The sequence below is a fragment of the Leuciscus leuciscus genome (assembly GCF_965113295.1).
Source record: "Leuciscus leuciscus genome assembly, chromosome: 6".
Lineage (NCBI taxonomy): Eukaryota > Metazoa > Chordata > Actinopteri > Cypriniformes > Leuciscidae > Leuciscus > Leuciscus leuciscus.
The window spans coordinates 24075372-24182003 of record NC_138730.1 but is presented as its reverse complement, the minus strand read 5'-3'; the positions used below and the strand labels follow the sequence as shown (position 1 = coordinate 24182003).

General features: G+C 39.0%; 8 protein-coding genes and 1 long non-coding RNA gene across 15 annotated transcripts; 5 read left to right on the top strand and 4 right to left on the bottom strand.

Annotated features, from left to right (window-relative positions):
- The first annotated feature begins 2881 nt into the window (after positions 1 to 2881).
- lmo4 (LIM domain only 4) lies at positions 2882 to 6030 on the top strand. Its single transcript, XM_082172495.1, has 4 exons — positions 2882 to 3029; positions 3394 to 3646; positions 4470 to 4566; positions 4721 to 6030. Exons 1-4 carry the CDS (start codon positions 2987 to 2989, stop codon positions 4883 to 4885), a joined length of 558 nt encoding a protein of 185 aa, XP_082028621.1. The 5' UTR covers positions 2882 to 2986; the 3' UTR covers positions 4886 to 6030.
- Positions 6031 to 7753: 1723 nt separating this feature from the next.
- On the top strand, positions 7754 to 46437 carry pkn2a (protein kinase N2a). Of its 2 annotated transcripts, XM_082172317.1 has the most exons (22): positions 7754 to 8112; positions 11339 to 11630; positions 31027 to 31181; positions 35009 to 35138; positions 35228 to 35373; positions 37327 to 37555; positions 38139 to 38321; positions 38438 to 38547; positions 38644 to 38787; positions 39019 to 39094; positions 40427 to 40586; positions 40683 to 40800; positions 41056 to 41192; positions 41269 to 41356; positions 42016 to 42107; positions 42205 to 42381; positions 42470 to 42532; positions 43314 to 43390; positions 43466 to 43608; positions 44314 to 44421; positions 44524 to 44604; positions 44715 to 46437. In XM_082172317.1, the coding sequence occupies exons 1-22, from the start codon at positions 8092 to 8094 to the stop codon at positions 44916 to 44918; spliced, it is 2934 nt and encodes a 977-aa protein (XP_082028443.1). In that variant the 5' UTR covers positions 7754 to 8091; the 3' UTR covers positions 44919 to 46437. The 2 variants fall into 2 exon arrangements, with proteins under 2 accessions (XP_082028443.1, XP_082028444.1); XM_082172318.1 differs by lacking the exons at positions 7754 to 8112; positions 11339 to 11630; positions 31027 to 31181 and adding an exon at positions 31196 to 31826.
- On the top strand, positions 13628 to 14369 carry LOC309500658. Its single transcript, XR_014206648.1, has 2 exons — positions 13628 to 13875; positions 14025 to 14369. It is a non-coding gene; the product is annotated as an uncharacterized lncRNA (long non-coding RNA).
- Positions 46438 to 46508: 71 nt separating the features above from the next.
- Positions 46509 to 51997, bottom strand: gtf2b (general transcription factor IIB). The gene is made up of 7 exons (XM_082172319.1): positions 51909 to 51997; positions 50793 to 50899; positions 50560 to 50693; positions 50327 to 50473; positions 48112 to 48241; positions 47253 to 47534; positions 46509 to 47159 (listed from the first exon to the last, which is right to left on the bottom strand). The coding sequence occupies exons 1-7, from the start codon at positions 51923 to 51925 to the stop codon at positions 47026 to 47028; spliced, it is 951 nt and encodes a 316-aa protein (XP_082028445.1). The 5' UTR covers positions 51926 to 51997; the 3' UTR covers positions 46509 to 47025.
- Positions 51998 to 53813: 1816 nt separating this feature from the next.
- On the top strand, positions 53814 to 59595 carry lrrc8da (leucine rich repeat containing 8 VRAC subunit Da). Its single transcript, XM_082171966.1, has 2 exons — positions 53814 to 54329; positions 55640 to 59595. Exon 2 carries the CDS (start codon positions 55642 to 55644, stop codon positions 58126 to 58128), a length of 2487 nt encoding a protein of 828 aa, XP_082028092.1. The 5' UTR covers positions 53814 to 54329; positions 55640 to 55641; the 3' UTR covers positions 58129 to 59595.
- A 644-nt stretch (positions 59596 to 60239) lies between these two features.
- Positions 60240 to 75011, bottom strand: znf644a (zinc finger protein 644a). Of its 2 annotated transcripts, none has more exons than XM_082171964.1 (6): positions 74870 to 75011; positions 67244 to 69866; positions 63787 to 64317; positions 62553 to 62678; positions 61446 to 61548; positions 60240 to 61241 (listed from the first exon to the last, which is right to left on the bottom strand). In XM_082171964.1, the coding sequence occupies exons 2-6, from the start codon at positions 69840 to 69842 to the stop codon at positions 61049 to 61051; spliced, it is 3552 nt and encodes a 1183-aa protein (XP_082028090.1). In that variant the 5' UTR covers positions 69843 to 69866; positions 74870 to 75011; the 3' UTR covers positions 60240 to 61048. The 2 variants fall into 2 exon arrangements, with proteins under 2 accessions (XP_082028090.1, XP_082028091.1); XM_082171965.1 differs by having other exon boundaries at positions 63787 to 64314; positions 74870 to 75010.
- A 110-nt stretch (positions 75012 to 75121) lies between these two features.
- Positions 75122 to 94807, top strand: hfm1 (helicase for meiosis 1). 5 transcript variants are annotated; one of them, XM_082171961.1, is made up of 41 exons: positions 75122 to 75311; positions 75882 to 75937; positions 76030 to 76121; positions 76252 to 76358; positions 79734 to 79953; positions 80092 to 80342; positions 80602 to 80643; positions 81077 to 81147; positions 81225 to 81357; positions 81486 to 81637; positions 81716 to 81793; positions 81891 to 82046; positions 82150 to 82350; positions 82438 to 82526; positions 83195 to 83238; positions 83343 to 83444; positions 84709 to 84854; positions 86207 to 86301; positions 86439 to 86572; positions 86658 to 86705; positions 86823 to 86903; positions 87066 to 87157; positions 87261 to 87367; positions 87464 to 87511; positions 87627 to 87724; positions 87884 to 88018; positions 88172 to 88257; positions 88409 to 88492; positions 88763 to 88920; positions 89006 to 89109; positions 89241 to 89405; positions 90502 to 90588; positions 92471 to 92577; positions 92741 to 92823; positions 92928 to 92980; positions 93110 to 93193; positions 93287 to 93559; positions 93716 to 93758; positions 94002 to 94032; positions 94176 to 94306; positions 94380 to 94807. In XM_082171961.1, the coding sequence occupies exons 3-41, from the start codon at positions 76051 to 76053 to the stop codon at positions 94444 to 94446; spliced, it is 4257 nt and encodes a 1418-aa protein (XP_082028087.1). In that variant the 5' UTR covers positions 75122 to 75311; positions 75882 to 75937; positions 76030 to 76050; the 3' UTR covers positions 94447 to 94807. The 5 variants fall into 5 exon arrangements, with proteins under 5 accessions (XP_082028087.1, XP_082028086.1, XP_082028085.1 ...); XM_082171960.1 differs by lacking the exon at positions 75882 to 75937; XM_082171959.1 differs by having other exon boundaries at positions 75882 to 76121.
- A 483-nt stretch (positions 94808 to 95290) lies between these two features.
- On the bottom strand, positions 95291 to 96817 carry cldn18 (claudin 18; the record flags this gene model as incomplete). The annotated part of the gene is made up of 5 exons (XM_082171967.1): positions 95291 to 95437; positions 95565 to 95663; positions 95765 to 95909; positions 96056 to 96220; positions 96601 to 96817. 5 exons carry the CDS (start codon positions 96815 to 96817, stop codon positions 95332 to 95334), a joined length of 732 nt encoding a protein of 243 aa, XP_082028093.1. The 3' UTR covers positions 95291 to 95331.
- Positions 96818 to 100043: 3226 nt separating this feature from the next.
- Positions 100044 to 100746, bottom strand: LOC309500739 (transcription factor Sox-14; the record flags this gene model as incomplete). Its single annotated transcript, XM_082172452.1, has 1 exon — positions 100044 to 100746. The coding sequence occupies one exon, from the start codon at positions 100744 to 100746 to the stop codon at positions 100069 to 100071; it is 678 nt and encodes a 225-aa protein (XP_082028578.1). The 3' UTR covers positions 100044 to 100068.
- Positions 100747 to 106632: the final 5886 nt, after the last annotated feature.

The window sequence follows — 106632 nt, the reverse complement described above, 5'->3', positions numbered from 1 at the left end:
ATGTGAAAACACATTCATGTTCACACTCAAGCAAGTGTATTAAAAATGACATTGGTATCAAGGTCACCTTTAGATTCAAAGGCCAATATTTTTAATGCATCCTTGATGAATGAAAAAAAAACAACAAAAAAATGTTTTAACCACCATAAACTTCTTTGATCTAAAATAACTGTGTATGACCCAATGGTCTGTAACCTCTCTTCTTCAACAGAGGAGCTCACCGCTGACATGAACCCAGGAGATGTGCTCAAGAAGTGATGTGCACCAGTGCAATATCCCTGTTATCTCATCAGGGCACATACAATTAATAAACATCAGAGGGGTGATATGCTTTTGAGTCCATCTCAGTGGAAATGTAATCAGCAACACAATTAAAGCATTATTGAGACATTCTTTCAATGGCATGGCCTAGACAATAGTGTAAATAATTAATTTTTCTATTAACTCGTTGTTGTCTCTTCAGCTTGTCTCTCTCAACACACTGGGAACAGATACCAGGCTGCCTTTCAGAGATATAATTTTTCTAATTAGCACTCAAATGAAGGGCTGTCTGTAGCCTCTGATGGTCATTGTTGGCGGTTTTTACCTCCCCCCGGTTAGATCATGATGGGTGATTGAGCTGTCACAGCAACAAATAAAGGGCCTTTCAAACAATCCCTTTATGTGTTTGATCGACAGTCCAGCTTCCCTTCATTTTTAATGAACATCATAATTGTTGGCTATAGTCAGTGGGGAAAGGATACATTAATTAGAGGAAATTGTTTCATTAAAATAACCAGCTAAAGTAGGCTAATGTAGTAGATTTGTTTGGAAATGTTCTTCTAATCACCAGGACAGAAACGCACATCATTGTCAAATGTTTCGCAGATTTAATTATTGAGCAATAATGAAAATCTTGTGCTATAAAGACATCCGGCTCTAAATAATGAGGCCTCTGTCTCACGGTTTCCATCTGATGTTTATCTAACTGTATGTTCAGAGTCAGACAGCTCACACTCTTTGTTAATGTGACTCCTGTGCTTTACCTGGAACATCACAACATGCCTCTGCTCAGTAAACAATTAAAGTAATGGAGATGTGGAGAAAACTATTTATTTTTCCATTACGCCCCCTCTCCCACACACATTTCAAACTTTGCGCTCTACCATTAGATCAACGACTGTGACCTCATTGCATAAACATAATGATCCAGTGTTGGTGGGGGTGGGGGGTCAGGCAAAACCAACAATAAGAGCTGAAAAAAAATAATAGCTCATGTACATTGATAATTACATTTGTGCTGAGGTTAGTCTGGCTTCATGCAAATTCATGTTCATGTGTCCATATGTCTCTTTTTACTGTGCACTGTTAAAAAAAAATGTGTGCGTTTTATAGAAGAAAGAAAGTGTATTGAAATTGTAAGTGACCTTGAAAATCGAATTATTTTAACATCACGTGATATGTAATTTTACTGTAATATACTATAATACTAAAAACTATGAATTACAATTATAATTTACAGTGAAAAACAGTAAAAGGACATTCCCAGAAGTCCCTGCATGCAAAAAAAATATGATCAATAAGTTATGACAATTTTTTTTACATTGCTTTAACTCATCAAAATAGGTTAATCAATTTTCAAAAAAAATTATGTTATACAAAATTCAACAATTTTAAAAAAAAAGTCAGTTTAATGTAATGACTTAGTTGAAATGACTTAAACATCCAAGTTGATTGAACTTAAAAATTGAAGGCAGTGACTTTTTTTTACAGTGATTATATTGTACATAATTTTTGCTCTTCTTATTTTTGATAATCAGTGTTGTACATGAGTTGTTTTTTTGTATCACATTTTCAGTTATTGTTTATTTCATTATAGTGTTATGTGTGTTGCCCTGATGGTGTGTTGTCGTTGTGTGTATGACCGTCTATATACGAGTATTGGCCATGTTTCTTGGACAGGCCATGTACGATGAACTTGAATTCATCATGTGGCTTTCTATTGTGCCACCTGTTTTAACATACATGTTAAGGTAAAAAGCAGTTCAAGTAGATTCCTATATTAACTTTATATCTCAATAACATGTATGGTTAAAATTGTAAAATATACAGGCACCAATATGCCATCTCGTAACACCTAAAACATTGTCACTGTACTTTGACTGTGCGTTTCTTTTTTTAGAATGTAAATTAAACAGGTTTTTTAATGGTAGTATAATGCACTTTTCTCATACAACAGATTGCAGTTTGCAGATATTAGCAGCAAACCTGAAGTTAGGTTTTAGTTCCTCAAAGCAAACAGCACATATATCAACACTAAGCTACTCTTAGTCTTTGTCATGTCATCAGAGCCTAATTTTCTGCATTGAATAGTGACATAATACACCATAATGAGTGACAGAAGCCAACAAACACAACCCTCTTTCCTCCCTCTCAGCTCCTACATCTCTGTAATCTAGAGAGTGCGCATGTTTGAATTAAGATAAACAGTTTTCCTTGGTTCCCATGACTACCACTTTTCAACCAAACTGCTTTGATTGTATTTAATCTGATGGTAATCATGGCTAAATGACAGACAGATGATAAGAAAGGCAGGATCCTTTTCTCACGGATGATTTTCTATTATCTCCCAATCAGACTGCTGTCAAGGTTTCTTTTCATAGTGATTTGGCCATGACGCTGTGTGTGTGTGCCGGTGTTGGGTGATTAAGGCTCCATTGTAAATGACTCCGAATAAGAAATGTGAGGCACTTCTTCTAAACTTAAAATCCCTTTGACAATTCTATTTCTGCGAGATAATTTTATAATTTACTTTTAAAATTTAAATAATCGACCCAATTCCGATAGCATCATTAATGCAGCATTTAAATACTGCATCTGCTTCAGCGCGGGACCAAAATTTAAGTGACTGCTGATTGGCTGAAGCGCGCCTGACGTCAGCTCACGGATGTTTAAAGGGGATTGAAGTCTGGTAACCGAGCAGTGTAAACAGCGCCGTTAACTTACAATGCTCAGACCTCATGATGATATGCCGACGAGAATGCTTAAATGTAAGTAAATGAAGTTTTATTCGTGACATTTCTTATTTTTAATTAATTTTTTTTGCCTAAAGACAAGATATGGTCCGGCGTCTGCGTCTATCCGAGCTGACAGACTGAACGCGATCCTCTGTTCTGTATTTATGAGCCTGTGAAATGATCTGGAAGTTGTGAAGCAGGTAAGTGCGCATGCTTGTGCCAAACAAGTATAAGTGTGTGAACTTGTTTACTTTAGGAAGATTGTTTATCTGTCTGTGTCATACAGGCCCATTGGTTAAATAAATGGATTGCCTACTTATCTACTGAATACAGTCTGTGTTTCTTGTGCAGTTTTATAATTGAAACATCTGTTCAGTTTACATTCACTCTGTTCTAGGTAATGACCCATTTATTATGGTAAACACTGCTTGTAATACACAACCGCCTCATGTCAGAATGGGGGCCCTGGCATGGAAGAGGTGTGTTGGATGTGGATGCAAGATTTTGGACCGCTTCCTCCTGTTTGCTTTGGATGGATACTGGCACTGCCACTGTCTCAAGTGCTCCTGCTGCCAAGCCCAGCTGGCAGAAATTGGCTCATCGTGTTTCACTAAGCGTGGCTTGATCCTGTGCAAAAGTGACTATATAAGGTCAGACTACAGGAACAACACTTTATCTTCATCCTTAATAATTGACCGCCATTCACATCCTGAGCAAACAAATGTTCTAGATTAAATGAAAGCAGTTATTTTGTATGTCTAATATAGTCTTCTGTCACTGTAATAAATAAAATATGATAGACTTAAAGGGATAGTTCACCAAAAAATGACAATTCTATCATTTACTCACCCTGATGTCATTCCAAACCTGTATCAGCTTCATTCTTCTGTGGAACACACAAGACAGTATTTTGAAGAATGTTGATAACCAAACAGTTTTGGTTACCATTGATTTTCATTGTATGGGCAAAAAATGCAATGGAAGTCAATGGGAACCTAAACTGTTTGGTTATCAACATTCTTCAAAATATCGTATTTTGTGTTCCACAGAAGAATGAAATTCAAACAGGTGTGGAATGACTTGATAGTGAGTTAATTATGAATTTTCATTTTTGTGTGGACTATTCCTTTGAGGGGAACACATAATTTGAAAATACTTTAGTATTTATAGTTTTTGTCCATACGATTAAAGTAAATGGGGGTCCAAAACAACACTGGATCCCACTGACTTTTCTTTTATGATATTGAAAAATAAAAATATCTTGCTTTTTGGTCAGTGGGGTGAGTAAATGATGACAGAATTTCATTTTTGGGTGAACTATCCCTTTTAATTGGGGAACAAAGTGGGCAAAAGTTCAAACAGCAATGTAATAACTAGGTTTAAAAGCTGTAAATGGCTTTCTGTGTTTGTGAAAGAGGAAAAAAGACTAATAACTTGCTTATTAAAAAACATCTGTGATAATATTCACTACAGATTATTTGGTAACAGCGGAGCCTGCAGGGCTTGCAGCAAGTCTATCCCAGCAAATGAAATGGTTATGCGAGCACAGGGCAATGTTTTCCATGTCAAGGTAATTTACTCTATTAAACTGACCTATTTAAATACAGTTCATTCATAAATGATCTACATTTTTACTCCTAGTTTATATGCTGAAGTGTGTTTTGGGGGTGCGGGGTGCCTTGTAATATGTTTTCTTCATTGAATTTCTTTCTTTGCTCTTGTAGTGTTTTGTATGCTCCATCTGCCATAACCAGCTACTACCTGGTGACCGCTTTCACAATGCGAATGGAAAACTGTACTGTGAACGGGACAGGCCAACAGCTTGTGTGCACAGAAACGACCACTTGGATTCACTCAGGGAGCACAACATATCCGAACAGAAGTCCTGAGCTCATCTTTTTGCTGAGCTCTGAGAAAGAGACACTAATGGAGCTCCTAGTTTCATATTCAAGACCTCATATAACCCAGTAGTTGCTTTGTCAGCTACAGTCTATTTTGTGAAGGTCTAATATTGTGGAAATTCAACGTATATGGTAATATCTGGCAGTTTAAATGAGGTTAGCCATTGGAGCTATAAAAGCAATATCAGCGAGCATCCTTGCATATCGTAATCAATTATGAATTGATTTTGCACAGAATGACCTTTCTTATGTTGTGGACCTGCAATTTAGTTTTGGTGTTTGTTAGTTTTGAAATGGTCTTCACTTTCAGGCAGTGAAAACACACCATCCTCCACTGGTGTGTGTGAGTGACGTTTATCTTTTGGTAATGATACGGATATTCTTCCTGGTCTGCAATTACAGTATCACTGCAATTAACCTGTCCATAAATCAATTCTAACAGCATCCAGAGAGCCCATGTTCTCTGTATCCTTTAAAACAGCACTCCAGATGATAAGCATAATGTTTTTTTTGTTTGTTTTTTAAATTAATTTTAAGATTGCTATAAAGTACCAATCTTTAAAGTGTGTTGTGAAGTTATATTTGCTTTGTTCAGAATAATTAAAAACCTTAAACTCCTTTAAGGATCTCGTCAGTGATATGAGATGTGTTTTAAGTTATTTTAAATGGTTTCTACATAATTTACAGAATTCATGGAGAACACCACCCTCTGTTGGCTGAAGTGAAAGTCTGTAACTTAAGAAATGTCTGTAAATAAGCCTTTGTTAAAAGATAATAGAATTTTCCAGTAAAAGCAACCATTAACATGATAGCTATGTGCAGGATTAATCCATTAAATTATGCATTCAGATCACCATTCCATCATGTCCTTATCTGTAATTATTGTAATATTGGATATTTTTTTGTGACTCATGCAGCCAAGAAGATAGATTGATGTACTTCTGTATGCTTCTGCCTTCTTAACCAGCCTGACTATCAGTCCATATTTCTGATGAGTATTATTGATTCAATATTCTGTAGTAAGGATTTGTCCTTTAAATGAGTTTATATGTTCTGCCTATAAACTAAAATACATTGGATGCTATAAAATTGAAGCATTATAAATAAAAGTTGCTGCTCCTGCATATAGTAAATCTGAATATATTGTCATTAATTTATCTGTCAAATAATATAAATAATAATGCAGAATGTTGTTCAATGTTCATGCACCTAAAAAATTTATCACAAAGGAATGAGTTGCACTGCTTTAAAAGCATAAATCCATAAAGAATAAGTCCTAATAAAAGAATGTGGCCCTGCCTTCACTGTAAAAAAAAATTACATCCCCAAGTCAAAAATTTCTAGTGACTGGTCACATCTAAATTTTTCAATTAGTCTGACGTATTATTTCTCATTGAGCCAATGTTAACAGACTATTGCAACAAGAATTACACTCGGGCCAATTAAAAAATTTAGATGTGACCAGTCACTAGAAAATTTTGAGGTTATAATTTTTTTACAGTGTTATAGAATCACAATAGAATGATGGTTGTGCTACTTCTATAGAGTCTATGCAATATAAGTATTGTTTTATGTCAAATAAATATTTTAAGGAGTCAAATCTAAGTCTAACACATATTTGAAGACACCCCCACCCAACATACATTTAGTAATTCCAGAAGTCTCAAGAACTGTGCGTTTTTGAATAATAAAAATCGTTATTGAGGGTGAAAAACGTTGAAAAAGAAATAATTACTTGAAAAAAAAGTGCATTTTAATTTATTTTAATATTTAAATTTTAATATTTAAATTCTTTCATATTTAAATTCTTTAAAGTCATCCAGTGATCCCTGGTCCCCAAGTTAAGAATCACTGATAAAAGTAGTCATTATAGAAAGTTCTATAGAATAATTTACTATAAAATCATTTAAAACAGAATGATTTGTTTTTCAAAATAATTATATAATGTGTTACTGCGATAGAATACGTCGCGATAGAACGATTTTTTGTTACTTCTACATAAAAAGTCAGTGTATAATAAATATAGCCTACCTCTCCAATAATAAGTCCTAGCTTGCTTGGTTTGGTGCTGCTCCTACGAAATAAATCGCAGTAAAATCGCCCAAATAAGTGTTATTTCTGAATACAGTTATTATTATTAAAGTTTATTTAGATAGGGACCGATACAAAAAATACAAAAACATAGAGAAACATACAACAGTCGATGTATGTGTCATAGTGTTTTTAGCTAAAGCTAATTCACAACACTTGTCCCTAGTAGGGCTTTTAGTTAAAAATAAAAATACAGACTAACATTTTTATAAATGAGATAGAGATTAAATTAAATTAAATGCAATGAAAAAAAAAAAAAAAAAAAAAAAAGGATATGCAGAATGCAGAAACTAAATATATGAGAGCAATATTGTTCCTGAATTAGCCACATATATATATTTTTTTATATAAATTTGAAGGTGGGTAATGTTGGAATAGCCTACATTTCAAGTGGTCTGGTAGAGAATTCCATAATTTCGCCCCTTTTACTGAAAAGGCATTTTGGGCAAATTATGTTCTACGGAAAGGGATACTATACAATTCAATTGCCTTTTATGCTGCTCGGGTGGTGGGTCTGGTAACACTTTGCTGTCTTGTTATTGTTTTGCTAAGGGGTGGGGGAGCAGCGTTATTTAGGCATTTGAAGACCAATTTAACAAAGTGCAGGGAGATAAAATTAGCAAAACTTAAAATCTTATATTTGCTCTATTAAGCAATAGTTCTATTATGTCCTAATATAATTAGAGTTGCTGCTCCTGTAGAACTAGACTGTTGTGTTGAAGCCTCTGTGTTAGTGATGAAGCTGTTATATTGATCACATGATCGAGGGTGGACTAGCAGTGGCTGAACTGGGTGCGGGAACAGAAACTTGCACTTGGGTCGTTCTGCCACCCGCCTCCCCTTGCCTTGTTCCGATTTTAGCAGCAGCAGAACTCTACGTTCACCCCAAATGCGCGGATCTCCGCCCTGAGCTCTGGGTTTAAACCCCTACATTTACAACAAACTCTCAGCTCAACCATGGGACCCCCTCCGTCTCCCGGCCATGATCGTACGGAAAAAAATAAAGAGCTTTTCGCTTGAGACGGAAACATAACAGCCTTGTTTTTTGGGAGTGACTCACCTCCCCTTCCCCAGAGTTTGATTCAAAAGAGTTCACAACCAAGATGGCCGCCGATCCCATGCAGGTAGGAAAAGTTTGTTATCTTGTGCAATATTGATGAAAAGAATCTTGAATGATGTAAAGTGTGCACGTCAACTTTTATGCTTCACAAACATAGTATGCGCCGCAAGCGCAGCTCTCTCGCGCACTTTCAAACCACTTCTTTTCTTCCTTTGGGACGAGCTTCTCCCTCCGCCGAAGAGCTCATGACACGGGAAAAAGGGGAACGGGGCATGAAAAATACTTATGACAGGAGTTTAGAGCATGTATTTTCTCCCGTGCAGTCATAGTATTGTCTCCATTTAAAATTGGACTGATTTTATGCGGAGTTGCCTATTGGAAAACACGGAGTTTTGATGGATTGGAATTGAAAGCATTGGCTGTGTCTTAACCTAACTCAGTGAGCTGTCTAACTAACGTTAGACTGCAAAATGGGATGAAGATGAAACCTATATAACAGATTTAAATAAAGCTAATACACAGTATTTTATTAAGTCCACTGCCGCCCTCCACCATTATTACCACCACAGCATTCCTGGAATTGAGGCGTAGTATAACGTTTACTGGGAAGTTTAGTATGAAGTTTTGTTCTCGTGGTTTATGCTTGTTTTGAGATGTTTTCTACAAATCATTTTGTAGTTTTGTCTTTTTGTTTAGTGCTGAACTGCAGTCTTGTTTTTAACTTTTTGAAACTAGGCTAGTTATCAAGATAAACTGAATGTGTTTACAATGTACACATATCTTTTAACACCCTAAGTGGTTTGTTAGGTAACATAAACTAACAAACGAAACGATTTATACATTAACTATTCCAATTCAATTCTTTCTTTCTTCTTTTTTAAAAATAAACTGTTCATCTGCTTTTGAAACGTCTTAAATGTTAAGATAATGTTTTTGGCAAATTGATGGCATTTCAATAACTGCAATGAGCTGTCATCCATTATAACTCAAATTATAAAGTGCCTTTTTGTGGAAGACTTCTAGATATGGACTTTAACCCTTTCTACAATAGTTACTTTTTTAATCTACCCATTAGCCTATAACTTTTGATGTTGCTGTTCACAGACATAATCATGATATCTGAACATTTGAAAATTCAGTTGTCTGGTATGCAAAAACCATGCCCATGCAGACATCATTTTGCCAGTGTATTCAATTTACGAGCAGAATTGTGTTTTTCAGCTATTTTAAACTGGAAATGATAACGTTGTTACCAAAACATGTTTTGTCAGCATTGTTCCCAGAACTGATAAGTCCGAGTATAATGGAAAGTGGAAGAGACACTGCTGCATAATTTGGTTTTATGTGGTGAATGAGAGGTCTGATGAGATTGTAGTTCGTTAAATCGCTCTTTAAGACTCTCTTTAGTGTATGAAGGGAGATTTTCACCCCATCAGTTTGAGTTTTAATAAGCAAAGTGCTTTATTAATGATTTTTATTTATTTATTATTATGCTGTTTTAATGTTGATTTTGTGTATGTGTGTGTGTGTGTGTGTGTGTGTGTGTGTGTGTGTGTGTGTGTGTGTGTGTGTGTGTGTGTGTGTGTGTGTGTGTGTGTGTGTGTGTGTGTGTGTGTGTGTGTGTGACTTGTCCTGAGTGAAGCACAGCTGGCGGTACAAGGAAGAGATAAGGTGCAACTGGCTTTTTCCTATAGCAACTAAAATGATGTACAGAAGGTGCTTTTCCGTGACCCTCAGTTGACCCATGAGTCAGTGCTGTACGTGTAAGCATAGTGCCAGTTATGTGTTGTTGTTTTTTTTTTTTTAAACAGACAGTGAAGTAATGCATGAAGACTATAAACAAGTGGGTCACCAAATCTAAAATTTCAGAAGATTCAGCCCAGTTTTGCTTTTAGTTATAACTTACAGGAAAAACTTAATCAGCATAATTCAGATTTATTTTGAATTAATGAAGCATAATTTGTACCATATTGATTATCTGCTAATATTAGAGAGATTTTATTTGATCTGTATTGGTTGAAATTGGATATTTAAATGTGCATGCTCAGTTTTACTTTTAGATTTACTTTATTTAGGCTTGACGTTTAGTTAAAGGTAGGGTAGGCAATTTTCAGAGAGGCTAGCAATAATGAGCTAGCTTTAAAGGATAATAGGCCCATATATACTCACGGCGAAGTTCTTTCGTTCTTCGTTTAGGGGTAAAACAAAGTTCGAAATACATGACCAGCGATATACTGCAAGCGAACATCCGACGACACCCCACAGATCAAAGTTTAAATATGTAAATATGTGCGCGTTTTCCACTCAATAACAAAATGGACACACTAATAAAATTGAGAAAACAGCAAGCATTTTTTAATGAAGCATCATAAAAGCATCTGATCATCAGCAACGTGGATTTATTTAGACCACTTAACTTAGCTAATGCTTTCAACCAGCATAAAAAAAAATGGTTGTGGAACAAATCACCTACCCTGCCTTTAATCTTTCAAAACACTCATATTATTGTTTAATGTAAATTGTCTTTAGCAAATCTCAAATAAATGAAATATCCATTTTTCATGATGTACATTATAGTGTGATGCCTAAATACACTTCTGGCAAGTTTTTACTGTTTTAATTTATATATATATATATATATATATATATATATATATATATATATATATATATATACAGACAGACAGACAGACAAAATAGTATTGAACTTTAAAATGTTCAATAAAAGTTATTGACATTAGTATCGGCCGTATGACTATATAGAATAAGATATGTTTTGCTAATTGTCTGTGAATATTTGACAAACTTCGCCTTCATCCTCCCTTAGACCTGAATGAGCACATTCTGCTGAAAGTTTTCAGTACTTTGTTTTGAAGCTTTATTTATGGCTACAATTTCCCCTGGAGGAAGATTAGAGGAGCTGTGTCAGTTCTCTTACATGTTGTCATGAGCCCATGAAGAGCTGGGCTAAGCAGGATTTGGCTCACCCACTCAGACCAGTTATCCTCCCTGCTGATGTCAGTGATACTGTGTTTCTTTGTTTATGTGTACCGGTGTGTGTTTTCGTTCATGCTTATGGGGTTTGTGTGCAGGGTGCACTGGGAGATTTGAATGCAATATATAATGACTCGTGTTACTGTGAGCAAAAATGAATCCTTAGGAGGGAATTTCCTTCATGTGTTGACTAATAATGTTTTATTTATTTTTATTTTTTGAATGGGAAAAAAAATACCTTTATGTGAAAGCTTTGTATTTATTTGTGATGACTATAAAAGTTTTATTTTGTACAGGCTCACATGGTTTCGGAGCAGCTGGGCCTAGGGCACAACCTTGACCTGTCTGATACCATGGTGCAGCAGAAGCTAGATGAAATCAAGGAGCAGATCAAGAGGGAGATCCGCAAAGAGCTGAAGATCAAAGAGGGGGTGGAGAACCTCAGAAAGGTCACCACAGAAAAAAAGAGACTGGCATATGTTGATAATATTCTCAAGAAATCCAACAAGAAGTTAGAGGAGCTGCATCAAGAGCTTCAGGAACTCAACGCTCATATTGTGGTAAAGGATCCAGAGGATCTTCTCTTAGGTATGAGCAAAGCTGTCATAAGTAAGCTTCAACTGTGATTCAACCCCCTTTGCAAATCAGATTTATTGGCAAAATGTACAGACTTTCAGCTGTTTGCAATGTACAAATCAAACAAAAGTAATTGAAATAGCTCAACACAACAAATGTTTCAAGTGGTTTCCCCAAATTCAACTAAAAATGCAACTTTTAATGACTTTTACAGTCTCAAAATGATTCAACCCCTTCATGGCAAGCATCTTTAGTTCTTAGTAGAACACCCTTTTGCTGTTATGACTTGCTGCAAACAAGATGTATAACCAGACACCAGCTTCTGGCAGCATTTCTGAGGTATCTTAGCCCATTCTTCATGAGCAATGGCCTCCAGTTCAGTAATATTTGTGGGTTTGCATGCTGCAACCGCCTTCTTCAAATCCCACCAGAGATTTTCTATGGGGTTCAAATCAGGTGACTGTGATGCCACTGTAGAATCTTTCAAGACTTTTTTCTGCAACCAGGCCTTGATGGAATTTGAGGTAGGCATGGGATCATTGTCCTGTTGGAAGGTCAAATGACGCCCAAGCTTCATCTTCCTCACTGGCGGCGTCTACATTAATCCGGATAGATTTGAAAACTGAGTTTTTGTTTCAAAACGCTCTCCGTCCACTCTATGCGTTTTCCAAAAGTTTCTCATCCACACTGAAACGTCGGAAAAAGCTAAATTCACCTTACAGCGCATGCGTAAACCCCCATAAAAGCTCACTGAGATGATACAGACACAACAAGACATCAAGTTATCACGCAATTCTTCTGGCAGGATCATTTTATTTAGCAAAATATATCACCATTCACTCATGCGTCAAGGTCTCACTCACTCACCATTATTTGTTTGGTCTAAAACGCAACTGCTCTCATGTTTTGCCGCAGGACAGCAAATGCAAGTGAATTTTCTGTCATCTTTGCAGGAGAGTGTGGAAAGTAACATATTTTAGCCACTGTGTGAAATTGAATTGCACATAACAGGAACAAGACCCTTATAAACATGAATATCTATGGGTTCAATATGTGTCACATGACTAAACTTACATCATTGTTTTCAAATACCTCCGTTTTCACAGTCCACATTACAACCCGAAAATGTAGTTTTCAAATTTATCCACTTAGGAGAGCGTTTTTAAAAAGCTTTGTTTTCGTTGCTAAAAACGCTGTCTCAGTTTCGTAAGGCCAAAACGGAGAGAAAAAGATGCGTTCTCTTTCATAGGTTCACTCAACGCTGTGGATAGCGCAGTGGGATATTCTCCGAATGTGCCGATTGTCTGAAGCCCTATAGAATCACGCCAATTCATTGGCTGATGGCGCCCGCGCAGTCTGGCTCCGCCCCGACGCTCTTACGTCGCATCATTACATATTTGCGTGCGCCATCTGCTCCTCAGATTTCTCTGCCTTCAGAACGAAGCGGTCACGTTTGCCCTTCGCTCGTGATTTTTCTGAGCTAAAAAAAAAAAAAAAAAATACGACTTCTGGATTATTCTCGGCGCTTCTGCGACTGTTCAAGCGGAACTCTGTTTCTCCTTACGGTGAAGTTGCCATGGAATACCGACGCTGTACTCCGCCATGTGCTCGTTACATCGCTGACGACGACCCACACAGTAAGTGTGTTAAATGTTTGGGTTTTTCACATGCGCGCGAGGCAGTCATAGGATCGTCTAAATGCAAATTCTGTGAAAATTTGTTGCTCAGAACCCTCAAATCGCGGCTCGCGGTTTTTGAGAGGGAATCATTCGTCTCCCCCTGTCGCGCTCCCGAGGCCGCTCGAGGATCCGCGACTTGGGGTTCGGATGTAGAGCTTGAGGATGTGGAGTTCGAGCAGACGAGCCCCGCTCTTTCTCGCCCTCCCCTCGGCACGCGCGTCGAATTTTCGCACGATTATTTGCGCCCCAGCCCGGGAGCACGCAACGCAGTTTCTTTCGGGCTGGAGGATGTACTTTTTACCGAGGCTTCCGACTCTGAGGATTTATGTAGATTTTCTTTTCTTTTTTTGACGAGTTATTTTCTGCAAATAAATGCTCTAAATGACAATGTATTTACTTTAGATTTGGCAGAAATTCTATCTGTAGATTTTAGAAGAAAACAAAAATGTACATTTTACTCAAACGCATACATACAAATAGTGTAGCCAGTTTTGCAGTGCTCTTAATTTTTCCCAGAGCTGTATTTTGGTCACACATGTGAGAACACCTACACAACCGGTTCCTCGTGTGAGGTTGAGGTAAACTACAAAACGGATCTACATTAAATATGAGGTCCTCAAAATGTCAGTTTTTCACCATGCTTAAGCTTAGTTTTGAATAGTTAAAAATAATTTACAGTTCAGTTACATCTATCACTTTTTTAACAACCATTTCTGTCCCTTTACAGCTAATGACACACAAATGAATCCAGAGAAGACATTTAGACACTTTTTGCATAAAGGTGAAAAAGGTATTCTTCAAACCAACACTAAAATTTCCTGAAATCCTTCAACAAAAAACAAGAGATCCATGTCGCAGTCTAGTCAGTTTTCGTGATTTTACCGGGAGTGTTTGTGAGTGTGCTTAAACTCGCTCTAGACCCAAGTTATGGACCGCTTCACAATCGGTCATATTCTCTGCTCCCTTACTGTGTACAGTTTATTCCACTTCATTTAATTTATTCATCATGCTGATAAGATCATGTGAAGTCTTCATTTTCTAATAATAAAAAGCAAAAAAATAATTATAGATGGTTTTATCTGTGTAGCCAGAATATGGCATGCAGTGTCAGAGGGAATTTTTTGAGAGGGAATCATTCGTCTCCCCCTGTCGCGCTCCCGAGGCCGCTCGAGGATCCGCGACTTGGGGTTCGGATGTAGAGCTTGAGGATGTGGAGTTCGAGCAGACGAGCCCCGCTCTTTCTCGCCCTCCCCTCGGCACGCGCGTCGAATTTTCGCACGATTATTTGCGCCCCAGCCCGGGAGCACGCAACGCGGTTTCTTTCGGGCTGGAGGATGTACTTTTTACCGAGGCTTCCGACTCTGAGGATTTCGGGCCTCCTCTCACCGACGAGGTTATCCCGCCGAGCGGCCAGGAAGCGTGGCCTACTGCGGCCTACGCGGAGCTCGGTGACGTACTTTCGCGCGTTACGGAGAAGCTCGCTATTGATTGGCCCGACGAGCCCCGCGAATCTCAGTCGTCGAAACTCGACGAGAGACTTCTCAGTGGCCCTAATTCTAGGCCTCAACGGAGAAAGCTGCCATTTTTCAGTGATCTGCATCACGAGATTTCCAGATCCTGGAAGCATCCTTTCTCTGCGCGCCTCACTAATGCGGCAGCTGCTGATTTCACCAACCTAGTAGGTTCTGTGGAACAGGGCTATTCCGCCATTCCGGCGATTGAGGAGACTTTAGCCGACCATCTTGCTCCGTCGTCTGCGCCGTCCTGGAAGTCGCGCCCCCTCCTCCCCTCTAAAGCATGTAGGACTACTTCCTCTCTCATTGGGAAATCCTACATGGCGGCTGGGCAGGCAGGCATGACCCTGCACACTATGGCCATTCTTCAGGCCTACCAAGCAGACGTCCTGAAGGAAATGGACGAGGGCGACGGCGTGACCCCCGAAGCGGTCAAGGAGCTTCGTAAGGCTACGGATTTAGCCTTAAGAGCCACCAAACATACCGCACGCGCCATAGGTCACTCTATGGCTGGTTCCGTTGTGGTGGAACGCCACTTGTGGCTTAATCTCACGGAGATCCGTGACAAGGAGAAGGTTTTCCTCTTGGACGCCCCCATTTCTCAAACGGGGTTGTTTGGTGAGGCGGTCAACACAGTGGTTGAGAAATTCCGCTCCTCCCAATCCCAATCGGCCGCGTTCAGACAGTTCATGCCCAGGAGGGTTAGGGAACCTTCTGCTCCCTCCCCTGTTCGACCCAGAGAACGTCCCTCTCATAGACCGGAGTTCTCTTCCAGGAGGAGCGAACCGGTGCATCCCCCATCTACACAGGTTTGGGGAGCCCGCGGTCGCCCATTTCCCCGTCAACGGCCTCACAAGCGCCTCCAGTTGAAGCGGTCCGACAAACCGACCGCTCCGGCGGCCCAGAGCCGTACCTGACCCTCCGGTCGGAAAAAGGAGAGCTCCTCTGCTTCCTCAAGGTTGGGACAGACCGCGCAAGCGTTTCTGCCCACCTCCCAGCTCTCCTTTCCTTGCCCTGTCACCTTCGCCACTCAGAGTGTCTCGAAGTGCAGGCCATTTTTCACCATCTCTACTCAGCCCGGCGCGGGAGGAAGGAGACGCTTTTTGCTTTCTCCCCTCACCCCCGACACTCTCTATAACTGCCGGTCGCATCCTCGGAGGCACTTTTCGTTCTCCTCCGGAGCAGGCAGACCTGGTCACCATGACCCCAGCATCGATGCCTCCCATCACGTGCCAGGACGCCAAGGGCTCTCCTGCACAGTCAACTTCTCTACCCCACGAACGTCAACACGGCACCCTCACTCAGGTATGTCGTCTGCATTACAACATCCCTCTTCCTCTTTCACATTTCTTTCAAGAATGGGAGCGCTTACCAGGGGTATCGTCTTGGGTTCTCCGCACAGTTCGGTTCGGCTACACTCTTCAGTTTTGCCGCAATCCCCCCTGTTTCAACGGGGTCTTTCCTACTGTAGTGGACAGCGCCACTCAGGCTTCTGTACTTCAGCAGGAAATTTCATCCCTCCTTCTCAAAGGAGCAATAGAGGAGGTTCCTTCAGGAGAAACCGAACGGGGCTTTTACAGCCGTTATTTCCTGGTCCCGAAGAAGGGCGGCGGTTTGCGTCCCATACTGGACCTCCGCCGACTGAACTTCGCCCTTTACAAAGGGAAATTCAAGATGTTGACGCTGAAAGCTATCATATCTCAGATTCGGCCAGGGGATTGGTTCGTGACAGTAGACCTAAAGGATGCTTACTTTCACATCCAGGTTGTACGGCGACACAGGCAGTTCCTCAGGTTCGCCTTTGGAGAAAGAGCGTTCCAGTACAGGGTCCTTCCCTTTGGCCTCGCTCTGGCCCCGAGGACATTCACGAAGTGTATGGATGCAGCTCTGGCCCCATTGCGGCTCCAGGGCATCCGTATTCTAAATTACCTGGACGATTGGCTCATTTTAGCCCAGTCCAGGGAACTAGTGACCCACCACAGCGACATCGTCCTGAGTCATATCCAGTCTCTCGGTTTGAGGTTGAACTCGGAGAAGAGTGTTCTTGCTCCGGCTCAAAGCACCATTTTCTTGGGGGTGAACATGGATTCCGTTCTCATGCAGGCCCGCTTGGCTCCTGCACGGATTTCCAGTCTGACGACATGCTTGGCCCGTTTTTCGCTAGGCCATCATGTGTCTGTGGGCACTTGCCGCAGGATGCTGGGCCTAATGGCCGCGGCCTCCTCCGTGCTACCGCTGGGCCTGCTCCACATGAGACCCTTCATGTGGTGGATGAAGCTCTCAGGGGTTCGGCCCTCCGGGCCAACCCTTCGCCTACTGAAGGTATCGCGCAGTTGCTTTCGAGCCCTGTCAGTTTGGCGGGACCCTCTTTTTCTTCGGAAAGGGGTCAGCATGGGTACGGTATTTCGTCGTCAAATGATTATGACGGATGCCTCTCTCACCGGCTGGGGAGCGGTTTTCGAGGGCAGACCAGCGTGTGGGGTCTGGACTGGCGAGACTCTCTCTTGGCACATAAACTGCCTGGAGTTAAGAGCCGTTTTTCTGGCTCTGCATCATTTTCTCCCTCTTCTGGAAGGACACCATGTAATTGTCAGAACAGACAACATGGCAGTGGTGTCTCATGTGAACCGGCAGGGGGGTTCTCGGTCGCGCACCCTAGACAGGCATGCGCGTCACCTTCTCCTGTGGTCTCAGAGCAGATTCCTATCTCTGAGAGCAGTTCATGTCCCAGGGGTTCTGAACCTCGCAGCAGATTTTCTATCGAGGCAGAAACTCAGATCGGGAGAATGGATGTTGAACCGCCAGACGGTGGCCCTGATATGGGAGGTTTTCGGAGAAGCGGAAGTGGACCTCTTTGCATGTCAAGAGGCGTCCCAATGCCCGCTTTGGTTCTCCCTGAGTCCCCCGGCTCCATTAGGGATAGATGCGTTCGCTCACCCTTGGCCAACGCAGAAACTCTATGCCTTCCCGCCCATCAAACTGATCCAGGCGGTCTTGGCCAGAGTGAGAGAGAGTGGAGTCCGCCTCCTCCTGGTAGCTCCGTTCTGGCTGTCTCAGCCATGGTTTTCGGAGCTAATTCCTCTGCTGGAATCTTCCCCCTGGAAGATCCCGGTCAGGGAAGACCTGCTGTCCCAACTGCAGGGCAGGATATGGCATCCTCGCCCAGACATATGGAAGCTGTATGTTTGGCCGATCAGAGGCCGTTAGCATTAAGTTCTGATCTCCCAACTGACGTTCAGGAGACCATTGCGAGTGCTAGAGCCCCTTCTACAAGGAGGCTATATTCTTCCAAATGGAAGGTTTTTGAGACATGGTGCTTAGCACATGATAGGAGTTAACTGCCCTGTTGGTTCAGTACTGGAATTCCTGCAGGAGAAGTTTGCTTCTGGAGCAGCTGCTACCACTCTCAGAGTTTATGTCGCAGCTATTGCAGCACATAGGGAATCGGACGAGATTCCCCTGGGGAAACTAAGGTTAGTTTCGGCCTTCATGCGTGGGGTTAAGCGCCTGAAACCGGCTCGCTCCCCTAGAGTTCCCTCATGGGACCTTTCTATTGTCCTAGAGGGTTTGACGAAGGCCCCCTTTGAGCCCTTGGAGTCAGCTCCGGAGCGGATTCTGACTCTCAAGGTTTCTCTTTTGTTGGCTTTGTCCTCATTAAAGCGGGTAGGAGACTTACAAGCTCTTTCTGTTAGCGAGTCTTGCTTGGACTTTGCTCCTGGCTTGGTCAAGGTTTCCTTGAGGCCGAGACCAGGGTATGTCCCCAAAGTTCTTTCCACAACTTTCCGCTCGCAGGTGGTTAACCTTAATGCTTTCCACCCTCCTCCATTTTCTTCTGAGGAAGATAGGAAGCTTAACTTTCTATCTTTCTATAAGATAGGAAGCTTAACCAGTTCGTTCTCTTAAGATATATGTAGACCGCTCAGGCGGTTGGAGGAAATCTAACCAGCTTCTGGCCGCCGTGGGCTTGCTGCATCAAAGCAGAGGATTTCTCACTGGGTCACAGAAGCTATCTCGTTGGCTTACGAGGTGCGTGGCTTGCCTTCACCTCTTAGCATTAGAGCACATTCCACCAGAAGTGTGGCATCTTCTCAAGCTCTTTTTTTAGAGGAGCACTTTTGGAGGACATTTGTGTTGCGGCAGGCTGGTCCTCTCCGCACACTTTTGTAAGGTTCTATAATTTGGATCTTGACATGACCCCGGGTTCCCAGGTTCTTTCTGTTTGAACTCATCTTGGTCGTTGTCTCATTTATGTACCAGTCATGGAAAGCGCTCTAGCTTGGCGAGTTTGGTAGTCCGTTCCCACTGCGCTATCCGCAGCGTTGAGTGAACCTATGAAAGAGAACGTCTCTGGTTACTTACGTAACCTATGTTCTCTGAATAGGGAACGAGACGCTGCGTTAGCTGCCAAGCTCCTCGCGCTGCTGACAGTTTTCTTTTCGGCAGAGAAATCTGAGGAGCAGATGGCGCGCGCGAATATGTAATGATGCGACGTAAGAGCGTCGGGGCGGAGCCAGGCGTGATTCTATAGGGCTTCAGACAATCGGCACATTCGGAGAATATCCCACTGCGCTATCCGCAGCGTCTCGTTCCCTATTCAGAGAACATAGGTTACGTAAGTAACCAGAGACGTTTTCAAACGAAAACGTGTTAGTGTGGACAAGGCCCTAGCCAGTTCAGATATTTCAGGTGTTCTAGCTCAAGCACACCTGGTGCAACTAATGAAGCCCTTGATTAGTTGCATCAGGTGTACTTGAGACAACACCTATTTTGCAGATTTGTGCTGTTGTGAAGGATTCTATTCAGGGAATGAATAATTTTGAGACTGCAGAAGTCATTAAAAGTTGCATTTTCAGTTGACTTCGGGGAAACAATTGTTGCGTTGATCTATTTCAATTACTTTTGTAGGATTTGTTCATTGCAAACAGCTGAAAGTCTATACATTTTGCCAATAAACCTGATTTGCAATGGGGGTTGAATCGTTTTATATATATATATATATATATATATATATATAGATATAGATATATATATATATATATATATATATATATATATATATATATATATATATATATATATATATATTAGTGTGTGTACACATAGACACTGCTGTTCAAAAGTTTGGGGTCAGTAAAAAAAATCAGCAAGGATGCATTAAATTGATCAAAAACATTTATAATGTTACAAAAGATTTCTATTTCAAATAAATGTTCAAAATACTTTTGAACTTTCTATTCATCAAGGCTCCAGAAAAAGTAAATGTATCATCATCATCATGTTTTTCACAAAAACACTAAGCACCACACCTGTTTTTAACATTGATTATAATAAGAAATGTTTCTTGAGCAGCAAATCAAATGATTTCTGAAGGATCATGTGACTCTGAAGACTGGAGTAATAACTGCTGAAATTTCAAATAGAAAACTTTTTAATGTTTTTATTTTATTTTTGATTGTATGTTTTAGTCATTTCATAGTCATTTTAAGTTATAATAGTATAGTTGTTGTTTTTTCTTTATATTGTACAATATATTGGTGCGGGTAATATTTGTAAAAATTTCAAAGGCTTCATTTATTTGATCAGAAATACAGATTTTTTTTAATAAATGGTGCAGTCTTGCGGTTTCCAGTGGGCCATCCTTATTGTAGCTTTTTTTGAAAAAATGTCTTGCTCCACAGTGTCCACAAAGCATTTTTTGATTGCTTTGAAGATAATAAATAGGTTTTCATTTGAGATATGTGAGCACATTAACACAATACAGGTGTAACAGGTGTAACAGTTCATCTAAACTGAATGATTACAGAGCAACCCTCTTTGAACTTTATATATTTTGGTGAAGATATCTGCCAGAAGTTTGGTCAAATCTCTTGCTGTACTAACCGCATCCTTATATGGGACAATATTTAGCATGGCATGGAAACCTTATCTGATGTGAAGGGGCTTTTGTTTGGTGACTCAGCGCAAGAGGAATGTCGCCGTGTGTCACACCTCTGTGTTGACCTCCTCCTCAGTCTGTGTCCACTGAGCAGAAGTCAGCAGATCTGCTTCCAGACGCCGCTGCAAGAACAGCGTGCCAGTGCCTGACTGATGATGTGATCGTGTTCTCTGTTGCTCAGCACTTGTAAGGACTGGAGCCCAGACAGTGGACTTTCCGTATAGCATGTACACTACCGGTCCAAAGTTTGAAATAATTAAGATTATTAAGATTTAAATGAATTAATAATTAAGATTTAAATGTTTTTCTCACCAAGGCTGCATTTATTTGATCAAATATACAGTAAAACACCAATATTGTGTGATATTATTACAATTTAAAATAACTGTTTTCTATTTGAATATATTTTAACATATATTTTTTTATTCCTGTGATGGTAAAGCTGAATTTTCTGCAACATTACTCCAGTCTTCAGTGTCACATGATCCTTCAGAAATCATTCTAATATGCTGATTTACTGCTCAATTGTTATCAATTATTGTTGGTGCTATACATATATATATTTTATTGTACTGGTCTTAAAGTTTTGAATGGTAGGGTATCAAGATTTCCAGAAAAAATATTAAGCAGCACAAATGTTTTCAACATTGATTATAAAAAGAAATGCTTCTCGGGCGTCGGCGCATTAGAATGTTTTCTGAAGGATCATGTGACACTGAAGACTAATGATGCAGAAAATTCAGTTTTATCACAGGAATAAATAAAATTTTGCAATATAATAAAGTAGACAACAGTTATTTAAATTGTAATACTATTGTAAAATTGTCTTAATATTACAGTTTCTATCAGTAAAACATCTGTTTTAAGATATTAGACATCTTGTAAAAACGTCTTTTGACTTGTAGGAAATAAATTGCTAGTCCAGTGTGTTAAAGGCCTATAATCTGCTTTTAAGCACCTCTTAAGTCTCCTTGTAGTAGGTTAGTAATATCTGCTGTGTGGGTGCGTTATTCTCTTACCCTGCGGACTCTATTTATAATAACCACAACAGAGACATCTGTATTTATGCCTTGTCCAAGGATTCTCCAGGTGCTCAACAAAAGACAATTGTTCATCATTAACATGTGCTTCCCACACAAAGGTGCTCTGTGAAGATTTATTAAGCACAGACAACCTTCTCGTTTCCTCTCTGAACCTCAACAACCTTCATAATTTGTATGTGTTGCCTATGTAGCAGTTTTATTTAGATCAACGCATTTTTGGATATCTGTTATATTTTGGGATTGTTGTGATGTTATCATATCCTTTAACTACAGATTAAATGGTTTGAATTTCATTTATGGTTCGTATTGTTTGAGGTTGACTGTTTATAGAGGCACAATTTTGATGAAAAAGATGAATTTTCAGCATCATTACTCCAGTTTTCATTGTCACATGGTCCTTCAGAAATTCTAATATGAAGCATATAAGAAACATTCCTTATTATCAAACTTTGTAAAGGCTCAACGAATGAACTACAGTCTTTCCATGTATATATGAATTGTTTTTGTGGTTCAATTCAATTTAATATGGAAAACAACGATAGTGAGCTCCCATGTGTGGACGTTAAAGTTTTTAAAGTTGAGCATATCTTATCGCAAACGGTACATAGAAAACCGACGGATAGAAACAGCCCATTGCATTCATGCCTCAAGTAGCCATGTGTGACTACTAAAACAGGGTTTACCCTGTAGTCACTTCCTAAGAATAAGACATATTTGATCAAATAGAACAGACTTTGATATTGAGTCAAGAAAATGTAATGATACATTTTTAGCACGTGGATATAAGAATCAGTGATTGGAGACGTCTTTGGAGAAAGTTAATATTTTAGATGATGTCTCAATTAAATATTCCAAAATAAAGAAAAATTTGTTGATGTTATGTTGTACCACATATATATATATATATATATATATATATATATATATATATATATATATATATATATATATATATATATAATATGTCAAAAACATCTTTAAAAAACAGTCATATTTTAAACACAAGCGAGAAATGTAATAAATTGTTTAATAGATCTTAATCAGAGCAGCGCCATGACAGGTATGAAAGTGAGGCTGTGAGGAATAGACTTACCGTGCTTTCAATGGCATCCTCTGTAAAAAGCTGTATAAAGCTCCTAGATCTTTTATCATTTTCCACATCTCATAATGTCTGGGGTTTTTGTCGACTGAAATTTCTCGGAAAGGTATTTTTTGCAGTGTTTCGTAAGCAGAACAATCAAAAAACACATTAAATAAAAGTACAACCCACTGAAGAGATGTATGTCTGTCCCTCACAGCCTCGCTTTCATTACCATTAATAATCAAAGATGGCGCTGCTGTGAATAAGGTCAATGATGGGCCTCTGTTCGTGTATTCTAGGGGAAGAAATTTACGGGATTGCTTGGTACATACCAACACCATTTCTGTTGAAATGCATTCAAAAACAATCAAAGGACCATGCAAATATTGTTTGGCTTGTCGTGACATAGAAAAAGGTTAATACGTTTGTAAGCTATTCTAAAAAACAGGAATTTGAAATCAGACATTTAATTTTTTGTTGTTCAACAAATGTGATTTATATAATTACTTTCTTGCCCTTGTTGCCTTCAATATGTGCGTAAAACCAATCGCCAGCTGGGATTCCATATTAATGAACACAGAAGTGCTATAAATAGAACCATTTGCTCGACATTTCACAGATGTGAATCATACAGTTAATGAATTGTTTTTTGTGAATATATATTGTATTTCCGATGCATCGTAACACGAATATGGAACAGAAATGATTACAAACTGAAAGCAAATGGATTTTTTGTCTTGATACTTTACAACCACATGGTTTGAATGAAGACTTTTAGTCTAGTTTGTTTATATTGTGAAGCAGTTTTTTGTTGTTGTTTTTTTCTTCCTTTTCGGATATTGGTTAATTGTCAATTGAGTAACTGGTCTATTATTGATTGATTGAATACACACGTGTTTAGATGTAAGAAATTGTTTATAAAGAGAAAATGTTTCAAAAGAATGTGAACACTGAGGAAGGTGCACTTTTTTGCATGTCATGTTATAATAATAAAAAAGATTGGTTATGCAGCACATGATTTTCAAGCATTGAGGTTCTCTTACGAGAGGTCTCTCGTACTGCGTAAGATATCTTACGCTAGGGGAAAATCCTTTTTCCGCGAGATATTGAAGCCAAAAATTATCCTTAATTTTGTAATAATGCAAAACGCGTTGCGGCAGCACGCAGACATAGGCGAGGCAGCTCGCGCGCCTATTGGCTGCTCTGCGGCAACTGCAGCAGCCTATCGAGCTGAAAAATCAGATAATAGCTACCTGCGAGCGGTATTTATAGGCCTAGACCACGCCCATTTCGGCGGGACGTGACACAGCGGGCGCGAAGTGCCCTGATTGGGTCTGGCGTCACGTCCCGCCGAAATGGGCGTGGTCTAGGCCTATAAATACCGCTCGCAGGTAGCTATTATCTGATTTTTCATCCTTCAAGCGAAGCACACGCATCGCTGGAGCTGGAGAAGAAGCCGCGCCGTCTGAGAGAGAGCACCTTCAGCAGGACGAGTCACTGAAGTCGCTGGCCGCGCCGCCTTCCTGCCTTCCTGCTGCGCTTTCCGGCGCTCATATCCTTTACCTCTACTTGTACTCTGTTTGTGTGTGTGTGTCGCCGCTGCGACACACATTCTAAAAGAGCTAGCGTCTTTTTCAAGATGCCTTCCTGCGGCTCGTGCAGAGCCACACTCAGTGACGGGGACCGCCACGTGGTTTGCATTTCCTGCCTGGGTGAGGAACATGCAGTTCTCCGGCTGCCCTCACTGCGAGCTGATGACTATGGCGACTCTGAGGACTCGCCTGGCCTTCTTCGCTGAGACTGCTCCCTCGCCCGCTGCGGTGTCGCGCCGTAAAAAGCGGAACCTTCCTCCAGCCGCCAAAGCTCGCCAGTTCGCCCGCTTGCTTCCCCGGCTTCGTCAGCCTCTCTGCCTGACGGACAGCGGCCGCCGTCTGCCGCCGCTTCCGTCGACATCGCTGACTAGGAAGCCCTGCTGGGAGAGGATGATTCCTGCTCTATCCTGGCGTCAGGCAGTGAGGATTGGGCGGGCTCTGAGGATCCCGCGCCCCCTGCCCGCACTTCGCCTGAGGCCCCGAAGTCGTCCTAGCACATCTAGGAAAACGACGGTGTTCAAGTCCCGCTGCGGCCGGACTCACACCAAAGCTATTCGCTCGTCCAGTTCCAGCAAATGTGACTGTTCCAGTGTTTTCTGCAACCAACAAGCCGGTTCTGTCACCCGCTTGCCTGCACACAAATGCCGTTTTCATGGCTACCCAGATAAATCCCCAAAAGAGTGTATTTTCTGGTGTCCCGGCCACGGCCGATGGTGTTTTCATGTGTAGTAAGAATGCCCACTGCCCAGTGCCCATCTCTACACACAAGCACAGCCCGCACATAAAATCGACTCCGATCGATTGCGCTTCAAACATGGTGAATGTGCCCACTACCCAGTGCCCACTAACACCACGTTATGCATGTCCCACGGCTTCTGTAAAAACAAAACCAACGTGCATTCCCGCTGTCCCGCGCCCACATCCACACATAAACATGACAGTTCCTACGGGAACCGCCCAGCCCTCCCCCTCGCGGTTGACCACCGCAGAGGAGTCGAGCGCGGACAATCTGCCCGCTGTTATCAGCGCGCCCCATGCCTCAAATGTCACGAGCGCGACGCTTGTGTTACAGCACGCCGAAGCTTCTCCATCGCTGAGCGAGCGGAGCGCGCTTCGTATTCAACCCCTAGCTATTCATGCAGACGCATGGGCAAAGCTGCCCGGGGTTTCGATGTGGGTGCTGGACATTATAAAAAGAGGCTATTCGCTACAGTTTCACGACGCCCTCGCCGCTATGCGGCGCGCGTCGAGACCACGGTAAAAGCAGAAGTAGCACATTTACTTCGAGCCGAAGTGGCGAAACTATTGAACAAAGGGGCCATAGAGCCTCTCTCTCAAGTTCAGAGCGAAGTAGGGCTATACAGCAGATACTTCCTGGTACCGAAAAAAGACGGGGGTCTCAGTAGAGTTCTCAACGGGTCGGGTCGGCCCGACAAACCCGACGGGATCCGCGGGTTCGGGCCGGGTTCGGGTCGAAAATATAAGCAAATGACTCGGGTCGGGTCGGACCTCGGGCTTAATCTTTTCCGCTCAGTAAAATGTTGATGTGTCGGGTTACATCGGGTCGGGTTGTAATTTTCAGGCCCGTTGAGAACTCTAGGTCTCAGACCCATTCTAGATCTGAGGCAACTGAACAGAGTGCTTGTGAAGCGACAGTTCAGGATGCTCACGACCAGACAAATCCTCGTGCAGATTCGCCAAGGAGATTGGTTTGTGTCAATAGATCTGAAAGACGCGTATTTTCAAATACAGATAGCGTCACGTCACAGGCGATATTTGAGATTCGCCTTCGAGGGCCAGGCATATCAGTACACAGTCCTGCCGTTCGGTTTGTCCCTGGCACCCCGTACGTTTACGAAGTGCATGGATGCGGCGCTCGCACCCCTCAGAATGAGGGGCGTGCAAGTACTGAACTATTTGGACGATTGGCTGATTCTAGCGCAATCTCGCTCAGTGCTCATAGAACACACAACCGTTTTACTCGATCACCTCGAGAATTTGGGTCTCAGTGTCAATTGGGCGAAGAGCTCTCTGTCAACCAGTCAGAAGATATCTTTCCTGGGCACAGAATTGGACTCGCTGTCCATGATAGCGCGACTATCACCACAGCGCGCGGTAGACATTCAACGCACAGCGAACTCGTTCCGCTGCGGCGCGTCTGTCCCGCTCAAAAGATTTCAGAAGATGCTGGGTCTCATGGCCTCAGCATCATCAGTGCTCCAGCTGGGCCTGCTCCGCATGCGCCCGCTGCAGTTTTGGCTGAAAGCGCGAGTCCCACGACGAGCGTGGGCATCCGGTTTGCTTCGCCTCAGGGTCAATCAGCAGTGCGTCACAGCTCTGAAACCTTGGAGAGCGAACGACTGGTACCAGTCAGGTGTAAGCCTGGGGACTTCCTCGAGGGTGAAAGTGGTGTCCACTGACGCGTCCACCTCGGGGTGGGGAGCGCTGCTCGAGGGCAGACCGTTCTTCGGCCAGTGGTCGGAACGGGAGAAGCTCCTACACACAAACTGCCTCCAAATGCTGGCAGTAAACAACGCACTGACGCGTTTTTGTCCCCAAATAAAAGGACGCCACGTCCTGGTCCGTTCGGACAACATGTCTGTGGTGTCCTACATAAATCGCCAGGGCGGCCTCAGGTCCAGGAACCTGTACAGGCTAGCAGAACGCCTCCTGGTATGGGCTCAGCGCAACCTGCGCTCGCTCAGAGCAGCGCACGTGCCAGGGCTCCTGAATATAGGGCCAGACAGACTGTCCAGGAACAATGTCCCGGCAGGCGAATGGTCTCTACACCCACAGACAGTCCAACTGCTGTGGAAGAAATTCGGCAGGGCGGAAATAGACCTGTTTACGTCTCAAGAAAACGCTCACTGTCCGGAATTTTTCTCAAAGAGCAGGGACGCGCTGGCCCATGTGTGGCCCCGCCGCCCGCTCTATGCTTTTCCCCCCATCTCTCTCCTGCCTCAGGTGATAGAGCGGATCAGGGAAGAAGGATGCTCAGTACTGCTGGTAGCACCGTTCTGGGAAAACCAACCTTGGTTCCCAATCGTGATGCAGTTAGCAAGTACTGCCCCGTGGCCAGTACCAGTGAGGAGAGACCTCCTCTCACAGGCCCACGGTTCGATCTGGCATCCTCACCCGGAACTATGGTCCCTTCATGTCTGGGCCATCAACGGGTACATGTTGGACTCCCTAAAGGAGTATTAAACACGATCACGCAGGCTAGAGCTCCGTCTATGAGACGGCTCTACTCCTCGAAATGGTCAGTGTTTTCGGGCTGGTGCACAGCCCGTGGCGTGTCACCCACAGACTGTGAAGTGACGGGGGTGCTTTCCTTCCTACAAGAGCTGTTGGACAAGGGCAGGGCCCCATCCACGCTCAAAGTTTATGTGGCGGCTATAGCAGCGTTCTCAGGAACAACGCTTGGTCAGTCAATAGGAAGGAACGATTTAGTCATCCGCTTCCGTAGAGGGGCTAAGAGACTGAATCTTCCCAGACCTCCCGCAGTCCCCGTATGGGACCTTTCTACGGTTCTGGAAGCCATGAAAGGTGCACCATTCGAGCCTTTACAGTCAATTGATTTGAAACATCTGTCTTTCAAGACTGTGTTTCTGCTGGCTCTCGCTTCAGTGAAGCGCATAGGGGACTTACACGCGCTCTCTGTGAGCGAGACATGCATGGAGTTTGGGCCTAATGACTCAAGTTATACTCAAACCTAAGCACGGTTATGTTCCAAAGTCACTCAACACACCGTTTAGGGTGCAGGTTATCTCCCTGTCAGCCCTACCGGTCCCTGATGAGGAAAGAGACCTTTGCCCAGTCAGGGCATTACGAGCTTATGTGTCTCGCTCGTCTGTTTTCAGACAGACGGAGCAGCTCTTTGTTTCGTTTAGCGGGCATTCTAAGGGACTAGCCGCGTCGAAACAGAGCCTATCCAGATGGATAGTTGACGCTATAGCGCTGGCATACGCTTCCAAGGGCATGCAGTGCCCGTTGGGTGTCAGAGCGCACTCCACGAGAGGCATGGCCTCTTCGTGGGCCTGGTCGAGTGGGATTGCCTTGCAAGATATTTGTACGGCGGCAGGCTGGGCCTCCCCGTCTACATTTATAAGGTTTTACAACCTAGAGGTTCCCGCCCTGCAGGCCAGGCTGCTGTCGGTCTAAGTTAACCAGTATTATCTGACCTGATGCTATCAGCTCAGAATGCTGCGTCTACTGAGCACAGCTCGATGATCGACAGTGAAAAGCAGTAGCACAAGATGTGCCTGGGCAAACTGTGTAAGACCCATATTTTCTCCATCAGTTCAGGCCGTACCCCGCCCTGTCTGTATGATGAAATTCGCGTCTAAGCGACGCTGCCATATATGGAAGAGTGCGGCTCCACCCCTCCCTCTTCCCGGACTCCCTGTGAGTTCCCTGGGTGATTGTGCACTATATGTACCCCGGGCTTTCGCCCTTGGGTCGTTGGTGTCAGATCTCAGCATGCACAGCGTTTTGCATTGGGTCCCCTAGCGTAAGATATCTTGCGCAGTACGAGAGACCTCTCGTAAGAGAACGTACTCGGTTACTAACGTAACCTCGGTTCTCTCTAGAAGAGGGAACGAGTACTGCGTATCTTGCCGTGCATGCACACGCTCTGGTTGCTTCGACGATGAAAAACCAGATAATAGCTGCCTGCGAGCGGTATTTATAGGCCTAGACCACGGCCATTTCGGCGGGACGTGACGCAGCGGGCGCGAAGTGCCCTGATTGGGTCTGGCGTCACGCCAGGCCTCGCTCGATAGGCTGCTGCAGTTGCCGCAGAGCAGCCAATAGGCGCGTAAGCTGCCTCGCCTATGTCTGCGTGCTGCCGCAACGCGTTTTGCATTATTACAAAATTAAGGATAATTTTTGGCTTCAATATCTCGCGGAAAAAGGATTTTCCCCTAGCGTAAGATATCTTACGCAGTACTCGTTCCCTCTTCTAGAGAGAACCGAGGTTACGTTAGTAACCGAGTACGTTTTTTTTAACACTTTTTAGAAGGAATTTATTATCAGTGTTGAAAACAGTTGTGCTGCTTAATATTTTGGTGGAAACCATGTTACATTTATTTTCAGGATTCTTTGATGAATAATAGAACTTTAAAACTAAAAACTAAAAACTTCAGGATCCTTAATAACATTATAAATGTCTTTACTGTCACTATTCAATTTAAGGTATCCTTGCTCAATAAATATCTGAAAAAATAGCATTTCTTAAAAAAATTTTTTTATTCTTAATGACCCCAAACTTTTTTTCTTACATTTTTTCTTCAGATCATTGTTGCCAAGCAGCTTTAAATGTTTCAAGTAAAACAAAAGTTTAAAAATAAAGGCTTTGCTAAATGAATGGAAGGGAGAGCATTTTTATTGAACATTTCTTCTTTTTTATTATTTATTTTTCCTTTTAATACATAGAACCTTAACCTTGTTGATTTAACAGAAAAGTGGAGGAAGAGTTCTTCATGTAAATAAAAACTGTTTTGCCATTATTTCTGTTGAAGTCTATAGCATCAGTTGATGCTATCAAAAATATAGGCAAGGCAAGGCAGCGTGTGTGCGTGTGTGTGTGTGTGTGTGTGTGTGTGTTGCCTGCTACCATATTTTGTATATTACCCAGCTCTGCAGTCACATAAAGTGCCTTAGTGAGAGCTGATGTTTTTGTTTGTTATTTGCAGAAGTCTAACTGGTTTCATTTGCCTATAGAGGTGGGGGAGTTTTTTCTCTCTAGTCTGGACATGTAAAGTAGTGCTGTGCTTCACTGAAATAATTTCAGTTTTCACAGTCCCTCATCACAGCCACACAAAAACATTCCTGGAAAACTGCAAAGACTTAAGCAGTCACACTCATAAGCGTGCTTCACCACATAGACTGCTTTTTAAACTTTACTGCACCAATAATGACAAATTAATTCAAAGCATAAAATAAATATTCATACTTGGATTAGTGCAGCTTTTAAATGTGACTCTTAAAGGTTCTCAAAGGTCAAACAAAGAATCAGGTACTTTTGTTGCAACATCCTTCTTGTTATTTGTGTCAAAAATCTGGAACTCGCCGCAGAAAACCACATAAACTTAATTTCTGTTGCTCTCAGTCTCATATTACTCAGCTTCTGACTCCTGACCCAAAGAAATTATCATTATTCAATTGGTCCTTTGTGGTGGTGGTTGTGTGGAGAAGTAGTTGAAGATATGGTCTACTAAACAAAATGGGTTTAAGCTCCCACAGGGGATATCCATCATCACCATTGTGCCCTTGAGCAAGACACTTAAATAGATAATCCACCCAAATGAAAACTGTCATCATTTAGTCACCCTAATGTCATTCAGACCTGTATGACTGTCTTTAGTGGCAACCAAACAACATTGTTGTCCACTGACTTCCATTGTATTAAAAAATACAATGTCAACAAAGAATATCTTCTGTCAAGTGTGAGTAAATGATTACAGAATTTTCATCTTTGGGATCTGTTTAATTCTAGGTTGCTCCAGGAAGTCTTTCCTTGGATTCTCTTCAGATCCTACTAACTTTCTGTCATTTGTTTCCCAGAGTGCCCTCTTACACTGGACAGCCCCAAAAGTGAAGCACGAACATGCACTAGCAGCAGTAGACTAGCGGCCCTGAAAAAACAGAACGACATTGAGTTGAAGGTGAAGCAGGGGGCCGAGAACATGATCCAGATGTATTCAAATGGCTCCTCAAAGGTAATGTACCATTTGGTTTTATTTAATGACTCTTTTTGCTTAAGGCTTCTCTTTTTCCAGTGATGCAGAATCCGGGACTCTGTTGTTTACAAAGCACAGGAGAGAACACTATAGTCCCCTTTTGGCCCTCAACCTACACACACAACCAGTCAAACGTTTATTCCTGTGATGCAAAGCTGAATTTTCAGCATCATTACTCCAGTCTTCAGTGTCACATGATCCTTCAGAAATCATTCTAATATGCTGATTTGTTGCCGAAGAGACTTTCCTTATTACTATCAATGTTAAAAACAATTGCTTAATATTTTTGTGGAAACAGTCATATTTTTTCCCCCCAGGATTCTTTGATGAATAGAAAGTTCAAAAGAACAGCATTTATTTGATATAGAAATCTTTTGGAACAATACAAATGTCTTTACTGTCACTTTTGATGCTGAAAAAATTATTAATTTCTTTCAAATAAAAAAACTTTGACTCCAAACTTTTGAATGGTAGTGTATGAGCAAGGAAAAAAAAGGCCAACACATAAAATACATCTAAATTCACTTTGTTAGAAACACGGACCCCAGAACTCCTGCTTCTCTTTTAATGTCATGTTAGAGTGCAGCTTTCCTGAGAGGTTTGGCCACAGGAGTGGTGCTGACGGTGAGCTTATCCCCTCTGACTACACACACAGACACACACACACCGTCAGGATGTGGAGTGTTAACAGGCCTGAAGCACAGTGCAGCCCTATGGGAAATTAAACAAGGGCTGATGTCAACCAGGAAATGACTTGTAAATGGAAGCCTTTCCTTCTCACAGTCTGTCAGACGGGACGCAGTCCCTGGAATATGTTTAGCCTCTGCCCAGCCTGCACGAGAGTGTCTAATAAAGTGAAGTGAAAATAAAAAACATGAGGAAGAGAATTTCCTGTCAAACAACATTTCATCACATAAAATCTGTATCCAGGGCTCCAGACTAACTTTTTGCCTTGGTTGCACTGGTGCGCCTAACTTTTTTATTTAGGTGCACCAGCACAAAATTTGGGTGCACACAATTGTTTTGTTTTTTAAGCACAATTATACTGTATATAAAAATCGTAAAAAAAATTTTTTTCAAGTGCTTCACTGAGCTGCCAAACTAACTATTTTGAGTCTCTAGCTCAGGCGCAGTAGGCTCTACCTCCGTCCCTGAGTCGGATGCCATCTCCAACGAAGGACCAGGGCATGGCATCTTACCAGGGACTGGGGAGACTGGTGGCTGAAGTAGCTCCATGTCTGGGCTGTTGTCGGAGCATTGACCGGGGAGTAAAGGGTTTTAACGGTATTCCTACTCTTACCGATACTGCTTATCGATCAGGTACTTTAACTGTATTCTTATCAGTTCTTTTTGTTTAATATATATATTAAACAAAGATAAACAATAGATAAACAAAAGATAAACAATTGAACAAAGATACACATTATATAGGCCTACACAGTGCTTTAATTTCAGGAAGGTCTACTAACATTACTGATCAGGTATGGTCTAAAAAGAAATCTAATAAAGTAATCACATGTAAAATAACACTACATAATTTATCATAAATAGATTAATGCTTATTAAAGCTGAAGTTATTCTTTCAAGAGCTGTGAGTGATTTTTCTCTTGTTGTTTGATTCGCAGTAATGGCGCAATCGTCAGCATGTTTATTAGACTGCTGCCCCTTTAAGACCGAGTGCAAATCTAATAGGCTAAGTTACTGATGCACCAAATTCTCCCAACTATTCCAGAACTACATCCATTTAAGACATAAACTGTTTTTACTGAATCTCCAAGCCGGTCATTTTGACATACTTTTGTATACATTTTGATCGTTTCGCACATGAAAAAACCCAAAGTATAATTTGCTTGTCTCGGTCTGTTTCGGAGCGCGCGCCGCCTTGCGAACAGCATCTCTTGCGCAGATTTTTGTGCCTTTAATTGCTCTTTTAATTATTTAACGTGTCCCGCAATTTAGCAACAGTAGCTAGACTGCATTTTACAACAATCACCGATCGTGCTGATTCTGTCGGTAAGTTTGAGTTTTAGGGAGAAATGACAGCGCAATGCTGCGAAGGGAAGAAGTTGCGCAAGACAGAATGCGGCTATAGTTTTTAATGGTTTTACCTCAATATATTATTTTTTATAATATTTGGAAGCCGAAATCTAAAATAAAATCAGAATAATATCACAGACCTTAAGTGTAACCAGGCTACGTTTGAATGTTTAATTCTGTCCTCCGTCGTCACTCATTAAGCAGGGCTGTAGTGTTGTGCGAGCTGTGGCACCGCGTGAGAGAAGAGTGTGAGTTCCGTCAAAGGAGAACAAACGCTTAGTTCGTGGAGAGGCAGTGGATGCGAGGACATTAGGTGCACCGGTGCGACCTAGGTAAAATTTTAGTCGCACCCTTAAGCCTGTTTTATGCTTCTGCGTCGAATCGACGGCGTACCCCCGCGGACCCCTCTGCGTCGACGCGAACCTCGACGCGACCCCTCCGCCGTAGCTTGACGTGCACCTCCAAAAAATTGTAACTACGCGTCGCGGTGACGCAGACCGCAGGGGCTGTGATTGGTCAGATTATACATCATTGTGACACTGAAGACAGGAGAAATGATTCTGAAAATTCAGTTTTGATCACAGGAATAAATTACACTTTACTGTATAGTCACATAGAAAACAGCTGTTTTAAATTGTAATAATATTTCACAATTATACTGTTTTTGCTTTGTATTTTTAATCAAATAAACACAGCCTTGGTGAGCAGAAGAGACTTCTTTTAAAAACATTAAAAATCTTACCGATCTAAAACTTTTGACCGGTAGTGTATTTGTATATATTTATATATATTCTTTTCTTTTTTTTGTTGTTGCTAGAAATAAACTTCAATCAATCAAATCAATGTTTGTTTTGAAAAAAAGTTTGTTGTTTATTTACAATACAATGTTCACGGGTACATCATGGATATCAAGTAATTAACCAAGTTAACATGTTTCCCGTCGAGGCTTCCAACGCAGTTTGGGAAGTTCCAAAGTCGCCAGAAATCTGAAGCAATAGCTTCCCACTGGCTGGTTGAAGGGCAGGGCAAAAATTCGGGCTGCAGCGCAGTCCACAGCGCTTTGCAGACCTCCGATACTATGCGGGACACCGTGGTCGCACCCATTTTGTAGCCCAACCCGGTGATCTGTTGGTTTGCACCCGAAGATAAAATCTTTAAAGTCACTGCCAGTCTCTGAGCGAGGTCAATAGGCATACTGTGTGTAGTCTGATGCTGTATTAACGGCTTTAAACGATGAACAAGATCGTCAAATCGACCTTTCGACATCCGAAAATACTTAAAGTGCATTTCTTCGTCCAAGTCCCTCAGCGGTCGAACAACCGTAACAAATTCGCCAATCCTTCCCCTGTCTTCGTGCACTGGTCGTACAGACCACCTTCGCTGACGTCTTCTTTTTCTTCTACGATTAAACATTTGCAATAAAATCATTTGTTGTTCAACGTTGATTAGCTCCAGCTGCAACAACACTCTCTCTCTTTCGCTCGCCATTGTCGGAAATGAAAAAGCGGAACCGGCGCATGGAACCAAAACAAACTAGGAAAGAGATTCGCGAACCACACCACCCCCCTAGCGTTCTGGCGGTGAAATGCACCGCGATGCAACGCAACCCGACGCAGAACCATAAAACGGTCACGACGCCGTTGGAGTGACGGCGTAGCTACGCCGTGGAGTTGACGCAGAAGCATAATGAGGGCTTTAGTCGCACTCTAGAGCCCTGGTATCTATATTTGCATGACTTCTGTTCTATGACTATGTTGTTGACTTCACAGGACAGGAAACTGCTTGCAACAGCACAGCAGATGCTTCAAGACAGCAAAACAAAGATCGAGTTCATCCGAATGCAGATCCTCAAAGCCAGTCAAACCAGCGAGCTCAGCTTCGACAACAATGATGTCATTGGTAACACTCAAACGTAGTTCCTCCAGCATTAGCAGTCACAGTTCAACAAAACACAAAGTAATAAATATATTTGTGGCGTTGTGGTGCAGCCAAACCCATCATCAGTCCACTGGACCTGCGGGTGGAGGAGCTCTGCCATCACACACGGATAGAGTACGCTGTGGCCGAGGGGGCCAAGAATGTCATGAAGCTGTTGGGCTCTGGCAAACTGGCTGAGAAGAGGGCGCACTCAGAGGTATCTTCAACTGTATTGTCATCACTTTTAGCACTATTTTTAAGTTTGAACATGTTTATAGTTTTCACCTTCTGACCCTTGCAGTCTTGGAAAACAAGGTGGTTAGAGAGACCACCAGCAGTGTACGAGCTTGACATAGAATAGAATAGAATAGAATAGAATAGAATAGAATAGAATTGATTTTTATTATTTTTTATTATTTGACACTTACAATTAAGCAAGGTTACAATTTAATTTGTAAGCTTTCTTGTGTGAAATAAAATAAAATAAATAATTTGTAAGGTTTCTTAATTGTGTAAAATAATAATAATGGGATTTTAATTTTTTAAATAAAATATTTGATTCCAGACACGCAAGATTAAAAAATTAAATGAAAGAAAATAATATAATTTAATTTAATTTGTAAGCTTGCATGTTAGTGTGAAATAAAAATCAGATAATACAATTTGACTGACATTCTTGACAGACATGGTCACTATCTCCTTGTTAAGTTGTGGCACAACAAATACTGTTTCCAGGTTCAAGCCTCTACTCCATTTCAAGTGAGAATACTATCTCCACATCTGTATATGAGCACTGTTTAATTATTTATGAAACCAAAATGAAAATTATGTCATCATTTACTCACCCTCAAGTTGTTTCAAACCTGTATCCAAAAGTCTGTGCCAACCCAGATAGTTGACGTTAGCCATTGACTTCTATAGTAGGAAAAAAATACTATGGAAGTCAATGGCTAACGTCAACTCTCTGGTTACAAACATTCTTCAATCTTCTATTCTTTCAAACAATCTTCTTTTGTGTTCAGAAGAAGAAAGAAATTCATACAGGTTTGGAACAACATGAGGGTGAGTAAATCATGACAAAGTTTAAATTTTTGGGTGAACTATCCCTTTAAGCCAGGGTTTCTCAAACTCGGTCCTGGAGGGCCACTGTCCTGCACAGTTTAGCTCCAACCCTGATCAAACACACCTAGCTGTGAGTTTCTAGTAATCCTGAACATAGATATCATATAATAAAGGCTAGATGTCTCGTCCGCGCTGCTGGCCAATGGAGGTCGACGTCCGCACACGGCGGCCATCTTACCACAGGGTGCTCGCTCACTCGTAACATGGTGCATGTACTTTTAAATAACCATAACTTGCTCAATTTTCTACCGATTTTCAAGCGGTTTGGTTTGTTATAAACGTCAGACTCGTAGTTATGACACTGCATACATATGAATAATTACAACAATGGACTTCCATATGAAATAATTATAGCCACGTTAATAACGTTTGTAAGAAACCAAACCGTTTGTAAATCCGTCAAGATTTCAGCGAGATAAGAGGATTTGTGTGCGTGCTGATCACTCACCTTAATTCACAGCTTTCCCTGTGGTAAGATGGCCGCCGGTGATGCCGGAAGTGACTCCGCCGTAAGACATCTAGCCTTTATTATATGATATCTATGATCCTGAACACATTGATTAGCTTGCTCAGGTGTGTTTGATCAGGGTTGGAGGTAAACTGTGCAGGACAGTGGCCCTCCAAGACCGAGTTTGAGAAACCCTGCTTTAAGCTAAGCTTTAAAAACTCACAATGTACACTACTGTCTCTTGTTTCGTGGCCATCTGAGATTTCGGTATGAAGATAAAAGTTAGACTTTTTTGATAGTACTACTGCACACCATGAGATATTTTAGCTCCATTTGTTGTTTGCTTTTGGGATTTGATAGTGTTTGGACCCGGAAATGCTTTAAGTCAGACTTCACAACCAGATGGACCAGAATTATATGCAAAAAACAGCTGCATGGAAATTCTCCTTTTATGTTCCATGTCAAAAATATTGAAACAATATTGTTGGTGAACTATTCTTTTACTGCCATTGTTTTCAGCTTACCATATACAAAGTAAGGTTCACCTGTGCATCCATGTAACTGTCATTAAGTCCTCTGCTGCAATTCTGTGAAATCCAGGCCCAGGCCAGATTCAATGAGTCCAATCAGAAGCTGGATTTGTTGAAGTATTCCCTGGAGCAGAGACTCAATGAGCTTCCGAAGAACCACCCCAAGAGCAGTCTGATCATGGAGGAGTTATCGCTCATGTCCTCTCCGGCCCTCAGTCCCCGCCAGAGCTTCATATCCACACAGAACCACAACAGCACTGTCAAGAACCAGAACAGCTCCAAACCAGCTGCACTCACAGGTGACTAACACGTATTCCCTTCAGATTTAGCTTAATATGTTAAATGAAGCGGTTAACTGGGGTCAGTACTTTTTTTAAAAAAGTAATGCATATTTTTATTCATCAAGGATGCATAAATTGATCAAAAGTGACAGTAAAGACATTTATGATCTTATACAAGATTTCTATTTCAAATAAATGCTGTTCTTTGCAACTTTCTATTAATCAAAGTTCAGTTAAAAAAAAAATTCAGTTTCCTTAAAAAGATTTAGGTGTACAACTGTTTTCAGCATTGATAATAATAATAAATGTTTCTTGAGCAGCAAATCAGCATATTAGAATGATTTCTGAAGGATGTGACACTGAAGACTGGAGTAGTGATGCTGAAAATCCAGCTTTGCCATTTAAAAATATAAAAATAGATAACAATTATTTTAAAACAAAATATTTCACAATATTACATTTTTACTGTATTTTTGATCAAACAAATACAGCCTTGGTGAGCAGAAGAGACTTCTTTCAAAAACATTTTTAAAAATCATACTAACCAGAAACTCTTGAACAGCAGTGTTTTTTTAATGGTGACTGTTATTGACTAAAACAGGCAAGTTAGAGGTTCGACTCATGGGATGTCAGGACCTGTTAGACAGTGTTCCTGGACGGTCAAAAGCCACATCGGTGCCGCTGCCCGGTTGGAGCCCCAGTGAAACGCGCTCCTCTTTCATGAGCCGTGGGAACCGCAGGGGAACCAGCGTTCGAAATCTCTCCAAAAATGATGACTTGTCCAGTTGAGTAGTTCTTAGTGCTTTATTTCAAGTGGCTTTTCACAAGCCTTTTATTTGAGTTATTCAACTGTGCCAGTTTAGGAGCTTAATATGTGTATGTGTTTCTGTTTGACTCCAGATGAGATTAGTGCTGTTCTGAAGCTTGACAACACTGTAGTTGGTCAGACCAGTTGGAAACCTGTCAGTAATCAGTCGTGGGACCAGAAGTTTACGTTAGAGCTAGACCGGGTAAAACTCACAGTACATGTTTATTTAAACATGATACATTCAAAACACTCCTGCATCTTGTTTCTATATGCTGTGACAAATGTTTGTGTACCGTAGTCTCGTGAGCTGGAGATCTCGGTGTATTGGAGAGATTGGCGGTCTCTTTGTGCAGTGAAATTCCTGCGACTGGAGGACTTCCTGGACAACCAGCGGCATGGAATGTGCCTTTACCTTGAGCCACAAGGGACTCTGTTTGCAGAGGTACCTTTACAATATTGTCTCTCAGCAATCAATACTTTCTCACAAAGAGCCCTCTGATTAGCAGCCTGGAGCTCTGTGAGAAAGTCAGAGGAATTCCTCACGCTCAGTGGCCCCTGAAACCCCCGAGCAGGTTTTCCCACCTTTGCTTCTTTAATGAAACTGAGCCTAGTAGATCTGAAGTGGAATTTGATTAATTTTCAGAGCTTGGTCTAAAAGCCGTTTTTGTTACAGGTTACCTTTTTTAATCCGGTCATTGAGCGAAGAACCAAACTCCAAAGGCAAAAGAAGATCTTTTCAAAGCAACAAGGTGAGCGCATCTCCACTACATGGAGTATTATGTCTTTTTTTTGTAATTGTCAATTCATCAGACCCTTTAGGCCTTGTGTCCACCAAAGCGTTTTTAAGCCAGCTGAAAACGTCAGGCGCTCTGCTGAAACGCCCAGCTGTGGGCACTTGAGTGCTTCGGCAGCGCAGCATTTTTTTTACAGTTGAGACACTTTGCTTGCTATGATACGTAATATCTGCGGAAGTGTTACTATTATCTCGTTTCACAGATAGTTTGTTTCTGTATTCCTTCTATATAGAAATTTCAATACAATGTAAAGTATTTTCTCTGGCTGTTGTTTAAAATTTGTATGCTTTTTATTATGCTTGTTGTCACCTTTTGCCGTTGTACAAGCAGGATGTGCCGGTTGGTTGTGTTTTATTTTTGTCCCGCCCCTCCTGCTCTGTGATTGGACAGCTGAGTAAAAAGTGACAGGGATGAGTGCTGCGTTTTACCCAAAGTAGAACATTCTTCAACTCTCGATGACCAGTAAAAAAAATGGCGAGCACTCAGCGTGAAATAAACGCTCAGCCTTGTCACGTTACTGGCGCTCCCATTGAAAACAATTGGAAAAATCTGCTAGCCTCGGGAGAAAACCGTTTTGGTTGTCATTTAGGGTTTCTTGTACCAAAAACGATTGGTAAAATAGCTTTGCAGGACTTTTTGCCAGACTTGTAGAATTAAATTGTGGCCTTTTTTTGGTAGTGCATATTTAAAATTTCTATTTGAACACCTGCTTGTATGTATAGAATAAATACCCAGATAGCCTACTACATTTGCCAAAAAAGAGTAATTATTGTACTGTATCCCACAATGCAATACTCTCAAGACTCAACATTTCATTTTCAGTGTGAGGGCTGAAACAAAAGTAATAAGTCACAATTTCCTCTTTTATTTGTTTGAACTGTAAAAAGTTCAAATGTTTTTACACATAATTTGATTAAAAATGCTAAATAACCTACAAGATAACAACTGGACACCACTTACTGAAATCCTCATGAATTGATGGGGTAAATCAAAAATTGCCCCCAAAAAAGGTTATTTCAACCTAAATAACTCATAATGGGCCAATTATAAATGCAGTGCCTTTTTATAATGCAGGCACACTGCTTGTAATAAAGCAAAACAGTGTTTTATTCCCACTTGTCAACAGACCAGGGCTTCAGTCCCAAATCTGCTCCTGCACCTTTACACCATTTGGTGCAAGTTATGTTATTGTCATTGTAGCTTCTTGTTTATATAACCATGATCTCTAAGTAAAGGGGTTTATAGGGGTCTGATGAATGTATTTCTTTTCGTCTCCCATGTCTGTAGAGAGAACGTTTCTGCGGGCCCCTCAGATGAGCATCGGTACATGGGGCCGGCTGGTGAAGAGGGCCATTCCCTCTCCCAATAACTCATTTAGTCCTCAAGTGGCCGAGCTGGCTGCTGAGACTGGACATAGCAGTCTCCCAGGAACCCCTGCTCTGAGGAGGTATGAACATACAATTCACACAAACACTGGTAAACAAGTCACTTTTGTCTAGGTGGTGCTTTTATGTGTCTGTTTGCATTTGTCTGGCCTCTCTAGTGAGCCAATTGTGGCAAAACTGGACTTTGACAAAGACGCTACACCAAAGCCTTACTCTCCTGTTAGTATAAGAGAAGTCCTGCCTGAGGTCCAGATCCCCAACAAAGAGCGAGAACAGGTAACATCACACGCTATCATGTGGTTGTTGTAGAGATAAGCCGCCCAGGCATCTGAATTGATGCCATCTGTTTCCTTGAAAGCACAGTTAAAAGACTCTGAGGATAAAGATCTGAAGCAGACATATAATTCATGTTCAGTCTCTCATCTGCCCCCTTGCATTTGAAAGGAATAGGAAATCCCTTCATCGTTACTTTTATTAACATAAAGATACAGTCTCATCTTGTATAAACAGAATGTCTTTTTTCTTTTACAGGACACTTTGACCGCATTTGACTACCGAATTGACAGGAACAGCATCATTGTTCAGTCTGACCTTGAGGAAGCCGTGGAACGTGAGACTCAACCGTCAGCATTACAGCTCATAACTTTTCAAAAGAACACAGAAATAAGGTGAACTTTTTATAATTCATATGTTTTTCTTGTACTAACAAATATACACTTGACTGAAGGTCTTTTGTTGTTTTAGGGAAGAAGAAGAAGAGGAAGAACAGTTTCATTTCAGTCTTAAAGACTTTAAATGTGTTGCAGTGTTAGGACGGGGACATTTTGGAAAGGTACGAGGGTTTTATTATTTAGTGGTGATTTAAGGCAATAGTCCTATTGGATATTTACTATACTTTGGCATTTTTTGTGAATGCTCTTTTCCTCTGTTTTTAGAATGTCTTTATCGTCATCTTACGCTCACTTCAAGTTTCAGCACATTTAAAAACAGCAAGCACAGCTGACCAAAGTGCTGAACAACACAAAAAACGAAGAAACACAGGGCAAACCACATATTTATGACAGAAGCTCACAGTGAATTGAAAGCCAAGGAAAAGAAATGGGTTTTAAGAGACGACTTCGTTAATCTTAAAAAAGAACGAATAAATTAATAACACTGTTGAATTAACAATATTTATTTATTTATTTATTTAATATGGACCATTTATCAGTTATTGTCCATAACATGAAAAAAAATGTTCAGCTTGTCAGCATCTGGCTGAATTTTAATATTCGTACATCCCTTCTTTTTTGCTATTAACCTTTTTATTAAGTGATCAGGCTTTCCAGTATTTATTTTCTGTAACAGATCATAGTCACCTAGAATCACCTTAGCAACATATTTTGGTGCCCTGACAAATACCCAAAATAGTGGCGGTGAAAGGCAAACACAATTCACAGAAAATGAAAACATCTTACATCTCGATCTGTATCACTTTACCTTTTCCCTTAGGTGTTACTAGCGGAATACAGTATTACAGGTGAAATGTTTGCCATCAAGGCCCTTAAGAAAGGAGATATTGTTGCCCGTGATGAGGTTGAAAGGTAAAACTTTTTTTCAAAGTTTTATATATGATCATTTGTGAGCAACATATATCAACTACTAGCTTATTTGATCCTGTCTTGTTTCCTATTTTCCCAGTTTGATGTGTGAGAAGAGGATATTCGAGACTGTGAACAGCGTGCGGCACCCGTTCCTGGTCAATCTTTTTGCGTGTTTCCAGACCAAGGAGCATGTGTGTTTTGTGATGGAGTATGCGGCAGGAGGAGACCTCATGATGCACATTCACGCCGATGTGTTTTCAGAGCCACGGGCCACGTGAGTGACACTAAAGTCGTGCTTTTTAAGATGGTTGTAATCAAGCCTTTATCAGCACTACATCTTCTGTTGTTCTTGATTGTTGCAGGTTTTATGCAGCTTGTGTCGTCCTGGGGTTGCAGTTTTTACATGAGCACAGGATTGTATACAGGTATGTGTTCTGTACTTAAGGCCCGATATACTTCAAAACTGGTGTGACGCCATTTCAAATAAAATCAGGTCAAAACGAAGTTTTTGGACTTTGTTTCTGTAGTTTGAAACAGCTTGCCAAAGCGATCCAGAAAAGTTCACTCCAGCTAGTAAACACCTTCGAACTTCCATTGGTTTGTGGCGATGACGTATTAAGTAGGTGTGTGCTGAGGCTCCGCCGCCTTTGAAGTGGAAAGATTCATTTATCCTGTTCAGTCCGTTGAGGTCAGACGTCCACGAGTAAAAACATGAACACGTTGGAGAGCTGCTTTATAGTAAAAACTTAAGTTGTAATTCTAATAGAAAGAGACACATTGACACTGTTTAATACTGTAAAGCTACTGCTTTATCTCAATCTTTTGTATAAAGTGCTATATAAATAAAAAAGGCTGTACTTGACTGGAGTGCTTAATTGCAGAGTTCATGCAAACATCCACATCGCTATGATCAGACGCTTTCTTAACTGCTGTTTTCTCACCGCTGTCATTTTTCTTATTTATTTTGATATTGAGAGGAAAGCGTGCAGCACATATTCATCTAAGCGCCGCTCTCATCAGTGTGGGCGGTGGCAGTATGTTCACTAACAGTATACCGCTGGTCATGTATGGTCACTTTCTTTTTACCTCCAAGTAAAGAACGAAAAAGAACTTCACAAGTATATCGAGGCTATTAACTATTCAAATTTTGACAAGAATGTTTGTTTTTCATATATTTATTTGAGGATTAATACATTTATTCTTCAGAGATCTGAAGTTGGATAACTTACTACTTGACACAGAGGGATTTGTCAAGATTGCTGACTTTGGTCTTTGCAAAGAAGGTAAGGGTATGTTTGTTTTTGTGTTGCCCTCTGTACATGCACCAGATGCACATGTTCTACCTCTTTCTGTGTTAGGAATGGGTTACCGGGACAGGACGAGCACTTTCTGTGGCACTCCAGAATTTCTGGCTCCTGAAGTGTTAACCGAAACATCCTACACGCGTGCAGTGGACTGGTGGGGGCTCGGCGTGCTCATTTTTGAGATGCTTGTCGGGGAGGTCAGAGCTCATCTACTTGTACATCTCTCCAAATATACTATTGTGTAAAAGATGGGGGTCTGCAAGATTTTTGAATGCTTTGAAAGAAGTCTCACCAAGGCTGCATTTATTTAAAAAACAAAACAAAAAAGTAATATTGTGAAATAGTTCTTTTAAATTGTAATAATGTTTTATAATTTAATATATTTTAAAATCTTCTCTACAGTCTTCAGTCGCATGAAAATATTCTAATATGCTGATTTGGTGCTCAAGAAACATTTCTTATTATCAACGTTGAAAACATTTGTGTTGCTTAATATTTTTGTGAAATCTGTTCTTTGGTCATTTCAGGATTCTTTAATGACTAGAAAGTTCAGAAGAATATAATTTATTTGAAATGGAAATCTTTTGTAATGTCTTTACTGTCACTTTTGAACAATTGAATGTGTCTTTCCTGAATTAAAGTATAAAAATATAATCTTACTGACCCCAAACTTTTAAACGGTAGTGTACCTCTTAACCATCATTCTGCTCAAGGCGTATGATGTCGTGACACTACTTGACACATGAAAACAAACCACACAAGAAGACAATCAACAAAATAATGTTCACACTCAAGCAAATGTATAAGTGTGAAAGTGAAATCAATATCAAACATTGGTCATCTGTAGATTTAGTTTATTTTTTTGGCATTCTGTATGACTAAGTGGATTCATGTTTCCGTAGTCTCCATTTCCCGGTGATGATGAAGAAGAGGTGTTTGACAGCATTGTAAATGATGAGGTTCGCTACCCAAGATTCCTCTCAACGGAGGCCATCTCCATTATGAGAAGGGTTGGTACCAGGAGCAGCTTTACCAGTGTGGATTTACCAAGTGTAGACACATTTTGTAGGAGTGTCAGTCTCGGTATCAATATATTTTCACTTTGTACACAGTTATTAAGAAGGAATCCAGAGCGACGACTTGGAGCTGGTGAACGCGACGCACAGGATGTGAAGAAACATCTGTTCTTCAGGGTAAGTTCCGAAACATCTGGCTACATATACTGTTTCAATCCTTACAAGATTTTTTTCTCTCTCTCTCTCTCTCTGAATATAAATATTATTTGTACCTTATTTTTTTCCAGAATATTGACTGGGATGGACTATTAGCAAAGAAAGTGAAGCCGCCATTTGTACCCATAATCCAAGGTTCCAGTGACGTTAGTAACTTTGACGATGAATTTACCTCAGAGGATCCAGTGCTGACACCGCCCAGAGAACCCCGGCACTTAAACCAGGACGAGCAGGACCTGTTTGTAGACTTTGACTATATTGCAGACTGGTGTTAGCTGTGTGTCGGCATCCCTCCCTCTACACACACAGATGCAGATAATGTGAATCAGACCATTTGCTGATATCCCCATTTTGTTTTCAGTGTTATTTTAGGAATACCACAACCTCTTTTCTGTTTTGACATTTCATCAGAGATGATTGGACCTAAGCACTGATTGAGAAAAACATGAACTGACCAGTATAGTTTTTAACTATACTGATAACTAACCACAGCTCATGAGAACCATGTGATCGGGTGCCTTACTGGCACCCCCTAGTGTTGTGGAAGTCAGTAGGCCACAGAATTTCATCAGTTACACTGAGAAGGATGAGCCTTGATTTTGATATTTTTGTATTTGAAGCATTTACAATGTGACTGGTTAAAAAAAGTCTGTCAAATGTCAATGTTAATTATTTAAAAGTATTTTAAAGCCATAGACCGAGATAATAGGTATCTGATATCCAGTGAATGTACAATTTGCCACCATTACCAAAACATCTAGCCATTTTTATGCAATAGAGTCTATACTCTTCCCTTCCCTTCAGTACAGTACAGTATTAGTTCATTATGATTCTAGTTACAATGAAAACTGCAAATGATAACTACCATAATAACAACTCTAGTCATATATATATATATATATGTACATGTCATAGTGCTCTGAAACAGGAAATGTATCTTCTTTCATTCATTAAGTTATTTTTGTCAAGTTTAAGCATCATGTTATTGTTTTTTAACCAGACTTAAGCTGTCAGTGGATTTATACTAGCGTTCAAAAGTGTGGGGTCAGTAATAATATACATAACACTGAAGACTGCTGAATATTCAGTTTTGCCATCACAGGAATAAATTACATTTTAAAATATATTGAAATAGAAAACTTATTTAACTTGTAATAATATTTCAAAATACAGTTTTACTGTATTTTTATCAAATAAATGCAGCTTCGGTGAGCGTAAGAGACTTCTTTCAAAAACATTAAAAAAAATCTTACCGACCACAAACTTTTGAATGGTAGTGTGTGCGTGTAATAGGCAATCACATTACCTCATTTGTTGAGTTAGCACTAGTTGTTCCCTACTGAAATTCTTACATTTCATAGGCTTTTGTTCACAAAAAACTCATAAATGATGGACATGAGTCATGACAGACTGGAATCCATGCTCGACACTAAATATCAACATGAATATACTAATAACCCTAGATGTTCAAACATGCACCTGAAGCTTCATAGGTGTATCCAAATGGAGGGGTAGATACTAGTTTGAAGTCTGGTGTGTTATAGGCCACACTACATGAACACTATCAAGCTGGAAGCACTAATTTTTGTCTAATATATTCATGTTTTATCTAAATTGTGGGGGGGAAAATGGACTGTACAGAGGTTTTCTACCCACTACTTATGTCTAAGCATGATGCAAAGGAAATGTTTCAATGGTACAGTTGTGACGTTTGACTTGACAATGATGTAAATAACAGGTTTTGCTAAAACTGTCAGCCATCCCAAATGCAAAAATTAAAATGTTTATTATGTACGAGGTTTTTTTTTTGCCTCTTTTTGGACAATTTGTTGACCTAATGAAATGATTTGTCACTTCAAAAAGGATTCTCTGGTGTTTCATGAAAACTTTTATAATAACTGAACTGAGTACAGAAACACACAAACAGAAACTTCCACTTCATACCGTTCCCCTCATATAATAAAAAAAGAGGGAAATAAAACCATTTGTGAGTTACTTTCAAATCTCAAGGTATATGTAAATCTGATTTGGGGGTTTCCAAGATGTTCACCATGCTTTTCTGAAAAGCATTCATTATTTAAGTTACTAAATATAATGCAAACAAGCTAACAAAATAATTTCCTAGAAAAGAAAATGTTACAGTAAGAAATATGCCCAGTTGGAACCATCAATCAAATTCCCACTTGGACATATGTACAATTTATATACACACAAATGAAAGTACAGCCTGTAATTGTGTTTAATCTTGGAATGTGTCTTCTGCACTTTGCCGAATCCCTGCTGTTGTCTTTTCAAAAGGCTTGTGCCTTCACAGCAAATTTCAAAGAGAAAAGGGCAAAAATTCTGCAAGTACAAAGAGCGGTGAGTGGGGCACATGGGTGTTTACAGTTGAGGCAGTTTATCCACAGGTGTGTCGAATTTGAAGTCGGGAGGAAAGAGATCGGCAGCACGGGGGTAAATGAGACGGTAAGACTGACGGATGGTGACGTCTGCCACTCCAGCAATGTCCCCAATCTCTGCATGAGAGAAAAATAACTTCATATATCAAGGACACAAACAACCATTTGTTTTTGATTATTACGATATGCGAGTGGATTGTTTTCTCTTACCTTTCTGTGTCTTCTTCTCAGCAGACGCTTGCGAGGCCATATAGATGGCTGCGGCTGCCACTGAGATTGGACTGCGCCCCGGAACCAAGTCCAGTTCCACGGCCTTCCTGGCGATGTAAGTGGCCGCCATTTGCACCTGTTTGGGCAAGCCCAAGTTGGAGCAGAAACGTGACATGAAGTCGCCGGTTGTAATGAGGTCCACACTCGTCTCAAGAGCCTTCAGGATAAGCTTGAAGCAACGGCCAATCTCCTTCTTAGAGATCCGAGACACGGCACAGATTTCTGGGGTGGAGGGAGATATGAATTATTAAACAAACTTGTATATCAAGACCTGCTTAAATATTAATAGCTAAATATCTTCATCAAGCATAATATTTTGAGTTAATAGCATAATTCTAAAGGTAAAGTACTCAATTTCTGCATCACCAAATGGAGTTACAAAACCACAGTGTTCACACTTTTTGGCAGAATTAACCTACAAATGGCTCACTTATAGTTGTCTCTGCATATTAAAATGGGATTGGAGCATATTAGATTGGAGCAAATGTTTTAATGCAGAAAATAATTATATACTTAATATCATGATTTCATGTCAAAAGCTCATGTCACCAACATCATTAAAAAAAAAGGTAACACTATTTTACATTGTCCTTGTTACATATTTTACATGTACTTACCATAGTAATAACAGTAAATAAGGCATAATTACATGCAACTAACCTTCAACCAAACCCTAACCCTACCCCTATAGTAAGTACTTGTTGTTAAATAATATTACACAGTACGTAAATATATAATTACACTGTAACAATGACACCTTAAAATAAAGTGTAACCAAAAAACAAAATGCAGGTTTTACCTTTAAATGTTCTAGGGACGCCCTCCTGTCTGCACGCTATGTAAAGGCAGGCTGAAGCGATCGCATCATTACTTCTGCCTTTCAGACTTTTCTGTTCGTAAACCTGTTTGAACAAGTTGTTTGTTCGGTCCTGTAACAGAGAAAACCATTTTTAAACAGGGCCACTTCACTGACACTGCGTCCAAAACTTAATACTTTCTTATTATATAGTATGCGAAAAACAGTACACCAAAAGAGTAGTATGTCCGAATACATAGTATTCAAAAAACAGTAGGCGAAAAGTCCCTGGATGACCTACTACTTCTGCCAAGATACCGAAGTATGCATTCGATGACCACTTTACTATCCCATGAGGCAACTGGAGGGGATTTATGAATGGAAGTGAAGCGACGCAACTGACACTGGTACGCCAGGTTACAGTAACAACATGGCCGATGTAGTACGTCTGAATTTCATTCATTCTACGCATATTCATACTATATAGTAGGGCTGGACAGTATATCGAATTTGAACTATATCGATATATTTTTTAGAAACTATATGGAATGAGGCAATACCGTTTATATCGATAGTAGTTTGATACGAGCACATCTGAAAAATAGCGGAGGACGCAGTGTGAGCTGCTGCAATGAAAGTACAAAGTACAATTTGTCCTAAACATGACACAAGCTTATATTAATGGCTTCAAAATAACTGGTAAGATACAGTTAACAAGTTTAAAGCAGCTTGCCCTGTCAGATGCTCTGACAGATACTGTTGCTGACTCAGACTGATAGATAAATACTTGCGTTTTCCTCAGTGCTTAACTTACATTTCACAGTTATATTCTCCATCTGTAAATGTTAGAAAGTCAAACAAATATGTCCAATTTCATTGTCAGGAGAGGGCGAGTCTTCTACAAGTGAATCTCCGCTAAAATTCAAGCTTCCGTGAATGAGCGCCGCCGCGCGGATGCGTGCCACACAGACTGAGCACAATAGAATAGTAGCGCAATAATTCTGACTAAAATATACATATTGCTAAAATATTTGTTGGAGACTAATATGTGGAATTTTAAACCTAAAAGTAAGTATATTTTTTATGAAAGTGACCATTATAAAGGGCTAATCAAATGCAGGCTAATATAATTAGTTTGTGCTTTTGTTTTTATTTTCATAAAAATAAAAAATAAAGTTTTTGGATTGTAATGTTACAATGTTGGAATGTAATGTGATTTTAACGTAGTTCACTGACAAGCTGAGCCATATCGCATTATCGCAGGCGATACGTCCGTGATAATTAATGCGATATGGCTCAGCTTGTCAGTGAACTACGGCTCTGTGTAGTAAATGCCGCTCCATCTGAAAGCAGGTGATGGCGATTTACTACTAATCAAGGAACCGGCTTTATTGACGAGATGTGCATAACAATGTCATGCGATATATCGCCCAGCCCTATTGCATAGCCTACACTAAATTGACTATATTTGTTTCCTTCAATATCAACATTGCTTGTAGGATATCATTGGGCATATTTTCTTTATCAAAATAGAAAAACGTATAAAGTACAGAGATATATATCGTATATCGCCATTTAACCAAAAAATACAGAGATATGATTTTTTGGCCATATCGCCCAGCCCTACTATATACAAATACATATTTTTTTAACAGAAGCGAAGTAAATTCAAAATCAAATGTAGTACCTACTCAGAGTATGTGATTTCAGACGCAGCGTGAGTGTTATTTACAAGTGGAGAAACTCAGAATTCTAGATGATACACGAGTTGCCGACATCATAAGGAGGGTGTCAGTGTGAAACATGGTCGAAAGGAACATTAATTTATAATATCTAAAATAAAATATATATATATATATATAAAGATCAGTGAGCAGAAAGCAAGTCTATAGTGAATGGAAATTAAGAATTTTGCAAATTATTTTAAATTTACATTCTGTATTTCAATCATTTTAAAGGTGTTATGTAAAAAGCAGCTCATGAGCAACAAATGTAAAGTTAACCACTCAACTTACAAGTTTTGATTTATAAAAAAAACAAAGATTTTTTTATACCATGTATAAATGTGATATAAATAAATTGGTTGCATAATTAAGATATAGTTAATTGGGTTTATTGTTCATAATTCTTTAGTTTAGGCTCCTTCCGTGTTGTGCATAATTACATTTGCATAATTACGTTACCCTCTAATTCAATAACAGTAGGCTGGAATACTCACAATGATGTTTCTGGGGAGATTGATCCTGTCGGCCATGGTGCTGATCTCTTTGAAGGCATTCAGCATGGCTCGATCAGAGCTACTCATGGTTCTCCGATTCTGGTACTTGGAATTTCCAAACTCATCAAAACTCGCTGCACCTGTTCCCTGAAATAGCATAAGGAAAATATATTTTTAAAAAACCATGACGAGAACACCAAAACACAAAATCAATAGGTAGACAAGTTCCTTACTTTGCTGATCATGGTGGTGAGGTCACCTCCATTGAGGAGAGGGTTCTGGGCGTCACCAACACGAGACGGGTCTTTAGTTGCTTTCTCATTGGTGAACGTTCTCCATTCTGACCCTACATCAATTACACGGTCACCTGCAAAAGAAAGGAAATGCACGCTTATTGTCTTATTGTTTAAGTCAGCAATGAAAAAACATCCACTCAAAGCTCTAATATTCAGGTGGAAACTCATACCTACTACAAGGCCACATTCAGGGCAGATCATGTCTCCTGCCCTGTAGTCCTCCACCAGCTGTGCATCGGGGTGATTGGGGCATTGCACCTTGGGAAGAGAGTCTCCACTGAAACAGACAAGATTCCAAAGGTCAGGAAAAATCTACATGAACTCTGTTGACGTGAGAAAACAATTGTTTGTCTGTGGATTAGCATACAGTAAACAGTACAGGAAGATGCCCAAACATTCTTCTAAAGCAGGTGCATATAAAAAACAAGTTTATTTTTTAATTATATAGATTAATAAGAGATGGTTCTTGCGGCATCATTTTGTCAAACGCAGCAGAACCACAGAGCATATGCAATTCTAAATACTGCAAACCAGACTTATTCCAATATATTGTTTGAAATTATTATTATTATTACTATTATTGAATATGCCATATGCCCAGTTAAGGGTTTGTTCTATTATTTTGTAATCTATAAAATATCAAACTAAAAAAAAAAATCTGTTTTGAGTGTTTTCCTAATTTATCCATAGTTTAACTCTACAACTACACAATAACGTCTTCATTTATTATTAAAGAATAGCAAAATATAATCTTCCAGCTGTTTAAAAAAATAAATAAAATAACAGTGGACTAAAGGGAGGCTTGGACTTATACAGCAGATGTTGTAGCCTCTACAACCCAGACATGAGTTAGCACAGAAAAAAGCAATAAGCAAATAATCAATCGGCATCACTTCCTGAGAGTTTTCAAGTGTCCCTCTTGTTACTTAATGTACGTGTAGTTAGCGCTGTTAGCTCTGTGACGACTGTTATTTGGTTCGATTTTGACAGATATCTCTTAACCTTCCACGCAGATTTAAAATAACTCAGACGGCTAGTCTTTCAAAATCACTTGCTGCCCTCATTTTGTCTTATTTCATGAGATGCGAACGGCTAGCCAACATGCGCTAGCAGAAAATGACAGTGTTCATTTCCCAAGACCTCCTTTATACGCATCACGTCACGATGACAACAAACTTCGACAAAAAACCTATAGAGGCCCACACCGGAGAGATTCAAAGGTCATTTATGCCATACGTTTACAATTGATATCAAAGAGGAACAAAACTAGCAGAAATGTAACTAACCGGCTCGTTGACGCCATACTGTTAGTATCTGTCGTCCACAGCAGTGACTCTATGGTGAACACAATGGACGCCGGCTACCCCTATTTATAGGTTTTCTAAATCACGTGTACACGGCGGAGACGGAGAGCCACAAGTGACAAACTTACGAATTTATGATTCGGCAAATTTTTCATGTCAACAACATGTGGCAATTTAACATTTTAAAGTTTCAAATGGGCAATTTAAACCTTAAATGCAGGAATTCAATTTGTAATATTTTCAGATAAAGTAGCCTCTTCATCTGATATTCTCGAAATTCAATTAAGGTGTCTTGATCATGTAAAACTATGGGATAGTTCACCCGAAAAGGAAAATGTTGTCATAATTTACTCACCTTCATGTTGTTCCAAACCTGTGTTTCTTTCTTCTGTTGAACACAAAAGAAGATACTTTGAAGAATGTTTATAACCAGACAGTTGACTGCACCCATTGACTATAGTATTTTTTTTCCTACTATGGAAATCAATGGCTACAGTCAACAGTCTGGTTACCAACATTCTTCAAAATATCTTCTTTTGTGTTCAACAGAAGAAAGAATACCGGTTTGGAACAACTTGAGAGTGAGTAAGTATTGATCAAATTGAACCATCCCTTTAACATTTTACATTTGATTAGCTATTTTTCTCAAATAAAATTATTTGTATTAAAATTAGGTTTGTAAAAGTTTAAAGTTAATCTAAAACGAACTAGTGAAAAATATTCATGGCAATAGTATGCATAAACTACCCATTTTTTTTGAAGTGACAGTCCCAGAAGAAGCAGGTTATACTTTTAAGGTTTAACACACACACACACACACACACACACACACACACACACACACACACACACACACACACACACACACACACACACACACACACACACACACACACACACACACACACACACACACACACACACACACACACACACACACACACATACACATACACACACAATCTAAAATATAGGCCTAGTTAAAATTTCATAAATTATAGCCCAACCGACATGTTTGAGTCTGGCCTACAATTTGCCTCTAATTGTGTAATTTTAACTCAAATGTGTTCTTAAATAGTACAGAATAATAAAATTCATTGTCTGGACTGAAACATAACACAGGTGCAGAATTGCACATGGCTTTATTTGACTACAATGGAAAATGCACGTGATTTGTCTCATTTTAAAACAATTGGTCACGTTTCTGCTTAATTATAAACCATCCCTAAATTCATGAATCATTTAGCTTAATAATGCAGATGTGTCAAACAAAGTTATTATGGGTTTAATTCCATTTGTAGTGCTCTCAAAAACCAAGGGTTGGGCCCTCTTATAAACCATCCATGGTGAGAACACTCATATCTCTCTAAAGGGATCATCTTTCTAATAACACTCAACAGCACTAAAGAAGCAAATACACTGATAAACAGGTGGTGACACTTTTATGGCAACTGCATGTGTAAAACAAAATGTGCTGAACTTGCATAAAGAATAGAAATCGATATGTCATTCCTCATTGCCTTGGGCTTCTGTTCATGACAATAAATGTGCATGACATAAAAATATTAAATATCATGTTATTTTATGAAAAAGAATGATTAAAAGCATCCAAAACACTGGTCGGAAAAAATAAATGACAGAAGAGGAAGAAAAACAAGCGTGTTCATGATTCAGCCAGACAAAATAAAACGATGTTCCTCTTACGAACTAGCTGAAACTTGAAAAAAACAAAAAAAACATTTAGGGTGGGTTGATTTTAGTTACCAAGACATTTCCTGCACCCTGTGCCAGCCAAACAATACTGCACTGGGTCCTAGTTTCCTCATAAAAGAAAGGAAGAAGAAAAAGTTTCCTCATAAAAGAAAGGAAGAAGAAAAAAGAAGAAGAATGAGCTCACGTGTTTAGTCTCAATTATTAAATGGTTATGGCTGTCAGAATTATAATATTTCACAGACTCCACTTATAATTGAAAAGACACCTTTATGTAAGACACTGCTTTTTGTACAGGGCGCGTCTTCTGGGCTAAAGGGCTTTTTGGTGGTAATTCACCTTATCCGGTGGGTTCATAAACGCTACGCAGTCACCGTCCAATGAGATACGCAGTTGACGAGCGGAACAACTTCGTCATTTTGACTGCTGAACTACAAGTCAGAGCAAGTCGGACAAAGAATCGCATTTTTTTAAACCTCTCGCCGAGTTCAGACTTCTGTGGACAGAGTGTGCAGTCCTTGACGGACATTACATTATATGCTGAAAGAAGATTGTTTGGTGGCGATTGTGTATTTGACTTTTGTAGTCCGTTTCCTGCTCAACGTCAACTTTTGTCAAATCCAGCGTCTACAGCAATATGACAAAGATAACAGTGCGTGCTCTTCTATCCCAGTGAAAACACCAGCAGAGACAGTAAGTAGACCGCTTTACTATCTGGGTCTTTGAGGCTTATTTCTTCCTGCTTCCTAGAAATATATTATTCCCTGGGGTTGCAGGTTATGTTAGTTCAGTTCGCGTTTTAGACTCGATCTACCTTATAGCAGCTATGTAGATCCTGACATCGTATTACTGTGCAAATACGAATATGAATATTTCTATTTTAAGACGTATCATAGCCTGATATTAACCATTTTAGAACAACCTGGAAACGTTTTCCATTTACTGGGTCATCGATTAAATGGGTCCATTTCCATTCTGAAAAGGACGGTTATTTAAAAAAGTTTAATAATAATAATAATTTAATAAAAATAATGAATTAATTACTTAAAAATAGTAACATGGTTGTCAGTTTTGTAGTTAAATTAGCCATTTGTCCTTTTACTGTCATGACACTACAAGGTGTTCCTTAGACGGAGAATTTAACTGACATTAAATTAAAACATAGCCTAGTTTTCTGTATTTTTTTTTTTTTTTAAAGATCGCCCTCTACTGACAAATGTAACAAATTATGAATTTAAGTGTGGGAGGAAGCCTGCAATTGTCCTGAAAAGTTCACTATGGCTTCAAAATAAAGGCACATAAGGCACTCATTTTATGGAATGACAGATGTAATCACCTTAAAGTCAGAATAATGGGCTTAGCTTGTATATTTCTTAAAATCCTTAAATAGTTAACACAGACCATTCTAATGATTAACAGCTGTCATGTGTTTCCAGACTCTATTTCTCAGGCAACAGTCTGAGAAAATAGCAGGCAACAAATAAAGCTGCACTCGAATTGTGTGCATGCCACTTAGGAGTACGTTTAAAAACAGAATTGGGATATTAATACCACATTGGCTGCTAAAAATGTTTTAACCTGGAATCAGAAAACCTATCCAAAGTGCATGGACACGTGTTTTTCATGCCACACGAACATGTAAGACGTTGCAGTGAAGTGCCATTTCAAACATTACACACTCTTGAGATGGTTCGGACCTTTCATGTTGTAACCTGAAGCCACATGTGGCTAGCAGGTATTTGACGAATAGTGCAAACTGCACAGTCAGTACATGCACTCTGGGTAACTCACTCATTTATATACACATTTGTACATAAGTTGCTTTCAATTAAAGAATCTGCTAAATGACTAAATGTAGCCTAAATCTACTCTTTAAAATATGGTATTTGTTTATTTTATCTGGGAGTAAACACCCAAGACTTTCAAATGTGTACATCATTAACATTTGAGACATGAATTAGTTCTGTTCAAACATGCACTGACTGCACTTCTCTTTATTACAGGGATGTTTAGTCTTACTGAAGTTGCCTCCCTTAATGACATCCAGCCAACCTACCGTATTTTGAAACCATGGTGGGATGTGTTCATGGATTATATTGGGGTGATAATGTTGATGTTAGCCATCTTTTCTGGGACTATGCAGTTATCCAAAGACCAAGTGGCATGTCTTCCCATTCTTGAGGAAAGCACAAACCCTAAGGAAGCACAAAATCTACCAGAATGTTCCACATCACTTCTGACGACTGCACCCACACCCGCACCCACTAAAGACCTTCCTGACAGCGTTGCACATGAACTTCTTAACACTCAATCTACCCCCTTAAAAGGAGAGGGTATGAAGTCTCATCCTGAACCCAGAGGACGTAAAACAAACCTGGACTATCAGCAGTATATTTTTGTCAACCAAATGTGCTACCATGATGCCTTACCATGGTATAACAAATACTTTCCTTACCTTGCCCTCATACACACCATAATGCTGATGGTAAGCAGCAATTTTTGGTTCAAATACCCAAAGACCAGCTCAAAGATTGAACACTTTGTTTCCATTTTGGGACGGTGCTTTGAATCGCCATGGACGACGAAAGCTTTGTCCGAAACCGCTTGTGAAGATTCTGAGGAAAACAAGCAAAGGTTCACAAGCGGTGCGGTTTACAAAAAACATGTATCCTCAGAGGACAGCAGTCAGTCTACTCCTTTAATGGAAACTCCAACGGTACAGTTTCCTACCGAAAAGCTCATCGCAGAAGCTCCCAGCCTGACCACCTTAGACAAAAAAGATGGAGAACAGGCCAAGGCTCTTTTTGAGAAAGTGCGAAAATTTCGAGCTCACATCGAAGACAGTGACTTCATCTACAAACTCTATGTGGCTCAGACTGCAATAAAAGCACTGAAGATCATTTTGATTTTGAGCTATACGTCAACATTTGCCGCACATATCAGTTTCTGCCATATATGCCATCCTAAAATCGAAAGTTTGACCGGGTATGATCGATTCATTTGCACACACAACATGGCATTCATGTTAAGGAAACTTCTCTTCACCTTCATGGCTATGATATGTCTCTATGGACTGGTGTGTTTGTATACACTCTACTGGCTCTTCAGGAGACCTCTTAAGGAGTACTCTTTTGAAAAAGTCAGAGAGGAAAGTAGCTTTAGTGATATTCCTGATGTCAAGAATGACTTTGCATTTCTCCTACACATGGTCGACCAATATGATCAGCTGTACTCCAAGCGATTTGGTGTATTTCTCTCCGAGGTCAGTGAGAACAAACTACGAGAAATTAGCCTTAACCACGAGTGGACGTTTGAAAAACTACGTCAGCATGTGACATCCAATGCTCAAGATGAACAAGAACTTCACCTCTTTATGCTGTCAGGACTCCCTAATGCAGTATTTGACCTCACCGATCTGGAAGTCCTCAAGTTAGAGCTTATTCCTGAGGTCAGAATTTCAGCCAAAGTTTCTCAGATGACCAACCTACGGGAACTACATCTATATAACTGCCCTGCTAAAGTCGAACAATCCGCTTTCACTTTTCTCCGCGACCATCTGCGATGCCTTCACATTAAGTTTACTGATGTTGCAGAAATCCCAACGTGGATTTATCTTTTGAGGAGCCTCAAGGACCTGAACCTGATTGGGAACCTGAACTCTGAACACAACAAGATGATTGGTTTGGAGTCACTGAGAGATCTGAGACACTTGCGGACATTGTATCTCAAAAGCAATCTTAACAAAATACCCACAAATCTAACAGAACTGTCACCACATCTCGTCAAACTGGTGATTCACAATGATGGAACTAAATTACTGGTACTGAACAGTCTCAAGAAGATGACCAGCCTAGTGGATTTGGATCTCCAGAACTGTGATTTGGAGAGGATCCCCCATGCCATCTTTAGCTTGGCTAACTTGCAAGAACTGGATTTGAAGAATAACAATATCCGGACCATTGAGGAAATCATCAGCTTTCAGCACCTAAGAAGATTGGTGTGCCTCAAGCTGTGGTACAACAAGATCAATGCCATTCCACCATCGATAGGCCTAGTAAAGAGTCTGGAGTCCCTCATTATCTGTCACAATAAACTGGAGACCCTTCCTCCAGCTTTGTTTCATCTGCCCAAACTGAGGCACATTGACCTCAGCAACAACTCCATCTCAAGTATACCAGTGGAGGTTGGACACCTTCACAACCTTCAACATTTTGCTATCACAGGGAACAAGGTAGAAGTTCTGCCTAATCAACTGTTTAAATGTTCCAAACTGAAGGTTTTATTGGTGGGTCATAACAGCATCACCTCCATCCCAGAGTCCATTGGGCAGTTAGTTCAGCTGTCCCAACTTGAGCTCAAAGGGAACTGCTTAGATTGCCTTCCATTTCAGCTTGGCCAGTGTCACCTTCTTCGGAAAAACCTCCTCTTCGTGGAGGATCATCTTTTTGACACACTGCCTCTTGAGGTCAAGGAAAGTATCAGTAGTGACTAATGGAACTCTTCAGAATGGATCGAAGCATTATTAATGATAATTCGCTCTTATCGGTTGATGAAAATATAATCAAACTAGCCAAATATATTTAATAAATGAACATGCAAGGGGCGGAATGTGGACACTTTTATAAATGATGGACGTTTAAATTCTTTGGAAATCTGCTGAAATTTCAAGGACCTGCTAATATGTCATCAACGTATGTTCTAGAAAGGGGCCTCAAAGACAGGAAGCAAAAGTATTTGTTGCAAAATATAACAGGAACGTTGCAAATAACATGTTTGTGTTTGCTTCCGTTTGCCTATTAGCACAGGTATGTTTAGTTTAAATTATGTTCTGTTACACATTTACTTGTATATTGTTTGTTGTTATTTATATACATTTAAGTTACTATATTTAATATGCAGACTGATGTGTATTTTAAAGGGATAGTGCACTCAAAAATTTAAATTCTGTCATTTACTCACCCTCACGTTGTTCCAACCTTGTATGACTTTCTTACTAATGTGGAACACAAAAGATGAAATTTCAAAGAATGTTTCTACTGTTGTTTTGTCCATCAGTGGGGCCCAAAACAACATTCTACCCCACAGACTTTCATTGTATGGACTGAAAAAAAACACGGACATTTTTAGAAATATATTCTTCTATGTTCCGCAAAAGAAAGAAAGTCATACAGTTTGAACAACACAAGGTTGAGTGAATTATGGCAGAATAACCATTTCTGGGTGAACTATGTATAAAGGTCAGTAGTTATCCTAAATGTCCTAAATTTTCAAAAGTGTCTATTAGCAGCAGTTTTCAGCAAAGTCTTTAATTATGGAAACCAACTTAATTTTGAACAAAATGTTTTTATATGTATCATGTATTTCTTACGATTTAGTTTAGGAGCAGTGCTTATCAACATTTTATAAACTTTAAAAGACATGATCTGACATGATGAAAGACGTTATGAAAGTTCACGTTCTCTTTAGCAATAACTGCAAAATTGCAACACGCTTTTGAGTCTGAGAATGTATCTTGAATTTCCTTTGTTAAAAGTGAAACATATACATTTTCTTTTTGCTGCATTGTGATGATAAGAGGCCTATCAAGGACTAAGAAATGCCAGATGGGGGGGATGTGCATGCTGCACTTCATGATTACAACCACAGTGACCTTGTAAAGCTGCTCGAGGTTTACTTATGCATTGTCGTAATGACTGTATCTTAGAATATGCCACATGCTTGGCAAAGAACATCTGGTAATACTGCCCTTTGCAATGTAATTATTAATGTCTTATTTTTTTCCATTTTCTGATTGTTATTATTATTAAATGTTGCTTATAAACTAGGTTTGGATATGTGTTACAGTGTTTTAAAAGTACAATGGTACAAAGGTTTCAACCTGTAGTTTGAGCACTAAAAACTGATATTTACAAAGAATACCTGCAAATATCACAAATTAAATTAATTTGATTTACGAGAATCTGACTTCTGCTTTTTGTACTCTTAATTGATTTTGGCTCGACAGTCAAACAGGCACAATCTACTTGAGTATTTTACTTGAGTAAATATACTAAGTATTTAAGTACTACACTTTTGCCTTCATACTTGTTTCAACTTGTCTGCCGCCTTATTTCAAATTCAAACACGTTGGTTTATAGAGTATTTGCCCACCCCCTTCCAGTTGGCTTTGCTGTTGTTTCCCCAAGACATTTCTACACCTTTATAACCATGTTTGTAGTTACAGCTGGGGAAAAATTTGCCCAGGACACAGAGCCCTTCAGTTACTTCAATGTGATAATTAGGACCCTTCTGCTCATGTTTAATTTGAAGAAAAAAGGAGTATATGGGGGAAAACTACTTAGAGAATTTATATACCCATAAACTTGTTGAAACCAAACTTCTCAGGATCTGGTTAAAACCACAAGTTTTTCACATGACTGGATGATTTTGCTAAATGCATGTATTCCAGTATCACTAGTAATGTCTTCACAATGTCGTTTGATTATCTAGGTTAATAGACTCAACTGCTAGCATTGTTGGCAATATGCAAATTATGTGGTGTAATCTTGTTAATATCAACAATTACAAAGTAAGTTACATTCATAGCTTAACATACCAACAAGCTGAAGACGACAAAAACATTTTATTCTGAACAGCAAAAATGTTTATAGTGATTTACATTTTTCACATAAATTACCTAAAAAGGTTTATACACAAAAATATCTGAACTGTAAAAAATGGCCTACACAAGTAACAGTTAATGTTTTTTTTTTTTTTTTGCACACGTGGCAAACTTACAGATTTAAGATAAAATTAAAACAGGGTAATAAGTGAAAACCAAAATGTTATCAGAGCGGAAACGGTGTAAACAGGGAGTTATGACATGCATACTGTCTGAACCGCTAAATATCAATAGAACAGGATGTTTTACACAATGACTGATGTGTTGGCATGAGTTAAACTTCTGAATCAAGTAAATATATAGACTTACATTTTTACACATATGCATCATATGTGCACCTTCCAAGGCTCGTGGATGGGACAACAAAAAGTTTGTTCTCAAATTAAAATGGCTTGTTATAAAATCCACAAACATAATTTCAGTTTTTGTAGAGCATAGATCTGTGATGATGACAGATTAAACTCAATGTGAGAAGTATCTGAGGTAAAGGTTGTCTTTTGGAGGTGGGTTCCACTGAAATCTCAACATATTCACCCACCATTCGTACGTTCTTTGACCATGTACAACACCAGCACAATGTAACAATATCTAAAAAGAATTCTGTTCATCAGAACACTGTCTGTGATAAGAATGGATCCTCATTCAGATTAAAACCAGAAGTCCTTACTGATGGCAATATAAAATTTAAACCAAATAACCAAACAATGTACACACAAGTGATATTTCAAGGACTGTGTGTGTGTCCCTGGGTTCATGAGGATGTTTGCATCACTGAAGATTGTGCCTGTGGTACGGTGTTGGAGCAAGAGTCCTTGGGGAAGGAGGTGACTTCCACCATCCCAGCCCCTGTGTGCGGTACAGCGGTATTCATAATGTGCCTCTGTAAATGCTTTATCCAGTCCTCCTGCACTGACAAAGGGCCCTGGAAGACTAGGTCACAAAACCTGCATGTGGAAACAATTACACATTAGATTACAATGATGCAATGACAAATGTGAAAAGAATGGAAAAACAAGAAACAAAACAACTAGACAAATAATTTTACAATATACAACATGCATTACAATATAGATTTCATAATATTCATGTTAAATATATATTTTAATATTATATTAAATATGCATTTATATAGTTGTAACAGAGGTTACCTGCAAGTAAGTCTGTAGATTTCCTCTGGACTGTGTAGCAGCGGGTACATTTTCTTCTTTGACCCAGACCTTGATCTTTGCTTTCTCTGTTTACAGTCATAAGCTGCAATAATGAACAATGCATTTATTAGAAATTACATAAACATATTTCAAAAGCACACCATATGCTTTTAACCTATAACAACATTGAAGGCTTTTCTCAGGTTTTTAATGTTTAGCAAAATATGTTAAAGCACCCATTCCATAGATTACAAATAAAGTCTTACCCTTGTGGTGGCTGGCTCACATGACCAGCCGAATACCACTCACTTTATCTCAGTAACCCTCTATTATTGGGCATTTGATTGTGAAAAAAATAATAACAATCAAATGATAACAATACTTTTACAATGGCATCGTGCAGCAATTACAATCTGATTAACCATCAGGTGTCCGTATAAATCTCTGCCACTAAAAGCACCTGAATTATCCTTGTGATTATTAAAAAAAAATTATATTCAAAGTGTTTACATTACTTAAAGGGTTAGTTCACCCAAAATGTTTTATTCTGTCATGAATTACTCACCCTCATGTCGTTCCAAACCCGCAAGACCTTCGTTCTTCTTTGGAACACAAATGAAGATATTTCTGATGAAATCTGAGAGCTTTCTATCCCTTCATTGACAGCAACGTCATTATTTTGGATACAAAAAGTATTCTCATCGCTTCATAATATTAAGGTTGAACCCCTGCAGTTAAATGGACAGTTTTAACGATGTTTTTACTACCTTTCTGGGCCTTGAAAGTTGCAATGACGTTGCTGTCAATGAAGGGACAGAAAGCTCTCAGATTTCATCAGAAATATCTTAATTTGTGTTCTGAAGATGAACGAAGGTCTTACGGGTTTGGAACGACAAGAGGGTTAGTAATTAATGACAATTTTAATTTTAGGGTGAACTAACCCTTTAAGTTACTTCCATGTTACTTTTTTTATGAGAAATTGGAAGAGTCAAAGCAAAGTTTAGTAAAGGGAGTGAGCATGTGACATGCATTCTGCAAGAAAGTAGAACAAGAAGCCAAATGCAAGTACACAGGTGCATTTACATAGGAGAAAAGAAAGGTGCGTACTAGTTCCATCCAGAAGAGCTTTTTTCTTTCTATGTGCATATGCCCTCAAATGATTGGAGAGACTAACACCACTGTGGAAGGTGGCATTACAGTGCACGCAAACTTTTCTATTGAGTTCACTTTTCTCTGTAACAAAAACACAACACATAAAAATGAAACACTTATAGTCATTATAGATACTGTAATACACTGTTAATGTACTCTTTATGTTCAAACCACTCAAATTCAGGCCTCTCAAAGGATCATTTAGCAGTAGCGATCAGTGTCTATTTGGAGAAGCCTAACATTTGTAATTTACATAAAATTCTACACTAGTGTATAAAAAGTATATAAAGCAGACTAAATTGTATGGCTATAGTGAAAATAAAAGTTATACATTTACATTTGAAATAATTATAGCTACATTTGAAACATTCATTATTGATTAAACAATGAGGGTATAATCCTGTTTAGATAGTTCCACTCAAAATTATAATTTTGACATTACTAAGGGCGCTTTCACACTGGCAGTTTAGTGCGGACCGGGGCACGGTTCGCATGAAAAATCGCTAATGTGAACGCTGTCATCGGACCCGGGTGCGCACTAGAGTACCGAACCCGAGACTACCTGGAGGAGGTGGTCTGAGCTCGGTTGCTCCCGAACCGAGGCGCGGTTCGCGTTAATGTGCAAGCAACACGGACTCGGGTGCGCGCTTGTTCAGGAAGTATAGTATCCCGCGCATGCGTATCACTGTCGATATCATTGTTTCCTCACACACGACAACCATGAGTGGCAGGAGAACGTTGTGGGACACTGAAGAGGTGATGTCTCTCACTATGTTGTGCATAATAGCACCACAAAAACAGACAAATTACAGCTATGCTCAGTCGAGTTGTATTATCCATGCATTTTCCGTGTGCGTTTGCGATGACGTAAGATCACTGCAAACGCACCTGGGTTCGATACAACTAATTGAGTGTGAAACCAGACCAACGCTGCGGGGGGCGCCGGGAACGAGCGCATTCGGGTTCGGGCCGCAGCAAACGAACCCAGTGGAAAAACGCCCTTAGTCCCCCTCATGTTGTTCCAAACCAGTATGCTTGTTCTTTTTCTGCATTTCAAGCATATGGGTTTGGTCAAACATAAGACTGAACAAAGTGTCACAGAATTTCCTTTTTTTTTGTGCAAGAACAGTCCCTTCAAGGAGTGGTTCAGCTTCATTACAGTTGATCAGTGGAACAAATGAAACGTTACCTTCTAGTGAATTTGGCACTGCTTTGAAAGGTTGTATCTCAAGGCCACAGTCTTTGCCTGAAGATAAAAGGAGAGCCTTTCTCGCCATGTGGGATGAGTGCTTTGCTTTGGTCTCTTCATGGGCTCTTCTTTTCTTCAAAATTCCAATCAGATCACTTGGTGGTGAGCCTTTATTAATCTCTATCCTTTTCTTTTCCTCCTTATCTTTATGCCGTTTGACAGTTGAGGCGAAGGTTAGTCCGTTATTCAAACTAATAGGATGGAAAGACTTGGTGGAGCGGCACTTCTTCTCAAGAACCTGTAGCTTCATCTGAAACTGTTTCTTGTCGCGCATCAATTCTTTCAATATGATGACTGGAGATTTGGATGCGGTGGAAGTAGGTTTGCCCAGTCGCTTCAGGTGGCCTCGTACATGATTGGACAGCCCAGTCCTGTTGTCAAACCACTCCCTACAGAGAGGACAGATGAGCTCGGTCTGTTGGCAGTCGGTTGGCAGCTCTGCAGAATGATCAGTCTGGGATGTGTCCTCTGCTGGGATCAGAAAGCAAAAGGGAAACCACAACATGTAATCAGCCTAATTTACAACAAATATTTATTACATTAAAGCCAATTAAATCTGTCCAAACTAAAACTGAAAACATCTAGATTAACCAGCCTGCATGTCAGTTAACTTGCACCACACCGGTTGTGTGGGAATTTTAAACCACGACCATTCCTGACTGTAAACAAATCAAGTACATGTGGCCAGCATGATGGCACCGAAAATCAGCTTGGAGAAGTGAAACATCAGGAACCACACAATAAAAGGTGCTATCACAGGCACAGGTTGTATTTCTCCAATCTTTCCATTTTACAGCTTATATACTAATGGCTTTTCAATTAGAAATTATTATATTCATTCATTTGAATTGTTATAACATCCTAATGATGAGTATGTCTGATTTGAGTGCTTCACACCATACATGAGGCTGGTATTATTATTCTAAATGTGTTGTGGATGGTGCACACATTTATACACCATTTTTATTTTCTTATAGAAATCTTGATGTGTTGATGATAAAGCTATACATACATAAGCACTCTGAAATTTGGACATTGCACCCACAATAAACATCAAATTGTCTACATTTTTAATAAATTATAATTGACCAAATACACAACCAATTTTATGCAATTTGGTATGACAACCTAGGAGGAGTATGAAAAAGTATTGCAGAGAATTCCCTTATTGTAGTACCACTTTCTGGCCAATTATCAGAAAATTTGGTCCACTGCCTCTTGTAGACATACTTTTTATGTACCAAATATCATTATGATAGTCCTTTCAGAAAAATTGGCATACACTATGTTCTGACGTCTATCAACTCATCGCATCTGCTCATCTGCTCGCATCAACTCATCCCTACATACTGGCAATTACCCTACAGCATTCAAGCAGGCTCGGGTTACTCCACTGCTTAAAAAACCAACACTAAACACATCATCTGTAGAGAATTACAGACCTATCTCTCTCCTACCATTCATTGCGAAAACACTTGAAAGAGCTGTTTTCAACCAAGTAACATCCTTCTTGTCTCTGAACAACCAGCTGGATGCCAACCAATCTGGCTTCAAGAAAGGGCATTCAACTGAGACTGCATTACTGTCAGTCACAGAAGCCCTACGGATCGCAAAAGCTGCTTCCAAATCTTCAGTCCTCATTCTCCTGGATCTGTCTGCTGCCTTCGACACTGTGAATCATCAGATCCTTATGTCCAGCCTCTCATCACTGGGCATCACAGGAACTTCACTCCACTGGTTCGAGTCCTATCTCACAGGTAGGTCCTTCAGGGTCGCATGGAGAGGCGAGGTATCCAGAGCACATCAACTGACCACAGGGGTTCCCCAGGGTTCAGTTCTTGGTCCCCTCCTCTTCTCCATCTACACCACATCACTGGGACACATCATACAGGCACACAGTTTCTCCTACCACTGCTATGCTGATGACACACAGCTCTTCCTCTCATTTCAACCAGATGATCCCACAGTAGCTGCACGGATCTCAAGCTGTCTGGCGGACATCTCGACATGGATGAAGGAACATCACCTGCAGCTCAACCTGGCAAAGACTGAGCTTCTCGTCCTCCCTGCCAATCCGTCTCTAAAGCACAACTTCACTATCCAGCTAGAATCATCATCAATCACCCCATCAAGGTCGCTCAGAAATCTTGGAGTAACGTTTGATGACCAGCTGACCTTCACAGATCACATTTCAAAGACAGCTCGATCATGCAGGTTTGCACTGCACAACATCAGGAAGATCAGGCCTTTCCTTACGGAGCATGCAACACAACTTCTCGTCCAGGCCCTGGTCATTTCTAGTCTTGACTACTGCAATGCTCTTCTGGCCGGACTTCCATCATGTGCAACTAAACCTCTACAAATGATTCAGAATGCTGCAGCTCGTCTTGTCTTCAACGAGCCCAAGAGGGCCCACGTCACTCCTCTGTTCATCTCTCTGCACTGGCTACCTCTTGCTGCTCGCATCAAGTTCAAGGCATTGACACTTGCTTACAGATCTATCACAGGCTCAGCTCCCTCCTACTTTCACTCACTCCTACGAGTCTACATCCCTACCAGAAGCCTACGATCGGTCAAAGAGCGGCGTCTCGTGGTTACATCACAGAAAGCCACAAAATCACTTTCCAGAACATTCTCATTCACAGTTCCATGCTGGTGGAACGCTCTCCCCACCCTCATCCGGAATGCAGAATCCCTGACAACATTCAAAAGACAGCTGAAAACCCATCTCTTCCGAGAGCACTTAACCTCATAAAAAAAAATGTCCCTTTCCCTTTAAAACCTCACTTATCGGGCTTATGCTACTCTGAATAATGCCTGAACTTCGTATTTTGAGCACTTCTTGGGTTGTTTTTGCCTCTTCATGATGACTCGCTTAATTTAGTCCTAATTTGTAAGTCGCTTTGGATAAAAGCGTCTGCTAAATGACAAAATGTAAATGTACACCAAGTTTAGTTAATTTTGGTAAAAATATAGGTCAATCAGTAAATCTGGATGACACCTGAAAAATGCATTGGGTTGTACCCGCTAAATGACATTTTCCACACAAAAAACAAACTCTGTAATGGTCTATATTAAACAACTAAACTTTAAATGAGTATCGTTTGTCAGTAAGTTCAGCTGTATGCCTAGCAATACACAAAATATTCTAGAGATGCTCCAAAAGAACAATTCTGGCCGATACTGATAAGCCGATAATTATTTTCATGTTATGGTCGCTAACTGGTAAAACCAGCTGCTAAAATTTCTAGCCTACAATCAAAATGTTATTCTTAAATCTGAAAAAAAGGAAAGTCTCATAATTAAAGATTTTGCTGCATAACTACTACCTAAATTGATTTTAATAACAAATGGAATAGGAAAACAATAAGTCTATCAAGTACAAGAGAAGCATCACCTGTTTTGATTTGTGGCAATTTTCGTCGTCGAACTGGAGGTACTTTGTCAAGAGAAGACACCTTAGCTGCAGATACAGAATGGCGTGCTTTTAGGCCCACTCTGTGCAAATGTCCTCTTATATGATTAGAGAGGCTAATTCCTGACTCAAATACAGCAGGACAGTATGGACAAGCCTTCAGATCTGTCTCAACATCTGAGCTCGCTTCACGCTTTACAGTGGCGATCGACTCTGAGATCTCTTCTTCATTGTATTCATCTTTGACAGAAAACATCCTCAGGGAAGTGTGATTTCTCTTAAAGTGACTAGTTGAGGCAAAAAGACTTGCCTTTGCAGGTGAAGTCTGTTTTCTTACAAAACGTGCATTAGCCTTCTTGTTGATTTCACATTCTTCAGGTCTAAGATCATCATTAGAATCACACATAAAGTCAACGTTGTTGATCAATTCTTTACTCCTCTTGGATGTTTCAGGTTTCTTGAAATTTTGTCTACATTTTGGGAAATCTAAAAGAATATCTTGGCCCTGCATATTGTGGAATGGAGTTGACATTTTCCTTTTGGAAGGTGACTTCTTCAATGTTTGCTTTTCCAAACTTAAATGTGTATAATATGAGTTTCCAACATCTGAACAAGTAACGTTTCCATCAGACTTAAAAGTTCTTTTAGTGTTCCCTTCTTTAGAATGAGCTGATCTTTTCAGACACTTAGAGGGGGACAAACTCGTTCCTGTTCCAGAGTAATTGAGGGAATTGTCAAGAAACTCTGTTGCACTGCTTCCATCAGGATGAGTGTTGCATTCTGAGGCACTCTGGTCACTAGGCTTCTTTCTGGATAAAAGTGTGTGAATTGATTTGTCAAGTCTTGATTGGCTTTGGACACTTTTGTGCGTCCACACCTTTTTCTTTCGTAATAGACCGCACTTCTGATCAGACGACAAGTTTTTGTCTGGTGCACGGAGCTTCACAGACAATTTTGGTGACTTTGCTGTTGGTTTCACACATGAAGTAAGAACTTTGCAAACAGAGGTCGGCTGTTCAGTTAGCGATAGTTCTTCATCACTGCTGTCAAGGGAATGTGAGGACGCCTGTTCTTCATTAAAATGTGGTTGACATGAAGCCTTAACATGATTTCCAATGATGTCTTTAGGTTTTCTTTCAAAAGAACAGGAGTAGGAAATTGGACATGTTGATTTATTGACTTTGCGCTCCTGAAATCCATCTGATTTCCAAACAGTAAGATCAGCACCACTGATGCCATGCTTATGAAGCAAATGGCGTCTCAGTTCAACTTCATTCATTTCAACAAAATCACACTTGTTACAACTATAGTATCGCTTGTCCTTCTCATGAGTCTTAGCGTGTTGCACAAAGGTGTTCGGACAGTTCGTTCCAAAGGTACATTGGGGGCATTGTAACTTTGCATCTTTACCTTCATCTTTAATTTGATGCAACTCGTTTATTTCTTCCATAATTTTCTGTCGCTTGCCCCGGTGAACACTTACGTGATTTAACAGTGAACTATGATCATGGTAACACTGTCCACATTCCTTACATATGAAAGGCTTTGAACTAGTTGTATCTTTATTACCTGTACTTTGTCTGTTTTCTAGCGATTTCTCTTTAAAACCACTGTTACGCTGAAAAAAAGATGGTTCCTCCCTAGAGTCTGATGGCAAAGTTTCTTTAATCAATCCCATCTTTTGAGTCTTGCTAATAGGTTTTTTAGCTGGTTTGGGAAACAGGTGTTTGACTGCCTCAGCAGCTCCATTTAAATACTTGGTATGTTTTACAATGGGTGACTTTAATTTGGATGGTTTTCTTGGAGAACGCGTCTTCTTAACAGGACTGCACTCTGTCCGGCTTCCTTCACCTGGGTGATCTTTTTTTGAATCAAAATTCAAATCAGAGTATAGGTCCTCTGAAGGATCGACTTTTAAGACCAATTTTTCTTTACGTTTTCTTCTTTTACGGCCGATTGGTGACGGAACTCGTCTTTTATGGTTGATGGGTGAAGGGACGGGGGACAGTTTTTCCTCCATTTCTAGACCGTTATCATCATCCCACAGGAACTTCATGAATTCCCTTTGGGGATTCCAGCTAAGGTCATTTCCATCATCATAATTATCTAATGAACTTTCTGGAGATTCAGTATCAAAGCCCCATATACCCCTATTCTCCACATCCTCCGCAGTCAACGTTTGCCTGATTGTTATTTCCCCCTCTTTTCTGAGTGGATCAGGTCCTTCAAAGTGGACGTTGGTTGTGACAGAATTCTGAGCTTGTAATGATTTGGGAAGGAATACTGGTACATTTTTTGAAATATCTAACAAGATTTCATCTGATATATGGGGTGAGGTGGATCCATTGACGTAAGCAGCCTTGGCTGGTCCATCTGAGCAAATGGAGTCCATAAAACCGACACTGGTCAGGAGGTCTCCTTGGTCACCGAGTAGTGCCATGGTCTCTTGAGGACAATGCACTGATGGACCTGGTGTAGCCCCCTCTGCAGAGAATGTCTCGCTGTTCAAAAGGTCCTGAGAGATTCTTGACATTGAGGTGTCATTCTCCTCTACTTTGGCACTCTCCTTCAAACCAGACATTCCTAGGAGTCCTAAGGACCGTTTCTGGGGACAAAGAAAAAAAAATACAAAACATGAGATGAGCACGAAAATCAATATATAAATGAATTCATGTTAAGTTAGAGATATTAAAAATTAAATAACCCTACAGCAAATGTAGGCTGATTGATCTATTGCATACCGTTCATAGAATTTATTTTAGGATTGGAAAAGGAATAAGTACTTTATATCCTCTCTTGGTTACTATTTCAAGCACTCCAGCAACAGCATTTTACCACATTTTTGGAAACTCTCTGTAAAATTCTACTTAAAGGGTTAGTTCACCTAAACATGAAAATTCTGTCATTAATTCCTCATGTCGTTCCAAACTCGTAACCCCTTATTATACTGCACACGTCTGCGACACATTACGGCTCCGACGAGGTTTTGTTCCCTGCTACATGCACTGCCAACTCACACCAGGAGCATTTCAGAAGCGCAGCAACTGGATTTGCGAGACTACGAGATTAGCCTGTCCGACGTTGTTTTTGTTTAGTTTTTTTGTCTTGATTTTTGGGGTTCTACCATGGGTTAGTTGGCTAAATGGTTATGTTTTGTCCAGTTTAATTGTGTTTATTGTTGTGTTTATTGCTACAGTGTGTCCTATTTTGTTGTGCTGTAGCCTATAGGCAATGTTAATACGCTTAAAAGTCCAGTTATGAACGACATGGATGATACATTTTAGCTTTGTTTTTTTAGTTGTTTAAAATGCATCCTCAATTATCTTGTATCTAAATTTCACATTAGTGCCTGTGCGGCTTGGATGCAGCAACCGTCAAAAATAGACCAGGCACGTATCTTTAGCGAAGCAGCGCGGAGAGCCGCTTCTGGGACACTTCTGAAAAATTCTGTGGCGCGGCTGGTATAAACACAAGCATTGACAGGAGTGGCCACGACGAGTGGTGGCCATGTCGGAGCCGTAATGCGCCAAAGATGTGTGCAGTGTAAATAAGGGGTAATACTTTCGTTCATCTTCGGAACACAAATGAAGATGTTTTTAATGAAATCTGAGAGCTTTCTCTCCCTCCATTGACAGCTATGCAACTACCATTTTCAAGCCCCAGAAAGGTAGTAAAGGCATCATAAAAGTAATCAGTGACTTTTATGAAGCAAAGAGAGTGCTTTGTTGCAAAAACAAACTTTATTTACAAATATTAATCTCCATTTTCCAATGCGCTCATGAGAGCAGCACGACGCATGCGTCCTTGTTGTGTGAACGTGCAGCACTCAAGTAAATTTAAGTTAAACCACTGGCGTTACATGGATTACTTTAGTGATGTCTTTACTACCTTTCTGAATTTTCATTTTTGGGTGAACTAACCCTTTAAAACTATTAAAACACATCTACAGACATCAACATCAGCCATTGTTTGTTGATGAGATCGATCTCACTGAAGAGATCGTAAAATTGTTGCTGCATTTTATTAGCCCACAATATGTTGTTTAAGAAATGTATACAATAGAGTTATATCTGCATAGGCAGTAGATCAATTCTGGTTTTATGTGATGTTGTCACCAAGGTAACATTACATTATCTAGCTATGTTGGTAAGGCTAGATTTTTGTTAAAATGGTGGCAGCTTCAAACATTTCAGCTTCAATATCACTATTGTATATGGCAGTAATAAGATATAGCCTAGTTATTTTCACTGAATAATATTAAACTAAATCACATCTGCTTGTATTACTCTCAAAGTAACTTTGGATCAAATTGAATTTGATATCGTAAACTATTTAAAAATAAACAGATAACTACATATAATTTCTACAATAATAATTAAACATACAGGAAACGCAAACTGAATTCAATGTAAATCTTTCCTACACTTTATGGTAGGGGTGCAACGGATCAAAAAACTCACGGTTCGGATCGTTTCTCGGATCAGAGTCACGGATCGGATCATTTTTCGGATCAGCAAAAAAATTTATTTTTATTTTTTATTAACACTTTTAAATTATTAAATTAAAATATATAAAATCAACTTAAAGTGCACAAGGCATAATATCTTCTTTTTAACATAATTAATGAAAAACAACTTAAAGTGCAACATAAAAAGGCATCTCCTTCCTTTAAACATGGACCAATGCTTTGTGTTTCCACTGTCATATAGGGCTGTCAAAATTGCTCAAAAATGACGTTCGAATATTCCCTCTAAAAAACACATATTCGAATTATTCGAACATCTGGTTGCGCATTTTGTCAATGACGCGAATTAGGCCTATGTCAATAACAGGACAAATTAATACAAAGAGACATAACTACTTGTATATGTAGTTCATTTAAGTTTAAACATATTTGACAACGTTACCTTGCTCGCTCGCACTCGCAGGCACTCTTTCTCTCTCTCTCTCGCCGTCACCCATGCTGCGTTCACACCAAACGCGAATAGAGCGTCTGGCGCGAGTGATTTCAATGTGTGAAGTCAATGTAAAGACGCGTTTACGCACGTCTGGAGGTTTTGCGGCGCGAATGAGGCGTCACGCTCTCTGCGGTTCATAACGCTCGCCATAACCACGCTGTGTGTGGACTGAACATGCGCACAGCTTTTTTTTCATAAATCAATCCGCGGATCACGTGAGTGCCGAACCGAAGATATTGATCCGAACGGATCACGGATCAATGATGATCCGTTGCACCACTACTTTATGGACTTAACAGTGCATGGGTAACAAAGTCTATGTTCAATGTTAAAGGGATAGTTCACTTTGAAATTAATTTTTGGTATGTTTTAGCTTACCTCAAGGGCATCCAAGATGTAGGTGTCTTTTTTTCCGTTGTAGTTTCAATTTTGATATTTTCAGGTCAAACCGTTCTTGTCTGTCAGTCATAATGCAGGTCTATGGTCATTATCTCAAAACACATGCACAGAGTCCAAATTAAAACAATTCCCCGTCGTCCAAATTAAACAATTCCCCATCGTAAGTACACATTGATGGCCTAAGACACGAAACGAGCGGTTTGTGTGAGAAAACGAACAGTATTTATATCGTTTTTACCACGTATACGCAGCCATGTCGAAGTGATCTGATCTGACGTGTGCGCAGACTGGTGCATAGATATATACACTAGATGTCGCCTTAAAGACATTCGTTCAATGAACTGCCGTAGACAAGGCGACATCTAGTGTGTATATATCTATGCACCAGTCTGCGTACACGTCAGATCAGATCACTTCAACATGGCTGCGTATAAGTGGTAAAAACGATATAAATACTGTTCGTTTTCTCACACAAACCGCTCGTTTCGTGTCTTAGGCCATCAATGTGTACATACGATGGGGAATTGTTTAATTTGGACGACGGGGAATTGTTTTAATTTGGACTCTGTGCTTGTGTTTTGAGATAATGACCATAGACCTGCATTATGACTGACAGACAAGAACGGTTTGACCTAAAAATATCAAAATTGAAACTACTGCGGAAAAAGAGACACCTACATCTTGGATGCCCTTGAGGTAAGCTAAAACATACCAAAAATTAATTTCAAAGTGAACTATCCCTTTAATGGAATCTTATCTAAATTATTGACTGTTCACACTGTGTATTGCAACTGTTCATATCTGATTTGTCCTGTGTGGTGCTCTTTCGTTTTCCTTTCCTTTCCTTGGTTGCGTTGGCATACGCAAACGACAACAAAACGGTTACCTTTAACGTGGTGAGAGAAAGTGACAAACTACGCAAAATCCAAACCGAGCGGTCAGACTGAAACAGATTTCCAGAAATGCGATTTGAATAGCCTAGGACTTCAAATCACATATGAATGCAGCTCAAAACGGATTAGTAAAAATTGCATTTCATGTGATTTTTTTTTGCTGCTAACACTTACTAAATACAATTAGATTCCAATCGGATATGCACAAAAATCGGGTTAGGAGTCAGGACTGACAGTCTGAATGAGGCTAAATATGTTTTTGCCATTCACATTTGTACATGATAGTTTTGCTCATGGGTGATGAACAACCATCATAACTGGACTTAGTCATAACTGTATTTAACTTAAACATATATTATGCTATTACATAAGTGCACTACCAGGTTACTACAAAAAATTCTACTACTATTATTAATAAAAAACATTATTTCTGTAGCTATAGCTACTCTTGACAGCTGGTTAACAATATAATTAAAATTCAAAGAAAATTTCAACATGTATATGTTTAGTAAGCCAATCCATTCCTATTGTACATGCATTTTTGTGGTAAGCACCCCTAACTGGTTGGTCTTGGATGCTTAAATTGATAGTGGAAATGACACATACAAATAGGCAGAGTTTTAGCTTAATACTATAATAACATTAGAGTGTGCATTATAAATTGTGGCTGATACAGAGTAGGAACAGGGACACCACTACACTGTGCACACAAGATATAGGAAGGAATTCACTTTGCTTATGTGCATTATAACACACTGTATAAATAAAATATAAAACACCTGACAACAATGTACAAAGAATCACCAACAGATAACGGGAAATCACTACAGTCTCTTCTCTTTATGTGACAACGTTATGCAAAATCACATGCTCTCAGAAAATAATCTTTAGGAAACCATCTGTGCCTAAATGTATAAATAACACATGAATAGTTTAAATAACACGTTAAAAGTTTTAACAGTTGTCATGATATATAACTGTTGTGATGCAATTCTTAAACAGCACATTATATCTTTCTGGATCAAGTTCTGTATATTGCATAATTAGTGGTTCACAAAACAGCAAATGCCTTCAACCCTGCAACCAATTTACTCACAAACAGTCATTTTTAATCATTCAAACTGGCAGTGCAAATCGAGAATTACGTGCATTAATAACTTGAAATATATTTCTGACATCTTTCTGTAAAGGCATTGCTGTTACTACATGAGAGTGTGCTATGAGAGTGTGCTAGCAAGGTAGCAATCAAGCCCATTATGTTCAACATCAAGCTTAAAAACACTTGCCCGTAGAAGAATGTTGGGGACACTTTGATAGTTTCACCTTTCAATGTTGTTGGCAAATGAATTTTAGCCTACCTTTCTGCAGGTGCGATTGTGGACAATAAAACTGAACTGAAATCATTTCATTTTTGCTCGCTCAAGCTTTCCATCTATTGCGAAGCCGCCATATTTGCTCGATGGTCCACAGACAAAGGCATCGCACCTCATTGAGGGGGACTCCAAAAACTTGACAAAATGTATTTTAAAAAGTGTTGATATTATCATTGCCTAAAGGCAGCTACTTATTTGTGATAAAACTTTAGTCAAGAAAAACATATTGAATACGTGTAATCGGGAGAAAATGTATCATTTGTATGAATCATGTAAATGATGCCCCCCAAATAAAAAGTGGACTATTCCAAATAGGTGGCAAGTAGAAGTACTGACTGACGGTAAAGTGAACAGAAGAAGATAAGCAGAAAGAATTACAATGGCACTCTCAAGCAGTTATTTTGAATAAAATAACGCTCACAGCACGGTATATCACAGTAAAATGATTTATCTTAAATAATGAATGCATATGCACATCAAGTTTGAACTGGGGAAACACAAGAAATTCCTTCAATGGTGTTTCCCCAAAATAGGTCTAGTCAGACAGGCAGCTATCATTTTAAAGAACGTAAAAGGCGTTACATTTATTATTTTAATTAAAATATTGTAGCTTTCTGTTATTTAATTCCGTAAAATACAGCGTGTAGAGCCTTACAAAGAGCATTCCTGTTGATATTATCTGGTCTCTGTAATAAAACGACAATGTTTAATGTCGCAATGATGATTTGCATGACCTTGGTCGAGACACAGACGGTTCACAGCTCGTGCCCATAGACTGGCTCGCGCCTCGCGGGTTCGATTGCCGCCTTCACGAGAACGCCATTTACGAAGTATTCCTCACAAAATGCTGTTTTATTTGATACAATCCATGAAAATATACATATGTGTTGTTTTTAGACTTTTAATAGTCACTTTACTATTTATGTTCACACACAAAGTGTACCAAGACATTCCACCGCATACATTAAGCGATTAACTTAGCTAATTATTTTTGCAGGTTTCACTCGGAGAAACATTAGCCTGCCGGCTAACAGCTAAACTCGAGGGTTCACAGTAAATAACTCGCTTTACATCAGTAACGTTATATTGTATTGCTTTATAGCAGCTTTATGTCGCCATTATCTATATTAAAGTTGTTCTTTTAGGATTTCAATGACACCTACAAGATGTTAGAGTCTGAAGAAGGCGTTTCGTCTCTGGATAACCTGTTTTATGACAGGCCAGTAATTCATAAAGTGTGAGTAGGCCTTTACACATGATACCTGATCAGAGACACGCCAGATATGTGAGAATTAATTAATAAATGTTGAGAAACTGGTTATTACGTTTATAACAGCACTTTTCTAACGTTATATGGCTCTGTTTAGGAAACCATTATGTCAGGGACAAAGCTCCTGGATCTTTGATGCTCCACCCTCACAAATACCTGCAACACAAGACATCCAGGGAGAGGCAGCACACCTTTCCTCATGTAGTGAGTCTTGTTTGGATTGAAGCTAAAATAAGGTTTGGGTAGTTTAAGCATATCATGTGCATTTTTAATCAACATATTTATATAATCGTTTGTGTGTACTGTGTATGATTATTTTGTATATATAAATGCACACACATGCATGTATATATTTAAGATTTTTTTTACATTTATATATAAAATATTTATATGTATAAATATATAAATACAGTATTTACATGCAAATATCTCTTATATACATGCATATGTGGGTGTTTATAAATACTAAATTATACACAGTACACACACACACGGACACACACACACACACATATATATATATATATATATAGTCATGTGAAAAACAAAGGACACCCTTTAGAATTGTATGGTTTTACGTATCAGAACATAATAAAAATCATCTGGTCGTTAGCAGGCCTTAAAATAAGATAAATACAACCTCAGATGAACAACAACAAATGACATTACACTGTCATTATTTATTTAATAAAAATAAAGTACAAATTGAAAAGCCATGGGTGACAAACTAAGTAGACCCTGTGATTAATGCTTGTAGTTTTCTGTATGACAGTCAGAATCAGTCTCTTGCATCATTCTGGCCCACTCTTCTTTACAACATTGCTTCAGTTCATTGAGGATTGTAGGGCTGTCAAAATGGATGAAAAGCTACATTTGAATTTCTTTCTTAAATATTAGCAAAATTCGAATTAGATTCGAATTCTAAAGGCAATGCTTAAAGGGGTCATATAATGGTACATGCACTTTTCCAAGTTGATTATACTGAAATGTGTGTTGGCAGTGCCTGTACACAACCATCATAAAATGATAAAAATCCATCTAGTGTTTTTAAAAAAATCTTATTATATGTTTTCCCCTCTCTCAAATTGAGCTGTTCGATTTTGTGACGTCACAATATCGACGCCCCTCCCACGATCTTTGATTGACACCAGCGTTTCAACACAGTTCCGCCCTCGCTCTGTCAATCATAGTCCGCGCGTCATTGTTGATACGCTCACTGGAGCACTGTCTATGAGCAGAATGGCTTCTAAGCGATTGTGGAGTTCTGTTCTTGGGTGCAATTCGGTTGTTAAGCCGTGACGTAACCACTCTCCGATAATACTCTTTCCGGGTCCGAAGTCCAGGTCCTCTCTACCGCTTTCGCTAGTGTTTTTGGTTATTATTGAGTGTTTTTACAATGCCGCAGTGCTGTGTCCCGTGTCCCGAGCTAACTCACTTCAACCTCGTAAATCTTCTTTTTCATTGATGCCTGGACTCTACCCTTAATTATGCCACCTGAGTGATGAGCTTCACTAACCACTCTGTTGGTGTTAAAGGAATTTAAACCCTTTTTGACCGCCAAGGGTGCCTCACTAAGAAGGACGTGATCGTAAATAAATTTACAGGTTCCACCATTGTTATTTCTGGACGAGAGGAGCGCTTGGACCCGGAAAAGGCTAAACGTCACGCGTGACGTCAGACTTAACAATCGGATAAGGAACACAGCAGTCATTTTGATGTTCCTAAATCCGTACAGCTGAAGACGCAGTGGCTGAGTTTGTTTTCGAAGGGAATATTCCCCACGATCAACGTCAATGCTTTCATGTTTGCCTGAATCATTTCACACACCAGACTGCTTTATAAACGAGGGTCAGTATAAAGCTGGTTTTGCTGAGAAGCTGCTCCTGAAAAAAGGATCGATACCAACTATTCGTGTTCCTGCTGCACCTCCAGAAGAAGAAGTGAGTGTAACGTTTTATTAAGCTTTATATTAATATTTATATTAATCTTTGGAAATCGCTTGCTGCACGCCTCACGATGAATGCGGCTATTTTTACACTCAGGGTACATTACGGCATGCTTTCTTTGTACGACGTTCTCAATATAATTCATAATCCCACATTTATAATGAACAACGCGTTATGGTTATTGTGTTAGAAACGGTGTACGCACAGAACAGAGGGGCGGGGTGAGCAAAGCTCATTATCATTTAAAGACACATGCACTTGAACGGCGTGCTGAAAACAGCTGTTTTTGACCAGGTAAAATTTGTGTTTTCTTACAATACTAATGAGAATTTTTGATTAAAGTACATTACAAACTTTTAATTTAGACCCTAAAGAATCATATTAGCTTGTACAAAAATGGCATTATATGACCCCTTTAAAGGGGTCAGGAACTGCATTGTTTTATTGTTTCATAATGTTTCCTGGGGTGCACTTATGTTAGTATGATTTTTACTTTACTTTAATTTAGAAATAAAAGGCATTTTTCCTACCCCGATAATAGCCCTCTTGTTTCTGTTTGAAGGGGCGTGTCTGCTATGAGACTTCAGTGTAAACACCAACTGCTGTGATTGGCTGACAGCTTTGCATATGAAATAGCTAGTATAACATGTGGAACTCTCTCAAAAACGTTTAGCACGTTTTTACTATTACTGCAGTGCTCCCAATGTTAACTACTCCTGAAAAGTGATAATTATAGCAATGCAATTAGATTTGTGGCATTATATTAAGATCGTGGCATGAAAGGTTGCAGTGATGAGCATTGCATCTGATCTCAGACATGTATGCAGCGATCTCGTCATTGCAACTCGATTTCTGCACACTAACAGTGCAAACACAATGTAAATAAGAGATTTGTTGATTTTTACATACTAGGAGAAACAATGTGAAGTTGACCATTTAGTCACTGGTTTGATTTACTGGGGTCATAAGGTTGCTGGTGTCTTTCCTCCTTGGCATTGCGTTAACGCACACCTGAATGCTCCAGACCAGCAAACTGCCAAAACTTCTGCTTTTATAGAGGTGATCACACTTGCTGATGATCAATTAATCAAAGGCATTTGATTAGCAGCACCTGACTGCTACTTACCCTCTTAATTCCTATGGAAGCAGCAATGTGTACTTAGTTTGTCACCTGTACTTTTCCATTTTGGCCTAGTTTTTGTTAAATAAATAATGACACTGTGTAATATGTCATGCGTTGTTGTTCATTTGAGGTTGTATTTGCCTAATTTTTAGACAAGGGATTAAAATTGTCTGCCAAGGATCAGATGATATTATTATTTTAATTAGTATGTCCTCCTGATACATAAAACCATAGAAATTGGGTGTCCTTCCTTTTTCACATACATACACACACACATACATATATGCAAAAAATACATGGTGAGAAACTGGTTATTATTGTACTTTCATGACAAATATTAGTAAACAATGTCTGTATCTACATTTGTTGGTACAGGTTTATATTGCTACAAGCTTACACATTTCACTGCTAGTTTAGAGTGCAAATTTAATCACTTCCATTTCTTATTAGAGATTGTAGTGACTCAAATGACAAAAAAGCTGTTACGTTTTTGTTTCCTTATTTATGAAGGTTACTCTCAGAGATCGAATAAGTTTCTGGCTCCAGGTCAAAAACCATTTCACAATCCTAATGAAAATGTCCAAGGTCAGACTGTGAAATCATATGAGCTGGAGGAATCTGTTTTGTGGACCCATGAACCCTCTAGAGAAAGAAATCAGGCTGTCGGCATGAAGGGTTTTGTGGGATCGAGGCCTTTACCTACTGCCAGTGCTCCTCCCTTCAAGACTAGGTAGTCTTTGCTGCATCTTGATTGAGTTAACAAAATTAGCTGGTGTAACAAGCAGTTCTTTGTTTTTAAAATGGATATTGGCAGTAGAACAATAAGTGGGTAAGCAAACTGCCTTTATTGTCCTTGTTATTAACATAGGTTGTTCAGAGCTCCCACAAGAAGGATCTCAGGGAATGGTGAAGACGGTATCCCAAATCATATGATGTCAACAACAAATGACACTGGTTTCCTTGGTCAGGGTGCTATGACAACCAGCGGCCCACAGACTTCACGTGCTTTTGGTACCGGTAGTCCCTTTATTGGCTTGGCACAAACAGAACAAACATGTGATGTACCTGCAAAAACAAACCATAATCTCCATCTTGGTTTCGAACCTGCAGAATTTGAAGGTAATATAATACTATAGAACTATAAGTTAACTGGAATGCCATGACGTAGAGTTAGTTATGTGGAGCAGTCCATGTTGCTACAAATTTACTACATTAACCAGCTATTCTATCTGAAGGTAAATCTTTGTATGGTTTAATAAAGTAAAATAGGCAGTCTTTTAGGGCATACGTAGAAAAACGATTAAAAAAATTCCATAGATAACAGTTAGTGTTAGACTGAATATTTGTCCAGTTTTTAATATTGATGCTGTTTTTAAAGGGTCATCTGGAAAAGGAACACTTCGCTCAGTCTCTGAAATTCGTATCCTCCTCCATTCAGCACAGCTGATAATAAACAAGTTTTAATTCTATTAAGGACCTCATGAAATCAGAATCAGACTTTTCTGACTTTTAATCCATGTTCATTAGCATTGAGCTTAACTAAATGCTAGTGTACTCCTAAACACTGACACAAGTAACTTTTAGACAATATTCACATGAAAAAAGATTCTCATCTGGGAATACAGATCAAAAAACTTTGATGATTCATGTTGCACTACACATATTTTTGTCAAATTAAACAGGACAAGTTCTTTGATATGTCCCACCCAAAGTTCCTGTTTCAATAAGAAATATAGGAAAACTCTAATTTCATGGGGACTTTAAATCATTCATGTAAGTCTTCTTCAATGTACTTTTATACCTTTGGAGTGTGAATGATGGCATGTTCATTGTTTTCCTTGATATACGTGTAGCTGCTAAATTCAGGAATGTGTTTAAAGAATTCCCTTACTTTAACTATGTGCAGTCCCAGGCATTGGATGATGTAAGTCTCTAGCATTTATATCTGTATAATATAAAGTTCATAAACACAGTATGTGGCAGATTATTGCTCTATTTCAGGTTCTGTACACCGATAAAAATTTTGTTGCCTCTGCTCCCACGGGCTCTGGGAAAACGGTGCTCTTTGAGCTGGCCATTGTTCGACTACTGATTGAGGCTTCTGAGCCCTGGCACAATGTCAGAGCTGTGTACAGTGAGTTACAAACGATAATTATTATTATTTAAGATTAATAGGATTATAAACTAAGCATTTTTATTGGAGACATTTTATTCAGTAATTTATAACAAATACTGTCTGACATTCTTTGGTTTATGCTTTAGTGGCACCAATTAAGGCTCTTTGCAGTCAACGATATGAAGACTGGAAACAGAAGTTTGGACCTCTTGGACTAAACTGCAAGGAGTTAACTGGAGACACAGAAATTGATGACATTTTTGAAATCCAGGATGCTCATCTAATTTTTACAACTCCAGTAAGTTGCCACATATGGTACAGTCTAGACATCAAACATATTTCCAACAGGTGTGAACGTTTTTTTTCCCCTTAAAAGGAAAAATGGGACAGCATGACAAGGAGGTGGAAGGATAACTGTTTATTGGCATCTGTTCGTCTCTTCCTCATTGATGAGGTCTGATTTATTTACTCCCCTGTGATCTGTATTTGAAAATTGATTGCATTGTTTTGTTAATTAATCCATGACATTTTTGTCTACGTACCATCTCTAGGTACATGTGGTGAAAGACAAAACCCGTGGAGCGACTCTTGAGGTTGTGGTCAGCAGAATGAAAACCATGCACTCGCACTACCTAGCTGTAAATCCAGAATCAAAAGCATCTGTGAGATTTGTGGCTGTCTCAGCTACCATCCCAAACATCCGCGACGTACGTACTTTCATCAAGTACCTTCAAGTCATTCAAATAAATCTCTTTATCTGTGTTCAGGTTCATTTAGATAATTCCTGTGCTGTTCTCTACAATTTTGAAGGTATCTGAATGGCTTTCGGATGAGTCAGGGCCTGCCACTTGTCTGGAGATGGATGATAGTCACAGGCCAGTGAAACTGAGGAAAGTGGTGCTTGGGTTCCCCTGTGGAAGTCATCAGAATGAATTTAAGTTTGATCTTTCTCTCAACTACAAAATGGCCAACATTATTCAGACCTACTCTGATCAAAAACCAACCCTTGTGGTAAGTGAATCTTTGCGAATGCAAATGTGTTGGGTTGTGTATTTTAAAATAAAAATGTGATATGATACATTTGTTTGAAATTAACAGTTTTGCTCCACAAGAAAAGGAGTTCAACAGTCTGCTGCTGTGCTTGCCAAGGATGCCAGGTTCAATATGAGTATTGACCACAAACAAAGGTACTGTAGTCACATTACATTGGATGTAAATATACATTTCCATTTTGAAATAAATGAAACATTGCCACTTATATCAAACATTTTTGGTCTGGAGATTAAATCTATATATACATCAATATAAATCAGGGGTGTCCAATCCTGCTCGTAGAGGGCCACTGTCCTGCAGAGTTTAACTCCAATCCCATTTAAACACACCTGAACAGCTGATCAAAGTCCTACTAGGCATACTAGAAACTTCCAGGCAGTTGTGTTTAGGCAAGTTAGAGCTATAGGACAGTGGCCTTCCAGGACCTAGTTTGGACACTTCTGATCTAAATGCATATTTGAGCATATTGTTGTTGAACTTCCACAGATTTAATTGCCAGATGAAGAGTTCAGATGCAAAAGCCTCCAAGTGCCATCTCAAATTTTCTTCTAGAACGATCATTTTTATCAAGCTCGTATATTTAAGTTTAGTAATTTCACTTAAATGACAATTAATAGGTAATTTGCATTGCCATTTAAGTGAAATTATTGAACTTAAATATACGAGCTTGATAAAAATTATCATTCTTGAAGAACATTTGATATGGCACTTAGAGGCTTTTGCATCTAAACTCTTCAGATATTAACTGTACTTTTAAGATTACTCTTGAGATGTGTACTAGTTTAACTTTTCTTTTTCATAGACTGATGAAATGTGCAAACTCTCTGCTTGATGCAAAACTCAGAGGTGTGTACGATAATGAGATTTATTCTGCTGTATGACATTCATGAATACATTGGTCACTGTTTTATAAAGGTAAACTATATTTTTTTCTTCTATTTCTCTTCCAGATATATTTGTTTGTGGCATTGGATATCATCATGCTGGCATGGATGTGTCAGACAGGAAATTTATTGAAAAAGCATTTACAGTTGGTGACTTGCCAGTGTTATGTAAGTTCTGTAAATATATTTTCACTCATTTACTTTCGATTGTTCATTATTCAGTACATAATGTATTATTAGGGGTGTAACGATACACAAAACTGACGGTTCGGTACGTCCCACGGTTTTGACGTCTCGGTTCGGTTCGGTTCGGTTCATTTAGGTGGAGTGGGGGGTTTAGAAAACTAAAATTGCTTGTTTTTTTGTTAAACAGTGCTTTAATGAACAAATTGTGTCCTTGTCTTTAAATTAATTCAATTACAAGTAAACGTTTCGCAAGGATAAAAAAAATCATCTGCTAATGCTGTAAACTATATAGGAGCCCTTACTTGCACATTACTATAACATTAAAGCGTAACAACAGAGCCTAGACTTTTAGCCTAAATTCAGTTGCTATTTATTTTTAGATATAATAATAATCAACACTCAAGTAACAAATTGTATGAAAACATGTAAACTGCACATAAGGCAGTTTTTACATTAACATTTTTACTCTAATTTATTATTGAAATATAATAATTTACACAGTTGCTGTCATTTTCATGACAGATATTTTAAACATACATTAAATAATCAAGATGTCATTAACAGGTTAAGTAAAATATAATATATAGGCTAATATAGTGCATTTATTTAGTGAAAGAGTTCATTTCCTTAGCAAACCAACAAGCTGTGGACACTGAATGACTTGCCTGAGGTAAATAAAGCTATGTGAAAAACTAAGCGTTTTATTGACGTATTTCCGCTGTTGAAACACTGACTGAGCGATTACACGAGTTATGATGCCTTTCAGTAAGTATACTGTATCTTTCAACATACCTTCAGGTGTCCATTCATGTTTATTCTGTAACTGAGGAAGAGAATCGCGTTTACTCGCGCTCCGCGCTGCCGCTTTAAATGAGGAGTCACGCCACATCAAAGAGCGCCAAAACGACATTTAATGTTTGAATTTCGTGATCAAATAGACAGAATTTGAAAGATTACACCTGGCTTATTATCGAATGTAACAAAACACTGAGCTTATTGCGATTAAATGTGGTTAATGGTGGTTAGGCAACGCTGTATTCGTTGTGTACACATAAGACATGAGGTGAGGTCCAATGAGCCGGGACAGCAGGGGGCGGGGCGGGCGTGTTCGGTACGCCATGAGAGTATCGCGATTCGTATCGTGGGTGGTGTATCGCGGTTTTTCGGTTCGGTTCGAATATCGTTACACCCCTATGTATTATTAAACAAAAGCCTTCATAGGAAACCCTTTTTTTCTCTTATTCAGTTACAACCAGCACCCTAGCCATGGGTTTGAATTTGCCAGCCCATCTTGTGGTAATCAAATCCACATTGCACTATGTTGGTGGTGCATGTGAAGAGTACAGTGAAGCTGACCTGTTACAGATGATTGGGAGAGCTGGCAGACCACAGGTACTGATAACAAATTCAGAGCATGACTTGTTAAAGGTAGGGTAGGTAATCCTGTTCAGAAACACTTTTTTTTATACTGGGTGAAATGGTCCTTCCATCCTGATAGTAGTCAATACATTATGTGTTTAGAAAAAGGAATGAAAAAAATCAGACCTCTGTAGCAGCTGCAGGACAGTAAAAACTCTGACCAATCACTGCCATTCGGTGCGAATGTAAAGAACCAATCAGATGCCTTCATGTCTCGTGCCCGCCCCGAGCCCCACTGCGCGCGCTGCCCTGCGTGCACTCATCACATGTCACCGTTCCCGGAAATATTCAGCTCAAAGCACCTGCATATGCAGTCAGCGAAGGCAAACAAGGCAAAAACTACTTCCTCGGACCCTGCCCGCGCTCTTGAACGACCTCCTCTGCTTCGCCCTCAACCCCGGACCTGTCCTCGAACCGACGATGCGGTACTTGTCTCCGGACTCGGAGTGTACGTTAGTCTTCATTAGAGTCAACAATGTTTTCATCATGGAAACTCTTACATGCAAAACACCGTATATGTTATGAATCTTACACGAAATTCATCTTCATCACAGTGTAACTGATGGTAATGGAAAAACGTGTATCAATGCAACCTGTTTTTAGTTTTGCCTTATAAATATAGCTCGTTACCGAATGAAACTTTACCATTATCGATATGCTAGCTTGATAGTGAGTACTAAAAGAAATCTTATTTGTTTATATTCATAGTGAAAAAGTTAGGTATTTTATTACATGTGATTCTGACATGATGTCACTGTATGTACTGCGCTCCTTCCTCTCCACTCGTCTCAGGTAATAAATGCGTCTTGTTCCAGCCTGAGCGTTTGGCGTCGCGCGTTCATGTGTTTTGGGGGCGTGGCTTTGGAAGGAGCTCAGAAGGGAGGGGGTGGAGTGAATGGAAATAATGAGCTGTGTTTATTGCAGATTAAAAGGTCTACAGTCACTCGATTTTTATATTTTCTTTTTCAGAGTACTTACATTTTAATTATGTATTGGTATATAAAGACAGTTTAAACAAATTTGGAATGTTTTTTTTTTTGAAAAATGATTACCTACCCTACCTTTAAGTAGAGACTTCAGGAGGTCTCTCCTGGTGTTCTGAACTCTTCATGTGTATAGGTTGTAATAATAATCTAGAAATAAAATACATGTATTTTACTCAATTGGAAGACATGTACCTATCAAAACATACATATATAAAATATAAAATAAGTGGCTGCTCCATAAGCAGCAATATATGAAGTCAAGCAATTTGGCTACATTTCACATGGCAATGCAAACATAGAGTACAGTACATGCTGGCTTTTGTTTTTGTTTTTGTTTAGTTTGATACGACAGCGACTGCAGTGATCATGACCCGGTCTCAGACAAAGGACAAATACACACATTTCTTAAGTGGCATGGACAGCATAGAGAGCAGGTATATACCATCTAAAACACATTTTGTTCAGTCTTAGAGGATTTTTTATATTCCCTAAACATATGATATAGACTAGTTAATTTATGTGTTATCAATATCTATGTATGTGATGAGTACAACAGAATTACTGTTTTCAGCTTGCATACAAACTTGGTGGAGCACTTGAATGCAGAGATAGTTCTCCACACCATATCTGATGTGAATATGGCTCTAGACTGGATCCGCTCTACCTTCCTGTACATCCGTGCTTTGAAAAACCCCAAGCACTACGGTAAATCCTAAACCTTGTCCACTCTAAAGTTATAATCATCAAAAGTGCTACTAGCTGTTTTTATTAATATCATATTTTGTCACAGGTTTCCCCCCTGAGCTTGACAAATGTGGAATTGAGACTAAATTACAAGGTATGAAAAAACTATTAGCTGATTTAAATCAGTGAATCAGTTGATAATCATTCATTTGAAAAACCTTCTAGACTGAGGAACTTGTGGTGTAAATACGATTTACACGGTGTCTTTCAGAACTGTGCTTAAAGAACCTCAACTCTTTGGCCTCTTTTAACCTGATTACCATGGATGCAGACATTAACATCAAGCCCACAGGTTACTGATAACACTCTTTTTCCCATTAAAAAAATAAAATAAAAGTTTATATAGCTCTCCTTTTCCCTTTTTTATAAGTATTTTAATGACTCTACCAATTTAATATAAATGAAATATAAATAAATGAATATAGATGAATATAAATGAAATGTTCACACACAGAGACTGGAAAACTCATGGCCAGGTACTGTGTTGCCTTTGACACTGTAAGTCAGTTCAGTAGGGTGACTGGAACAGAGACTTTACCCGAGTTGGTAAGAAAGCATTGTTGTTCTTCCGGCATTTCCTTATCCATTGCTGTTTACTTCTTCAGAACAACATATAATGAAAGAAAAATCTTTTTTTCTCACTTTATAGATTGAAATGATATCGAAGGGTAAAGAATTTAGTGATGTGCAACTGAGAGTAAATGAGAAGAAAACCTTGAACATGTTGAACAAGGATAAGAACAGAAACACCATCAGGTCAAAGTTGTCTTTAACTACCTAATTGTCATAGTTAACGTACTGTATATACTGTAGGTGGACTAAAGCATGTCAGCTGTAATATTTTCTTTTTAGGTTTCCTATGGAAGGAAAGATCAAAAGTAATGACATGAAAGTGAATTGGTAAGGTCTTGCTTGCTTTTACTGTTTGAATGTACAATTTATTGAATGTACAATTTATCCCATGGTCTGGATATTTGTTTATTTATTTATGCATGCATTTACAATCTCATCCTAGTCTGATTCAAGCTCAGCTCAGCTGCATCCCCGTTCAGGAGTTTGGACTCATACAGGACACTGGAAAAATATTCAGAAATGGAAATAGAGTCAGCAGATGTATGTTACTAACATAATCTTGTGTAATGTCTCTATTTAAGCTTTTATTCTGTCTGTCTGATGATGATATGGCCATGTAATTGCAAATGTACAATTCTTTCTCGTGCCACTTTTTACTTAGCATAAAATTAACAAAATACTGTTTTCGATCTCTGCCAGATCTGACTGAGTTTCTCAGTCATCACTCCAAATCGAATTTTTCAGCTCGACTCAACTCTTTAATTCTTGCCAAATGTTTTCGAGCTAAACTGTGGGAGAACTCGTCTTACGTCTCCAGACAGCTTGAGAGGATAGGTCAGGGAGCACATCTAAAAGTTTATATATCATCATTAAAAAAGGATCTTTGTTAATTGAGACAAAGTGAATAAATGGAACCTACTGATTAAAATTGAGTATATTTGTTGTGATAGATGAATGTGTTTATATATTTGGAGTCTTCTTTTCTAGGATTACAACTCGCTACTGCTATGGTGAATGCAGGGCTTACAACATTCAGCAAAATTGAGCTGACTAGTCCCAGAGAACTAGAGCTAGTAAGCCAAAATATCCTACATAAATTGTTTAGAAGTTTAAGTAATACATTTATTCATGATGATGTTATGATGTCCCTTTCTGTTGTTATACTAATTGTACTGACACATAATTATTATTATTATTATTATTTTTATTTATTTTTGTTGCCAGATTGTGAACCGACACCCTCCATTTGGGAACCAGATTAAGGAAGCTGTCAGCAAACTTCCAAAATATGAAGTTAGTTTGGAACAGGTAACGTGTATATATATATATATACATATATATAATTACATTGGAGTCTCATACTTGGGTAGTTGACATGGAATAAAGTTGTGGAAAGTTGACAACCTGTAATTTATCCTTATAAAATGATTTTAAATAGCCTTTTAAGCAGAATTTCAGAATTTCATTACATATTCACTCCAAATTTAATATCTTTATGATGATTAAAAAAACTACAGATTGAGCCATCATAATTTTTAAATTTCAGATATAATTTAATATAATCAAATATTTTTCTAGATTCCTCGATACAGTCTGTCCACAGCTGAGATTGTGGTCACAGTCAACTTGCAGAATTTTATGGAGTTGGCATTGAAACGGACAGCACCAGACCATCATCATGTAACTCTCATTATTGGGGACTGTGACAATAATGTAGTTTTCCAGCAGAAAATCATGTAAGATTTATTTGATTTAATAATCACTGGCAAGTTATCTTTAAAAAAAGAAAATATGTAAGAGATGCATAATTTATTTTTCCAGGGACACAATGCTCTTGAGGTCCGGGAGCTGGTCGAAGAGAATCGAGGTGACAAGAACACCCAACGGAGAGGAGCTCAGCATTCATTTGATCAGCTCTGAATATGGTCAGTGGCCATAGCCAATGCTTGGCAACCACTTAAACAAAATAATATTTGTTTTACATAAACATCTACATGATATTGATCTGTTCTATCTGGTAATATTTTAGAACAATTAATAATTGTTGATTGTGTAGTGGGTCTGGACGTACAGCAGGAGTACAGGGCTTACTACTCAGGAGCAAAGAGGTTTGGAGATGAGTCCTGCATCAGAAAGAGCCCTACATGGAAAGTGCAGAGGATTCTCGACACAGGGAAGACACAAGGCCCTACGTCGACAACTCACACTTCTTCAGACAGAGGTCAGACTTCTTGACAACAACAACAATTTAATCAGACCTCAGATAGTTACAATGTTTTTGAACTAGACTTTGTGACTTCAGAAAATCAGTTGCCCTGTTTATACCTGGTATTAGCATTCATCTCACAAGCGGGCAGGTAAGACACATCAAATATTTTGCATGGTTGTAATATGCATCTCAAAGACATTTTCTTTGACCACTTGTGTGATCAGATTGCAGATCTCCCCGAGATGAATGTTAATACTAGATATAAATGGTCTGATTAATCTGCTGAAACTAAATGAATTATATAAATGCTTGACTCTTTCAAAGATTATATTTAAAGGGTTAGTTCACCCAAAAATGAAAATTCTGTCAGTAATTACTCACCCTCATGTTGTTCCAACCGCGTAAGACCTTCGTTCATCTTCGGAACACAAATTAAGATATTTTTTGATGAAATCTGAGAGCTGATAACTTCTCCGTAGGCTGCTAGGTGGCCCAAACTTGCTGGCCCAGAAAAGTTATTAAAGAGATCGTTAATATAGTCCAAGTGACTACAGTGGCCCAATCTTAAGTATATCAAGCGACGAGAATACTTTTTGTGCGCAAAAACAAACAAAAATAACGACTTTATTCCACTATTCATTTCCTTCCCTCTGGGCCTCGTAGTGTTTTTGTGCAGCGCGTCTGTGTTACACGTCACCACGTAGGCTCACTATTGGCCGACGCTGGTCATGTGTGTGACGCGCAGCGCAAAAACACTACGTGAACCAACTAGTGGCCCAGAGAGAAGGAAATGAATAGTGGAATAAAGTCGTTATTTTTGTTTGTTTTTGCGCACAAAAAGTATTCTCGTCGCTTGATATACTTAAGATTGAGCCACTGTAGTCACTTGGACTATATTAACGATCTCTTTAATAACTTTTCTGGGCCAGCAAGTTTGGGCCACCTAGCAGCCTACGGAGAAGTGATCAGCTCTCAGATTTCATCAAAAATATCTTAATTTGTGTTCCGAAGATGAACGAAGGTCTTACGCGGTTGGAACAACATGAGGGTGAGTAATTACTGACAGAATTTTCATTTTTGGGTGAACTAACCCTTTAACTTAATGTAGGCATTCTCTTCATGGATCAATTTGCTCCAAACACGAGACAGTGCCATCATCTCTGCAAAAACAAGGAGCTCTGTGGACACGAGTGCTGTGAGTATGAGAGATTCTAGATGATCCTGGATTGTGCTGTCATTATATGGAGCTTATAATATGACAAAATGATTTGAATTTGAATTGTGTAAATTTGAATTATTGACAACTGAAATCTAACAAAATTGAATATTATGTGGAATTTTAAATAGTTCTGAATTTGATTTCTTTAAACGAATATTGAACATTTGAAATATAACGAATTGAAATGTTTTTATGGCTGAACATGTATTTTCAAACAGCAATTTTTTTGTTCTGAATTCTTAGACTGCAAATATCCAGGTTAAAAAAATACAGATTCAAGTTTTCAAGATGAAGAAGAAATTCGGAACTTCAAATTCAGTTTTCTAAAATTCAAAACATGGAAAATTCAGATCATACAGAAAGTAGGTCACAGGTCATCCTCAGGGAAGAGTAGAGGATCTCAGAAAAGTCGAACAGAGCATTTTGGCTGCACTGCAGTAGTTTTCTGGTGCAAAAGTGGTGGTGGTTCAAGAGAAATCCTTGTATCGTTTGTTCAGTCGTTGGGTTTAAGCTGGGTTTAATAATTTGCTGGGTTTAATTTTGTTCCTCTGTATTTTGTTGCAAATTCTTAAAAGGCATTTGGAAGATATAATTCATGCTGTGTACTGTATCTTAAGCCAGAACCCCTTTTACATTTAATAGAAAATATAATGAACCACTTATATTACGTTAAAAAATATACAAATTTTGGTAGATTTACAATGTTAATAACTATGGAAATGCGTCATTACAGTCTGTAAATATCTCTCAACAACACAATGCAATCATTACTAAGACTTCCTGTTAATAAAGTATCTGGTAAGAATCTATTCTATATTAACAATGCATTTAATCACATTACACATTAATAAACCGCATTACATAAAACAAAATAAGTGATTTCTCATGTCTCAAGTCAAGTAAATTACGGGTCATTGGACAGGCGTCCAATCAAAACTGACTTCCGGAGAAGAGGAAGTAACCAATGACATTTGAGTTTATTAAAACAGTAAGTATCGCCCCTCGACTGGCAAAAATAAAAGTGTTAGAGCGAGCAAAAGCAGTCATTTCGCGGAAGTCATTTACTTCGCGGAAGTCATTATGCCAGCATCAGTTGTGCGCTCGGTTCTTTTAGGCATTGATTTGCCGCCATACTCTTCCCTGTGGATGACCTGTGACCTACTTTCTGTAAGATCTGAATTTTAGAAAAATGAATTTCTTATTTCTTCCTCATCTTGAAAACTTGAATCTGTATTTTTTTTAAACTGGATATTTGCAGTCTAAGAATTCAGAACAAAACAACAGCTGTTTGAAAAAACTTGTCTATAAAATTCAACCATAAAAACATTTAAATTTCAAATGTTCAATATTCATTTAAAAGGAATCAAATTCAGAACTATTTAAAACTTTTAAACTATTTAAAAGATTACACTTGTCAATAATTCAAATTTACACAATTCAAATTCAAATAATTGTGTCATATTATAAACTCCATATCAATTGAATAGCGCATAAAACTTTTGTGAATAAAGCATTGTTTTCATCTAGTCATTAGAAGAGAACAAATTCGACACTTAATGATAAACTGGCAATAAATATCACTAAGAAAAATGGAAGTTGATGCAGTAGGAGAAGCCACTGTATATAATATATTAGGCCTAATATATTATAATTATATATTATAATAATTATAATTATATCAGTCCGTTTTTTCAAATTCAAATTTTCTTATCGGATAAAAAATGTATGCCCAATTTTTTTTATGCGCATCTTCCCGTTTCCATCCAGCATTTTTTTTAATGCAATATCCCATGATGTGCACAATGTGGGTGGAAACAGATACTGTCTGTGCTGCTATATCACCTTGTTTCCCTTTTAGGCAAAGTTGGAGTCGTTAAAAGGGCTCAGTCCTCTTTCTCTTCATACCTTAACAATCTAAAAATGAGAAATGAGAGACTCTGTGAGACTCCTGTGAAACGTTTGAAGGTCAGAATTCCGACTATCAAGGGTTACATGTACAAAACTGTCAGAAAATATATGATAAAATATAGTCTAATAATAGTACACTAGAATAAACTAGAATTTATTTCTGTAAGATATACTGTATTGTGTCAAAGTCTCAATCCAATTTTCTTGAGTTTCCCTTTAGATGATGATGAATAATGGAACAGCAGCTGTAAGCATTCAGCAGTTCTCATACAAACCCAAAGACACAGTGCCTGCTGCCAAGAAGTATTTTGGTTTTCTGCTGACAACAAAAGTTGCCCTATTATTGTTGATGAAGTTGTCATTGTTGATATTGTATTATTTCCTAAAGTTGACATTCCTTCTTAAAGGTTAGAGGCCAGTTTTGTCACTCCACACGAGAATTTGTCATCATACCATGATGGTATGTTTACTCTGATTCACATACACTCAAGTTTGTTGACAGAAAATACTGCAGTTACAGTGAATGTGAGGTTAGAGTTTAATTCTAAATCTCAGAACTCTGATGTTTCAGTTGTCAAACTATTTACAGGTTACAATGACGAGCTTGGAGACGACTATACTGAAACTGGAGACCTAGCATTGGAACATCCTCCACCTTCTGCTTTACATCAAAGTATGGTACTTTAGAGCTTCTGGTGTTTACCTCATATTGTTCATATTAATAATAATAATAATAATAATAATAATGGTGCCATCATATTTTCAGGGGTTTTGCTTCACAGTCAGTTCAAGCCATGCAACGATGGACAGATAAACAGAGTTAGTCCTAATAAAGCCAGTGTTTATTCAGTCCATGCAAACCCAGACCACAGTACTGACACTGACAACTTCTGGTCTGGTTCACTGGATGTGACCTTTGACCTGGGAGTGAATGATTGGGATGATTTTGATGATGGTAACCTGGTTGATGCTAGTGAGGTGCGCTATGAATCCAAAATATGTAACCTGATGACAGACCATGATCAACCTACAAATTTAGGTTTGTTGGACTCATTTTATAGTCTTATTTTATTTATTTATGTTTTTTGTATGTCAGATATTTGTAAAAATCGTTGAAAATTGTTGTAAATCTGTAAAATTTTAAATGCTAAAACTTCCTTGATGTTTTTTGTTGTTGTTTTTGTTTTGGCTTCAGCCTCACAATGTCCAGCCCAAACCTTTGAAGTCTTGCCACAAAGGTAACTAAAAATAGACAATTTTTCCCTCTTCATTCACGTTTCAGTTCAGCATAAATAGATGTTATGGGGCATTTTTAATATCACTCACAGTCACCCACTTCCCCTGATTAAAAGCTTGTTTAATAGGGATTCAAGAGCAATTATTCTAGGGTGCAGAGGGTGCATTATGTTACTGTATACTATCTCCTGAACTATCCTTTGCTTTTGGCCTTATGCCTCTGAAAATATGATTACTTTTTTCAGGATCCTACCAATGGCTGTGACACCCCAGACTGTAAGTATACATAAATACTTTTAACATTCCCTCAAACTTTTCAAAACGAATATGGTACCATGCATTTTGGTTACTTAGAAAGCACACAATGATTGTGTTTCAGTTTCAGTTGCAAATCGCTAGTTTTATAATTCATTTCATAGGCTGTGTGCTCAGAAATTTGTCTGAACTCCCTCTCAAACCAGAGTCAAGCCAAAACACCTTCAGTCCAAAGAAGATTTGATTTCTTCACAAGGACAGATGCGACTTTAAAGGACAACACACCTGTTAGCAGGTATTTCAAGAAATAATTAACTTTAGTTATCATATTACCAGTTTACAATGTTAACATTGCTTAATAATTGCAGGGATCACACAGAGGACATCAGCAATGAGACCAGTGTTTTTCTCGGTATGTTTGATGGCCTATTTTAGAGTTGTTGTGAAGGATTCCTGACACATTTAGCACTGCGTTGTAAAGACTCCAAGTTCCTCTGCCATTTGTTTATTTTCTGGTGTAAAGACGTTCTTGGTTTAACTGCACTTTATGGACAATTTGCAGCAAACAATTTGAATGTGAAATAGAATGGCGAAAAGTTATTTTCTTTTGCATTGCAGCAAGTTATTATATGTTGGAGAGCTTTCTATCTGTTTTAAAAAGGCTGAACTATATTTTGTTATCTTATTCTTAAATGTATTAAAAATTCTTAATTTTACTAAAAATATTGGAAAATTGATCTATAAATATCACATGAAATGAAAATAGATTGTCAAAATGGTAAAGTCAGGAATGAATGAGAAAAGTGTGTGTCTCTGTTTTTTATTCTATCAATGCACATTTGTCTTTTAGCAATTGGGTTAGGGTAGAGTTTTTAATTAGCTATATAAAAACAATAAAAGTCTATGATTATGTCCCTTTTTTAGATAGCTGTAAGGTACTTTGAGAATAGTTTGTCAGGACACTCCTCTTTTTCCTTTCTTCTCCAGTCTCTGTAAATGTAAGAAATTGCTCTGAGCTAGGCCAAACAATTTAGCTGCTACAGGTCAAGTACAGTTGTGGCAAAAGTTTATTATAATTCCATACAGCAAAGTATTTAGAGTGATTTGCTTAATTTGAGTGAATCTTAAACACCTGTGACATTCCAACCTTATCTAACCAATTTACCCATATACAATCAAGACTTATCATTAGAGACATTAAAAAACAATGAACACATTTATACTGCAATTATCGAAAACAGCACAGACGAAATTGATTTCAGTTCATCAGTGCAAGGCATTACATATAGGCATGACATGATTTGGGAAAACGCCCCGCCATTAATTTCTTTGTTCTACTTGGACTCTCTGGACCTGGCACTCTTCATCTTCTGTCCTGCACTGGGCTGGGGCGTTGTAAATATATCCTTCTCTCACATCAGTGTTGCTAAAATGGAACCATGCTAGTTAGTTTACAACCCATGTACATTTCAACTTAATGTGTCAGAGCGAAAGAAAGATAAATAGATCTAATATTTAAGGTCTATGTTACACTTTTAAATGCAGCGACTTACGTTTGCATTCTTTTGAATGCGATGCACTTCAAAATTCCTCCCAGGAGTAACAAAGCTCCTCCTATCCAGGCTATGTAGAGGGCGGGACCAAATGTGTACCTAACCATTCAAAACAAAGAAAACAGGAAGTGATGTGATCAGCACATAACAGACACTCGTTGAACATTTGCCAGTGGAAAATCTATGGTTTTTCATCTTACCTGGAAGCAAATGAATCACTTCCTCCCATGTTATTCACACATTGTACCCCTCCCTTCTCTCCATGCTTTTGATTGAATGGGGTCATCATGAAACTAGGCACAATTTGATCAGCATACACTGATGCTCCAGAAATATCACAAAGGCCTGAAAAGAACAAAGATTATATGGACCTTGTGTATTATAATGGGAATTATTGTAATATAACAATTTAATCTGTAAACCTAATAGTATTTAATAACTGATAGATCAGTGGGGTTAAGTTAGTGAGTAATGAATAAGCTTTTGTTTACCAGCAATGATGAACAAGATCCCTGCGCTCAGTATCAGTTTGGCCCTGATCGATAACTCCATAGTTTTCATTTTAAGGCACTTAAAGCAGAAGAATCCGATGAAAACTGCGATCACACTCACTAAAACTGCTACTACCATCAAAGCTCTTGTAGCCTGAAGGAGTCCTGAAAAAGAAAACAAACGGAAAAGAAAAAACACAGGATGTTAGAGGGTCATTAGTGCCTTTGAGTTTGATTTCTACCTAATATTATTGTTAAATATGGACTAGAGCAGATGACAACAAAATCAAAGACAAAAAAAGTGTATATTCATATAAAAATAATTTCACGTTGCTTATCTACCTTCATTGTTCGGCTAGCAGTTACTGAGCAGTACACACAAAAATAAACATTTGGTGAAAAAATTGTGAAAAAATGAACACTTCTGGAACAAATGTAACTCTCAATATTAGGTGCATTGAGAGTTTCAGAAATAAACGTTGATGTACATTTTGGGTTTGTAGAAAATCTCTCAATCTAAAATAAATAAATAAATCTCAACCTACCTGAGTAGTTCAGATGGCTGTAGAGAGTCTGGCACTCAGTGAATCCAGAGCTGGACACCTCACAATCCTTCCACAGGCCCTTGTAAGTGTAGATGGAAGTTACCTTGTGCTCCTGGTTTCTGGAGCACCAGACATCCATAAGCGTGGATGCAAAAACTCCAGCCGTACCGATGACGCCTGATACGAATCCTGTGGTCTGCAGCGCGGTGGCACTCATTCTGCTTCTGTCTTCGTTTCTCGGTTAAAGATCTGGTGAAGTTGATAGTGACAAGCTTCGAGTTTAACTGAAGCTGGACAGGGTGAGACTGCTTTTTATAGTGTGAAAGGCTCACTTGCACACTCATAAAGTGATGCTTGTAATGAGCTTTGAGTGGTCATAGTTCCACCTACCTCTACCAGAAACATAAAAGGAGGATAGTCTGGATAGTCATAGTCTGTCTGAGCATTAACTAACACAAATATACCTGAGGTCACTTGGTGTGTAATATCTAAGAACAGGTCAGACAGGCCTTAAATTGCACACCTAATTGTTAGATCATATTGACTCAGTGAATAAACATTTAATTCAATATTAATTCTGCTTTTCTTTTCTTTCATCTCTCTGACTGTTGCTCTGCTTAATACTTTACTAATACTGATGCATGAAGAATCAGCAGATGATGAAAAGAGGCTGATAACAATGAGTAAATAATTACATTTATGAGGACAGAAAACAAAATGAGACATAAATGGAATGTGCAAAGATTTAAAAAAATGTTTATAGCATTTAATTGCATGTGGTAAGATGCACGTGATAAGGTGTACAGTAATTCAATAAAATTATGAAAAACCGGGGGAACACCTTCATAATTGTGCGTGATATTTTGCAGTTGAATCTTGTTTATTATAATTAATCATTTGGATTTGTTCCAGACATAGACAGCATATTTATTTTCAGGTTTCTCCAGAAATGTTCAATTGGGTTCAAACCCAGGCTCTGGCTGGGCCACTCAAGGACATTCACAGAGTTGTCCATGAGCCACTCCTGCATTGTCTTAGCTGTGTGCTTAGGGTCATTGTCCTGTTGGAAGGGGAACCCAGGTCTGCCCAGTCCGAGGTTCTGAATGCTCTGGAATGCACTCATAAAGTGATGCTTGTAATGAGCTTTGAGTGGTCATAGTTTCACCTATACAGAAACATAAAAGGAGGATAGTCTGGATAGTCATAGTCTGTGTCTTCCCCAGATATGTGTGTTGACACAATCCTGTCTCTGAGCTCTACAGGCAGTTCTTTTGACCTTATGGCTTGGTTATTTTTAATCAATTTGCAAAGTAGATTAATGGGAAATTTTAAAACATTTAAAGTAGTTTAACATAAGGCAGCAACGTAACAAAATGTGAAAAAAATTAAGGGGTTTGAATACTTTCGCAAGCCACTGTATAACATAAGAAAAAGGTAAAAATATTACAAGAATCTTATGAGATGAACATTATAAAACAAAACTAAAGAAAGGCTTATAAGAACCATATGATGAAGAAGATGATTTCCACCTGATGTCCCACCTCCATTATTTCACCTATTACAATTACATATAAATCATTGATATTTTGATAGACAGTTGAATTGTAGAAAACTGTTAGTTAACAAAAACTGAGGGGCTGTTCCCAAAATAACCCATACAGAGCTTTATTTAGGCTAAATATGCATAGGTCTACATGTTACTGTCTATAACATCAATATAAATGTATTACACAGGGCAGAGAGAAGAAATAACATGCTTTCAGGATATAGGAGGGAGGGGAAAAAACTATGGCAAACACACAAATGCAAATCTGCACCTGTTGAAAACAAGGAATGCAATAAACAGAACAGACAATTTGTTTACAATTGAAAACGTTTATTTATTGATACAATGGGTTTTTTTTCCTTCAGGATTTCAATCACAGCTTTAGACTAGAGGATTGTTGCCTGAATATAATTCATGAATCATAAGACCACAAGACCATATCAATAACCAGCAATAATCAAATAAAGACAAACAGTGAAATACACCCGCCAACCCACCAAATTCGGATGGATTTCAGCAGTGGCGTGTAACGCAGTCACTCCTACTAGCCACTTTGGCGGGTTGAATTATATACTTTTTTTTCAATTGTAATCTTTTAAAAAGGCATCTGACATAATAAACTAAGTGCAACGCTGTGTTGTCAAAAATATTGATATTTCGATACATATCTATGCTGAAATATCTGAAACTCTTCCAGTACTCATTTTCTGCAGAACCAGCTGTGCTTTCTCGCTCTCTCGTCTCTCCGAAAGCGAGTAACTCATTTAATTTGCTCCGGATGAATATTGTTGATGTTACAGGGCTTGAATTTCAACGTGGAATTGCGTGTATTGCGCATCATTTTACTGCTGCAGATTTTGTGCTCACACCCAGAGTGCGCGCACATAAAGCCACTTCTCAGTCCTAAATTTTACGTGAACAGTCAGTTGTGTTTTAAGTGAATGTAAACAGTTGAGAAAGAAAACACATATATGTAATGGTACAATAGTCTGTGCATCCATCAGGTCTTAAAGTGACCTGTATGGTGATTTCCCCCTTGGTATCTATGACAAAATTGTGGCCAGTGAAAAGGCTGAGTGGCAAGTAACTTTAGAAAACTACTAGCAACAGTGGCTGGTGAGCAAAAAAGTTAATGTCAAGCCCTGCTTGCCAGGTAAGTGGAATAACCGTTTCAGCCCAGTGAAGCCATGATTTACAGTGAACAGCTAAGCTGGTTTCTAACAACGCCCATTTAGCTGTTCTAAATTCATAAACCACGGCTTCACAGGGCTTATTGATTTAATTGACAGGTATGACTTATTGGATCAAATTAAATTCAAAGTCAAAATGAATGTTATGTTGTATAACATTATGTATACAGTAAGCTGAGCAGCTTTTAAAACAAGTGTTTTATCTAATATGTCTATATACTGCTGCTAGACACAGCCCTTTTTTTAAATTCATATTTAATGTTGTTTTGGGGCATTTTAGCATGTAGAAAATGTCTTTGAAAGAGTCTTTAACTGCATTTTCATTCATAGCCTATAACAATTTTCAGGTAAAATTTCAATACACAAATGACTTCAAATCATCATGGCATTTGATTGTGTCAAAATTCATCTTTGGCTCTGAGCATTAAGTAATTTTATCATTTATATTTATTACAATGATCCCATGGGCTTCATTAATCAATGCCAAAACAAATGTGAAATGCCAAAACAACTAACTAATACTATCTAACTTACTAAATAGGTAGGTAGGCTATCATTATTAATATAAAATTAATAATCAAAGTGTTGTCCATTTAATAGGCTAAACGTTCATGAAAATGTTGCCTATTAAAATGCACTTGAACTTAGAGTGAGAAACAGGAAAAAAAAAAACAGTGGGTTTCTCTCTTAAAAAAAACTTTCCGCGATATTAATCCCATCTTAATGCCTGAGTCACAGCGCTGTAGAGTTCACTGCAGTCTTGCTCATACCTGGAAACACTATGTAGGCAAGTGGAGGTGTGAGACTGGGAGAAGACCAGGGCGAACAGTTACAGGGCAGCAGGTATCCGGGGTTTGCAGGAGACAGGTGAGTGTGCGCGTACTGACCGGGGCATCCCAGACTCCCGATGCACCTGTGTCCACTCTGATAGCCTAAAGCTGGAGAAAAAGCCATCGGGCCAGGGGTTATAGCAGGTTTTTCATGTTGGAAAGCAGTATTGGATCGGATCGGCTCAATGAAAGGATGTTGCATGGACGCAACTGAATGGAGAGGTCGTGGTTTGGTCAAAGTTGAGATGCTTTGAAAGTCCCGCTCGCTGTGAAGCGCTAAAGACAACAGCGTGTCCTTCCTCAACAGTCCTTTAGGTTTGCGTCTCGGTCGGTATTTGTAATCTGGATGTTCTCTCATGTGTTGGGCGCGAAGTCTTTTGGCCTCGTCGATGTAAGGTCTTTTTTCAGACTCAGAGAGCAACTTCCACTCGGCACCGAGTCTCTTGCTGATCTCAGAGTTGTGCATCTTCGGGTTCTCCAGTGCCATCTGTCTTCTCTGACCTCGCGACCAGACCATGAACGCGTTCATTGGTCTCTTGATGTGCTCCATGGGCTGCTTCACCATGTTCCTCAAGTTCATTTGCTGCTTTGCGTCACGGAAGAAAAAATGCTATAACACTTGAAAATATAGGCTATTTAAATCATCTGTGGAAAGAGAGGGTTCCTCCACTGGTGAAGAGAGATGAGGTCTGCAAGTCTATTTCATGGAGATGCAGCGGAATGAACGCGCTGTTTGAAGGGCAGGATTATTTCTTTGCAACTTACAGTGAAGTGTGTGTGTGTGTGTGTGTGTGTGTGTGTGTGTGTGTGTGTGTGTGTGTGTGTGTGTGTGTGAACGACCTCTTGGTTTGTGAGATATTTGTTTTAAATCTCTGTCAAGAGCAGAGAGTTTCAAAGAAAGCTTTGTATGGCGGGTAGATCATGCCTTTTCTAAGTCTACCCTGAAGAAGGCGAAGGAGCAGTCTACCCTTCCGTCGCCGTCAGTCCGTGTCTATTTTTGAATGGGATTGATAGAGACGTCAGACGACAGACCGGCGGCGACGTCACGGCGGCGTCACAGTAGTAACGTATACCTTACGGCGACGTGGCGACGGCGTACGTGAGAAATGTATAAAAAATCATAACGTCTGAACCAGGCACGTCGCCTAATAAGACGCCTGATACACACGTCGTCCCTCAGTACGTCGCCTAATAAGACGCCTGATACACACGTCGTCCCAATATAATGTTATTTTTCCCATGTTGATAACGAAAAGTGAATAGCATGAGTAAGATTGGATTTGCAATAGGCTATAGCCTATCGGGAGACATGATTTTTGTTTTGTTTTGTAGGAAGCTTTTCTTTAAAGTGAATTTTTGTTTAATATTAAAGCCTATCTTAATTTTAAATTTGTCATCAAAAAAGAAGCGAATATTCCATAAACAGGCTCTAACTTGTTGGTCTTTCTACAGCAGTGTTTTTAAATAAATGGTCTATCTTTTCTAGACAGAAAAGTTAACAACAAAGTAATAAAAAATATTTTATTTGCAAAATCTATCCCTGCCTCCAGATACAAATGGTCCCCCTTGTATGAAAATATTAATTGGAGTAGAGCATGGAGTAACCCACATACATTTTTAATTACAAACAAAGTAAAAGAAATATCATTTAAAATTATTTACCATTATTACCCCTGTAACAAGATTATCTAAAAATGTATACCGTAGACGAAAAATGCAGCTTTTGCTTCATGGAAACGGAAACGTTAGACCATTCTATAATTGCTCACATAGCTCTTCTCTGTGGAATGATATAGCCAATGTTTCATTAATGGACAACATGGCTCAAACATAGCCTACATTTATCTAATTTTGATATCTTCTTTTAATTTTCTGACTCAAATTTCTCTGTACAATATATAGTCAACTTAATAATTTTGCTTGGAAAATTCTTTATTCATAAATCGAAGTTAATGAAAAACTACGGTGACGCATTGCTGCCACATACATATAATTTTTTCCACTCAAGTGTGTAGTCATGTAGGCTACAAAATATGCCTTTATCCACATAAAATTGATAGCCAATCATGTCTTTATCATACGTTCAAAAAGCTGAAGAAATAACAGCCCCCAACGGACATTCATGTTAAATGATCAAATTCTGTACACCTTATTAATAGCAGATGAGCCCAGAATACGAACATTGTGTTTAATTGCATATTAGGCTAAGCATTTTCCTCCCATAGAAAACCCTTATAATAAAGAAAAAGCTTAATGTGGCTTAATAGGCTACTTCAGTGATAAAGATCAAATGCTATAGCCTACACACCTTATTAATAAACCATACTATCCTACAGAAAAGCAGATGAGCCCAGAATATGAACGCAATGCATTTAATTATGCGTTAAGCGTTTTCCGATAGAAACCCTTATTATAAAGAAAATAAAGGTGGCTCTTAACGTGGCTTTCTATGGGAGGATGGCATTGCGGTGCACAGCAAATCATTTAAATGGTATTCAATGCAAAACAAAAATGAAAAATAAAAGTAGCCAATAAAATAAACAAATGATTGTGGCATTAATTAGCCCACAAACAATATTTATTTTAAAGACTAAACGAATTTGTTTAAAGAAAAACACCAGCGTTGGGCGTTTATCTGTATAGGCTGCTAAAGCCGCCTTTCCACTGCAAACGACAAACGACAGCCGTCGGACCGGAAGTCATTCATTTCCAATGGAGAGTCGTACGGGAGCTGCGGGGAGTTCCGATCATATGCGTATGCGGAAATTTCGGATCCGATTTGAGCTTCGGATGCGTTGAAATATCTGAACTTCTGCGGCTAGACCGTATGCGACCGGTCGACCGGATGTGATGTATTCTAATCAAAACTATGAGCGCGAAGCTAGAATTGCCAATATTTTAATACTTTATTGTAAACGCTATTCCTGCAAAATTACGGTTATTAATAATAATGGCTGAAAAAATATTTGTATCATTATTAAATCAATATTTATATTGATTAGCTCTATAAAATCGACTGTTTTTTATATTAGATGTATTGAGGGTCATTCGTTTTGTGTGGATATATTCATGCATGCATTATATTCATTAAAATCATTAATTTTACCATTGTGAATAGCCGAGGGTAACGGTTGCTTCACGACCAATTTCAAAGTTCCTTGCGACTGACACCAGGGGGTGAAATGCGACAATCGAATGCGAATGTCGTGCGCAGTGGAAAGGCGGCTTAAGTGTTTCAGTCGTCGATCCTTTTCAAACTGGCGCAATAAAATAAAACAGAATTTGATTTGTTAAACATGAAGAAGACTTATCAGTCTGGCATGGCCGCTCGCTCTAACGTTAACCTAGATAAATGTTCGCTATTATATCGTGTTTGTGCGGAGTGTGGAGCGCGGAGTGTGGAGCGCGCACTGCATGACATGGACGCGCCGGTGCCATCACTCGCATTTTCCTATCAACAGTGGAAACAACTTAAATACTCCATCATTTCTGGTCATACAGAAAAGAATAATACATCAGTCGCAACTACTTTTATTTGTGTAAACTCTCTACAACAAGAAAACGTTGTGCTTTTGTAAAATAAAATAAAACGAACAGGGCGCGCTTTCATGATCTCTTCGAGCGCGTCTCAAAAATGAACCGAAAAACAGTGTATAGACAAGCCTCACAGACATGAGAAATATAACTATCTATATAAAGTTTATAAAAATAAAAAAAATGTTATCCACCAACGAAAAAACATCCAATCGAAAGCAAATAGCCTACGGTATACCATCTGATTATGTGATCCTGTCCGTATGAAAGGCGCATCTCTAGAGGCTAAATTACAGCGGAGATGTAGATATGTTTGCAGGCAGCCTACACTGATTTAGAAAAGACTAGTTCATTAATAAACAATTAAAATGCTTCATTATTTTTTTCAGACACATTTATTATATCATTAGCCTACTTTTGCCGGTGCTTTGCGGCAAGTTTTATGCGCTTGAGCGCGGAATAGCCATACACCCAGGATTGAATTTAAACGTGAGATTAGTCCTAATTGCTTAAATAAATTACTACTAGTTTAGAAAAATCCTTCAGTCTATGGCAACTCTAATCAATAGCCTACATTTAATATTTGACATTATTTAATTAGTAATTAGTATCCAGCTCTTTACATTAAATTAGTTGAGTTAGCATAATTAGTTAATGAACAAATAAAATAATAAAATAAAGTTTAAATTATACTACCGGTAACCATATATTTCTATATAGCATTGATTATTCCACCACACAAAGGACTGTTTATAAGGTGATAATCCGTTATACATGTGAAGATTGTAGCCTATATGGCTGTATCTTGAAGATTTTTGTATTGTATCTTCTGTTATAAAGATGAAGATTGACATTTCGTTAATTAAACAAAATAAGAACACAATGTTGTAAAAAATAAACAACTTAGGCTACGTTCTGTTAGATGTGTTTTGACTACTTTTTGTTTAATTATATCTCTAGGTAATGAAGATATAGCCTATTAACAAAAATAAATCTTAGGCTATATTATAATATATAATATAAAAAAAAAACTTATAGGCCTATATAAAATATATTTAAAAAAAGGGCCTCATTGATTAATTTTGCCTGATTGGGGGCTGTTACTATTTGCTTAAGCTTTTTGAACGTAGAAGTGTGATAAAGGCGCGATAGGCTGTCAATTTTATGTGGATAAAGGCATATTTTGTACATGACTACACATGTCCTTATAAAGGCAAAAAAAAGATGTCGTTTTTAACGACATCTCGTTATTACGAGAAAAATATGTCGTTTTAATGACATAAGATCACGTTATTACGACAAAAGATGACGTTAAAACGACACAAGATCTCGTTATTACAACATAATTGAGGGGAAAAAATAATATGTATGTGGCAGCAGCTATGCGTCACCGTACTGCTCTTGATGTAAAGTGTAACAATTATCGTCAGCCCTCTTGCGCCCTCTGTTGGCATTTGTACATAATATACATATGTTCATTGTTTATATATTTCTTCATGTATTTTAATAGTGTTGTTAAATAAAATAAAATAATTAATTACTTTTAATACCCTACTTTATTTGAACCAATTATATTGCCTCATTTGTAATATGTATTTAAGTCATAAAGGCTATTGTTCACTTCAGATCTATCTTTATGACCAAAAAATATATAAATAAAATAGTCGACACTGACAGCCCTAGTTTTGAACATTTGAACATGAACCTACATTGTTTTGCATTTTGTGACTAAAAGACTATTTCCCTGTCTTATATTTTTTCATTGTTGATTTCTTGAAAATAATAGGCTATTAAAATACTTTCTTGTCACCTTCTCCTGTAAACAATATCGTGAATAGTTTCATATTGTGTATTCGCCCATTATGGTCAACTGTGTAAATTAAAATTAGCCTATTACCACCTTCAAAAGTAAAAACTCAGAATGACACATTCCAGAATATTATGTTTATAGATTACAATTAATGAATTTATCTGTTCAACTTTAAAGTTGTTGTTAATAATTGTGCAAAAAGTTGTGACTTTGATGGTGTATAATTTGCATAGTCCTCATATCCAGTAGAAAGTGAGTGAATTATTTTTTTTTTTAAATACTATGTTTGTAAACCATTCAGAGATGACATTAATGACATACACAACTTTGTATACAATACAAAATTTGTATCAGTGATATTTTCAATGTCATCAGAATACAAGAAAAGAATGATTGATTAGAAAGATAACAAAGGAAAGATAAGAAAAGCTAGGGGGAAAAATAGATATTATTTTATTGTGATGCGACGTTGGAGTCACACGTTGGTGTCACGCGTTTGTGGTGCGGCGTGCTGTGGTGCGACGTTGGAGTCACGCGTTGGTGACACGCGTCTGTGGTGCGGCGTACCCCTTCTGTCACGTAAAAGTACACGACTGTCGACTTCGGTAAGTTATCCGTGGCACTATCCACTCCTCATAGCTTTGCAGCGAGGAGCGCGCGCTCTGACACATCACCACCTCGCGCCCAATCAGCGCGTGAGCGACATACAGTTACAATGACACCAGAAAACCAATGATTTCTGCAAAAAGGGGACTCAATGAAATTAAAATGACCTTAAAGCTGTTTATAAAAGTTTAGGTAAGCCGCCGCCACACACACACACACACACACACACACACACACACACACACACACACACACACACACACACACACACACACAGCTTTGATCTTACACTGCGAGGACACTATTCATTGCTGTCCTTGGTGCTAATTAATTACCACAAAAGCTGTCATAGGCATAACATGACCATGATTATTTTTTTATTATTTATTTTTTTATCAGCAGTTTCGATTAAAGGCTATATGAATGCATAAGGGAATGTTGCTGTGACAATTTCCTTTATAGTTCTTTTTTCTTTTAATCACCTTCTTGCCTTGGCCAGTTTATTTCAAATGCATC

Bases quoted from the DNA above. Each gene is read 5' to 3' on its own strand.
- lmo4 (XM_082172495.1), top strand. From the start codon at position 2,987: ATGCTCAGACCTCATGATGATATGCCGACGAGAATGCTTAAAT. The intron at 3,030-3,393 runs GTAAGTAAATGA...ACTCTGTTCTAG, and splicing joins GCCGACGAGAATGCTTAAAT to GTAATGACCCATTTATTATG. The intron at 3,647-4,469 runs GTCAGACTACAG...TATTCACTACAG, and splicing joins TGCAAAAGTGACTATATAAG to ATTATTTGGTAACAGCGGAG.
- pkn2a (XM_082172317.1), top strand. From the start codon at position 8,092: ATGGCCGCCGATCCCATGCAG. The intron at 40,801-41,055 runs GTAACATCACAC...TTTCTTTTACAG, and splicing joins CCAACAAAGAGCGAGAACAG to GACACTTTGACCGCATTTGA. The intron at 42,382-42,469 runs GTGAGTGACACT...TGATTGTTGCAG, and splicing joins TTTTCAGAGCCACGGGCCAC to GTTTTATGCAGCTTGTGTCG.
- gtf2b (XM_082172319.1), bottom strand. The intron at 50,694-50,792 runs GTATGAGTTTCC...TTTCTTTTGCAG, and splicing joins TGAATGTGGCCTTGTAGTAG to GTGACCGTGTAATTGATGTA. The intron at 47,535-48,111 runs GTAAAACCTGCA...CCTCCACCCCAG, and splicing joins CGTCCCTAGAACATTTAAAG to AAATCTGTGCCGTGTCTCGG.
- lrrc8da (XM_082171966.1), top strand. From the start codon at position 55,642: ATGTTTAGTCTTACTGAAGTTGCCTCCCTTAATGACATCCAGCCAACC.
- znf644a (XM_082171964.1), bottom strand. From the start codon at position 69,842: ATGTCTGGTTTGAAGGAGAGTGCCAAAGTAGAGGAGAATGACACCTCA. The intron at 64,318-67,243 runs GTGATGCTTCTC...TTCTGATCCCAG, and splicing joins ATTGCCACAAATCAAAACAG to CAGAGGACACATCCCAGACT. The intron at 61,242-61,445 runs GTAACCTCTGTT...TTCCACATGCAG, and splicing joins ATCTACAGACTTACTTGCAG to GTTTTGTGACCTAGTCTTCC.
- hfm1 (XM_082171960.1), top strand. From the start codon at position 76,051: ATGTTAGAGTCTGAAGAAGGCGTTTCGTCTCTGGATAACCTGTTTTAT. The intron at 87,158-87,260 runs GTAAGAAAGCAT...CTCACTTTATAG, and splicing joins CAGAGACTTTACCCGAGTTG to ATTGAAATGATATCGAAGGG. The intron at 89,110-89,240 runs GTCAGTGGCCAT...TTGATTGTGTAG, and splicing joins TTTGATCAGCTCTGAATATG to TGGGTCTGGACGTACAGCAG.